Source organism: Suncus etruscus, chromosome 15 (genome assembly GCF_024139225.1).
Source record: "Suncus etruscus isolate mSunEtr1 chromosome 15, mSunEtr1.pri.cur, whole genome shotgun sequence".
NCBI classification, from domain to species: Eukaryota; Metazoa; Chordata; class Mammalia; order Eulipotyphla; family Soricidae; genus Suncus; species Suncus etruscus.
The window spans coordinates 42,961,009-43,105,187 of record NC_064862.1 but is presented as its reverse complement, the minus strand read 5'-3'; the positions used below and the strand labels follow the sequence as shown (position 1 = coordinate 43,105,187).

The following is a 144,179-nucleotide window of genomic DNA, read 5'->3' as shown; positions in this document are numbered from 1 at the left end:
TCCACATCACTAATCATCAGGGAGCTGCAAATAAAACCAATGAGGGAAAAGGGGCCAGAGAGATAACACATAGGTAGGGTGTTTCCCTTTCATGCAGAAAGACAGTGGTTCAGATCCTGGCATCCCATATGGTCCCCTGAGCCTTCCAGGAGCGATTTCTGAGTGTAGAGCCAGGAGTAACCCTTGAGCACTGCCAGGTATGACCCAAAAAACAAACACACAAACAAACAAAAAACAACAATGAGGTATAACATTTCACACCATAGAGACTGGCACACATCAAAAAGAACAGGAACAATCAGTGCTGGCAGGGATGTGGGAAGAAAAGAACTCTCATTCACTGCTGGTGGGAATGCTGTCTAGTCCAGCCCTAATGAAAAACAATATGGAGATTCCTCAGAAAACTGGAAATTGAGCTCCCATATGATCCAACTATATCACATCTAGGGTTATATCCTAGGAACACAAAAACACATAAAAATCCCTTCCTCACAGCTATATTTATTGCAGCGCCTTTTACAATAGCCAGACAACCACGATGCCCTTCAACAGATGAAAGGCTAAAGTAACATACATATACACAATAAAATATTGTGCAGTCATCAAGAGAGATGAAGTTATGAAATTTTCTTATATATGGATGTACATGGAATATATTATGCTGAATTAAATAAGTCAGAGAGAGAGAGAGAGAGAGAGAGAGAAAATAGTTTCATTCATCTATGGGTTTTAAGAAAAATAAAAGACATTATTGAAATAATTCCCAGAGAGGAGGGACAGAAGGACCAGTTCACGATACGAAGCTACCACAAAGAGTGGTGAGTGCATTAGAGAAATAACTACGCTGAGAACTATCATAACAATGTCAATGAGTGAGGGAAGTAAAAAGCCTGTCTTGAATATAGGCGGGGTGTGGGAGGGAGAAGGAGGCATTGTTGGTGGGAATGTTGCACTGGTGAAGGGGGGTATTCATTTTATAACTGACACCCAACTACAATCACGTTTGTAATCACGGTGTTTATAAATAAAGATATTATTTTAAAAAATTACATTGAACTGTGTGGATAAGATCCACGAGGGCTATTGGGAGTCAGGGGAGACTGAAATTATCTAGGACACCTTCATAAACCTGCCACATTTGGCAGCATGGGAGAGATTTGTCAGGAGAGAAAGCAGAGGAACATGATGGGCAAAGAAAAGCCTGAGGCTGCTGCTGTCCCCCCGGCCCCCAAAAAGTGATGGTGTCAGTGAAGATGGAAAGAACTAGAATAATCACTAATGCAAATTAAGAATGTATTAAGGCCTGATTCCTGTGCTAGTTTTGTACTTTATAGAGTTTTAACTTTTCCTATGTAGTAGGAATAATGATTTTCCCCAAGCTTTTTAATTATAATATTAAGACAAATTATTTTCCTCAAATTCTTCATGGTTCAAGTGGAACACTGGAATTCAAACCCAGGTTCCATTTCAGGCCATTAAATATAAATTTCTCAAGTGTAAAAAATAAATAATATACATTGTAGAATTTCCTGGATAATTTTTTTTGATTGGAGATCAGTGGCCGTGGGAAAAATTGTATTGTATTTCTTCTACCAAACTCCAATTCTCATTTCAATTGTGGGTATTTTTTTTAAATCTCTTATATGTATAATTTTCAAAAAAAATTTCTTGCAAATATGAAATGATTATACGTCAATATTTTATTTGAAGTTACCAGTTAAGATTAGTAAGTTAAAATAAGCATTTTATTTATAAGGAATATAATAAATAAATGGTAGGATTAGATTGCTAGGTTAATTACAAACTAGGTAAATGACTAGTATGGCAGTAAACTATAACCTTTGATGAGATTGCCCTATTTACCAGACAAGAATTATTGGCATCATCAAAGGACAAAATCTGCAAGTTAACCTCTGTCCTTGCCAACCTGTTAAAGCAGTCTTTTCCATTGAAGACTTAAAATTAAGCTTAGTACTGTAGCAAAAATAGTACTTATTTCTCCAGTGTTTTAAGTTTTTGTTAATGTTTCTGTTTACGGAGTTGTTTCAGACACTCTCCTCATCACTGGTAATAAAATGCTATTCTTTTTTTCCTTATATTTCCACAGTTCTATCTCAGACACTGTCCTCTATTACAATTCATTGTACCCCTCGTTTCACCCTCAGTTTCCTGTTGGGGCCTCCAATTAATAATTTTACCAGTAGCATTGGGATAACCTGGGGGCCCTTAGAGGGAGCCCATATGTCCCTTGTTTGATGTAGCTGGTGTACTTTTTCAACCATAGAGCAGGTCAAAGTTTTTCTTGATTCTCCTAGAGTCCTTACCTGGGTATAAAATTAAAGTGACAGAGTCAGATCAACAAAGGAAAAAATTTAATATAATAAAGGTTTTACATAACACAAGTGACTCCATAAGAAAATGATAACCCAAAGGAACAACCAGAGATTAAAGTGGGCAGTCATGCATATATAAATGTAATACATTGGGGGCACTGAAAGATTTATTTTCCCATGTAACAATTGCAGTGTTTTTTGTTTTTCTGGCTTGAGGTTCATATATGGTTAGTCCAGGTTCATTTAAATACAGGGACTTCTACTTGAATTTTGTTTTTTAGCAATGCTGTAAAAAGAAATCTTTAGTAGGGGCCAAGGAGATAGCATGGAGGTAAGGTGTTTGCCTTGCATGCAGAAGGACAGTGGTTCGAATCCTGGCATCCAATATGGTTCCCCAAGCCTGCCAGGAGCGATTTCTGAGCATAGAGTCAGGAGTAACCCATGAGCGCTGCCTGGTGTGACCCAAAAACCAAAAACCAAAAACCAAAAAAAAAAAAAAAAAAAAAGAAATCTTTAGTAGCAATGATTATCAGTTCTAAATAGACTCAGCAGTATGTTTCTATGGTGTATTTGTTGGAAAGATAAAAAGAAACTAAGAGAAAGAATTTGAAATAGACTTTATTCTTATAGTCTGGTATATTTTGATTCCAACAGTCTTGTCTTTTATTGCTAAATGCAAGGAAGTATTTGGGAAAATAATTTATAACCATGAAATTTCTTTTTCCTCTTTTCCACTTGCAACAGATTTTCAGCACAAAATAACTGTGCAGGCGTCTCCCAACTTGGATAAAAGGAGGAGTTTGAACAGCAGCAGCTCCAGCCCACCCAGCAGTCCTACAGTGATCCCCAGACTTCGAGCTATACAATGTAAGCTATATCCTCTGGTACAGGGACCTTTTTATGTTGATTTTGTCTCTAACTGAATGGACTTTAGTGAAGTAGGCATGTTTTAATTATGATAACTGGTTGTAAGCATGTGACATTTAAAAGGTGTTACTTTTGGGGCTAGAGTGATAGCTCAGCGGTAGGGCATTTATTTGCCATGCTTGCTTGCAGCAACGTTCTATCTCAGGCAACCCATATGGTCCCCTGAGCCTGCTAGGAGTGATTTCTGAGCACAGAGCTAGGAGTAAACCCTGAGTGCCGCTGGGTGTGGCAAAAAACAAAAAAACCAGTGTTACTTTTATTTAAAAAGTGAAATTTGGAGCTGGAATGATAGTACAGTAGAGGTAGGATCCTTTCTTTGCATATGGTTGACCCAGTTTGGTTCCTGGTACCTCTTATGTTTCTCTGAGCCCATACCTGAATTCAGAGCCAGAAGAAACACTGAGCACTGCCAGGTGTGGCACAAACCACCCAAAACGCCCCAAACATATACAAAAAAAAAAATTTATAATAAAGTTTTCTTTTTTCTTTTTTCTTTTTTTTTTTTTTTTTTTTTGGTTTTGGTTTTGGATCACACTCGGCAGCACTCAGGGGTTACTCCTGGCTTTATGCTCAGAAATCGCTCCTGCCAGGGGGACCACATGGAATGCCAGAATTCGAACCACTGACCTTCTGCATGCAAGGCAAATGCTTTATCTCCACGCTATTTCTCCGGCCCCATAAATTTTTTTAAAATTCTATACCATTGGACAATGTGACCAAGCCATTGAGTAGAAAGTGAAATGCCACATCTTGAAGCATTTTGTGAGGAATTGGCAAAGTAATATTGGCATAGCAATATCATTAATATAGTTGTGCTATGATATAAGTAGTTAAAAATTTAAATCTAAAAGTCAATTTTCCCCATTTCTTTTTTCATAGAGAAAAATATATTTTTGCTTCTTGAACATTCAACTTTAATGTACTTTATATTTAACCAGACTAGTCCCTCAAAATAAATTGTGATATTTTGGTTTTAGATATTTGGTTTTAGAATATGTTCTGGTATCCTGGGTGTTGCAGTGATAGAATAATTGTGTAGATAAGAGCTTTGAGTTGTGAGCCCAGCAGATAAAATGTCAAACTAACTTAATTGATATTGCTTGTCACAATAGAATGGAAATTGGAATTATCAAAAAAAATAGATTAATAAAAGAATTTGTGATAATAGTTATATCTCACAACTGTGCTTGCTATAAAGTCATTGTCTGAGGATTTACTGAGCTGGTTGGTGCTAGTTGAACTTCTTTGTGACTGTTTTTGCTCACTGTGCATGGTAGTTTCCTCCATTACTTTCCCATTAAATTTTTATTGCTCTTATGAAAGGTAGAAGTGTTGTGTAGTGATATATGCAGCCTCACACTCCAGGAATTTTGTAGCTGGGACAATTTGGTGGCTTGACAGGTTGATGAGTTTTAGTTGTGGAGTTAGCTGTTTCTATGCTGGCAGATGTTGAATCTGGATGGGGTTTGCTGGGCCTTCCTGTTGAGAGGAGAATCTGCCTCCCTCTATATGTAGAAGGGCTCAGAGTTTACAGCCAGGAAACTGGTCTACCTGGGACAATTCAGTGACTTGGCTTTTTTCGAGGTTGGTTGTGGAGATTGGCTGTTTCTAAGATTGAGGATAACTGTATCTTATATAATTCATCTGTCATTGGATATTTGGTTTGTTTTCAAGTATTGTCTATTTTAAGTAAGTGTAATGTTGCCTACATCTTTTCAACTTCATGGTTTTTGTGTTCTTGGGATAGATGTTGAGACTCATGGGATTGCTGGGGTAATATAAGAGTTTTATTTTAAATTTGTTGAGAACTTTATATATTGTTTTTCTGTAGAAGCTGAATCCAATGACATTTTCACCAACAGTGAATGAGGAGTCCTCTTATACCACATCCTCACCAACACTTACGGCCTATTTTTTTTTATAGGCCAACCTCACAAGTGTGTTTTATAAGATACTGCTGTACTACCTTTAAAAGTCACTATATATTTTGTATTTTCAGTAGTAATTAAAGAAGAGTTCCTCTTTCACTTTCATTAACTGTAGACAATGGCTTCATTTACATAGTAAATTAGTATCTGCATAAGCCTTGCAAGGCCCCCAAGATATGTACTAACATGAAATCTTGTGATCTTGGGATTTCAAATCAACTCTCTGTGGTTGAGCTGAAGTGAGCTCAGAGATCTTCATCTTCCCCCAAACAGGACTCATTTTCTGAAGTAATAGAGGAAAACATTCTAATTCGTATATCCAAACAGGACCAATAATTTTTCAGGAATGGTGTCATCATATTCATTTTTTTTTTTTTTTTGGTTTTTGGGTCACACCCGGTTGCACTCAGGGGTTCTTCCTGGCATTATGCTCAGAAATTGCTCCTGGTAGGCGCTCGGGGGACCATATGGGATGCTGGGATTTGAACCACTGTCCTTCTGCATGCAAGGCAAACGCCTTACCTCCATGTTATCTCTCCGGCTCTGCGTCATCATATTCTTGATGAGATTTATTATATTAAGTTAATATTGTTTTGGAAAATAATATATTTTAAGGCTACAGTTTTCTACCTCTTCAAATGTGTTTACCCATGCCATGTCCCCAATCACCATCCATTTAATCTTGTCAGCCTCTCTCCTTTAGTAACCTCAATTCTATGTTTGGAATCAAAGTGTTTTGTTTTTGCTTTGTTCATTTTCTTGCTTTGTTTTCTTAAATACACATATATAGGAAATCACCTGAATATGTGTAAATCACTCATAGAGTGAAAAATCATGCACATTTTCTAACATTTTTTGAAATGTATACAAATTTCTAAAACTTCTAAAAATTTTCCAATATTTTTCTAACATATTTTGCTTAGATCATTGCCTGCATTTCTGTCTATATTGTCGCAAAGGACAAGATTTTATCTTTTTTAATAGTCAAATAAACAGTATTCCTTAGTGTTTTTGTACCACTTTTTGACCCATTCTATATGTATTATCCAGTTGGATCTTTTGCATACTTGAGCTATTGAAAAGTACTCTGATACATATATGTATGTATATTTCTCTATGGATTATTGTTTTTGTGTTTCTTAGATATATAGCGAAATGGAATTATGGGATTATATGATCTATTTTTTATTACTTTATAGAAACATCATAGTTTACTTAGTTACAAATAATATTTTTGTTTATGAAATTTCATGTCCCAACAACAATCTTACCACCAGTGTAAATTTCCCTCCACTACTCTTTCCAAATTTTTACCCCTCATTCCTGCTCACTGAGCAGGCATAATAATATAATATAATATAATATAATATAATATAATATAATATAATATAATATAATATAATATAATATAATATAATATAATACTTCATAGTGCTTGTTTATAGGTAAGTGATGAAATTATAAAGAACAACAGCACAAGAAAATTTGTAAAAATTATTACTTGTCACACGAGGTCATTGACTAAATGTTTACTAAGCTATTTGTTGCAAGTTGATCTTTCTGGTTTTGAAGCCACATTAGGTGGCTTCAGTGCTACTTTGACATCTAATTTGGTGTTTACCTACTGGAGTGGCGATATTGAAAAATTTGGAGGTGTAGCATCATCACATACACATATGTGGCCACATTCCAAGCTTTGTAACTGATATGGGGTGGCTCTGGGGCATGTTTTTAACTGTCAGACCTTCTGGAAGTACGAAAAGACAGTGGGAGCGTGCCTGCATTAACACTAACAAAGTCCTTTTGAGCTCAGCTCAAATACCAGCATACCTGGAGATTTGGTCAGTTAAGCATCTCTGTAGAAATCAGTGATAAAACACTGAAGTTGGGCTAATGGCCAAGTAGTGATTGTGAGTTATGGGTACAGGTTCCAAGGCAGAGCAGAGACTGGGCTTATCCCTACTCCCTAAAATGCTCTTTATTGCAGCTTGGTGTGCATTTCTTTTGGGAATAAAATGAATTTATGAAGATGGCCAGTGAATAGACATGGTGGTGGCTATGGGATATGATTTGATAGATCTATTTTTAATGTTTTAAGAAATGACCATTCTTTTTTACTTTTGAATCAGTTTACATTTCCACCAACATTGCACAAAATGATTTTTTGTATACATCTTTGTAAATACCTGCTTCTAGTCTTTTGATAAGGGCCTTTTTCACATATGTAAAGTGTTACTTGCATTATATTTTGATTTACTCATTCATCATGATGAGCAATTTTACCATTTGAATGCATTTTTAGTGACGTGTCTGTTCAGTTCATTTTATAGTGAGGAAGGGGGATTTGAGCACACCCATCTCTGCTTAGGAATCACACTTGGAATACTTAGATAAAGTGCCGGGGACCAAGCTGGGACCAACCACATGCAAGGCAAATACTTTACCCCACTTTGGTATCTCTCCAGCACTCATGGTTGTGATGGGATAATTTTTATTGTTGATGTATAAGTTCATCCTTTAAAATTTTTAATTTAGTCACCATAAAATTACAATGCTATTTTTTAATAAATTTTTATTGTGATCAAAGTATATTACAAGTCTTTCACAGAATTATTTACAGTACATAGTGACAATGAATGAAGGGAATTCCTATCACCAGTATTGTCCTCCCTCCACCCCTGTTCCCAGCATGTATCCCATATCTCCCTCTTTTACCCCCCAGAATACTAGTGTAGCTGGTCTCCACTTTACAGCTTGTTGTAGATTGGGTATCTATTCTGTTGTCATTGACTTTGGGTTTGGTGTTCAAGTCTGATCATTTTTTATTTTCACTACATGTTTATATGACTGTTCCTGGTATCATCATTTTCCCCCTCAATTTATGAGGCTTAATGATTCAAGTTATGTGATTTTGTTGGAGATAAAAGGGATAAGGAAAAGAGAAGAAAAAATACCACAAAAAGAAAAAGAGAGAGAAAAGAAAGAAAAGAAAAATGCACCCAGCAAAAAAAAAAAATCACCAAATAATATCCACATGAGTGAAAAAGAAAGAAAAATGTTGAAGAAAAAAGAAGGAAAATCATATTAAAAACAGACAAAACAAAACAAGAAAAAGTGTTGGAGTGGCAGGATTTGGTGTTACCCCCACTTTTTTTTTTTTTTTTGCATAGGCACAGTAAGTATTGGGGAATAAAGGGAATTCCCATGGCCTAAGAGATTCAGGGTTTCTCCCCTCTTGAAGCATACTTTCATGGGAACAACCACTGGCTCCATATATACTCATTACCATTTCCCAAGATTTTTTTTTTTTTTTGTGGTGCCAGAAAAATTTTCTCTCAGTTGTGGATGAGAAAATCAGGCCACTGTAGCTAGCAATCTTGTTAATTGCGCAGGTCATAGGACAAGGTCTAGGATAGTGTCTTTACAGTTCTAGAAGTTCTGTTCCATCTTAGTTGTTGTGTCCAGTCTTCTATATCTTGTGTTCCCTGTTTTTGCTCAGCCCCTAGGATATTATGGTTCCAAAGGTTCTGCTCAGTCTCTGTTGTCAAAGTTGGGCCTCTGTACTAGGAAATCTTGATTTTTGTAAGAGTTCTGGGATATAGCCTAGGGTAGGGTTTTCCTTATTGCTCCCAAGGTAAGCTTTGCCCAGTCACGGTTGTCAAAGTCAGTTTTCTGTAGTTAGTGCTCTTATTTTCATAGTTCAAAGGATGATACATCTTCTGATTTCCACTTAGTGTTAGGTGATGTGATAGGACCTCCTGGTCTTTGGTCAAGTTGTCATTTCCTCGCTGTCCTCATTGTCATATTAACATTGGCACAAGTATATCTCCCAACGGAGCTTAGTTCCTGGTGTTGTTGCAGGGAGCTCTATCAGTTCTACATCTGGGATCTGGGGTTTGAGATTGAATTAATACTGCTCAGTCTCATGGAGACTGAGTTGTATCCACATGACATATGTCCAGGATGGGAGGCACCCTTGTGTTATAAAACGTGTGAGTTCTTATCCTTAGAAGATAAGATGTAGTTTCTGTGTCTATGTTTTCCCCTTTCTTTACTGTGCAAAAAAAAAAAATCTTTACTATACAAAAATATAGTATCATATTGTATTGTTGGTGCTATTCTGGATAAGGATGACAGATCACAGATACTGGGGTTTGGTTTTGATCAGAGCTTTTATCCCCGGCAAGATGTTTTCTTGGTTTTTGTACCAAACAGCACCAAAACTGGTGAAGATAGAGAAAATATGTATTTATAAAAAATAGAACAAATAAATAAAACTGAGTTAAAGAAAGGAAAAAAAAAGGTATTTGAAGAAAACAAGTGATGGAGGAGGCTACCTGTATGTTTAGGAACACACATCATAAGATGCATTATACAATGCTATTTTTGATTTGACATTAGGTATAATCTATTTCAACACCAATCCCTTGACCAGTGTCCATTTCCCTTCACAACACCCCCTATTCTCTTTTACTTCCCAACGATCAGTCTGATTCTATAAGAGAGACATTTTTTTTTTGCACTGTGATTTTTACAGTACTGTTTGCTGATTGGATTTTAGATTTAATACTTTACCTATCAGTACCGCATCCTTCTCTTGGTGGAGTTATTCCCTTCACCATAGTCATTGCTCCCTCCCTAGATATCTCAGCCCCATCAGGTGGCATGTTTTCTACTGAATACCAATTTTCATGTTCTTTCTTTTCATTGTTTTGACCATTTTTATTTTTAAATTATTTTAAAATTATTCTACCATTTATTTTAAGTGTTTATTATGAAAGGATATTGATTCTTGTTAAATGCTTTTATCTATATCTAATTAATTATGTGATCATATAATTATTTTTTGCTGATTTTTGTATATTAATTGGCTTGTATCCTTTGGATAAGCCCCTCTTGATTTTGGTACATCATATTTTATTTTATTTATTTTTTATTTATCTTTATTTTTAATTATGAGAACAATGACGCAAAGGAAGAGGACAAGGTAAAGTTACCGTGGGAGGACAATCACCAATAAACAGTCCTCAGAAGAAATCCCATTGCTGACACCTTAATTTTGAACATACAGTCAAGGAACATTAAGAAGAAATAAAACAGAACCCATGTACAATTACTTTGTCCCTCAAGTCTCCAGATGTACATTATAACATTTCTTAGTGGTACACAAAGCAATTTAAAGCCAGATACATAATATTTTAAGTGTATTATTGAATTTTGTTTGCTAAAGTTTTCTTGAGGATCATAGCCCTTAAATATTCTTAGTAAGGGGCTGAAGTGATAGTATAGTGAATAGAGCATTTGTCTTGCATGCATCTTTCCCAAGTTTGATCTTCAGCATCTCATATGGTCCTCTGAGCACTGTTAGGAATGAGTCCTGAGTGCAGAGCTAGGAATAACTCCTGGTCACCACTAGTTGTGGTCCCAAAACCAAAACCAAATAAACAAAACAAATATGTATCCTTAGTATTAAAAATACTTGCTCATTAGGGATATTGGTTTGTAATTATATATTGGTCTGTAATTTCATATTTGTTTGATGGTCATACTTAATTTTGGTGTTATCTTCATAAAAAATGCTCGAAAGTCCTTCAGCCATTTCTCCGGCCCCCAATTTCTTTATCTTGAACCAAATCAAACCTCTGATGCAGGTTATCTTCAAGATATTTTTTCTTTGTTTCTGTATTTCCTCTGATTGCTAGAATAAATGTACTATCATTTTTGTTTTGTTTTGTTTTTTGTTTTTGTTTTTGGGCCACGCCCGCTGGTGCTCAGGGGTAACTCCTGGCTGTCTGCTCAGAAACAGCTCATGGCAGGCACGGGGGACCATATGGGACACCGGGATTCGAACCAACCACCTTAGGTCCTGGATCGGCTGCTTGCAAGGCAAACGCCGCTGTGCTTTTTCTCCGGGCCCTATACTATCATTTCTACTATTCAGTATACATCACATGACAGTTAAAACATGAACTCTGAAACCACAGTGTTTAGGACTGAATTACAATTCTGGTTCTACAGTGCTTTGACTTTTGGAAAGTTCTTAAAACTCATTATGTTTCATTTCTGAAAACCAAGGACGAGAGTCTTAAAGGGGTTAACGTAAATCACATGGAATAGTATCTTTTGGCATGGCAAAAATTCAGTATGTATGGACAGGTGTTATGGTTATTGATTCTATTGCTCCTTGAAGCTCTTTTTGACTTTGAGGCCATTATTTTGTCTTTTTTTTTTTTGCAACATATTTTATTGTATGTCTCCCCCAGGTAGGTCAGAGATGTTTAAATATACCTCAAATTTGGGGCCAGAGAGATAGCATGGAGGTAAGGCGTTTGCCTTTCATGCAGGAGGTCATCGGTTCAAATCCTGGTGCCCCATATGGTCCCCCGTGCCTGCCAGGAGCAATTTCTGAGCCTGGAGCCAGGAATGGCCCCTGAGTGCTGCCGGGTTTGACCCAAAAACCACAAAATAAAAAATATATATATATATATATATATATATATACCTCAAATTTAGGGGAATGAATAATGACACATTGAGTTGTAGATGTTATTGGGCATATTTCTTCCTCAAAATATTAGGAAAGATGAGTAAATTCAAGTTAAAGTTAGTAAAGTCAATTCTGAAAGCAGTGAAATAAAACAAGAAAAAACTATTGAAACTGAAACAAAGAATGTAATGGGAGAACTTGGAATCATTTTAATGAAATTGAGGGGCCGGAGAGATAGCATGGAGTTAAGGCAATTGCCTTTCATGCAGAAGGACGGTGGTTCAAATCCCGGCATCCCATATGGTTTCCTGTGCGAAATTGAATTTTTAAAAGTGATTTCTCCAAAATTGTTTAAAGGATAGTTAAACTTAGGGACTATATATTTTAATTATCATTGACTTAAGATAAAATCAAGGTATTTTATCAGTGTGCAAAGAAATCACCTCTTTTAAAGAAGCCACGATCTGATATTAGCACAAAATATTTTCTCATTTTTTCTTTTCTTTTTTTTTTTTTCTGTAGTAGTTGGTTTTGTTGCATGATATTATATTTAGTGGGCACTTGCCTTTAAGAATAAGAAAAAGTGGAACCAAAATGATAGTACAGTGTTGGGTGTAGGGTGTTTGCCTTGTATGCAGATAACTAGAGTTCAATCTTTGACACCTCTTATGATTCCCAAGTCTGCCATTAGTGATTCTGGTCAAGTGTGGCCCAAAAACTAAGACCAAAACTAAACAAAACAAAGAATAGGACAAGAAAGGGAGTTTGAAGAGATCACAGATAAAGTGCTTGCTTTGTGTTTGATCCCTGGTACCCCATATAGTCTTCCAAGTCAGAACAGGAGTGATCCCTAAGCAAATAGCACAGAGCCATAAGTAAGTGCTGAACACCACCTGACGTAATCAGGAAGAAAGGAAGGAAGGAAGAGAGGGAGGGAGGGAGAGAGGAGTTCAATAATTAATCTTTTGAGAATGTTAGGTTCAAGGTATGTCTTATAATGGATGTATTAAAGTTATGGCTAAACACACCCTTTCCCTATTGAACAGAATCAAATGGCACAAAAGGTAAATCACAAATTCTTGTTATTTCAGCGACCTACTATCATTGTATACCCCTGGCATAAGTCCCATTAACAGATTATCATGATGAACAGTAAACTTTGAGAATTAATTTTTTCAAGGAGATGATTTATACCAGCTAAAAACATCAGTAACCCTCCCACTCCTCTCTTGTTTATCTCTGTTTAGCAAAATATTCAGAAAACTATAGATTTCTCTAAAAATTAAAGTTTGAAATATAAATACTGTATGGTTTAGCACTCTACTTCTGGGAATATATCCAAAGGAAACAAAAGCACTAAATTGAAAAGACATATGCACTTATGTCAAGGTTACTATACATTATTTACAAAAGTCAAGACATGAAAAGAACCTAATTGTCCTTTGATGTATGGCTATCCACACAGAACACAAGTGGTGTACGTGATTGTTTTTAATATTCGAATAGCAAGGAAATCCTGCTATTTTTAACAAGATGAATAGGACATGAAAGCATTGTAATAAAGGAAATAAAAATTCATAGAAAAATATACTGCATTTTCCAGCATATAAGACGACTTTTGAAACAAAAAAAGCCAATCGAATATTGGGGGTCGTCTTATATGCCGAGTATATCCCGAAAAATGTTTCAATATGCCGCTAAACGAAAATTATCTGAATATTGCCACAAAACGAATTTTCCAACTCGATCCTGCACTAATCACCGCAAGGCTACTCCAACTGCCTCTCTAACTCAGCCAATCCAAGCAGGCTTTTTATGCATGCAAATTAGACACTGTTCTGCACCAATCACTGCAAGGCTGCTCTGACCGCCTCTCTGACTTAGCCAATGCAAGCAGGCTTTTTATGCATGCAAATTAGACAATGTTCTGGACCGAATCTACACTGTCAAAAGCCTGCTCAGATTGGTCAGAGTCAGAGAGGAAGTCTATGACAGTATAACCTTTGAACCTTTGCTTGTTGTGATTGGCTCACTGTGGTACATACATTTGCAGCACAGGAACATTCTGTCTGATACAGCGAATATAGGCCTAACTTAAGTTTTAACTGCAAAATTAGGGGGTCGTCTTATATGCCGAGTATATCCCAGAAAATGTTTCAATATGCTGCTAAACGAAAATTGTCTGAATATTGCCACAAAACGAATTTTCCAACTCGATCCTGCACCAATCACTGCAAGGCTTCTCAGATCGCCTCTCTAACTCAGCCAATCCAAGAAGACTTTTTATGTAAGCAAATTAGACAATGTTCTGGACCCGAATCTGCACTGTCAAAAGCCTGCTCAGATTGGCCAGAGTCAGAGAGGAAGTCTATTACAGTAGAACCTTTGAACCTTTACTTGTTGTGATTGGCTCACTGTGGTACATACAGCTGCAGCACAGGAACGTTCTGTCTGACACAGCGAATATAGGCCTAAACCTATGTTTTAACTGCAAAATTAGGGGGTCGTCTTATACGCCGGAAAATACGGTATTTTCATAGGTAATAGAGGTATGTGGTGGATAGCGGTTGAAGGAAGATGACTAAAATCTAGAAATTTGTAGTTAAAATAAGAAATAGTGAGGGGCTGGAGTAGTAGCACAGAGTGAGGGCGTTTGTCTTGCACACGGGTGAACCTGGGCAGACGCAGGTTCGATCCACAGCATCCCATATGTTCCCCCGAGCCAGGAGCGATTTCTGAGCGCAGAGACAGGAGTAACCCCTGAGCTGCCAGATGTGGATCAAAAAACAAACAAAAAAAGAAATATTGGGGGCCGGAGTGGGGGTGCAGTGGTAAGGCGTTTGCCTTGCACAAGTCTGACCTAGCACGGACTGGAGTTCAATCCCCAGGTGTCCCTTATGGTCCCCCAAGCCAGGAGTGGTTTCTGAGTGCATAGCCAGGAGTAACCCCTGAGCGTAACTGGATGTGGCCCAAAATCCAAAATAAAAAAAAAAAAGAAATAGTGAATATAATGTACAATGAGATGATTGTGGTTAACACTGATACATGATATATATGAACCCTATTTAGATAAATCTTCAGAGTTCTTGTTGCAAGGAAAACTTTTAATATTGCATGCTTTTGTATCTATATCTGATTATGTAATCTGTAAACAAATTACTGAGCTAGTCATGTAATATATTCAGGACAAATATTATACTATAATCCTTAAACCTATAGATATTGTATGTCAACTATGTTTCAGTAAAACAGAAACTGAAATACAACTTAACAATGTAGAGAAGAAATTCTTAAAATCTACAATATTTATTAAAAAGAACAAACTGCTTTGAAAAACTTAGCATACAAAGTTTGTTTTAAGTGTTTTAAGGTTTAAGTGTTTGCTTTAAGTTCAGTTAGCTTATTTTTGTTTTACTAAAATTAAATATAACTCTCAGCTATAGTAGTTTGTAGCTGTAGTTTGTAGCTAATTTTATTCATTAACTTTGCTTTTTCTTAGTGAAGCAAAAGTGGTTTTAGTGAAAGAAATGTAAGGTGAAAGAGAGAGACATGCATTTTCTTTTCTTTTCTTCCTCCTTTTTTTAGATGCATTTTCAAGGGAGATTTTTTTTTTTAATTAAAAAATGCTAGTTAAGTAGTGGTAGAAGGAAACAGGCTCTCTGATGAGTATGGTGATGAAATGCTGTGTGCATGAAAAGTATATTAGCATTTTAGTATGTTCGTATGTGAATGCTGGTACCATAATAACAATAGTTGGTTGTTTTTTTTTTTTTTAAATATAACTAATGAGTAGTGTTCTCTGTTTAGTGACTTCAGACGAAAGCAATAAAACTTGGGGAAGGAACATGGTCTGTCGACAGGAAGAGTTTGAAGATTTAAAAAGGAATTTTAAGAAGAAAGGTTGTACATGGGGACCAAACTCAATTCAAATTAAAGAAAGAACTGATTGCAAAGAAAGGTATGTATGTGATATCTGGAGGTATTCTGGTGTAGATAGGTATGAACAGCAGTAACTGTCTTAAAATGGGTTATGTGGGAGGAGGTAAAAAGATAGTATAGTATATTATGAGGTGTTTTCTTTGTACATGGCTGACTTGGGTTCAATCCCTGCACCTCATGGGTCTCCTAGAGGCCCTCTAAAAGTAATCTCTGAGCATTGGGCTTGGGCCCCCAAAAATCAAACCCAAACCAAAACAAAACAAAATTAGCTTGCTTATGGTCAGATTTAACTTTTAAAAAGCTACTAGAGGGGCCTGGAGAGATAGCATGGCGGCGTTTGCCTTGCAAGAAGCCGATCCAGGACCAAAGGTGGTTGGTTCGAATCCCGGTGTCCCATATGGTCCCCCGTGCCTGCTAGGAGCTATTTCTGAGCAGACAGCCAGGAGTAACCCCTGAGCACCATCGGGTGTGGCCCCCCCCAAAAAAAAGCTACTAGAATATACAAATCTAAATTAATAGGATGAGTTCATAATGCTAATTATTGTTATTTAGTACTGATAAAATTATGTATTTTATCACATTTTAAGGTTTTAGTTTTACTCTGTTACTCTTTAAACAAAGTACAGATGTATTCTCTTTGCTTTCTTGAAAATATTGTTGGCATATATCTAGTAAACCCTAATTTGCATGTCACGTTGTTATGTAGTTCTATTATCTTTCTCTTATAGAATAAGACCTCTCTCAGATGGCAACAGTCCTTGGTCAACTCTTATAATAAAAAATCAGAAAACAGTGCCATTGACTTCATTATTTGTGGAGCAATCAGGTAAATATGCTTCAGGAAATAGAACTTGTTTGAATTAAACAACATCTGAACATTTACAGAAATTTTATTAATCTTTTTGCCATTCAAAAGCCTAGGGGAAATTAGCAAAATACTACTTTATAGTAATAATCTGAGCTTTGCTTATTATACCTTTATGTTTAGAAGTTATTTTTATACTTACATTTATTAGGCTACACAGATTTAATTTGAAATTCATTCTTTTTATTTTTTGACAGAAAAAATTAGTGTCAGAAGGAATTATGCAGGAACAAATTAGTTTAATAGCAGATATTATGAAAATATGGATACCGTAAAATTCTGGTTGAATTTAAGGGGTAATTTTTTTGGTCTATATTGCTACTTTGAAATATTAGTAAGACAGTTAACTAGTGAAAACTACTTTTTGAAGAGAGTACATAGTAATATCCTTAAATTTTTTTTTCTGGAATTGCTGTTCAATATTCAGTTCAAAAGTGTTAAAGAATTCTGGAAACTAATGAAAAACTATCAAGAATTGTTACTAACATTTCATGGCTTTAGATTGCTTTGTGTACTGCTAAGAAATGTTATAATGTACTACAATCTGGGGACTTGTGGACAAAGTAATTGTACATGGGTTCTGTTCTATTTTTCTTACTATTCTTTGATTGTAAATTCAAAATTTAGGCGTCAGCATGGGGATTTCTTCTGAGAACTCTGTTTATGGGTGATTATCCTTCCACTGTAACTTTACCTTGTCCTCTTTCTTTGCATCATTGTTCTTATAATTAAAAATAAAAAATAAAAAAAAAGAATTGTTACTAACAAAGAAAAATGATTGGTCCCTGTTAATAGCCCTTTGATACAATAGTCAAATTAAGATGTTTATCAAAACATGACATTAAACTTATGAATGTATTATCAAGATTAGACTTAATTTTATAAGCACTCTTGCCTCACACTACTCATGTTCAGTTTTTTTTTTTCTTCTGTATCAGGAAGATGTGTTTCAGTACAAAGACCTTGATAAATACATAAGTACATAAAATGCTCTTGTTATTTTTGGATTACTATATTCTGCTGTCAAATTCTTTGTTGTATTCTCTTACCTCTAAAGGTAAGATATTCCCCTCTCATATTACACACTAAAATTTATTGTCAACCATAGTTTGAAGCCTAATGAAAAATAATTATAATATTAAAGTTATTATTTCTAATTATAGTACATTTATGTGGCTGTCTAGATAAAGGGATTAATCTGAGAAGTCTTCTTGCTTTCTTTCTCTTAATCCTCTGTATTCTTTCTAAGAATATTTTGATCCTATTAGAACTCCTTGTAATAAAAGAATATGTGTGGCTGACTCAGCTTTCTCTCCATTATTTCTGTGGTTCATTTGAAGGGTTTTAAAGTTTCTTGAAACAAGACTTTCAGCTGTCTGGTCAGCCTGAAGGTAACTCTCTCATCCCTCATAAACCTATCCTTTGAAGAATTTTTGCCTTGTACATTTATTTTCAAAAGCCTTTTTTGGATACATTTAATTAAACTATCTTGCTCTTTCCCATATGTCCCATTTTCATTTATTCATAGCTCTTTTTAAATTTAATTTTATTTATAGCTCTTATATGAAATTCATATTTATATTTATTGGCACCTTAATTGAATGTGTTTTCTATCATTTCATAATTGGAATTTTATCTCTATGAAGAACTTGATCTTTTTTTGTTAATCTAGTCTCAGTATCCAATATGATCAATCCTACAATATTTATTGTCTAATCTTAAAATGACTTGATCTTAGTAGATAATGAGTGTGTATCCCTTGGTTAGGGCTTCAAATGCCTGATGTCTGTTAGAAAAACTGGAAAAGATTATGATCAGTTTAGTGCTGGTCCATGACCACTTTAGGGGAAAGTTATTCATACTGAGCTAGAAAGGTATATGCAAGCCCACAGGAGCATACTGAGGAAATCGGGAAGTGGACACAAATTTCACTTGTTGACAGAATTCTCAGGCTTTTAAAGTAACAGATTGTTATGTATTAGATATATTATATTTTGGTTCAACAGAAGGCATTTTCTGCCTACTTTGATTTCCATCTATTCAGAGGGATTTATTTAAGTCCTTATGAGATAAAAAGTCAAAGGTTTGGATGCTTACCATCTGCAGCCATTCCACACCTGATTTATATACAAGTAACTGGATTGAAGACGCTGAAAGATGTTCATTGCTTGAGGGGTTTCATAGAAGCTGGACTGCCTGTGGGAAAATTGGCAGCTGGGTATTCTGAGAGAGCTGAGGGAAAAGGAATATGTTGTATTGGGTGTTAGAAAGTAGATGGATGGACAGAAGAAGGTGGCTTGCGAAGAGGAAGCATCACTGGGAAGAGCATGGTTTTGTTTGGAAGAAAGGCTGTGTGCCAACTTGTGTAGCTGCAGAGTATCATAACTGTAGTAGGACCTAATTCTGGCAGAATTATTGGAGGTTTTAATTGTAGATGGTTTTAGACACCAGATTTAATAGGATTTTATAGTTTTGTTCATTCGTTGTTGGAAGCACCTAATGGTAAAAATTAGAACTTGTTACCCTTTAAGGTTTCTTTAATCTCTTAATCCCTTTGGAGAATCTTCCTTTTAGAGTGGCCTGCATGGTCTGTAGTAAATGAAAACTTCACATTTCTACAAGTTTCCAGATGATGCCAGGAACACTTTGAGAACAAGCAATCTGCTGTATGGCAGTTTTTCGTAACACATGTATTTAATTAGTTGAGGAAAGGGGCACATTTTATGCAATTGTGAAGTGTATTTGTATATGTTTGTGTATGTGTGTATTATGTTCTCAGGTCTCTTTATGACTTTATTTCTACAAGATTTGCTTTACCCCTTGTGTATGAAGAAACTGTCCTAGAAATGAAACTTTGTGTTCCTCTGCAAGAAACCTTGACCAATGTTTCTCAGGTTAAGAACACCGGGATAAATCATTTGCTAAACTAAAGAAGTACTACATGTGCTTAGATTTAGAGTATTTATTGATTACATTTTTAGATTTATTTCTTTAAGACTGTAATTTAAGTGATTTTACTATAAAAGTATACTACCATGTGCATATTTATATTTTATTCAGGTACTTGTGAGGAACCAAACTATTCCCCTGAAGGATTAGAACACAGAAAACCAAAACAAATGAAGTTTCCGAATCAAGCCTACATTGATCTATCTCTTTGGAAAGATGGCCAGAAAGAAAATCCTGTGGAGTCTGAAAAGTGGGAGGAGGGAACTTCTGTGAGCCCTGTAGCTTGCACTCCTCAGGTGACCCCTACAAATAGTCTGAGTAGATCCCCTCAGAAGAAGAAAACAGAGTCTGCTTTGTATGGCTGCACCATGCTACTGGCATCGGTGGCTTTGGGACAGGATATCAGGTATCTAAATAAAGCACAGACTGCTGAAGAACTGTTACTCAAAGAAGAAAGGAAGAAACGTGATGGAATCTTCCAGTGGGCCCCCAAATCCCGAAGCACTGCCAGTTCTTCCAGGAGGCTACAAACTACAGGAGAAGGGAACAACAACTCACCCTGGGTCCCTCCATCAAGTGCTGTGAGCCTTCTGTCAATGCCGGCTCTCTCCACAAAATGCTTGCTACAGACTGATGGAGAAGATTCATTAGAGGACAGCACACATATTACTTATGACCCCAAGATGCCAACTGCAGATTTTTGTCCTGCCATCGGAGGAAGTAGTCATGAGCCAGCCTGCATGCCAGGACTTGTAACTGATCCTAATAGGTGGAAAAGTCATTCTCCAACTTCCACAGAGCAGGCATGTGGGAATTTGCCTGATGTTTCTTCTAAGGAAAGAGCAACATGTCTCACATGGACCATGTCTGATGGAAATGCCATCCAGACTCCAAGTAAGTCCCGTTAGTTGGACAAACAATGTAAAATTGGATGGATATCTGCATATATCTTATTTGTTCTGTTTGGGTAGATCTTTGAATTTTACTCTAGTCTTTTATTTGGCTTTATGATATGGATTCTAAGCAAATGATCAGTACATTTTTAACACCTTAAATATCACATACATGTTAAAAAAAAAAAAAGGTTCTGAGGAAAAACTGTCCAAAACCTTTCTGTTATAGAAGAGGTTATTTCCCCCAAATTAAAATCAGTAATTCGTGGAAGAACTGGAACTAAAATTGCACTAGCTAACCTCCCTTTTTAATCTGGTTGCCTACTATTTCACTTTTCTGTTCTACTGGGGTGGATATTAAGCTGTATTAAAGCTGAAACTGTGGGGCCAGACAAATGGCATGGAGGTAGAGCGTTTGCCTTGCATGCAGAAGGATGGTGGTTCAAATCCCAGCATCCCATATGGTCCTCCAAGCCTGCCAGGAGCAATTTCTGAGCGTAGAGCCAGGAGTAACCTCTGAGTGCTGCCGGGTGTGTGACCCAAAAGCCAAAAAAAAAAAAAAAAAAAAAGCTGAAACTGCTTTCATGATCTTTTCCTGTAATTCTTGAAATACTGTGCATAGACTCTTTTCAGATTATTGTTCATATTTTAAAGTTAATTGGTTTAATCAATACCCTTTTGTAAATCTGTAGAATGTAAGTAATTTAGAATTGCGCAAGGAGAAATTTTAGCACTGTAATCCCCTATGAGGTCAGTCTTTTCTTAATTATAAAAACATTTATTTTCTAAAGTGGCAATAAGTAATTTCCTCAAAACAACAAAAGTATAAAGTCATGTAAAAACTTCATGTTTTAAAATTATATATATATATATATATTTTTTTTTTTTTTTTTTTTTTTTGGTTTTTGGGCCACACCTGGTGGTGCTCAGGGGTTACTCCTGGCTGTCTGCTCAGAAATAGCTCCTGGCAGGCACGGGGGACCATATGGGACACCAGGATTCGAATCAACCACCTTTGGTCCTGGATCGGCTGCTTGTAAGGCAAACACCGCTGTGCTATCTCTCCGGGCCCTTAAAAATATTTTTTATTTAAGTAACATGATTATAGTTGGGTTTCAGTTGGAAACAATACCGCCGTTCACCAGTGTAACATTTCCCCCTCCCAGTACCCCCCCATCCCCTGCCTGTATTCAAGACAGACATTCTACTACAATTATTTGTTTTTAAGTTAAAACTTCTTATTTTAATTATTATTTTAGAGTATAATTTGAAAGTAAAATTTAATCACAATAACCATACTTTTTAAGTCTTAATTTTACTGTAGTCTAGTTTTGAAGTCTACACTGTTTATAAACAAAATATAATGTCCATTATAGTGCTTATATACACTTCAGTGATGTAACTGTTTACAAATGCATTTTGTATAAATTAAACCAATTTTTCCTTTCTGGGACAGTGCTTTTATCCCTTGACTTTATTTATGTATTTGTTTGTTTTATTTGTTTTTGGTTTAAAAACTTATTAAGATATAATTAGACAATGAGACATTTCACCCACTTAAAGTGGATGGTTAAATTATTTTTCTATCCTGTTTTATTTTTATTATGTTCTGGTTTTTGGTGGTTTTGGGGAGGTTGTGTTTTTGGGTCACACTTGGCAGTGCTCAGGGGTTGCTTCTGGCTCTGCACTCAGAAAGCACTCCTGGAAGGCATGGGGCACAATATGGGATGCCAGGATTTGAACCACATTTGTCCTGGATTGATTTCATGAAAAGCAAATGCCTTACTGCTGTACTATTTGAAGCAGTTACCTAGCTGTGTTACCATCCTTGTAATTTATTTTTATACTCATTGTTTTAGAAGTTATTGCCTCTCTAATTTCACACTTTCTTTTCTTTCCTAACTAGCTGGTGCAACTATTGTTTCAACTAATCAAGTCCCAAAACTACAACCAGAACTGTGTTTGGGGTTTTCCCATTCATCAAATAGTCCTCACAGTAACCTGCCCAGTACCGTCCTTACTGAACAACGGAGAACTGTCAATAGTGTGCCTCTTTCTGGCTCCTACTCCTTGAGAAGGTCTTCAGATTCTCTACAGACTTTCCCATGGAGAACAAAGCCACTTCCTTTACAAACTCACTGGGTAGTGGATGGTACAGGGCCAACCGCTCACTGTTCCCTTGATGACAAGGACAGAACTAAATCTCACATGCCTTCCTTATTGGATGCTGATGTGGAAGGGCAGAAGATGGACAGCACAGTGCCTCTGTGTAGGATGAAGAGCAGAACTAGCCGTCCATCTATATATGACCTCGAGAAAGAATTTCTGTCTTAAGTGCCTTAAATTGGTCAATCATTTCTTTCTTTTTTTTTTCAAGGGAAAAAAATTAAGGCATTGTGTTTCATGTTGAATTATTAATGCTGCTGTGTTTTCAGAAACTATGGCCATGTTATTTCAATAATAATAGATGTTTGTTTTTTTACAAAATTGTATGATTTTTTTAGCTGTTTATATTTGTTTCTTATTTTTCCCTGCAGTAGGTACTTATCTATTAACTTGAATTAAACACAAGTATAAAACAAATATGTGCAAGCAATTTAATACTGTATTGGGTGGGATTTCTATAAGCACAATGTTAATATTCTCTACTCATATATAAGATAATCTGTACAGGCAAATTGTTATAAGAGGTACAGTACTATTTGCAGCAATGTGTTGGGTGGGATTATTTTAAGCACAATGTTAATATTTTGTACTCAGTTTAATTTTAATAGTCATACAGTGAAATTGTTATAAGAGATACTGTTTTGGGGCCGGGTGGTGGCGCTAAAGGTAAGGTGCCTGCCTTCCCTGTGCTAGCCTTGGACGGACGGCAGTTCGATCCCCCGGTGTCCCATATGGTCCCCCAAGCCAGGAGCAACTTCTGAGCGCATAGCCAGGAGTAACCCCTGAGCATTACCGGGTGTGGCCCCCCCCCAAAAAAATATAAGAGATACTGTTTTAATTTTCTTCCCTCCTTCATTCCTTCTGTTCTCTCTCCCTTTTCTATTCTCCCTCTCTCCCTCCTCCCTTCCTTCCTTCCTTCCTTCCTCCCTCCCTCCCTCCCTCCCTCCCTCCCTCCTCCTCCCTCCCATCCCTCCCTCCCTCCCTCTCCCCCTCCCTCCCATCCTTCCTTCCTTCCTTCCCTTCCTCCTTCCTTCTTCCTTCCTTCCTCCCTCCCTCCCTCCCTCCCTCCTCCCTCCCTCCCTCCATCCCTCCTCCCTCCCTCCCTTCCTTCCTCCCTTCCTTCCTTCCTTCCTTCCTTCCTTCCTTTCCTTCCTTCCTTCCTTCCTTCCTTCCTTCCTTCCTTCCTTCCTTCCGTCCTTTCTTCCTTCCTTCCTTCTGTAACAATGAAATAATAATAATAATGTGATATTAGTAAATAAAAGTTTTTATTAAATTTCTTTTGAAACTAGGATAAATGCAGTCCTGTTTAAACTAATGCAGCAGTACCTTATACTGCATAAATATATCCAATTCTCACTTAAATTATGCAATAATTTTCTCTCTGAGGAAATTTCACTGAATGTAACTTGTTGAAGTTTTATTGAATGTAACAAATATTTTATATGTTAGAACTCCAAATATTTTTTTTTCATTTTGAACCATATAAGGTGCCTGGGATTAAACCTGGTGATCTATTATAAGTTAAGAATCTTATCCACTGTACAGGATCCACTCTGATCCTTCTCAAAAAAATTTTTTTAAAGATTAGTCATTGACATTTGGCTAAAATCATATTATATAAGAAAAGCTCCCCTGTAAATTTTTTTGTTTTGTTTTGTTTTTTGGGTCACAACCTGCAGCGCTCAGGAGTTACTCCTGGCTTTATGCTTAGAAGTCGCTCCTAGCAGGCTCAGGGGACCATTTGGGATGCCGGGATTCGAACCACCGACCTTCTGCATGAAATGCAAACACTTTACCTTCAGGCTATCTCTCTGACTCCTCCCCTGTAAATTATTGTATGAAAGAATCTTCATTAGTAGTAATGTATTCAGTACCCAGAAGTACAATAAAAAAGAATTTGTGTACATGTATCATGTATTGTAAACATTCAGATCATTTAATTTCATTTTCCTTAAATCCTAGTACTCCAAATAAAGAACAACATAGCCAGAAAAAGATACAGAAGTTCCATTAGTATATTATATAGTTATCTCACTTTTCAGTTGTGATTCAATGTTAGACAACTGCTGAAATAAACTGATGCAGTTGAAAGGACAACATATTTTATAGATTATTTTCAGATATAATTTTAAAAATGTATTTTTTGGTAGCAGATCAGATTTGTACATGATTTAAAGATATTTGGTGAGCCACTTATAAATTATACATATGTGATACAAATAGACTGAATTATTAAGCTATAGAAATGGTTACCCAGAAGCTTGATAAGTTTGCCCGGCTCCTTTTCATTAAATATATAAACTTCCTCTTTTATCACTAGAATCTAGAATTCAGATGATAGACAATATTTAAATTATTTTATACAATAAAAGTCTAAATTGCAAACTTCATTTTATACTTTAAACTTTAACTTGGCCTAAGTTTCACCGAATGTCTGAAATGCCAGCAATATAAATCAGGTGTGATAAAACATTTTCTGGTAATAAAAACTATATTGTTTGTTTTAGACTATCTTAGTCTTCCTGCAGGTAATACCCCAGCAGATGATGATTAGGCCACAGATGTATATGAATATAGGCTCACATCATTCCCTATGCAAAATAATATGTGTTTAAGATTTCTTTCAGCAAAATCTCAGGTGCTCACAACATAATGTGGTATTATTCTATGGTTTGGTTTTAACTTTTTGATCTTTACAGTATTAGGTAATTAAAATGTTTTATAAAATTTTTATCACATTTGAAATGACAGTTGGCATGAAAATTCCTTCTATAGATAAAGGAAAAACATGCTTTAAAAAAGGTGTGCCTAAAATGAAAGTAGAAATATGGAAACTAATTTTCTCAGTTTTGCTTCTACCAAAATTGTGTGTATATGTGTGTTTGTGTGTGTGTGAGTGTGTGAGTGAGAGTGTGTGTGTGTGTGTGTGTGTGTTTGGTATGGATGTAAGTGTGTGGTTGGATGGTTGGAAAATTTGGTGTATATTTTTTACCTTTATTCCTGCTCCCATTTAGCTTTATTTTTATGAGTTCTTTATTGTGATAAGCTTGAAAATGAAACTGTATTAAAAAGATAATTGTAATATAATGATTGAATCTCACATTATTTCAAATGGTTAATTTTTTCTATGATCTATTGTACATTTGTAATTTTTCATGTCTATTAGTATACTTAGTAAATCTTTTTATTTATTTTAATAGACTTTATAACACACTGGAAGATACATGAAATTGATTGCTGTTAGTCAATAATAAGGGTGGTCTTTTTGCAAAGATTTAAGACCCTGACCTCTTATCTGTATTATGAAGCCTTATGACTTAAAAAGATGTTTACATGTGTTATCTATTTTTTTAATAAATTTTTTATAGTTAGACTCTGCTCAGTGGCTTTGATCTTTTGGTGATTATGACAGTTGGTTGTAGTTAATTTGTGTTCAGTAAAAATTATGTGATAAAGATTATTAATACCTGATAAACCAGATATTTAACTGCTAAATTCACTAAAAATACTAAATTAGTCATAAACTTAACTACTTTTTATTTATTTGGAGGTTTTGGGTCATACACAGCAGTCTTCTGCAGTTACTCCTAACTTGGTACAAGGGTCATTCCTGGTAGTGTCAGTTCCTGCTTTTCAGAGGAAAAATTTTGTAACAAGGATTTACAGAAAAAGGAAGTCTTGGGGCTGGAGCCCTGGTGCAAGCGATAGGGCGTTTGGCTTGCAAGTGCTAACCTAGTATGGACCGCAGTTTGATCCCCTGACATCCCATATAGGTCCCCCAAGCCAGAAGCGATTTCTGAGCTTATAGCCAGGAGTAACCCCTGAGCATCACCGGGTGTGGCCCAACCCCCTCCCCCCCAAATAAAAGGAAGTCTTAGTTGGTGTTGCAGAAATGAGAAATGCGTTTAATGGAGCATGGTAACTTTCTTTTTTTTTTTTTTCTTTCTTTTTTTAAATTTATTTGAACACCTTAATTACATACATGATTGTGTTTGGGTTTCAGTCATGTAAAGAACACCACCCATCACCAGTGCAACATTCCCATCACCAATGTCCCAAGTCTCCCTTCACCCCACCCGACCCCCGCCTGTACTCTAGACAGGCTCTCCATTTTCCTCATACATTCTCATTATTAGGACAGTTCAAAATGTAGTTATTTCCCTAACTAAACTCATCACTCTTTGTGGTGAGCTTCCTGAGGTGAGCTGGAACTTCCAGCTCTTTTCTCTTTTGTGTCTGAAAATTATTATTACAAGGGTGTCTTTCATTTTTCTTAAAACCCATAGATGAGTGAGACCATTCTGCGTTTTTCTCTCTCTCTCTGACTTATTTCACTCAGCATAATAGATTCCGTGTACATCCATGTATAGGAAAATTTCATGACTTCATCTCTCCTGACAGCTGCATAATATTCCATTGTGTATATGTACCACAGTTTCTTTAGCCATTCGTCTGTTGAAGGGCATCTTGGTTGTTTCCAGAGTCTTGCTATGGTAAATAGTGCTGCAATGAATATAGGTGTAAGGAAGGGGTTTTTGTATTGTATTTTTGTGTTCCTAGGGTATATTCCTAGGAGTGGTATAGCTGGATCGTATGGGAGCTCGATTTCCAGTTTTTGGAGGAATCTCCATATCGCTTTCAGAGCATGGTAACTTTCACATATTTAAATCAGAAGAATTTTTAAAACTGCCTTAAATCTGGAATTCTTACTAAGGCAGTAAAACTCTGGGCATGAATTATAAAAGCAGATCCAAGTGCATCTCTTTACCACACTAAAGGGATGGAATTTTATTTAGTATCTATCTATCTATCTATCTATCTATCTATCTATCTATCTATCTATCTATCTATCTATCTATCTATCTATCTATCTATCTATCTATCTATCTATCTATCTATCTATCTACCTACCTACCTACCTACCTTACCTGTCTGTCTGTCTGTCTGTCTATCTATCTATCTAATCTATCTATCTATCTATGCATCCATCTATAAATATTTACTAATTTTTAAGGACCCTCCTTCATGTTTATATACTATGCCTGTTTTTGGTAATTTTGGGGGGGGGGTTTGGGTCACACCTAGCAGCGCTCAGGGGTCACTCCTGTCTCTACACTCAGAAATCGCTCCTGGCAGGCTTGTGGGATCATATGGGGTGCTGGGATTCTAACCACCATCCTTCTGCATTTAAGGCAAATGCCTTACTACTGTGCTATCTCTCCAGCCTCTGTTTTTCATAAATTTCTAAGGTGTGAGTAGTATTCTTATTGATATGAAATAGATACAGATAATTTTGTTAAATTTCCAAAATCTATTCTGTAGTAATTTTCTCTCTATTCGCAGCTCTCATGACATGCATGTAGCATAAAAGGGAAAACTTCTGAGGAATGAATTTTGTAAAGGGAATCCAAAGCTAAGGTAGTTTTTCACACTTTAGAACATTAATTTTAAAATGTGAGTATTCACATAAAAGCAATGATTTACAGTGGGGTACTGTAAAATATGCTCCCTTGATAGTTCAGCTCAGAAATTATTCTGTTCACTGGGTCTTTAAATAAGGTGAAGTTATTTAAAAATGAACATAAATGTAAAATAATTGAGTTTGTGTATATTCTTCTAAAGTGCCATGTGAAGATGTTGATAAGAGAAACCTTTGTAATGTAGCACTACAGAGGAGAGCAAAGTTAGCTTTTATTCCTTTTTGTTTTCTTTAAAAGCCAAGCAAAGTAGGTAAAATTGAATGAAGTTGTTTTTGTTGTTTGATTTTGTTTGTGTTTTGAGTCACACAAAGCGATGTTTAGGATTCACTCCTGGTTCTGTGCTTACAATCACTTGTAGTGGTACACAGGAGATCTAATTTTTTGATCAACTCAGTAACTACTAAAAATACAGAAAATACAGAGGGATTTTATGAGAGATATTACTTGTAACCTCCCTCCCCCGTGTAGAAGTCAATTGTTACAAAGATCTTGTAAGAAAGACATTGAATGAGAAGGCACTTAATCTAGTATTCTCACTGAGCTAGAATCCCCTGTGGAGCACTGCTTTTCAGTAAATCTGACCAGGAATTTAGCATTTTAAATTGAGTGGTAGGAATGAGAAATGCTAGTAAATCCCCCTTGATTGGAAGCTGAGCAGGTAGGGAGTTCTGTCTTTTTGGCAAATCTGGAATAGAATTGGTGAAAAAGTGATTGGTTCAGAGTAGAACAGGGCAGGACAGGCATGTACACCACAGAATCATGGTGTTGTTGCCTACATATATTTTCTAGAAGGAAATATGTTTTCACTTTATATGGTTTTTAAGACAATTTCTTTAGTCTTAAGAACTTTAAAATATTTTAAACCACTTGTTTCCCTGGTTAGTGGTTCTTTGGAGCTTGACATTCAGTCATCCACAAAACATTGTAATATATATATATATATATATATATATATACACATATATATAAATAAAGCTTATCTCATTACTTTATAAAGGAGCACTTTCTCCTATTGGCTCATATGATACCACACATCAAAAAAAGAAATCTTTGTTTTTTTTCTTCATGTCTCTAAAGTCATCCAGTCAAACGACTCTTAATTTTCTTTCTTAGGCCCTCTCCTAATCTTAGAAGTCCATTTGTATATTGCCGCATATTTGTCTTCTATAGATCATTTAAGAGACACCTAAACTTGGACATTGTTTACTTGGACATTAATTCTTAAGCATTTTCTCTAAATTTGCTTTTCCTTCAGCCTTCTTAGTGAATAGCACATCATGATTTGGGAGCATTATTGTTAGAAATTTGAAAACTAGAGAATAGGTCACTATTTTGCATTTACAAGGAAGAATTATCACCTGAGATTTGGAGTTAATATTGGGGATTTGCTAAAAAGCAGAGCAAATACAAATGTAAATAAATAGCAATTTAGTGTATATACATATAAATATGTCTATAAGGAAACCTAAAAATTATTTTGTACGATTAAAGGGTCTAGCAGGTTTGGAATCTACAATTAAAGCTGGTAAAAGACTTGGGGGGAAAGCAGAAACTGCCAGTGGTGAAAATTCTGAGCCCTAGGTTGTCACAGTGCTCTTGGGCTCTGCCTTTACATCTGAAAACTTTCTGTGTCTTTCTGTGGTCTTTTCTTCTACAAAAGTATGTGCTTCATTTCCCTCTTGATGGTGGTGGAGGTGTATATGTGTCAGGTGGATATTTGGGTCCCCATAGGCTCTGCTCAGGAATTACTCCTTGGTCTGCTCAGAAGTGACACAGGTTGGAGCTCAGGGACCATATGTGGTGCTGGGGAACTGAACCAGAATTAGCCACATGTAAGGCCAGCACTATAACCTCTACTATTCATCTAGCCTCCTATTTCCATTTCTAAGAAGAATGCCAATAGTCTAAAACTCACCCTAATTATTCTTTTTAAATATTTTGCTTTTAAATACATTGACACTCTGGGTTTCTGGGGGTAGAGGGACTAAATTCATTCCATAACATGCTTAACATATTTAACAAAGTGCTAAATATGACAGTTATGTATGTAATTTGTGAAATATAAGACAGGAATTTATGAGATTTTATAGCAGAAACAAAAAACAGAAAGGGAACTCATGGGAGAAAGTTTACAATTTTCAAACTGAGGACAACTGGATACAAAGGTAAAAGAAAGGTCATTTAGGGCAGAACAGCAACCAATTGGGTGACTGGGTTGTCCAGAAGTGAAAGAGTGCTGAGGTAAATGATATGGCTTTTTTTGTTTGTTTGTTTGTTTTGTTCTTAAATTCTGAAACAACTATTTAGACTATTTTTTTTATGACTGACTCAAAGATAATTTTTTTTGTTATTACTTTGCAGGGCCACATCCAGTGACTCTCAGGGGTTACTCCTGGCTATGCACTCAGAATCACTCCTGGCTTGGGGGAACCACATGGGATGCTGGGGATCAAACCTTACCGCTTTGCATCACCACTCTGGCCCCACAAAGACAATTTTTTTAAGAATAAGATTGAGTGAAGTCTGATTAGAGAATGAAGCCAATTTTGTCTTGTCTCACCTTTACTTGAGGGAGAAGAAGCTTGTTTTCTCTGATGATCAGGGATATGCAAATTATTATTATTATTATTATTATTATTATTATTAGTAGTAGTAGTAGTAGTAGTAGTAGTAGTATTTTTATTATTAGTTTTTGGGTCACACCTGGCAGCACTTGGGCTACTCCTAGCTTTACGCTCAGAAATCACTCCTGCTGGGATTCGAACCACTGTCCTTCCTAAATCAGCTGCCTGCAAGGCAAACGCCCTACTGTTGTGCTATCTCTCCAGCCCCAGAGATATGCAAATTAAACAATGAGATAACATCTCAAACAAGGGAAAAATGGCCTACTTCATAAGAATGAGAGCAATCAGTGTTGATGGAGGTGCAGAAAAAAACCCTTATTTACTTTGTGTGAAACTGAGAAAACTAAGGATACAATTTTCATAGGGCCGCAACTCCTCTCTTGAGCATCTGTCTCAATAATTCTAAAACTTTCATTTACCATATGCATACCTATCTTAGTGTTATTTCAATAGCCAAGATTTGATGCATTTTTTAAACTAAATAATTGCAGTTATTAGTAAAGGAAAATGCTAGATTCCCAACTAGGAGCTAAAATTTGAGAAGGGATTGACATTTTTTTGTTTTTGTTTTTGGGCCACACCCAGCCAATCTGAGAATGAGCTGTGGTTGTAGGATTTAGAAATTAGAAAATCGGGGCCGGGCGGTGGCACTAAAGGTAAGGTGCCTGCCTTGCCTGCGCTAGCCTTGGACGGACCGCGGTTCGATCCCCCGGTGTCCCATATGGTCCCCCAAGCCAGGAGCAACTTCTGAGCACATAGCCAGGAGTAACCCCTGAGCGTTACCGGGTGTGGCCCAAAAACCAAAAAAAAAAAAAAAAAAAAAAAAAAAGAAATTAGAAAATCCCCTGAAGGGACCCAGAGGGATAGCACAGCAATAGGGTGTTTGCCTTACACATGGCGACCCAGGACGGATCCAGGTTTGATCCCTAGCATCCAATATGGTCACCTGAGCCTGGCAGGCACAATTTCTGAGCATAAAGCTAGGAGTAACCCTTGAGCATTGCCAAGTGTAACCCCCCAAAAAAGAAAAAAGAAAGAAAAAGAAAAGAAAATTTCAGGAATATTTTTTTAATAATGCTAGATATGTCTATGAACCTGAAGTTATTTATAGGGGTGATTCTTCAGATCAGTGATTGGGCAATAGTTCTTCCAATTTCTTTATCACCCAAATTCAACACTGTTTTGGAAACAGAGACAACTCTTTGAAATGGTTACTTTGGATATTTTGGTTGTTTTTTTTTTTTGTTTTGTTTTGTTTTTTTTTGTACAGTAGAGGGCACTATATATACATATTTTATCACAAGACACAGCAAGATAGCTAGGTTATTTGAAATATTGCAGCCAAATTTTACTTTTGAGGCAAAAAAGAAGTGATAGGTGTCATTTGGGAAATTGTTGAAAATATGAACATATGAAGAGAGCAAGAAATATTTTTAGTTATAGTAATACAAGGACAAGAAGATCTCGATTAAATAGTTTACTTCAATAAAGAAACAAGGAAGAGATTTTCTAACTTCAACCCAGGTCAAATTTTCAGATATCTATACACAGTTAAGATAGATATGGCTCTCAAGTAGTAGGTGCCCACCATCATTAAACACTAGCTGAAACAAAATTTCACTGCTGAACTCTAAAAAATTATATCCAGAAAATGGATTAACTATTTAATGCACACACACACACACACACACACACACACACACACACATATATAAACTTATTTGCACTGGATACTATGAGATCATAACTATTTCAATATATAATAAACCTATCTACATAATAAGCATGCTTATATGTAGAAGATAAACACATTATACGCACACACACACACACACACACATATATATATATACATACATATACAAATGCACATATCCTAGGATGAACATTATAAGCTTGACACCATCAGAGCTGGAGAAAGAATACAGACAGAAGTTAAGGCTCAAGTCTTTCATGCAGTTGATTCTGGTTCAATTCCTAGCATCACATATGTTCTCTGAGCACCTTCAGGAATGATCCTTGAGTACAGATCATGAAGTAAGTACCACATAGGGCCCAAGTACCAACCACTCCTGCCCACAAAAAAAAAAAAGAAAAAAAGAAAAAAGAAAGATACAGAGTGCAACACTTAAACTAATATTTAAACCTATATATACCTGTGACCAGCAGTGGTCTGCTGACCAAACTATTAAAAACATTGTGCAAAAAAACTTAAAGAATAGTTAGTGATTTAAATAGTTTTCAAATTCCAAGCTTTCTACTGTATAATAAAACTAAAAAGGAAATAATGGTAGGACACTATTTGCTTTTGTCATTGTATCATGTTTACAATACTTCTTGTTCATTTAGTGATTGCAAAGTATTCTAAACTGTTCTCAGCAGAGGTACCTCCTTTCTCTGTGGAAACTTCTTTTTACTCTGTATCTAGTGTTATAACAAGTTTATTAAACTTTTTTTCCCAAATGATATTTTTTATTGGTGGCCTCATTATATATTTTATGTAACAAAAATGGACAGTTTCAGACTGGAATAGTCTTCTTTATGTGTCCCACAGAATTTCACCACTATTAAAAAATAAAGGAGAACTATCTGCGGAAGAAGCTCAGTAGTAGAGGCCATGCTTTGCATGTATAAGACCCTATTTTAATGCCTGGCACTATTCCTCACCAATCTTTACCCTGCATCCCAAAAAGATAAAACCCATTCAAAACCCTATAAGCCTTACATAGTTCATATATATACCTTACAGTGTAAGATAAAGGAATACATTTTTTCTCTTTAAGTTAAAGAGAGGTATTGAAGGGCCAGGAGTGTAGTTTGATGACAAATCACTTAATCTGACCAGAATTGATCTGGCATCATACACAGAAAAGTGATACTAACTTTTAAACATGCCAATTATACTTTATACAAACTTATTGTGATGGATATCACATATTAAAGACCTATAAAGCTACATAAGCCTTGTTTTATGGGTGATATTTGTTTACATACCTCACTATCCTTTGTAAGGAAGAAATTTGTATAAAATAACATGATTTGTATGTTTTATGAGATGTAATGAATCTATACCTTCAGTACTTAGTATATTTTTATAAAATTGCAAAGAATGTGCTCAATAAGAAACACGGAACTCACAGTTAAAAGAAAGAAAATTGTAGCCTATCATGCCACAGGTAATTGTGGCCCTTTATCTATTTAAAGAAACATAAATAGGTATTTAAAAAGAAAGCTATACTCTACCTACTTTTTGCTTTGTGTTTTGGCTTTTGGACTACACTTGATAGTGAACAGAGCTTACTTATGACTCTGCTCAAGATCACTGCTGAGTACCCAGAGAGCCATAATGTGATCTTGAGGACTTGAGCAGGGATGGTCACATGCAAGACAAGTGTCTTAACCCCTGTATTATTTCTCTGATCTAGTATTTACTTTTTACTGTGATCTTCTATCCAGAACCTTTCTTTTTTTTTTTTTTTTTTTTTTTTTTGTGGCTTTTGGGTCACACCCGGCAGTGCTCAGGGGTTATTCCTGGCTCCAGGCTCAGAAATTGCTCCTGGCAGGCACAGGGGACCATATGGGATGCCGGGATTTGAACTGATGACCTCCTGCATGAAAGGCAAACGCCTTACCTCCATGCTATCTCTCCGGCCCCTATCCAGAACCTTTCAATAATCAATTTCCTAACGATGTATTTCAATGGTTGTGTAAAAGATGTCAGTTATAGTCGCCACAATTTACATTTTCCTAAGCTTTAATTTGATATAACAATGAAAACACCTAAATAGTTCTATGAGAATTAAATGCGCCAACACATATAAATGTTTAGCAGAATTTCTGACCAAAGTAAATCTTCACTAAATATTAAACTTTATTCTGCAAACAGCAATTATGTTTATTGATAGATACCTTATATAGAAAATATTATGTCACAAGTATTGTATCACAAGTACGCACAAGTATTGATAACTATTTCATAGTTAACTTTGTAAAGTAACGTCCAATAGTTGTCAGGGCTAACTTTAGGCTCTGTGTTCAAAGATCATTTCAAACACTGCTTAGGGAACAATATGGGGTACTGGGGATCAAACTTGAGTAGGTTCCATGTAAGGCAAGCACCCTGCCCATTTATACTATCTGTCTGACCCCTTAAACTTATTTCCCTAATCTAAGATAGAGTATCATCTAAAATAACAAGCACTGGGCTGGAGTGATAGCCCAGCTGTAGGGCATTTGCTTTGCAGTCTACCCGACTGGCCTGGGTTGGCTCCCCGGCATCCCATATGGTTCCCTCTAGCTAGCCTGTCAGGAGCAATTTCTGAGTGAAGAGCCAGGAAGAGCCACCAGGTGGAGCCCCTAAACCAAAAATAAATAAATACATAAATACCCAAATAAATACATAAAATAACGAGCACTGACTTTATTGAGTATGGAATCATGGTCTCATTCATTACAAAGACTTGTGTGTATATATAAAATTTTGATAGAATTGGGTTAATCTGTGGAAGCTCTGAAATTCATTGTTTCTTAAGTCTCAAATGAGGGGGCTGGAGAGATAACATGGAGGTGAAATAAAAACTCACATTTCTTTGAATTGGAAAATTCTGAGTTGCCAATAAAAAATGGTGACTTCTATATAAACAAGTATGAATCATTTACCTTGTGAGTTCTGTGGTATTTTGTTTTGTTCTGTTTCAGTTTGATTCGGGGGTCATACACAAATATACTAAGGGAATTTTAGTTATTTGTGCTTAGTAGTGAACCCTGTCAGTGCTTGGGAATCATATATAATTTTGGGAATTGAGTCAGAGTTAGTTGCATGCAAAGCAAGTCCTTTACTTCTGTCATATCTCACTGGTCGTATGGCATATTTTTTTTCTTCTTGTCTACCTAATGCAAAAATATTAAACTTTTATGGAAAGCATGATTATTCAAGAAAATAAGATCTCTCAGGTACCTCATGGACTCTTTGACTTTCTAGCATAAAGGGGGCTACAACTTGGAGCACAGCTTGGTGCACTGGGGAGCAGAAGTGAAGAGCTGAGTGTATGGGGGGGTGAAGGGGGCAACAATTAGACACCAGAAACTATAGATGTCACATTACAAGCAGGCATCCACGAAGCCAATATTTGAGATGACTCATACCCAAATGTTAAAGATATCTGAAACCACTGGACTGTTTTTGTGTCTTTAGCATGGCCCTTATACAGAAGTGTGTACTGAAAATAAAGCCTACTATTCTAAGTACAGTTTAAGGCTAATGTGAGGGACAATTTTTAACTTACTAGAAACTGAATAAACTTTATTTATGACTCTGGTCTGACTAGGACCATGGGTTATACAGAATACCTGTTCTTTACATGCCCCAGGCCACTGTAGGGATTGTGTTCATTTAAAGCTTATCCCTAATTTTACCTATTGGGTGTTATTACACCTAGCACACCTGTTGGGCATCATATGGCTTCCAGGATAATCCAAGGGAAATACAGGTGAAAAATTATTTCGGTAGGGTGAGAGGTATGAAACTAGAGGGTTCAAGTGGTAAGTTTGGTGTGGGAGGATGAAACAAGTTAGATGGGAAGCTATGATTAGAATAAGTTGAGAAACACTGACCTAGGAACATATCAAAAAAGAATGAAGACAATATGTAATAGTAGGGATGTGATGAAAAAGGATTGCTCATCCTTTGCTTGTGGGACTATTGGCTGTTTTAATCCATTGTAAACAGAATGGAGAGCTATCAGAAAACAAAAAATGAGGTTCCTTATGATCCAGCAATTCCACTTCGGGGCATCTACCCTTAAGACAAAAATATTCATTCAAAGGAACAGATGCACAATACTATTTATTTCAGCATTTCATACAATAGCTAAGATTTGACATCAACAGATGTTCAATGACACTATGAATGGATCATAAAGATGTGGTATGTATGTATGTATATATATATATATATATATATATATATATATACAAAATTACATGCTACTCATCTGTGAGGAATGATAAAATCATGCCATTTGCTGCAACCTGTTTTGAACTAAGTTATGTTGAGTGAAATAAGCCAGATAAAGGACAAACAGAATGATCTCACTTATGGATACATATGTGTGTGTGTGTGTGTGTGTGTGTGTGTATACACATATATATATAATAACTGGAGGAGTGAAGTATATAATTTAGTAAAGGATGGAATTCCTAGATTAACTTTTCTATCTAAGTAGAGGGCAGAGAACAGAGTAAGAAAAATTGAAGGAGGAAAATAAAAGATGTAAAAGGGAAGTAATGGGGAATAGGAGCCAGGGGTCTCAGATATATTGGTGATCTGGGAAAGAATATTTATCCAAAAGCATGGACTCAATAACACTGAGAACATAAAATCTAAACTACAATCATTGAACTTTATTTTTCAAAAAAATACAAATGTATTTATTGGGGAGAAATATTTTGCACAAGAGTAACTTTTTTTTTTTTTTTTTTTTTTTTTGGTTTTTGGGCCACACCCGGTGACGCTCAGGGGTTACTCCTGGCTATGCGCTCAGAAGTCGCTCCTGGCTTGGGGGACCATATGGGACGCCGGGGGATCGAACCGCGGTCCGTCTCCTAGGCTAGCGCAGGTAAGGCTTACCTTACCTCCAGCGCCACCGCCCGGCCCCAAGAGTAACTTTTTTTTTAAAGAATGAAAAACACAATTATCATTTTAGAATTTTTTCCTCAGTCAGAAAGATATTTCCCTCCCAATAATCAATAACATTTAGTATATGACAAGTTCTAGTGTAATTCTCTTTGTTAGAACATCTACTTTTTCATGGTCTGGAACAGCATTTTATTTTAAAGCATATTTTTCAAGTCTGGTATTTTTCTTTTATTTTTTAAACATTTTTTATTTAAAGAAAAAGCATCATATAGTTGACATATTGATTATAATAGATTTGTTTCAAGTTGAGGGAAAGCAAAGTTATTTTAGAAATAGAAAAATTTTTGAAAGGAAAACTAAAAAATAAAATGGAAGAGATGAAAAAGTTCAGTAACAAGTATATTTGTGAAAATTATTGTATCTCCAATAAAGTCATTAATTCAACAGCAGAAGGTTTAACAAGCTTTTTTAAAGATAAGAGATAAAAATACAATATAAAATGTGTATATTTGTGTGTGTGTGTGTGTGTGTGTGTTGTGTGTGTGGCGGTTGATGTTGTTTGCATAGGCACAGCAAAATATGGGGAAAATAGAAAGGAAAAAAACCTTTGGCCTAAAAACAGGGAGACCTTACACACAAAGTATCCTGACATAAGACTAACTCCAGGTTCCAAGCATATTAAGTTGTCAAACCCCAAAGTCTTTCTATGTGGTTCCAGTAAAAGTTTTTCACAATCATGGTTTTTGCTGGCAGGTTTCTGTAGTTAGAAATCTTGGTTTCTGTACAGATCATATGTCGAAGTCGGGGTGACGTGGAGCATCTTCTGGTTCCATCTCACCATTAGGTGGTAATGTAAGAACCCTACCCTGAAAGCAGGTTGTTGTTGTTACCTAGTTGTCAGGGTGTCATAAGAACCCACTCTGCAGTAAGTCAATGCCAGGGCAGCAGTAGGTCTTTCTCTGGTAGAAGTCTGATTCCTGTTGTTGGTATAGAAAACTGTGGTTGTTTCCATAGATGGTTTCCAAGGATCAGGCGTGAATTGTCAATGTCTGATCTTCTGAAGCCCAAGCCAAGTCACTATGACAAGTGTTCAAGGTGTAAAGCCCCACTACAGTATAAAATTTATGTGTTCCTATCTTTATTAGATAATAACTTGTTTGTACACCTTAGATTTCCCCATTTTAATGTGTCTATGCAAAAAAGAACAATGCCACAGGTACTATTGGTGCATATGGAGGCAAAGACAACAAGCCCAACAATCTCTAATCTATAACCTGGTTCTAACATGAACTCAAAACACTTAAAAACCTTTTCTTTGGGGGCTGGCGAGGTGGCGCTAGAGGTAAGGTGTTTGTCTTGCAAGCGCTAACCAAGGAAGGACCGCGGTTCCATCCCCTGGTGTCCCATATGGTCCCCCCAAGCCAGGGGAAATTTCTGAGTGCCTAGTCAGGAGTAAACCCTGAGCATCAAATGGGTGTGGCCCATAAAACAAAAACAAAAAAACCCAAAACAAAACAAACAAAAAAAAAAACTTTTCTATTAGAATTCCCTACTAAACAGATCGCAAAATTGGGGGAAATTGCCACTACATACAATGATAGACAATAAGGGTTATACCTATTAAGGAAATATATCTAAAGAAATATTCAAAGGAGACATACATGTCCCCTTTAAGTCTTTTGAAGTAGACTGGTTCAGGGGTTAAAATCTGGTGCACAGCTTCAGCCTGTGATTTAGTCTTGTAGAGTCTAAAAAATGGCTCTCAGCAGTCACATATCAGGATATGTTCTTGAGCCAGGCACTTCTCAGAAACTGAATCTGGTAGTGAGCAACAGTCACAGAGAAGGAAAGTGGGGGAACAGGAGCTGCTGAAAGCAAATCAGTAGCAACATCAATGTCAGCTTCTTCTCGAGCTGAGAATCTATCTTTTCCCTTTGTGAGCTGGTTGGCAGCTGGCTGGGGTGGGAAGAAATGTTCTGCTTTGTGAGGAGTTAAGCACTGAGTGTAAAAAGGGTTAAATGGAGAGATAATAGATAGGGGTTGAGAAAGTTAAAGGCTAGAAAATAAATTTTAAGGTGGTAAGCAAATGGGGGGAAGGAGAGGGGGAAGAACAATATACAACATGAACAGATATTATGCATATTACAAACAAACATTAGACAGACATTGAGATGGCCAACACATTCACTTATGCTCACACATAGACAGACACTAAGGATCAATCCATGGGTTAAAGTTGAAAAGTTTACCCAGGTGAAATGGGATAGGATGCTTACAAATTATAAAGCCGGCAAGTCAGATGTAAAGGTTTTTCATTTTCTAGGCCAATTATGATTGGTGAGGGTAAACTTTACTGAAGAAAGGCTTCAAGGGTTAGACTGTGTATAAAGCATGTTTTTTTTTTTTTTTTTTTTTTTTTTTTTTTTTTTTTTGTTTTTTGAGCCACACCTGATGATGCTCAGGGGTTACTCCTGGCTATGCACTCAGAAATCGCTCCTGGCTTGGGGGACCATATGGGACACTGGGGGATTGAACCATGGTCTGCCCTAGGCTAATGCAGGCAAGGCAGATGCCTTACTGCTTGAGCCACCATTCCAGCCCCCTCTCTCTTTATTTTTTGCCATTTGGATTACTAAATGTCTTGGTGTTGATCTGTTATGGTCTATTTTGTTTGGTACTCTTTTTGCCTCTTGGATTTGTAGAGAAACCTTTTTCCCAAGGGTGGGGAAGTTCTCTGCTATTATCTCCCTCACTACTTGTTCTTTTCTTTCCCATTTTCTTTTCCTTCTGGAATTCCTATAATTCAAAGATTGTTTCTCCTGTCTTTGTTTATTAAACACCTTACATTTTCTTCCAGGATTTTGTCTCTCTTTTCTTTTTTGACTTCTTTATCTCATCTAGCTTATAATTTGTCTTCAAGTTCTTCCATGCAATTCTCCACCTGAATAATTCTAGTATTATGACTTGTTAACATGCTTTTTAGTTTTTTCAGTTCCATTTGTATGGATTCTCTCATCTTCTAAAAGAGTTCTTTGAGTTGGTTGAATTGTTCATCTATAGATTTCTTAATTTCACAGGCTAGTTACTACTTGATTTCCATTGCTAAATCATTAAGTGTTGATTTTAGGTCTTCATCAATAAGGTGTTTAGGTGGATTTGGAGATTTGCCAGAATTTTCATATCTCCCCCACAGCATATGTTTCTTTTGCTTCCCCATTGATCTTTGCAGTTAGTGTTTTGGAGTGATGGATACTCAGGGTGTTGAAAGAATTTGTAGATTTAATCTACCAGGAAGTCTATGATATACATTGAAAAGACTTCACACAGACACACTAGTATCTGTAGGTTTGAGAAAATGAGGACTGATGGGAAGGAAGGAAAAAAAGACAGCCCTGCCTGCGTTTGGTGGAAGGGGTTAAGGCATGAGGTTCTGTATTCCCTTCCAGACACCAGCCTGGATGGTCCCAAAGGGCAGATGGACAATGATGGCACTGCAACCCAGAAGGAAGCTGAGGGAAGGTTGGGAAGGAGGCCTAATTCAAGCTTGGTGGAGGGGACTAGAATGCGAGTCTCCCTGCTCTTGCTCAGACATGGCTCGACTATCCCCAGAAAAAAAATATTCAGCAATGCCAACCATTGAACTTTTAAATGTGCCTGATAAGATGTCAGATGGGGATTGAAAAGTATGGGAAGAAGCATGGAAACACTGGCAAAGAGAAGTTGACACTGGTGGTGGAAATAATGTTAGAATACTGTGTTCTAAAACTCAATCATCAATAACTTTATATATCATGGTTCTTAAATTAAAATAAATATTCAAAAAACCACTGGCCTAGAATACTTAACTGAATGTTGACTCCTAAATTAAATGAATTACATTTACCTATTATTGTATTAATGTTGTGACCTGACAGAAGTCAAAACCTATGGCTTTTAGATTGCTCTATTCTTTTTTGACCATTCAGAGGAGTTGAGCAGCAGAACATACAAATTGAGCAGGCTGCACCTAGACACATTTATGAGACAATGCAGAACCTGAAGTGATTAGGAAAGTAACCATAATAAAATTTGTCACATTGACATTTTCAATTTGTCCAGCAGAATTAGTCTCTGAGAATGAGACAGACAGTAACTTCCAGGCAGCAATATTGCCTCAACAGAAGCTGAATAAATGGTAGCATTTAAAAAAAATTATATTGGCTATCACCTTACCTCAGGCTCTCATCACAGGGGCCGTTCTTTAATATACACTCATGTACTAAGAACAAAATCTGGGTTACTTACATAGCTGTGGCCATAGAGTGATATGCAGCCAGCAAGTAGCTTAATGTATAGCATTGAAATTTGGGTAATCTGTTCTGCCTTAAGAAGTAATTTCCTTTTTGGCTGCACATTCACAGTCCACAGAATTTAAACTAAGCTAAGTTTGTTTAATCAGTGGGCTTTCCTGACCTTGGGATTTTATTTTTATTAGGAGAAAGATTTCCTATAGGAAAGCTTAGATTTTGGTAGAACCTATAGGAAAGAAAGACTCCAGACATCACCCTTCTCTGTCAATTTGTTGATTGATATAAGTCAACAGATACAATAGTATCTTGCATTTTTATTTTAGGATTATATCTTTTGGCCTACAAAAATTATATAAATCTATAAAACCAAGCCAGGTAACACAGATATATATTAGCCTAAACTTAACATTCAGTAGTTTGTTAATATATTTAAGGAAATTACTATCAATGTATCTTTAAGGGGTGACACCCCCAAAAGACAATTGAATTGGGGCAGGCCAAGTGGACTGGGACAGACTCCCTATAACAGATAACTGCCTTAAGTATAAAAAGGTAGTCGCTGGCACTTGGGTATTGTGGGGGGCAGGTTAATACCACATGAGAGCCTAGTATCCTCTCCAACCCTTTCCTTGCTGGGTTGAGTTGGGTCTGACAGCATCAGCAAGATGCAACTTGTTCTCTCTCTCTCTCTCTCTCTCTCTCTCTCTCTCTCTCTCTCTCTCTCTCTCTCTCTCTCTTCTCTCTCTGTGTCTCTCTCTCTCTCTCTCCCTCCCCCCCTCTCTTCTCTCTCAGACTGCTTAGGCTAAAATGTTGGTCACTACAATAGTTAAGACATCAGGTTAGGGTTGAAGAGATATCATAGTGGTAGGGTGTTTGCCTTGCAAGCAGCCAACCCAGGACTAACAGTGGTTCGAATCCTGGCATCCCTTATGGTCTTCTTCTGAGCTGAGAGCCAGGAGTAACCCCTGAGTGCCACCAGATGTGATCTAAAAAACAAAAACAGACGTCAGGTTAAATAAAATGATGAAACAGGAAAATATCACAAAAGGTGGAGCAATAACCAAAAGTGGCCTGTTGGAAGAAGAACATAAAATAATACTTATAACAATATTAATAGAAAAACAGTAGAGAAACTGCAAATTGTATAACAAGAGATATCATTAAACAGCTGCAAAAAAGTGACCTTTTTGTATAGTAGGTAGTACATCAGTTTCATTAAAACCTGCAAACAACTCGGAATATGGTTCAGTGGGAGAGCATTTGCCTTGTGTATATTAGACTCTTATTCCATACTTAACACTGAAATGAAAAACAAAGAGCTACAAACAAAAATAATGAACTTACAATACAGAACCTTTTCAGGCAGTAGAGGGGTTTAAAAGTAAACATGACAGATAGTAGAACCCATAAACTGGAAAGTATGATGGTGAAATACATACAATGAGAAGAGCAAATAGATAAAAAAAATTTTAATGCAAGGCAGTTCATTTATAGTACTGCATGGCAATGAACAATAATTATTTTGGGATTATAGAATGAGAAGAAATAGAAGTAGTAAAATTGTTGCTACTTACAGGAATCCAACTTTGAGATAAATTTGGAAAACATTCCTATAAAATAAATATTAACTTAAAAGTTACATTTTAAAAGTTACATTCTGTTAATTCATAATGAATTAAAGGCCCTGATATCAAAAGAATTCTATAAAATACACCAAAATTATCTAGGCAGAACTCCAAGATACTGAGTTTCAGTCTAGTTTTTAATGATATAGTCCCACTGGCAAGAAAACAAAATCAGAAATAAATAGGTCTATATCAAATTATATTCGTAGACTTTTGCTTTGGTTTTGGAAGGCCAATACCAAAGCAAAAGTCTACTAATATAACTGGCAGTGTTCAGAGCTTACTCCTGGCTGTGAACTCAGGAAATAATTCTGAGGAGCTAAGTGGACTATTTAGGTTTCCAGGGATCAAGTCCAGGCCAGCCTTGTGCAAGACAAATGTTTTACACACTATACTATATCTTCTGCCCAGTCATGGTTGTCAAAGTCAGTCTCTTGTAGTTAGAGCTCTTGGTTTTTGCACAGATCACAGGGCAAATTGTCTTCTGATTTTATCTTACCGTTAGGTGATGTGATAGGACAACCTGCTCTTAGATCAAGTTGTTGTCGTTTCCTCGTTGTCTGAATGTCATATCAGAACTGGCGCAAGTTGGTACCAAAGCGGTGTCAGGAATTTCCCAGGGGAGTTTGGTTCCTGGTGTTGTAGCAGGGAACTATATCAGTTCTACAAGTGGGATCTGGGGATAGGGGTTGGACAAACACTGTCCAATCTCATGGAAACTGAGTTGTTTCCACATGACACATGTTCAAGGTGGGAGGCGCCCTTGTATTATAAAAAGTATGAGTCCTTATCCCTACAAGATAAGATCTGTTTTTGTGCATAAGGTTTCCCCTTTTTTTACTGTGCCTATACAATAGCGTATGGTGTCATATTATATTGCTGGTGCATTTGGGGGTAAGAATGACAGGCTACACAATTTCTGTGCTCTGGTTTCGACCTGAGCTTTTTTTATTCCAGGCAAGACTTTTATTCTCGGTTTTTCTTCCAAGCAGAATCAAAACAGGTGAGGTTAAAGAGAAAAAAAAATATGTATAATAAAAGAAAAAAGAAAATTGAATTAAAAAAATAAAAAAGAAGTAATCAAAGGGAAAAAAGTGATGGAGGAGGCTACCTTTATGTTTGGGAATAAACACCCTAAGATACATTATTATAGAGATATTAAACATGTTACAAAGGCAATATACACATCCCCAATTTAGTCTGTTGAGATACCCTTGTGTGTGTGTGTGAAATCCAAGGCACTTTTTCATCACACTCTGTGGTCTTGTTGAGTTTGAGACATGATTTGCAGCATTAAGGGATCAGGTAATAGGTGTTTATTTATCTACTTTTTTTTATGACAGTGCAGATTGGAAAAATAAATGAGATAGGTAATTTCTAGATATATATATTTAATTTTCTAATACAAATAAATTTCCTTAAGCAAATTATTTGTGTGATTTGTTATTAAGTGCATCTCAGTATGTCCTCTTTAGTTGTAGTTGTGCTAATTCAACATGTGTTATCTCTAACATTTTTTATTAATGCATTCAATATTGACCTTTATTCTTAATGTACAATGCTTACTGGTTACAGAGGTGATTTGATAATAAAAAGTGACATAGCCTTGATATGAAGTCTTACTATCTATCAATGTTTTTAGCCTCTGAGGATAGAAAGGCTCAATATAATAATGATGTACTGAGAGGAATTACAAGTGAAAGAGAAAAAAATTCTTGAATAATAAATCACTGGAATTCTTGAATGCTGGACTGTTAGCCATTGCATTTGAAGAAGCTGAAGAAGAATTTTCAACAAATAAATTGGACATCCAAATAAATAATGTACATATATACTTTAGACTCATCATATAAAAATAATCTACTCTAACCTTAATAGGCCAGACATAAAATATCAATAAATAGATAAATTCCTGCTTTTTTTTTGAGTGAAGCACAGTAGCTTTTGCTGATGAAAACTTGTTTAAAAAGATATGAAAGGAGACAAAAGTGGGAAAATGTGTTCAAGAGAGCAAACAGGCTTCTCAGAGTGGAAATAAGCAAGTAAAGAAGCATATATAAGCATATATAAGTGAGCAATATGGGTTTCAAGGAAGAACACAGAGCAAGCTACCATATGTTTTATACCATATTTTTAGGTCATGTTTTTAACTTTACATAAAGAGCATATTTTTAAAATATCATTTCTAGAGTTGAAGGAATAAATAGTAAACTTTATATTAGAGTATTAGAAGTGTATATTATTAGAATAATCTTTTTTTTATTAGAATAATCTTGAATTGGTGTTCTCATAGCAATGCAAGGTTCTAATTTTGGGGGCAGGTTTGGGACACACCCGGATGCGCTCAGGGGTTACTCCTGGCTCTATGCTCAGAAATCGTTCCTGACAGGCACAGGGGCACCATATGTCTGAGATTTGAACCACCGTCTTTCTGCATGTAAGGCAAATGCCCTACCTCCATGAAATCTCTCTGGCCCCAAAAGATTCTAATTTTTTTTGTCCCCCAATTCACATTACAGACCAGGCAAAGGGCCTGGTTTGAGGTGTATATGGGGCTCATTTATTGTACTCTTTCTATAAGTCAGTGTAAAGAACACAGCCTGTGGTAAGAATTGGGAGGCCTTATCTTTTCTTTTCTCTTTTTTGATGTTTCATATATATATATATGTATGTATACATACATATATATATATATATATATATATATATATATATATATATATATATATATATATATATAAATCCTTCACCAGTGCAACATTCCCATGACCAATATCCAAGTTTCTTTTCTCCCCACCCCACACAGGTCTGTACAGGCTTTCTTTTATCAAAGTTTATAATTTTTTGTCAAAGATTCTAATATTTTGTCAAAGATTCTAACTTTTAAAAAAAATTAGGAGAGTAAGTAGTTGTGAAGATATGGTATTTACACACAATGGAATGACAGACACCTCTAAGGGTTGACTAAATCAAGCAATTTGCTGCAACATGGAGAGAGAACTGGAATGTATCATGTTAAATGAAGCAAGTCAGAAGATGGATAAACACAACATGATATCACTTATATAGAGTGTTTAGAATAACAGGATGAGGGGATACATTGGCTTAAAGGGGGAATGTCTAGATCACTTTGCTCAGAGTATAGGGAGGAGACATAAGAGAGTGTAGGGCTAATAGGGGGCAGGAATCAAGAGGATTCATTGGTGGTGTTATGAAGAGCTAAATATCCAAACCACTAAGTCAAAAATGCTAAAATCATGAGACCCAAACTTTAACAACCAAACTTAAAAAGGCCCCTATCAAGAGGGCAGGGGGGTGGGGTGTGAGATGGAACTTGGGAACACTGGTGTAGGGAAGTCGACACTAAGAATGGGATCAGTGTTGGAACATTTTATGTCTAAACAACTATAAATAACTTTGTAAAAAGTTTTGTAAATAACTTCGTTATTTGTAAAGAGAAACGCTACTGTCTTTTGTGTATTTGTGTATTTGTAGCCAGCCACTTTGCTGTATTGGTTAATTGTTTCTAGGAGTTTTACTGTAGACTCTTTAGGGTTTTCCATGTGTATCGTCATATCATCCACAAAAAGAGATAGTTTGAGTTCCTCTTTCCCAATTTGGATTCCTTTGATTCCCTTCTCTTGTCGGATTGCTATTGCAAAGACTTCTAAGATTATATTGAATAGGAGTGGAGAGACTGGACAGCCTTGCCTAGTTCCTGACTTTAGTGGAAATGCTTCAAACAAAATCACATAACTTTAATTATATAGTCCCACCTCCCAATTAGAGGGGAATACAATGGAGGTACCATGACCAAACAGTTGTAAGATCACTAAGTAGTTAGCTAGGCACAGAGAGGACTACTCATTCTAGCAGCCCCAGGGGTGAAGGTGGAGGCTATGGGAGCCTGGGGTGGAGGGAGGACAATTCGGTGGTGGGAATTCCCCTGACTCAATGTTAATATGTACCTAAAATATTACTGAGAACGATATGTAAGCCACTATGATTAAAATAAAAAATAATAAAAAATAAAGTTTTGTAAATAACTTTTGTAAAAAGGTGCTTTGATAAAATAAAATAAAAATTATTTAAAAATTATACTTGGACCAGAGTAATTTAGTACAGGAGATAAGATACCTGTCTTGCAATGGCAATACTCCCCAAAGCATTGTATAGATTTAATGCGATCCCTCTAAAGATACCCATGACATTCTTCAAAGAAGTGAATCAAACACTTTTGAAATTTATTTGGAACAATAAACACCCTCGAATAGCTAAAGCAATCCTTGGGAAAAGGAATATGGAAGGCATTACTTTCCCCAATTTTAAACTGTATTACAAAGCAATAGTTATCAAAAGACAGACCCTCAGATCAATGAGTACTTGAGCTTGAGTACTCAGAGAATGTTCCCCAGACATACAATCACCTAATTTTTTATAAAAGAGCTAAAAATCCTAAATGGAGCAAGGAAAGCCTCTTCACAAGTGGTGTTGGTACAGCTGGTTGGCCACTTACAAAAAAATGAACTCAGACCCCCAGCAAACACCATGTATGAAGGTAAAATCCAAATGGATTAAAGATCTTGATATCAAGTTTGAAACCATAAGGTATATAGAATAACACATAGGTAAAACACTCCATGACATTGAGACTAAAGGCATCTTTAAGGAGGAAACAGCACTCTCCAAACAAGGGGAAGCAGGGACCGGGCGGTGGCGCTAGAAGTAAGGTGCCTGCCTTGCCTGCGCTAGCCTCGGACGGACCGCGGTTCGATCCCCCGGCGTCCCACCGGGTGTGGCCCAAAAACCAAAACAAAACAAAACAAAAACAAACAAACAAAAAAAACCAAAAAAAACAAGGGGAAGCAGAGATAAACAGATGGGAATATATTAAGGTCCTGTACTTTCAGTGCTATTTTTCAAGTGGAAATGGGAGACAAAATAATTTCTAAATAGATTACATGATATCTATGAAGATGTTAAATTAAAATAAAACTATAAATGTTTTTTGTGTCTCATTAAAATTTACCGACCTTACTAATTACCAAAGTCCTTGTTTGATAAAACCCCAAATTGCTGCTTCCATTATTGCAACCTTTTCTAATTCCAAAAAATTTCTTTTTCTTTTTTTTATTCTCCATGAGTGAAAACAGAAAGGAAATGAATCACTTCGTGCTGTAAAACAACATAGCCTTGAATTAATTTTTGTTGTTGGCATCTTGAAATTTATAATTTTGTTTTTGAACTTGTACTTTGTAAGTGAAGCTAATGGACAACAGAAACTAGGTAGATGCAGCTATTATTCCTTGCTGCCCAATCTGCATATAATAAGCCTTTTTTTGCTATCCTGTGAAAACAATACTCTATTGATCTCAAAATATGTTGGAGTTCAGTGAGACTAATAGCAGAACAAAGTAAATGTTCATTGCCTATAACAGTAAACAGAAGTTCTGACAGACCTCAGAAGTCATACCTTTTTGCTTGCACAATGCCTTGTTTTGAAAAGAAGAAAGCAAGCAATGGAACTCTAAAAAGCCTAGTTTCCAACAAAATGTATCATATATTTTCTTGTGAATATGAATTCTGTATATTAATTATTTGTTCTGAAAATGATGGCATGAAAGGAAAGGAGAATATAGGGTATCTATAGCTTCTTTAATTTTTGGTCTTCAGTTAATCATCAGTAAACTAAAAGCAGAGAGTTTGATAAATATTTGTATTCATATAAAAATCAAATAAAATTTGTTTAAGTTAGCTCTATGTTGTGTTATACTGTCATAATACAAAGGAAAGACATGCATCTAAGAAACATAAAGTAAAGATTTAATATTTTTTAATTCCAGGTATAAGTTACATCTAAATTTGACATTGGATAATTCAAAGCAGATAGTAATATCCATTCGTAATTAAGTCAAGCTTTTATTAGTTAAAATTGTTTTGAATTACAGCAAATAAAAAACCTGACAGGGCAAGGTGAGTGACCACAGGAGACAGGAAAATTTTTATATTTTAGTACTATCTTTGTTTTGTTTTGTTTTGCTTTATTTATTTATTTTTTTTGCCATATTCAATTATGCTCAGGCTTACTCCTTCCTGGCAGCCATGTGCAAAGCAAATGCCTTGTAAGCCCCTATGGCACTATTTCTATGCTATTTGAATAGAAGATTTGCATTTTAATTTTACACTAATTCTGAAAATTAATTATCTGATTGCAAGTGTTAAGTGCAATTTACTTTTCATTGCTAATAGAAAATTGCAACATAATCTGATTTTAAAAATGTTCTGGAAGATGTTGAAGAGATAGTACAATATATATCATTTTCTTAAACATGAAAAGTTACAGTTTTTACCCCTTGCTCACCCTGAGCATAAAGCTAAGAGTGATTTCTGAGCACAGTTTAGTATCCCCCTTCATATCTTCCCTTCCCAGCAAGGCTCTGGTTTCTTCCACAAATTTTTCATTCCAATAAGTAGCAATACATAAAATGTAAGATCTGGTTGCCTAGAATTTTCCCAAAGGCATAAATTGCCCTTATCTGATAGTACTGGGAAAATATAGTTCTCTGGAACAAACATTGATCAGAGTGATATAATAGTTAATTTTCTATCTTTTAATAGCTACAGCAAATTATTTAAATTTTTTTCTCTTTGGTCTAACCAAATATATCCAAGATTACTGTGTGTGTATTTTCGTAGCTATAGATCCTAAAATTGTGGCCATGTTGCTCATAAAGCATCTTATATTTCTTTTTCTTTTGTTAACACTTAAAACCATACTTTTATTAACAGGTTAGAATCAGTGGACAACAAAAGACAATTTCAAGATAACAATAAAGTAAAATTGGAAGACAGATTACGGTTCCCCCTTATATTTGTTTTTCATTTATACTTGTCTCATTTCTTTTCCCTCACCTTTATTGCTCAATAAAGCCCAGATACTAACTTTAAATTAAACTTGTTCTTAGTATGAAATAATAGATAAATTTTAGTTATAAAATTCAGATAATGTCTTCTGATTACATAGGATATCTGTAGTAAAATATATATAAATATGTAACTGATTGATGAAACTGGTACAATGGAAACTCATTGTGGGTAAATCTATATTTTGGTACCTAAAATTTCCATGAAGTGTCCTAGAAACTCACACATTATTTTCATTTATATTTATTAATATGTTAATGGGTTAACATATTATCTACTATATGCTTGAATACCGATGTGTATTTAATTTTTTCACAGAAATATAAAATGATATCATGTATTAATTAATTTTAAGAATATGGATAGTAAAAATGTTATAATGGTACAAAATAGCCAAGGTTATTTTAAGAAGAATAAAAGCATAGACACAGAGACCAAAGGAAGTAAATAAAATTCTAGTAACAAAATCTTTTATAAATAGTCAATTGGGCCGGAGAGATAACATGGAGTTAAGGCGTTTGCCTTTCATGCAGAAGGTCATTGGTTCGAATCCCTGCATCTTATATAGTCCCCCGAGCATGCCAAGAGTGATTTCTGAGCATGGAGCCAGGAGTAACCCCTTAGCGCTGCCGGGTGTTGACCCAAAAACTAAACCAAATAAAATAAAATTAAAAAAAAGGTCAATTATTTGAAAAAAGACCTAAGAATAATTAATATAAAAAGAAGAATGTCTTCAATGATTTTTACTGGGAAAAGATGGTATGAAGTGAAAATACTTACAAACCATATATTGTGATAAGGATTACTTTAAGGAACTTATATAACTCAGTAGGAAATATTAATAAATTAATCAGATAAAAGTGATCATCAGCAGGTACATGAAATGGTTCTCAACTTCCTCTGCAAAATATGCACTTGAATCCTTTGAAGTATCTCTCCTCCTGAAATCACTATCTTAAAGAGATGTCTGAACATTCCTATTTATTGTGCTGTTCATTATTCATAGTAATCAAGATATGGAATCAATGAGAATGTTCACTTGAAAGTAAATTGATAAAATTACACATACAAATATACATATAAATTCTTTAATCAGTACCATAAAAGAGATCCTGCCATGTCAATAGTGCTATATTATGAATGAAACTTGGAGAAAATTTGTTATGTATGATAGATAAGACAGAATAATACAATTACTTTAAGATCTCACTTATGTGTAAATTTAAGAAACAAATCTCAGAGGTATAAAAAGGTTGTAGCTGCAAAAGACAGGGGTGGGGTGGACGAATGAGGAGATATTATTTAGAGGGTAAACATTTCCACCTGTAAAAATAATAGAAATATAATTACACAGATGTCAGAGCTATAGTAAAGTACAGCATCCAGCTTGGGTTTGATCCCTGGCATCCCATATAATCCCTTGATCCCATAGGAGTAATTCCTGAGTGCCTGAGTGCAGAGCTAGGAGTTACCCCTGAGCATCACTGGTGTAGCCCAACGGCAAAAAAAGAAGAAGAAATATAATGTACAATACTGTGTGTGTACATTACTGTATTACATAGTTAACATTATATTATATATGCCAAAGTTACTGTAAGTATATCTTAACTATACTCCCAAGTAAGAAAAAAAATTGTAGTTATACTCAATAAAAGATGTTAACTAGGGCCCAAGTGATAGTACAGTAGGAGTAGGTAGAGCACTTGCACATGGCTGACCCGGTTTCAATTTTCAGCATCCTATATGATTTCTGAGCCCAGAGCCAGGAATAACCCCCTGAGTGCCGCCAGGTATTACTCCCTCGTCCAAAAAAAAAAAAATCCCCACGAAACAAAAGTCAAAATAACAAAGCAACAAATAAAATATGTTAACTAACATTATTGCAATATACATTTTAGGATATCACCTGTGTCAAATCACATGGCACAACTTAAACATACAGAATGTTACATATATATATCAACAAAATCTCAATGAAGGTAGTAAAAAATATAGTATATATAGTTTGAACACAGTTAAATTTTTCTGCCATAAACAAAAAATAACCAATAGTTTTATCCCAAAATAAAGCTTAAACAATATTAAAATATTTATAGTTTTAATATTTAAGAGCTTTTATAACTTAATAAGAATCTCTCTAATGTAAATATTTGGAAAAATTATCAACGAATATATTTTTAAACTCCAGTCTTGGTCCCAAGAAACTGAGGCAGAGTGACATTGGAGTACTGTTTGTGACTGAAGAGTGCCATTTTTGCCACCAGATCAGAACTATGATCTGGAGCCACGCATTTCTTTGTCTCTTCATACCTCACTGTGAGCATATAAAGTCACCTTAACTTAGTTATCCAGCAACACAACGGACAAGAAACTTTTCCAGGCTGTCAGACATACAATGGGGAAGCAGCATAGAAAGATGATAGCCTTGAAAAACCAACCAGTATTATCCAACTATAAAACATCTTTGACACTGACTTTAGAGAGGAAACATTTAGAGTGTTCAAGGAATTCAAAGAATCAATGAAATAAACAGCTACTAAAATACAAGAGGAAGATCAAGCTAAATAATACAGTTGGGAGAGCAATTACCTTGGAAATGTCCATTTTGGGTTCTATCCCTGGCGTACTACATGGCTGCTCAAGATTCTCCAGAATTAATTCCTTAACATCAAGCCAGAGTATTGGTGGATGTGGCCAAAAAAAAAAAAAAAAAATAAACAAAAACCACAAGAGAATATGAGAGCAGAAATGACAGAACTGATAAATGTGGTGGGGAAACAAAAAAAAAAAAAAGGCCTCACCAGCAGAATAACAACTGCTAAGAAAAGAATCATTGACTTCAAAGATGAGGTACAAGAAAGCTCCGGAGAACAGAAGATGGGCAGGAAAAAGCCTGAAAATAAAGCGGGTATCTGGCAAGAGAACTTCGGGATGAATTTAACAGTAACAACACAGGAATTATAAGGGTTTTAGAGGGTTAGGAAGACAGCCATTATGAAGAAGAAACAGACAGACATTATTGCTAAGAAGCTCCCAGAATGGGAAAGCATATTTACCCAGAGACAGGATGCCCCAAGGGTAGTATCTAGGAAAGATGCAAATAATAATTCTCACAGATACATCCTAATTTGAATGATGAAGAAAGATAGAGATAGAATACTAAAAGTAGCACAGTCAGAGAAATAAAGAGGCATCCTTAAGATTGTGATCAGATGATAAGATAACGAATAAAAGTTGTAATGTAGGGCCCGGAGAGATAGCACAGTGGCGTTTGCCTTGCAAGCAGCCGATCCAGGACCAAACGTGGTTGGTTCGAATCCCGTTGTCCCATATGGTTCCCCGTGCCTGCCAGGAGCTATTTCTGAGCAGACAGCCAGGAGTAACCCCTGAGCACCGCCGGGTGTGGCCCAAAAACAAAACAAAAAAACAAACAAACAAAAAACAACAACAACAACAACAAAAGGTGTGATGTAAAGGATTTTGGCTCATTTTACACTTGCCATCCCTCAAAAGCTCACAATCTTTCTTTGAACTTGTGGCAGATATTCATTTTTAGGAGAAAGGGTTTTAAAAGAAAGCCTAATGTTTGTGGGTTTTTCAATTGTTATTTTTCATCGACCTGTCTTTGGTTTACAAAATTATACAGTTTCAGAGGTATAAATTTCCTACCTACTTATATGTCTAGTTATTAAGTTATTAGTTATTAACAAAGTTGTGGTGCCACCTTACCACCAAAATGTACCATCTGCTAATTTCTCTCACCATAGTTACTTTTTCTGTTATCTGCTCTGTTATCTGCTATAGTTTTTTGTGTAGGAGTTAGATTTGTGTTTTTTTTCCTTGGCAATTCATTTGCATTAGAAATTCATAGTTCACATATAAATAGAAACAATCTTTTACTTCTTATTTAACTTCACATAATCACCACCAGTTCCAAATTATTTTCTCCCCAAAGCCACAATTCATGTATTTTTAAATAACTTTTTATTAAGATATTAAAGTTTACAGTAATAAAAATAATATTTATAGTTGCAATAATGTAAATAATATTTATAGTTGTAATCACCACCCAATTACCTCCACCAATCATTCAGATCCAACCATCATTGTCCTGCAGTCCCTTTCTCTTCCCTTCATTTCCTCAATTCCTTTTAAATGTCAGAATATTACTCATTATGGTATTTAATGCCAGTTGATGAACATTTAGATTGATTCCAGATTTTGACTATTATAGATATGTTTCTATGAAGATAAGGGATATAAATATATTTTTAAATTAGTATTTTCATATCCTTTGATTATGATAAATGATACCACTCAATTATACTAAGTTTTTATTTTTTTATTTTTTACTTTTTAAAGCAATCTCTATGATATTTTCCATAAAGGCTATTTACATTCTCACCAATAGTGTACCATAGTTCTTTTCTCTCCATATACTTGACAACACTTGTTTTGCTTTGTTTCTGTTTTTGAGTTATGCCTAACTGTGCTCAAATGTTTTTCTGTCTCTAAATTCAGGGATCACTCCTAATAGGCTCAGGGGTCTATATATGATGCCAAGGATTGAATCTAAGTCAAGCATATACAATTGCTTTACCCATTGTCCTATAACTTTGAACCTCAACACTTGTTTTCTTTTTACAAGCTTTTTGATATCAGTGGGAATTAATATCTTGTGCTTTGATTTACATATTGAGTATTTTTGTGGGCCTCTGTTATAGCTTTCTTGAGAAATGTCTTTTGTCCATTTATTTTTATTTTTCTGTGTTTTTTATTAATAATTTTTATTTTGACCAAAGTGAATTACAAATCATTCACAGTAGTATTTTAGGTACATAGTGACATTGAATCAGGGCATTTCCACCACCAATGTTGTCCTCCCTCCACCCCTGTTCCCAGCATGCATCCCATATTGCCCCTCCTTTGTCCCCTAAGCTGCTGGTATAAGTGTGTCTTCTTCTGTGTCTAGCTTGTTATAGATTGGGTATCGATTCTGTTGTAGTAGGTGTTGGATATGGGGTTTAAGTCTGATCATTTTTTTTCCTGCTCAATGTTCATACGACTGTTTGGTCTTGGTGCCCTCCATTATTTCCCCCTCAATTTGTGAAGCAGAACAAGAAGCATATCCTGATTTACCTGTCATTGCCAGTGCAGGGAAGCATACCCTGGTTTGCCAGTCAGGAGTCATGCCCTAGTTTGCAAGTCATTGCCAGAGTTGTCACAAAGCATTCCCTGGTTTGAAAGTCATTGCTAAGATACCAATGTCCTTGGATTCCTCTTGGCCAGGATGGCTTGAAACCTGTCCCTACTTCTGGTGATGAGACCCAAAGTTTGGGGGAGGGGGGAGATTATGGCCAATTTCAGAACAACTGAAGATTAAGTGAAGTCAATTTGATAAATGTTCAGTGTTAAAGGCCTACCTGCAACATATAAATTTTGGATTTACTATCCCTCTCAGACAAGTACTCTTTTTTTTTACATAAAATTTCCCAATGTTACTAGGTCTATGCAAAAAAAGAAAAAAGAAGATACTGTTATAAGATAAATATTGGGCACAACATAGATAGTTTCTATCCCTATTCAGGCTTGAAGGGAGCTAGTGTTTGGTGACCTTAGAGAAGTGATCTTGACCTTTGGGTCACAGCAGCCAGGTCACTCCTGGCTCCTCATTGTTTGGACCCCACCTTTTTCGACTTGAGTAAAACTTTGGTCTTTTTCACAGAGCTCTTGTCCTTGGGTCTTGCTGCCTTCTTATTACTGTTCATCTTCTTCTTAGTCACACTGATGTCATGCTGTATAATTCCTGACACATAGGTATAGTACTGTACAGTGTTCCCCCAAGAAATACATATAAATAAATACACATACCCTCTACTGAGCAAGTCCAAAGGAGCATACTCTATCCCAATAAACAAATATACATAAATAAATACACATAACTCCTTTATCCATTGAATATGTCCATGGTGGGTAGAATTTGGATTACTGCTTCATCTAACAAGGTTTTCTGTCAGTTGATGGTGGTCAGGGAGGCAGTGGAAATGTTCTGCAGTTGATGGAAAGATTTCTCTGTAGCATGTGATAGTGTTTAACAGAATTGTGTTTATTTGTTTGTTTGTTTGTTGGGCTACACCAGGCTGTGCTCAGGGGCTACTCCTGGCTCTTCACTTAGAAATCAATCCTGGAAAACTTGGGAGAAGCATATGGTATGCTGGAGACTGAACCTGGGTCAGCAGTGGGCAAAGCAAAAATCATACTTGCTATGCTATTGCCCTGGCCCCTTTTTGACAGAATTTTGTTTTGATTTATATTGAGACCACACAGTAAACTCAGTGATACCTTGCTCTGTTCAGGGATCACTCCTGAAGAGCTCAGGGATAGGTCATATACCCATATGATGGGGATTGAACCCAGGTTGGCCATCTACAAGGTAAGTGCCCTTCCTGTTGTACTATTGCTCCTGCCCCTGATAGGATTTTTATCTGCAACAGAGTTGCTTTGAAAATTATGTTCCGGGAGCCAAATAAAAAAAAATTATGTTCCCTTCTATCAAACCCTTCTGCCACTTAATAGCCTAACACCTTTGTTGTTATTGCAACATTGCACCACACTGTCACCAGGAGCAGGTTCTATCTCAAGAAACCACTTTATTTGATGATCCAGATGAAGCAACTCCTCATCTGTTCAAGCTTTTATCTTGAGATCATTGCAGTGCAGTCATACCTTCAGGCTCCCTTTATAACACCTATTCTTTTACTGTTTCCAATTTTTCTATAGTTAGTTTTCTCCACTTAAGTCTTAAAACCTCAACAAGGGTTGGAATACAATTTTCCCCAAACTCCTTTAGTGGTACTGCTTTGATTTTGCATGTATAACTATTGTCTTTAATAGCATATAGAATTATACATAACCTTTTTCCAGGATGTTTGCAAGTTCCTTCACTTGTCTATGAAAGTTACCCTATAAGTGGATTTCTCTTTAATTTTGATTTAACTTTTTATATTTAATAAATGAATCATTATTTACAAAGTTATTGATCACTGAGGTTTAAGCACATCATAGTCCCATTTATCATTGCTTCCACTTGCTTGGTTAGTGGCATTCTAGCTTTAAAGATGCCTCTAGATTCAGTGCCATAGAGAGTTCTGCCAATAATTTACTCTTTGTACCTAATGGAGTCCAATCTTAAGTGGGGTATTTAATCCATTTTTAATTTGACTTTTGTACATAAAGTTAGAAAGAGGTCTGTGTTTATGTTATTTTTGCATGTGGCCCATGAGTTTTTCCCAACACCAATTATTGAAGAAGCTTTCTTTGCTCCTTTGTAGAGTATTAATTTGTTCATACATGAGGGTCTTCTCAGGATAGTGTGATAGTGTTTAACAGAATTGTGTCTGTCTGTTTGTTTGTTGGGCTACACCAGGCTGTGCTCAGGGGCTTCTCCTTGCTCTTCACTTAGAAATCAACTCTATTCCATGGACCCAAGAGTCTGATTTTATTCCAGTACCATGGTCTTTTTATTATGACTGCTTTGTAGTACAATTTGAAGTTGGGGAAACTGATGTCCCCATTAATTTCCCCCACTAGTTTGTTTAGCTATTCAAAGGGGGGTTGTTTAATTTCTCATATAAATTTCAGATGAGATTAAATTAAATCAACAGGCCTAGGATTCTTTCTGATGTTACAGAGTGTATCATTTATTTATGCTTGCAGATACTTGGTTAATCAAAAAGAAATTCCACTATTTTCCTGGATTTATGTCTGTGACATTATGACTGAGGACATTTGGTTACAGTTTTTATATATATATATATATACATATATATGTGTGTGTGTGTGTAACCTGAGAAGTTTAAGCACTGAATCATTTTTGCAAAGACAAAGCACAAGAAACAAGATTTGTCTTCCCTTTGATCATCGTCAAATGATTATAGAGGGGTAAGTGTAATGAAACACTTCTTAAATAATATAGCAAATCTCTGTAGTATATTTTCTTCATGATCTTAGATAAGACTTAGATACAAATGTCATCACTTACAAATACATTTCTAAAACCTTATAAATTTTTTTAACACTGTCCTTGATTTTGAAGTTTTGTTTGTCTTTTATTATTATTATTATTTTTTTGGGCCATATCCGTTTGATGCTCAGGGGTTACTCCTGGCTAAGTGCTCAGAAATCGCCCTTGTCTTGGGGGGACCATATGAGACGCCGGGGAATTGAACCACGGTCCTCCCTTGGCTAGCGCTTGCAAGGCAGACACCTTACCTCTAGCGCCACCTCGCCAGCCCCCCCAAGTATATTTCTTTTTTTCTTTTTTTTTTTAATTTATTTTTTATTATTATTTTTTTTTTTTTTTGTGGTTTTTGGGTCACACCCGGCAGTGCTCAGGGGTTATTCCTGGCTCCATGCTCAGAAATTGCTCCTGGCTGGCACGGGGGACTATATGGGACGCTGGGATTCGAACCGATGACCTCCTGCATGAAAGGCAAATGCCTTACCTCCATGCTATCTCTCCAGCCCCAAGTATATTTCTTAATTCTTCAGTTGGTTTCCTCGCCAGTCCCTTGTTTGTCTTTTTGTTTGTGGTTCATAACCATTCCTGGCTGCACTTAGAACATATTTTATGCCAGAGATTTTTAATTTTTTTAATCTAAGAATGTACATTTCCAGGTGTTACATACCTTATAAAACATTATACATATAGCTACTTTGTGTCAGTGCCTGCTATTTTAACTCAGGAATTTCATCTGCAATATTAAGGCATCCTCGTGTACTATTTTTCTATTGCTGTTGCAAAAATAATCACAAATTGAGCATCTTTAACATCATCCTAATCCTAAGTATTTTTTTTTTATGTTTTTGTTTTTTTGTTTTTGGGCCACACCTTGTGACGCTCAGGGGTTACTCCTGGCTATGCACTCAGAAATAGCTCCTTGTTTGGGGGGACCATATGGGACACCAGGCACAATCCATCCTAGGCTAGTACTTGCAAGGCAGACGCCTTACCTCTAGCGCCACCGCTCTAGCCCCAATTCTAAGTATCTTAAAATTTTTTTCTCTCACAATTTTTTAGAGTCAGAAGTCAGACTACACCATATTTCGCTTCCTATCTTAGTTTTCATATTGAAGTTAAGATGATGTCACAGCACTATATAAAATACTCAGAATTTGGAAACAACTCAGGTAACTGACAATAGATGAGTATAAAGAAATTGTGGTACATCTACACAATGGAATACTATGTAGCCATAAGGAAAAATGAAGTCATGAAATTTGCCTATACATGGATGGACAATGAGATTATTATGCTGAGTGAAATGAGTCAGAGGGAGATGGATAGTCATAAAATAGTATCACTCATTTGTGGGATAACTGAAAAATAAAAGACAGTATGATAATAATACCCAGAGTCAATAGAGATGAGGGCCAGAAGGATCAGCCCATGATATGAATTTTGCCACAAATGGCAGTGGCAATATATTATATTAGAATGTATTATATTCTATATTAGAATATTCTAATATATTAGAGTATATTCGATAATAGAATATATTATATTATATATTAGAGAGCTAGCTGTACTGACAACTATCAATGAAAAAGACAGTGAGAGAGAAAAGCAGAATACCTGTCTCAGAAACAGGCAGGGAGTGGATTGGGGAATGGAATATGTTAGTGGAGGTAAAGTTGCACTGGTGAAGGGCAGTGTACATTCTGTGACTTAAACCCAACTACGAACATTTCTGTACAAATGATTCTTAAATAAATTATATATATATATATATATATATATACACATAAAATATGTCATAGAACATATAGCTAGGGAAGAAGCTCAGAGAAAGAATATCCTCTGAAATGTCAGCAGGAGTCTCTCCTTGAGGTTTCTAGGCCAAGTTCCCTATTTCACTGCATGTTCTAAACCAGTGATTGTCTTCACTTTTAGGCAAGCCTGCATTTCCTGACTCATAACCCTCTTGATGTTAGTACAGGGGTCAATTCATCTTAAGCTTTAAAACTTTCTAGCATGCCCTTTTACCTGATCATCTCTCTCTACATCTTCAACCTTCCTCTTATGTTAAAGATTCATGAGAATACATTGGGCCCTGAAGATAACCCAGGTTAATCTTCCTGTTTAACTTGAAAGTCATCAGATTAGGATCCATAAATCTATCTGTGAAATCTCTTACCTAAACTACCTAGATTTATGTGTGATTGCCTTGCACTGTGGCCGATCAAAGTGGAATTAATCCCTGGTATACCATATTATACCCTGAGCCTGCCAGGAGAAATTTTTGAGCACAGAGTATCCTCTGAGCTCTGCCAGGTGTAGCCTGTAAACCAAAAGAAGAACAATTAATAGGCTGATATTATTTTTATCAGCCACTCATGAGGTTCCTGAGTCCTTAAAACTTTGGTATGCTGTCCCTCATAAGTCAGCTTTTATGATCTTTCAAACAAACATTTAATATGCATTGATGTTCCATTCAGCAATGAATGCCCATGTTTAGTTTTTGGTGTATTTTAGTCAATAATCATACATTTATTAAACATGTTACTCTCATTAAAAAACCAAAATTGACTCATTAACTCTTACTATTGAAAAAGTCTGACTCATGAATATTAAATTAGGTAAACGACCATCTTGATTTAAAAGTTTTATCAACACTTTAAGCTCTAGACTTATTTATGTAACTGCCTAATGGAATGCCTTGTATTAATGAATTCATTAGAGATAATAATAATTTTTACAAAAGTGCTTGCTTCTGTACTTATTCTTTTTATTTTTTTAAATTTTCTTCTCTCCCTTTTAATTTTTATTCCTTCTTTTTTAATAACTTTGTTTTTATTTATCTCAAGACAAATGTATTTTGATCAACTATGTCAACTATATGATTTATTTTATTTAAAAATATAAAAATAAACAAATGAAGCTTTAAAATTATTCTGCTCACTAACACAACCTTTGAGCCTAACACAATTCTTGTTAATGGAAGGTAATCTATTTTTAATGAAGCTATAAATAAAGAAATAAATGAAATTACACACTTTTTTCTTGTCTAATTCAGTGCTATTGACAGCTGGTCATGCTTTCTTCCTCTGGAACTATTATCTATTATTGCTACATTCTTCACTTAATTAACATCTAACTTCATTTTACAGATTTATACCCATCTCTTCTGTCCTAAATATTTACTATATTCTCTCTTTCCCCCTCTGTGCATGCACAGATGTAGCCTATATACACTCACTATTTTTTTTTTTTTTGGGCCACACCCGGCAGTGCTCAGGGGTTACTCCTGGCTGTCTGTTCAGAAATAGCTCTTGGCAGGCACGGGGGACCATATGGGACACCGGGATTCGAACCAATCACCTTAGGTCCTGGATCGGCTGCTTGCAAGGCAAACGCCACTGTGCCATTTCTCCGGGCCCACTATTTTTTTCTTAATAAATCTTTATTTAAGCACCATGATTACAAGCATGTTTGTAGTTGGGTTTCAGTCATAAACAGAACACCCCCCCCTTCTCCAGTGCAACATTCCCACCACCAATGCCCCCTTCCTCCCCCACCCATGCCTGTATTCACAACAGGCATTCTACTTCTCTCATTCTTTAATATTGTCATGCTAGTTGTTAGTGTAGTTATTTGCCTAACAGCATTCACCACTCTTTGTGGTGAGCTTCAAATTGTGAGCCGATCTTTCTGGCCTTTCCAACCCTTAACTCTATTGTCTCTAGGCATTATTACATTAATGTCTTTAATTTTTCTTAAAACCCATAGATGAGTGAGACTATTCTGTGCCTATCTCTCTCCCTCTGATTTATTTCATTTAACATAATAGATTCCATGTACATAAATGTATAGGAAAATTTCATGACTTCATCTCCCCTGACGGCTACATAATATTCCATTGTGTACATGTACCACAGTTTCTTTAGCCATTCATCTGTTGAAGGGCATCTTGGTTGTTTCCAGAGTCTGGCTACTGTAAATAACACTGCAATAAATATATAAATATAGGTGTGAGAAAGGAATTTTTGAATTGTATTTTTGTGTTCTTAGGGTATATCCCTAGGAGTGGTATAGCTGGATCGTATGGAAGCTCAACTTGAAGTTTTTTGAGGTATCTCCATATTGTTTTTCATAAAGGCTGGAGTAGATGGCATTTCCACCAGCAGTGAATAAAAGTTCCTTTCTTTCCATATCCCTGCCAGCACTGATTGTTCTTGTTCTTTGTGATGAGTGCCAATCTCTGTGGTGTGAGATGGTACCTCATTGTAGTTTTGATTTGCATCTCCCTGATGATTAGTGATGTGGAGCATTTTTTCATGTGCCTTTTGGGCATTTGTATTTTTTCTTTGAGAACGTGTCTGTTAATTTCTTCTTCCCATTTTTGATGGGGCTATATGTTTATTTCTTATTAAGTTCTGTCAGTACCTTGTATATTTTCAATATTAGCACCTTGTCTGATGGGTATTGTGTGAATAGCTTCTCCCATTCTGTGGGTGGCTCTTGGATCCTAGGCATCATTTATTTTGAGGTGCAGAAGCTTCTCAGCTTAATATATTCCCATCTGTTTGTCTCTGCTTCCACTTGTTTGAAGAGTGCTGTTTCCTCCTTAAAGATGCCATTAGTCTCAATGTCATATAGTGTTTTACCTACGTGTTGTTCTATATACCATATGGTTTCAGTCCTGATATCAAGGTCTTTAATCCATTTAGATTTGATCTTTGTTCATGGTGTTAGATGAGGGTCTGAGTTTGCTTTTTTGTGCTAACCAGTTGTGCCAACACCACTTGTTGAAGAGGCTTTCCTTGCTCCACTTTGGATTTCTTGCCCCTTTAATCAAAGATTAGTTGGTTGTATGTCTGGGGAACATTCTCTGAATACTCAAGTCTATTCCACTGATCTGGGGGTCTGTCTTTATTCCAATATCATGCTGTTTCGATAACTATTGCTTTGTAATACAGCTTAAAATTGGGGAAAGTAATGCCTCCCATATACCTTTTCCCAAGGATTGCTTTAGCTATTCATGGGTGTTTATTGTTCCAAATGATTTTCAGGAGAGTTTGATCCACTTCTTTGAAAAATGTCATGGGTATCTTTAGAGGGATCACATTAAATCTGTACAATGCTTTGGGGAGTATTGCCATTTTAATGATATTAATCCTGCCAACCCATGAGCAGGGTATGTGTCTCCATTTCCTTGTGCCCTCTCTTATTTCTTGAAGGAGGCTTTTGTAGTTTTCTTTGTATAGGTCCTTCACTACTTTAGTTAAGTTTACCCCAAGATATTTGCGTTTGTGGGGCACTAATGTGAATGGGATTGTTTTTTAATGTCATTTCTTCTCTATCATTATTGGTGTACAAGAAGACCATTTCCTTTTGTGTGTTAATTTTGTAGCCTGCCACTTACTATATAAATCTATTGTTTCTAGAAGCTTTTTGGCAGAGTCTTTAGGGTTTTCTAAATATAATATGTCATCTGCAATGAGACACTATTTTTGAACTAATTTAAATTATTGATTATAATTTAATTCAAAATATTGAATATAGATATTGGCTACTATATTACCTCAAAATATTGGTTACTTTTGACTTTACTGTCTCTGTATCATATTTTGGGTTTCTCTAAAAGATATACTAAATAGTCCAAGAGCAATTTCTCTCCCTTTTTTTCACTACTTTCTTCCTTGCCTACTTCCTTTCTTTCTTATTTCCCTCCTTTCTTCTTTTCTTCTACTGAAAGAAGGGTAGGAGTTAATAAGTATTACTTTGTTTTCTTTTGCCACGCTAGTGATCAAACTAAGGGTCCTACAAACACAAAGAACTCACTAAGATGAGTTCTACTATCTCCAGTCACATTTAGTCACATTTTTGTATATCTGACTGCACCATACAACATTCAACCAATATTTTTCTTATGTCTCTGTCTTAGATCCTTATCCCCCTACCTATACAGTTAGAAATTTGGGGTAAGGATGTGGGGAGGCATTGCTGGTGGGAAATGTGAACTGATGAAGGGACAGGTGTTATAACCTTGCATAATTAAAACTCAATCATGAACACCTTTGTAGCTCTATATCTCAGAGTGATTCAACTATAATTTATTATTTTTTTTAAAAGGTAGGGGGATGATATTTCCCTGTGCTGCTCAGAGCTTCTATTGAGTTTATTTTAATATTAATCTTCATTTCTGTTTGTATCTTTCTTTCTCATTTTGCCTATCAAAATCTGTTGATTATCTGAACCTTTATTTCTCTGAGCTCATTAAACTCCATTTTCTTCACTCCTTTCTTTCTCTTATCTTTCTTACCTTCTACTTGTAAATACTCTTACTGTAAAATTGAAAAATTGAGGGAAAATCTTTAAGAACACAAGGATTAATTCTCTTCATTCTACCTTTCTATTTGGGGTGGGGGAGGAATTGGGTCACACCAGCAGCACTCAGGGGTTACTCCTGACTCTATGCTCAGAAATCGCTCCTGGCAGGCTCAGGGGACCATATGGGATGCCAGGATTCGAACCACCGTCCTTTTGCATGCAAGGCAAACGCCCTATCTCCATGCTATCTCTCTGGCCCCTCATTCTACCTTTCTAATTCATTATTATTTGCATTCTGCTCAAACACTCCTAGCAGGGAGTTCACTATTTCTAGAGGCAACTTATAACATCATTAGTTAGATTATGGGGTTAGAACATTCTAATCTCTTACAGAAATTTTTAAAAAATGTTCTACCAGGCGCCAAGAGATAGCATGGAGGTAAGGCATTTGACTTGCATGCAGAAGGTTGGTGGTTCGAATCCCGGTATCCCATGTGGTCCCCCGAGCCTGCCAGGGGCGATTTCTGAGCGTAGATCCAGGAGTAACCAACCCCTTAGCGCTGCCGCGTGTGACTCCAAAACCAAAAAATAAATAAATAAATAAAAGTTCTACCCTATACATATACCACTAAAGGGTTCTCGTTCAACCCTTGAAAGACAAAACCCTTGAGTAAATTGTTTGGAATGCTGTCAATTTTCTTTTTTGGACCATCACCAGTTTCTACTTAGATGGTTTTGTAACAGGTTTCTCAGGTGCCCTATTCTGTGCCCACCTCCACCTGTAAGTGATGTAGCCTGTAAGTCACTGAAGTGGACTACATCACTGATACTGCCTGGAAACCATTGGCTGATAAAACAACTTTGGTCACTTTTAATGCCTACATCTCCAATGTCAACCAAAATTATAATATTTTGAACTGTGAAAAGATGTATACAATACAAAACAGTATCTCATTCATTTTTAAGTTTATGGCTTAGAAGCATTAATAACATTTATATTGTTAATCCATGCCCAGAGCATTTTTATCTTTTTTTTTTTTTTTTTGGGCCACACCCGGTGATGCTCAGGGGTTACTCCTGGCTGTCTGCTCAGAAATAGCTCCTGGCAGGCACGGGGGGACCATATGGGACACCGGTATTTGAACCAACCACCTTAGGTCCTGGATTGGCTGCTTGCAAGGCAAACACCGCTGTGCTATCTCTCCGGGCCCGAGCATTGTTGGCAATCAAAATTAACTCTGAAGAATGTTTTTATGAATTTGACTGTAGGGACCAGTTACCTTCTAAAAATTCAGTGTCTGAGCCTGAGCTGTAGTAACAGCTGGTTACCCCTGGTTCTTGATTTGCATGCGGCCTACCAGGGTTCTATCTAGGCACCTCATATGCCACCCCCAACAAGCTTGCTTGAACTCGGTAGAGTCATGAGTAAATTCTGAGCACCGACAAGTGTGGCCCCCAAACACCGCCCTCCAAATTCAGTGCCTTTATTTAGCTGTCATATTGGACCGCCTTTCCTCTGCTTCATGTTTGAACAAAGTGTCAGTGGCAAAGGTGGTGGAGGCTGGGGAAGACCTTTGTGATCCCGGATGCCCTAGAACCCCAGAATTTGCAACTCTCATCATAGAAATCAGCTTACTCTGTTCTATGGCCAATAAGACAGACATAGGAAGGAAAGTACTCCTAGGATAGCTATTTTCTAATAGTAGCTTGACTTTAGTTAAAAAAAAAAAAAGATGGAAAAAGTACATTAGAGAGGCTTGAGCAGGAAGCACAAAGTCGCCCAAAAAAGCACACTCAGCCCAGACAGAAACAGAGACAGACACCCCACATCCTGCCTAGGCAGAGTTTGACAGCCAACCGACCCCGGCCCACAACACAGAAGTTCAAAGCGAAGGTTCAGGGTGTCCGGAACGGAGCAGTGGCTGGGGTCCTGGCCTTCCAGGCCAAATTCGCTTGACGGTAATCGAGGACTCTCAGGTTACCTGAGCTGGCAAACACGTCAGCGCCACATCATCTGGAGCATTTTTTTTTTTTTTTTTTAATAGCAAGCAAACAGGAAAAGAAGGAAGAAAAAAAAAAAACACAACCCTCCCTGGAGTGAGCCAATAGCTGGCAGCGGGCTGTGCCACACCAGGAGCAGGGCGGGCTTGCGGGCAAGCCTGGAGCTGCGGGCGGGGAGTGGGAGCGCGGGGCGGGCGGGGGGCGGTGCGAAGGGCCGCGCTGGGGCCAGTTTGCAGAGTGAGCCTTGCGGGTGGCGGCGGCGGCGGCGGCGGCGTTGTTGGGGGAAGAAGATGTTGCAGTCCCTGGCCGGCAGCTCCTGCGTGCGCCTGGTGGAGCGGCACCGCTCGGCCTGGTGCTTCGGCTTCCTGGTGCTGGGCTACCTGCTCTACCTGGTCTTCGGCGCGGTGGTCTTCTCGTCGGTGGAGCTGCCCTACGAGGACTTGCTGCGCCAGGAGCTGCGCAAACTGAAGCGGCGCTTCCTGGAGGAGCACGAGTGCTTGTCGGAGCCGCAGCTCGAGCAGTTCCTGGGCCGGGTGCTGGAGGCCAGCAACTACGGGGTGTCGGTGCTCAGCAACGCCTCGGGCAACTGGAACTGGGACTTCACCTCCGCGCTCTTCTTCGCCAGCACCGTGCTCTCCACGACAGGTAAGCGTGCCGCCGCCGCCTCCCCTCGCTTACTTGGGCTCCCCTGGACACCCGTCCTTGCTCCGACCGCTCTGCCCTCTGCGCCCCCCAACAACCCCATCCGATCACTTTGGCCCCGGGCACGGTGACCCGCGGAGCCCGGAGATGGCGAGTGGCCTTCTAACGTCTCTTGGGATCTCTAACTCTTGACAGCTGATGTCTAAAGCCTTTGACTTGGGTGGTCCTAGACCTAGAGGGTGTCCCGGGCTATACCCTATGATCAACCTGCCGCTTCGCACCTGCAGACACCCCAGGACATGACCCGGGGGAGGACGAAGAGTTGCCAGTGTTCTGCGTCCCCCTCCTGCTCCTCCCCGGGCCCGACACTATCCCGCAAGGCCCAGAATGCAGAATCTAAGGCTAGTTAAGGGCCACCTTCCAGACTGTGTCCCTTTAGGTGATTGCACAGACATTCCGGGCTGCTTTTCTACCTCGCGGACGTTATTAGTTAGGGTGGACGAGTGACATCACTCTGCTCCTCGCAGGTGACCTCTTAGCGGACAGGCGGATCCGGTTTCCTTTCAAGAAGGAGGAGGAGAAAGAGACCGGAGGGAAGGGAGCATCAGATTGCCCGTGATCTGCAAAATGGGGGCGCCCTGATTCAGCAATTTTCCCCAAGTTTAGGTTAGTTGGGCCACTCTGAACTTCGCCAGGCCACTTTCCCGCACAGCTCCTTCTGCCCAACGCTGGAGAAAAGGAGGAGTTTGTGGGGCGGGGGAGGAGGCCGGGCCCAGCCCTCGGGGACAGTCCTTGAGCTCGTTTAGATGTTTGCTGGCAAATTACCTTAGTCCTGGCCAAGAGGGGCACATAAACTTGAGCATAAATTGATGCTTAGACTCTGGAAAGTATCCCAAAGAGCGTGCAGTGCAGTCCTGGCTTCTCATCAATGACATCAGATCTCCGAATAAAATATTTTGGCTGTCACAAGGTCATTCACGTTACCTGTGTAGTCCTGGAATCTGGGTTCCTGCCAGGAACACTTTGTACCCCCGTGCACTTACATATCTTCAACCCTTTTTACTGGTGAATCAACTTTGTGGTCTCCCCATCTCCGCAAATTCTGCCCCCCCCTTGATTTACTTGTAATCTCTTTGAATTAAATCCAATAAACTGTTTTCGTAATTATTTGGTAATGAGGAATAATGCTCCATCTAAATAGACTTTGAAAAATAATAGTCTGGAAATCTAGAGTGTATTATTGAACTGATGGGTTTATCCTGAAATAAACAGAAGAAACAGTCTAGCTTGTATTATATGTTGTTGCTATGGTCCTAAAATAGTATCTTTTATTTTCATCCTTACCAACACTACCCTTCCTGTTAACTTGACAAACACTTTTCTCCATTGCCTTTATCTTTCTGTTTCTTAGATTGTTTATGAGTTTTCACGTTAGAGTATGTTTGTGTTAAGTTGAGAATCATTCATCCTTTGCAAATGTGTTTCTCAGGGCTACAGATCTTATGCATGACTGGATCACAGTGCTGAGAAAGCACTGTGAAGAATGATAACTTTAACACTTTTTATTTTAAAGAGCAGAAATAAGCAGCATGATCAAGTTTGTTTTTCCTGTGTGGTATTATTCATTCATCATGCAATTCATTCACAATCTCTGCATCTGATACTCATAAATAAATATGAAATGCAGTAGTTTGCATCTAATAATGATTTCCCAGATTTCAACCTCTCCCTCTTTAAATTAGGAAAATGTTCACTTTCTGTAATCATGATGAATGTCTTAGTATTGGTATTCAGATTGCATTGTAGTTCCTAAGAAAGTCTGTATTCATGTAAAACAAAAGTTCATTTAGGAAATCAGCACAAGGGGCATTTAAGGATAAACTATATAAAAAGGTACCTCTTGGTTTGTGAAATTTGCAAATCAGTGAATTCTTAACATTGATAGGCCAGAATTAAATTTATTAATTCTAATAGATCTGAAATGGATCTCAGAATTTTATCGTAAATCCAAGACACTCTTCTACTGGTTTTGTACTGACCCATTGTCTGACATATGTTATGTTCCCTATAATATTAAAACACTGACTTTATAATAGAGGTTCAAACAATTGTAAAAAGAGTGCATTTTACTTAGAACAATATTTTCTGAGAAGTACTAGGCAATACAAATTGAATTTTGGTTTATGCTTCTCTTTCAAATAGGTATTATACATGTAGGTTTAAAAAAAAAAGAAGGCAATCCAAAATTTCTCATTCATTTTTATTTGTATTTTTGGCTATACCCAGCTGTGCTCAGGGCTTGCTCCTGGCTCTGAGTTTGGGGAGAACTTTTGGTGGTGCTTGGGGGACCTTATGGAATCCCAGTATTGGACTCAGATTAGCTTCATGCAAGGCTAGTATCTTTCTCCTTGTACTATTTCTCCAACCTTCAAAACCCTTATCACTTTTGATGGCAAATCACTGACATAATTGTCAGGCAATCCTTCACTGTATTCCATGCCTGCTTTAAATGATGGATAGCTTAAGTGTGCTGTTATTAGAAGTCCTCTTTGTAATAAGGGAAAGTAGATGTACTTATATCAGAATCTTATCCCAGAAAGCACACGCTCCTCTTGGAAGAAACTGTAGGTGGTTTCTAAACTGAATTCAGCAATGTTTTCTTCATTCTCTGGTCTTACTCTGAATTCCATGGCAGTATCTACACAGGAATTAAAATAATGGAAAAAAGAAGTCAGTGCACTTTTATAAAGGAAAGGGCTATATAAAATGATATATATATATATATATATATGTGCTTTGGAGGTATTTTAAAGGGTTAGGATACATGCATCCTAAAGATTCAGGCTCCATTTCTGGTACCACCTACTTCCTAAGCACCATGCAGCAGCAATAGCTCCCTCCTCCCCTGAGAACTGGTATGACCCCCCAAACAAAAAACTATATAACCAAGAAGCTAATGGAATAGGAATTTTCCACTATTAAAATGTATACAAATTAAAAATTAGAGGCTAATTAGGTTTATTATGTAATTCATTGATTAAATGCATCCTATTTAGCAAGTAGAAAGATCCTGTAAACAGTTGTACTAATTAGAAAGTTTTTAATAATATAAAACAGGATACAACAAGTTCTAAGTAAGTTTATTTCCAAACAACTTTCCTTTCACCTAGAGAAGTCTTGGTGTTGGAGACTGAAGGTGGTATGAATATCGCCTCACTAGTGATGATAAGGGAATAATGATTGCTTTAAAATTACAGTTTTGGAAGATGTTGAAACTTAGAGTTAGATTAGGTATTAGATTTTGTAGTTGAAAAAAAAATGAAACAGTTCCACTAGAATCTTGCTGCTTGTTTCTTTTTGAATGACATGTCAAAAATATTCTTCAAGAATTAAGAAAATGTCAAGAAGACACTGAGGGAGGAGTAAGAAATGATTTTCTTAAAGATACTTTAGAGGCTGGAGTGATATAGCACAGCAGGTAGGGCAGTTACCTTGCATACAAGCCAACCTCAGCTTGATCCACAACAACCTATATGTATGATCCCCAGAGCCTTTAAGGAGAGATTTCTCATCAAAGTCAGGATTAATCCCTGAGTCGCCACCATGTGTGGCCCAAAGACCAAAAAAAAAAAAAAAAAAATACTTTTAGTTACCATATAGAACTTAGAACAGTCTTATTCACTGTTAAGATCAATTTTTCATGTTAAATACTGTAAGTTCACTTGTTTTTATTCATTGCCCTATGCAAAACTGATGATGAATATTTGGTTAAAATAAATAGCTGTTTGTTATTATTATTTTTTGGTTGTTGCTGTGGTTAGGGATTATTCTTGATTCTATGCCAAGGATTGCTTCCTGAAGACTTGATGAATAGTATGGGGCTCTGGTATTTGCCACAAGCAAGGCAAATGTCCTACCTTCTGTATTATTGTTCTGGTCCTAAAAGTTTTGTATGAATTATGAATATGAAGACATCTTCAGGTGTTTTGTAAATGTGGGTCTTATGGCTGCTTCAGGTCCTGTTTCATTTATAAGAAAGATACTTATTGGTAATGCAGCTTGGATCCATTTGTTAATGAAGAGAGCTTTTTTAAAAAACTATTTTTTGGATTTTTTTTTTAAATTTAAACACTATGGTTACTACAGTTTTTCCCCACAATGCACATTTTTCACCACCACCAAAGTCAACTTTTTGCTCTCACCATCCTTCATGCCCTGTTCTCTCTCTCTCTCTCTCTCTCTCTCTCTCTCTCTCTCTCTCTCTCTCTCTCTCTCTCTCTCTCTCTCTCTCTCTCTCTCTCTCTCTCTCTCTCTTCTATTTTGACATTGTGGTTTGCACTACTGCTAATGAAGGGGTGCCATGAATGTCCCTTTTATAAAAAATCCTTCTCTGCTCTAACTGCACTCTGCTCTTTCTGGCAAGCTTCCTACAATGGACTCATTCTCCTAATCTTCATCTTTATTGTCTTTTGATATCATTAACATACTGTCTTTTATTTTCCTTATATACCACAGATGTGTGAGATTATTACATCTTTATCCCCCTCCCTCTGACTCATTTTACTTAGCATAATTCTCTCCATGTCCATCCATGTGTAAGCAAATTTTATAACTTCATTTTCCTAACGGCTGCAAAATATTTCATTGTGTAGATACACTACAGTTTCTTTATCATCTATTGTTGGGCACATGGGCTGTTTTCAGATTCTGGCTATAGTACATAGAGCTGTGATGAACATAGGAGTGCAGAGGGCATTTCTGTATTGTATTTTTGTGTTCCTAGGGTACATCCCTAGGAGTGGTATTGCTGGGATCATAAGGAAGCACAATTTTCAGATTTTTTTTTTTTGGTTACCCCTGACTCTACACTCAGAAATCACTCCTGGAAGGCTCGGGAGACCATATGGGATGCTGGGATTTGAACCACCTTCCTTCTGCATGAAAGGCAAACACCTTACCTCCAATGCTATCTCTCCAGCCCCACAATTTTCAGTTTTTAAAGGAATATCCATATCATTTTTTAGAAAGGCTGGACTAGATGAACTAGATAGACAATGGTATTCCCACCAGCAGTGAATGAGAGTCTCTTTCTCCCCACATCAATGCCAGCACTAGTTTTTCTTGTTCTTTGTGGTGTGTGTCATTCTCAGTGGTATGTGATGATACCTTGTTTTTTGATTTGCATCTCCCTGATGATTAGTGATGTGAAACTTGTGCCTTGTGGCCATCTGTAGTTCTTCTTTAAGGAAATTTCTGTTCATTTCTTCTCCCCATTGATTGACGAGATAAGAAGTTTTTTCCTGTTAAGTTCTGCCAGTAAATTATATATCTTAGATATTAGCTTTTTATGAGATAAGTATTGGAAAAATAGTTTCTCCTATTCCATGGGTAGCTTTATATCCTAGTCACTGTTTGAAGTGCAGAAGCTTTTTGGTTTAATATATCCCATTTGTTTATCTCTATTTTAACTAACTTGGACAATGGAGTTTTTTCCTTGAAGATGGCGTTAGCCTCAGTGTTATGGAGTGTTTTAACTATGTTTTCCTTTATGTACCTTATGGTTTCATGTATGATATCAAGATCTTTAATTCATTTTTACTTGACCTTTGTGTTTGTTATAAAAGAGAGGTCTGAGTTCATTTTTTGTATGTAATTGATCAGTTTTCCTAACACCACTTGTTGAAGAGGCTTTCCATTCTCCATTTTGTATTTGTTGCCCCTTTATCAAAGATTAATTGATTGTATGTCTGGGAAACATTCTCTGAATACTCAAGTCTATTTCATTGATCGGAGGGTCTATCTTTGTTCCAATACCATGCTATTTTAATGACTATTGCTTTAGAGTACAATGTAAAGTTGGGGAAAACAATCCTCCTATTTTCTTTTTCTTAAGGATTGCTTCAACTATTCAAAGGCATTTATTGTTCCAAATGGATTTCAGGAATGTTTAATTTACTTCTTTGAAAAATACCATGGGTATTCTTGTAGAATGGCATTAAGTCTGTACAATGATTTTGGAAGTATTGCCATTTAAATAAGGCAATCTTCCTTATCTTTCTTCCAATGTTTTTTGTTTTCTTTGTATAGGTCTTTCACATCTTTAGTTAAATGAACTCCAAAGTATTGATTTTCTGAGGCACAATAGTGAATGGCACTGGTTTTGTAATGCCTCTTACTTCTCTTTTATTATTTGTATATAAAACGCTATCTATTTTGAGTGTTAATTTGTAGCTTGCCATTTTCTATGCAAATTTATTGTTTCTAGATGTTTTTGATAGTCTTTAGGATTTTCTAAATATAGTATCATTTTATCTGCAAACATTGAGACCTTGACTTCTTACATTTCTAGCTGGATGCCCTTGTTATCTTTTTCTTGTTTTATTGCTATGACAATTACTTCCATTCTATGTTGAATAGAAGTGGTGAGAGGGTGGAACCTTGTCACCTGCCAGACATTTTAGTTTTTCCCTATTGATATTTGCCATGGGCTTGTGCTAAATGACTTGACCATAATAATAAATATTTCTTTTACTTCCATCTTGTTGAGAGTTTTTGTGATGAATGGGTATTGGGCCTTGCCAAATGCTTTTTCTGCATTATTGATATAATCATATCATATTTTTCCTTTTGTTGATATGATGTATTACATTGATTGACTTGTATATGTTACAACATCCTTGTATGTCTGGGATGAATCCTACCTGGTCTTGGTGTATGACCTTCTTGATAAGGCATTGGATCTGATTTACTAGGATTTTGTTGAGGATCTTTGCATTCTTGTTCATCAGGAATATTGGTCAGTAGTTCTATTTTTTTTTTGTGATATCTCTGTTTGCTTTTGTTATCAATAATTTTAGCTTCATATAAACTATTTGGGATTGTCTCTGTTTCTTAATTTCCTGAAAAGGATTGGTCCTCTTGAAAGGCTTGAAAGAATTCATTAGTGAACCAAAACCTAGGTTTTGGGTTTTTGAGAAGACTTTTTTTTTTTAATTTTTTTTATTTTGAATTATGAGAACAAAAGATGCAAAGAAAGAGGACAAGGTAAAGTTAACAGTGGAAGGACAATCACCCATAACATAATTCTCAGAAGAAGTCCCCTTGCTGATATCTTACCTTTGAACTTTCAGCCAAAGAACGTTAAGATAAAATAAAACAGAATCCATGTGCGATTATTTTGTCCCTCGAGTCCCCAGATTGTAGCACATTATAATATTTCTTAACAGCACACAAGGCAATCTAAAGCCATCAAACTTACGTAACTCCTTAAACATTACAGGCATAGTATTTTTTACATTTCCATGTACATGCATATTAGCTTAAGTTAACCTCAAATTTTAAGTGGGTGCGTTTTAAGGATTAGAGTCAAAGGAGCACAGTAAAAACGTTGTTAGAGTGGCAATTGTTGTTTGCATAGGCCCACCAAAATATGAGAGGCATGGAAAGGAATAACCTTGGCCTAAATACAAAGAGATCCTACCCCTGAATTTTCCTGGCATAAGACCAGCTCTAGGCTTCAGGCAAGTTATCGTCCGATCCAAGACATTGTCCGTAGTGCCAACACACTTTTCACACAGTCTCTGTTGTTGGTATCATGTTTCTGTATTAAAGATTCTGGAATCTGTATGTCCTACATTGAAGTCATGGTGTGGAGTGTCTTCTCGTTTCACCTCACCATGAAAGGGCAATGCAGGAAGCCCTTTCCTGTAAGCAGGTTTTGAGAAGACTTTTAATTACCATTTTATTTTCCTCAATAGTGATAGGTCTGTTAAGATATGCTAGATCATCCTGTTTCAATCTTGGGAGGTTATAAGAATTCAAGAATTTATCCATTTCTTCTAGATCATCTTGTTTTGTGGCATAGTTTCTCAAAATAATCTGATTACCCTTTGAATTTCTGCATTCTCTATGATACTTTCCCTTTTCATTTCTAATTTGGTTTATTGAGTTTCTCTTTCTTTCTTGTAAATATTGCTAGTGGTTTATTTATCTTAATTTAAAAATATTTTTTTTTAAAAAAGCACATTGATCTTGGGGTTTTTTGGGGGGGGGTTCCGGTTCATTAATTTTTGCTCTGAGCTTTGTTATTTCCTTCCACTTGCCTATGTTTGGTTCATTTTGCTGATTATTTTCCAATTTTTAAGGTAATGTGCCATTAATTATTTTTGTAGACTACTTTATCCTCATTGCTGAAAGTTTTCAAAGCTTTAAATTTTCCTCTTAATACTGCTTTTGCTGTGCCCCATAAATTTTGATAATTCATGTCTTTATTCTCATTTGTTTCCAGAAATCATTTGAATTTCTCTTTTTTTTAAATCTCTAACCCACTGACTGTTCAGTAGTGAGCTATTTAATTTCCACGTGTTCTTTCTCTGTGTCTGTTTGTAATTCACTTTTAATTTTAGTGTGTGATGATCTGAGAAGGTACTTGATACAGTTTCTATCCTCTTGATTTTATGAAGGTACGTTTTTGTGGCACAGCATATGGTCTATCTTGGAGAATGTCCCTTGTGCATTGGAGAAGAATGTGTATTCAGCTTTTGGGGGATGGAGAACCCTCTCTCTATATTTATACATATATATGTATATATATGTATGTACATATATAGTATACATGTTACTATATATGAATATATATATATATATATATACACACACACACACACACACACACACACACACACACACACACTAAACCACTCTCATTTCTTCCTCCAGAGCTAGTATATCTTTGTTGACCTTAGCCTGGTTGACCTATCAAGGGGTTACAGGGTGGTGTTGAAGTCTCCCACTATTTTGTGTTGTTATTGATGATTTTCTTCAAATATATCAGCTAATGTTTTGCTGGCCCTTCATTGGATGCATTTATGATTAGGAGTGCAATTTTTTCCTGTTGTACATATTTTTTGATTATTAAGAAATGTGCATCTCTGTCTCTTATGTTTTTAAGCAAATTGTCTGTATTGTGTGATATTACTATGGCCACTCCAGCCTTTTTAAGGGACTTCTTTGATTCAATGATTGTCCTCTAACCTTTTATTTTGAGTCTATGTTTGCCCTGCCTATTAGATGTTTTTCTTGCAGTCAGCAAAATTTTGGATTTAACATTTTGATCCATTTCGCCACTATGTCTCCTATTTGATGCTTTTAGTCCATTGACATTGAGAGAGATGATTGTCATGGGAGTGTCATATTTTTATAGGAGTTTGGTGTGTTTGTTGGGTCTGCCTTGCCTTAAAGTAGACCCTTCAGTTCTTTTACAAGGTTATTTTTGAATCTGTAAAGTTTCTGAGCTGTTGTTTATCTGTGAAGCTGTGTATCCTTTCGTCAAACCTGAATGAAAGTCTTGCTGGCTGAAGTATCCTTGATGAAGCATACATTTTGCTGAGTTTATCACTATATCCCACTGTTGTCTTTGGGCTTGAGAGTTGCTTGTGATAAATCTGTAAATCTTAAGAATGCCTCTTTGTATTTTTTTTAATTTTTTTATTTTCTTTTACTTTTTGGTTTTTCGAGCCACACCTATTTGATGCTCAGGGATTTCTCCTGGCTAAGCACTCAGAAATTGCCCCTGGCTTGGGGGGACCATATGGGATGCCGGGGGATCGAATCACGGTCCTTCCTTGGCTAGGCAGGCACCTTACCTCTAGCGCCACCTCGCCGGCCCCAGGTTGCCTCTTTGTATATAATTTTTTCTTCTTGATTGTGCTGCTTTAAGTATTCTGTCTTTATATATGTTTTTTCTCTTTGTGACTAGTAACATCTTGGGGTGCTTTTTTAGCTGGCATTATTTGGGCATGGAGGATGTAGTTTCATGCACTCCTCATTTGGAAATTTCTCAGCAGTGATAACCGTGACTGTTGATTCTTCATTAGGATATTCTTCTTGGTTCTCTGGGAACCCAATAATTCTTATGTTACATCTATTGAGGTTATCCCAATTCTATTGTTGCCTCCTCCTCTTCCTCCTTTTCCTCCTCCTCCTCCTTCTCTTTTCTCCCTCTTCCTCCTCCTCTTCCTCCTTTTCCTCCTCCTCCTTCTTCCTCTTCCTTCTCCTCCTCTTTCTTTTCCTTTTCTTCTTCCTCCTCCTCTTTCTCCTCTTCCTCTGCCACTTTCTTTTCCTCCTTCTTCTTCCTCCTCCTCCTCCTTCTTCCTTTCTTCCTCCTTCTTCTGCCACACCCAGTGCACTCAGGGTTTACTTCTACCTCTGCATCAGAAATCACTCCTGGTAGGCTTAGGAGACCATATGGGATGCTGGTAATTGAACTGAGGTCAACCACATGCAAGGCAAATGCCCTACCCACTGTGCTATCTCTTTGGTCATCTGTTCACTTTTCTGAGGATATTTTCCTGTCTCTTCTGTTCTGTGGAAGTGTTATGCAGCTCATCTACGTCGCTGATTCTGTGATCAGTGCCTATTACTCCGTTGGTGAGTCTTTCCAGTGAGATTTTCATTTCACCCACTATGTTTTTTCGCCTTGATATTTTTGCTTAATGTTTTCTCCTTTCTAATGTCTTATCCTCTTGAGTATTCTGGGCTATTTGTTCCATTGTTTCTTTAAGTTTTTTGGACATCCATAACATTTCCTCTGTAAAGTTCTGATCAGAAATATTATATATATGGTGGGTGTTGGATGGGTCTCCAGAACTAGCATCATCAGTCACAAGTTATTGTGGGGTTCTGTGTAATTTTCCCATTGTGAACTTTATTGTATGGTACTGTTTGTTATTAAATGTTGTGGTGCAGATCCTTGACTAGAAAAATAGTGCACTGTGGAATGAAGTGGAGCTGGTTTAATTTTTTCCCTCCCAAACTCTGCTCACAACCGACATGCAAATAAGTCTGGGCTCAAGTAGTACCAGAGGTTCCATTCAAACTGGTGCTTTGTAATCCAACTCTGGCCTCTGCTTAAGGCTTCTCCTGCTGGTTTGGCCAAAGAGAAATTTTGAATGCTTTATTTAAAGTGTTCAAAAATGTAAGATAGTTCAAGTGTTCAAACACACTTGCCTAGTGTGTTTGAGAACCTGAGTTCAATCCTTGACATAGCATGGATTTTAACTGACCCCAACCTTAGTAACCCAGAGTAACCTTTGGTTAAACAGGTAGGAAATTAGAATAGCATTGGTCATTTTTAAGGCATCAGGGTAGTCATAGGTAACAGGGATTGAGAGTTGATAAGTTGTATTTAATAAGTGAAATGTATTGTTTCCAACAGTAACTATTTGTTGACCTTTTAAAGTAGAGAGTTGGGTGGATAAACTAAATTGGATCAATTCTGGCTCAACACCTGATTTTGTGAAGCTAAGAATTCCCTGTTCTTCTAACTTAGAATGTTTTTTGTATCTTCAAATTACAAAAAAAAAAAAAAAAAAAAAATAAAAAATAAAATAAAATAAAAAGAAAGAAAAGAAAAGAACATTTGCTGACACACTAAACTTTTATTATGAAAATTAAGTTTCAGTTTTCATAAAAATATCATTGGTACACAGACGAATTCCTTTGTTTCTGCCATTTGTAACTGCTTTTTAACTAAAATGGCAGACTTGAATTGTTGTGACAGAGACCATATGGCCACAAAACCTAAAATACACTATCTGGCATTTTGCAGAAAACATTTGCTGATTCCTGTTTTAGAATGAACATTGGAAGGATCTCTAAGAGAGTCCTGGGTGGTTTATCTCCTTTATCTAAAATTATGTAGCCTCTCAAGCATTTTGTGGTGCTTTTAAAATAGAATGTAAATATATACATTAAGTAATGAGTCTACATTAAATAACATGGCTTACCTAGTAATATATGCCTTGAATATTTCTGGATTTCTATTTAATTATGGCACTGAACAAGAAAATGAGAAGGGAGGGTAAGGAGGAGAGGCAAAAGCAAAAGAGAAAGAAGAGAGAAATAGAGAGAAAGAGAGAGGAGAAAGAGAAAGAAAAGGGGAAGATGGAGGTAGAGAGAGAACTACCTAAGTGATCTACCACCAGGATATGAAGATAGAATCAGAGGGGTGAGGCAGGAAAGAGCACAGGAGAAAGCATGAGAGCCTCTAATTAGACATCAACAGGAATGTCCAAGTCCTAAGAAAGAGGAGGAAGGGGAGGAAGAGGAGGCAGAGAGAAATGGGAACTTATTTGGTCAATTTCCAATATCACCAAAAAATGCACTTCCAGTTCCAAAACAAATCATATAACATGTCACTAATTTAGGGTTAAACTTATGGCACCTTTTAAAAATAAGTCATTATGATTATTTTGTGGGCCTTTTCTGACAGTGCTGCAGGAGTCATGCAGTGCTAGGGATCAAACCGAGGATCTCTGGCATGCTAAACATATGTTCTGCCATGTAAGCTACATCTCTGCCTTAAAAAAAGTTGAAAAGGTTACATTTCACACTATCTATTACATCATCTATTTTATGTAGTAAAACTTATATGAAACAGAGCTGACAATGAGTTAAGAATTTTTTTCACAGAATAACCTTTGTCAGCCAAAAGAGAGATCTGACTTGAACTCTGCTTATTATTTACCAAAAGCCTTTAATCTGATTTCAGACATTATCTTTAAGTCTTAACAAATGTAATGGCCTTGTTTAGGAGGGAAAGGGTTGTTTTTTTTTCTGTTTGTTTGTTTGTTTATTTATTTATTTATTTTTGCCCATACCTAGTAGTGCTCAGGAGTTACTCCTAGCTCTGCCCTCTGAGAATCAATCCTGGCAGGTTCAGGGGGGATTAAATGGGATGCAAGGGATTAAACTGAATTGGCCTTGTACAAGGCAAACACCTTTGTTTGCCCGTTTGGTAAATACCTTACTTGCTGTGCTATTGCCACAACCTGTTTTAACTCTTATAACAGAAGGATAAGTAAACATAGTGAAACATAAATACAGCTAGAGGTGTGTTTATAAGTGAAAGGTACATTTATAAGTGAAAAGACTTAGAGAGAGATAAAACAGTTACCTTGCATGTGTGATTTGATTCCTAGCACTGCCAAACAAGCAAACTAAACAATAATGTAGGGAGAGTAAGAAACTAAAAAAGATTCTAGAGTTTATATGGCAGTCATTGCTTGCATCCACAGTCTTCCTGTTTTAGGAATGAATGACATATAGGTGGTATTGCTCTTATTTTACAGAGGTTCAATCTAAAGTTTATATTGAGTGAACTTGTCTATGTTGTCATAAAGTTAGACATGACCTTGATTTATAGTTTGATCTTTCACCTTGTATTTAGTTATAGGAAGTTTTATGAACTGAATTGTATTTTCCCCCAAATTCATTTGTTGAAACTTAAGACTACACTTATTGATAGTTATTTAGAGATAGGATTGAGTCAACTGAGGACATGAGTAAACAGTACCTATCTATAAACTATGTAGAGTGTCTTTAGAAGAAGTTAAACCTGTTACCACTAGGATCTTGCACAATCAATTTTTCAAGTCATGAAAAAATAAATTTCTCAAAGAATCCCTCATTCATTATTAATAGGATTGTCAGTGGATGCAACCTCTATGAAAAACAGTATGGAGACTTGTAAAAAATAGAAAACAGAACAGGGGCCTGAGTGATAGCACAGCAAGGTGTTTGCCTTGCATGTGGCTGACCCGGGACGAACCTGGGTTCAATTTCTGGCACCCCATATGGTCCCCGAGCCTGCCAGCAGCAATTTCTGAGTGCAGAGCCAAACCCAAACACCAAAAACAAACAAACAAACAAACCAAAAAAAAAAAAAAACCAACCCCACCAAATAAACAGAAAACCAAAACAACCATATAATCCATTAATTCTACTTTTTGGTATCTGTCCCCTAGAACACACCAGCATTCTAATTCAAGAAATAGAAATATTCCTGTGTTCATTGCTGTCTAACAATATTCAATACATGAAAACAATCCCTGTTCCCAATGTCAGATGGTTGGATAATGTAAGTGTGGTGTACCCAATGGAATATTACTCAACTTAATAAATAATTAAGGTATCTTTAGACTTATTTTCTTAAGACTCTGCTTCATTTTGTTATTGAAATGAATGCAGCTGTGATGCCCAGGGCCACCAGCACTATTGCTAAAGGTACTGTGGGTCATGTGGATTCTGGTGTTGAAAGTAGAATCATGTTCATGCAGAGCATGTGGTCTGCACTTGAGCCACATTCATGGTCTTCTTTATGTTTAAATTTTATCTTCTAACTTCCTGTTTCTACTCCAAACTAAAAAATATCTCATCCAGCAAAGAACGCTTTCTAAGAAAAACTTTCTAAGTGACCCACAGGATTCTTCTAGCATGGAGCTTTCTGTTTTCATGTTTCCATGGAAAAGAACATGTTTCCATGTTTCCATTTTCAGAATCATCAAACTGTTTTTGGCAATCCTTTAGCATGAATGCATCGCCCAGTGATTTAGGGAGTATGTTCCTCCCAGCAGAAGATGGGGAAAGAACAGTTCCCAGGCTGATGAGCAGAGATACTATTTTATTCCAACAATGTTTATATTAAAGAGAGGAACTGGGGGGCAGGGAAGATGGCGCTAGAGATAAGGTGTCTGCCCTGTAAGCTCTACCAAGGAACGCGGTTCGATCCCCCGGCATCCCATATGGTCCCCCCAAGCCAGGGGCGATTTCTGAGCACATAGCCAGGAGTAACCCCTGAGCGTCAAATGGGTGTGGCCCAAAAACCAAAAAAAAAAAAAAAAAAAAAGAGAGGAACTGGGATACATTCAGGGTGGCAGGGCCAAGAACATAGTAGAAGCCTGACCCAGGGGGAGTAAGGTGTCAGGGAGAAGATAAACATAAACACTGGGGGCTTATAAATGTCTCCCTGGAGCAACACTGTGGGCAATAATAGTGATCTGTAATCTTTAATCAGAGCTCTCTGTGAGAGGGGATTGATGACCCAGTGTTAAACCAGAGAGTAGACACCAATCATGGGAAAATGGTGCCCCTCTTTTTGCTGTTCTTCTCCATCGCTAAAGTTATTTCTCTGAAGCTTTCACTTCAAGAAAAATCCTTAGAGGGCCCTGAGAGTTAGCACAGCGTTTGCCTTGCAAGTAGCCGATTCAGGACCAAAGGTGGTTGGTTCGAATCCCAATGTCCCATATGGTCCCTCGTGCCTGTCAGGAGCTATTTCTGAGCAGACAGCCAGGAGTAACCCCTGAGCACCGCTGAGTGTGGCCCAAAAACCAAAAAAAAAAAAAAAAAAAAAAAAGAAGAAGAATCCTTAGAACAGTTGCTCCATGGGGTTCCATCTGCCAGTCAGTTCAAGAACAGTGTCACAGGGATACTCCATATATATACAAACATACATATACATATATACACATGCATATTAATACATATACATACATTTAGAGTACACACATATATCTTTGAATTATTGTTTTTTACTATTTGGACAAAAGTTTAAGAGTAGACTTTAAAGGCTATATAATATTTATTTAAATTTTTTTTGGTTTTCGGGTCATACCTGACAGTGCTCAAGGGTTACTCCTGGCCCTACGCTCAGAAATCGCTCCTGGCAGGCTCGGGAGACCATATGGGATGTCGGGATTCGAACCACCGTCCTTCTGCTTGCAAGGCAAATGCCCTACTTCCATGCTATCTCTCTGGCCCCATATTCATTTTTTAATTAAAAAATATTCTTATATTGTTTTCCATAGACAGTGAAACAATTACATTCCTACCAGTACCAGTGCTCCTTTTACTGCTAGGAAGTCTGAAACTTTTGATTCTCCTGGTGTCATCTTATCATTTTTATTTTAATTGCCATAATAATAATGCTAATTATGTGCACATGGATCATCTGTATGTCTATCTTTTGAAGACTGCTATTATCCCTATGTTTTGATGGAGTGAATATTTTGTTGTCATTCTCTTCTTTGCATATTTTATATATCTTGGATATTAGCCCTATGTTAAGTCCATGAATATTTTCTTTAATTGAGTAAGATGTCCTTTTGTATTTTTTTGGGGGGGGGCACACCCGGCAGTGCTCAGGGGTTACTCCTGGCTGTCTGCTCAGAAATAGCTCCTGGCAGGCACAGGGGACCATATGGGACAACGGGATTCGAACCAACCACCTTTGGTCCTGGATCGGCTGCTTGCAAGGCAAATACCGCTGTGCTATCTCTCCAGGCCCGTCCTTTTGTATTATTGACATTATGCAGAAAATTTTATTTTGATGCAATCTGTTATCAGTAGAGTCAAATTCCAAAGGTACTGAAGCCAGGTATTATGGGGTATTTTGATTCTAATTTCATACTTCTTATGATCTTATATTTATTATGATGATGTTCTTATATTTATTATTTCATACTTATATATGACCTCATACTTATTATGATCTTATATTTTCATCTCATAGACTATTTTATATTTTGAGTTAATTTTTAGATACAGTGATATAATGTTCTAATTTTATTTTTTTTGCATCAGTTTCCCATCATCATTTCTTGACTACATTTCTCTAGGTATCTTTATTCTTGAAGACAACAGTTTTATATGCCTGAATAAGATCATTTTTTATGACCTCATAATAATTGAACTTTTATGAGTTATCAAGAAAAAAGCAACCTATATGCAACTATCGAATGTATGTAATTAATTATAGGAAAAATATAGCTCCAGTCTCTGTGCTCAGAGATTACAACCAATAATGGTGCTCAATTATTGGTGCCAGAAACTGAACTAGGGTCAACTGTATGCAAGGCAAGTGCCTTAACCCTGCACTATCTATCTGGCCCCTAGATAGATATAAAAATATTTTGATCCAATAATAGTGAAAGAGTAGATATTAGTATGTAATGGGAAAACCCACCTCTACTTATAAAAGGCCCGTTCTTTAGTATTTGTTTGTATACTTTTTAAAACTCTAAATTTGTTATTTTATGCCAACTGGAACATCCTTTCAGAATTATAAATGATTACAACTTGAAAGAAATTTTTGTTTGCGGGCCCAGAGAGATAGCACAGTGGCATTTGCCTTGCAAGCAGCCAATCCAGGACCAAAGGTGGTTGTTTCGAATCCCAGTGTCCCATATGGTCCCCCATGCCTGCCAGGAGCTATTTCTGAGCAGACAGCCAGGAGTAACCCCTGAGCACCGCCGGGTGTGGCCCAAAAACCAAAAAAAAAAAAAAGAAATTTGTGTTTGCTTTTATGACATAACTGTAACTCTTATCAAGAATACAAGCTTAAATTGTTTCATGTCACCAGTAACACAATGGAGAATCTGGTACTTTTTAGAACAAAGAGCTTTTACAGTCCTGTTTATTGGATTGAACTTCTAGGTTGGGAGAGGGAGATAACTATGGAATAGAAAAGTATTGGGTGGTTGGAGCATGTGAAAACCTGTACTTAATTGTTTTTGTTTGTCTGTTTTTTTGTTTTTGTTTTTAGGCTACACCCGGTGGTGCTCAGGGGTTACTCCTGGCTATCTGCTCAGAAATAGCTCCTGGCAGGCACAGGGGACCATATAGGAATTGTTTTGAAGACCCATGACCTATCAATTTCATATTATTCAGTTTATAACAAACAGGGATGGAAGTATTTCAGAGTTCTATTTTGCTAGGTTTTATTATTTAGAAGCATCATTGTTTACCAACTGAAGCCAAATTCATGGCTTCAAGCCAAATCCTGAAGATTTAATTCCTTTGACTATTTTGCATTCACTTAGCCTATCACTTAAGAGTGATACATATGGTCTCTAAAAAGCAGGCTACTTTGGACCATCTCTTTGGCTCTCTTTTTGTTTCTATCTACTAGACTCTATATTTCTATTCTTTATTATTCTGTGCTTTCTTGTTTTTTTTGTTTTTGTTTTTGTTTTTTTGTTTGTGTTTTTGTTTTGTTTTGTTTTTTTACTGTCTTAAAAGTTTCACTAAGTGACTACTTATGAAAGTCTGCTTCAAATCCAAGATCAGAGTGAAGAATAGATGAGTGAGAATTGGGGTAAAGACTGAGAAATACTGAAAGATAGATGATTCTCTTTATGAATCTGACCGGCAGGACTTGCCTGTTATTTTCCAGAGGTATTAAAGTTTCCTTTATTTGATATTTAAGATAGAAACAGTTCTTTTGCTAAATTTTTGTCTTTGTTTTTGTGCTACACCTGTTGATGCTCAGGGGTTATTCCTGGTTATGCAATCAGAAATCACTCCTGGGTTGGGGGCCATATGGGACACTGGGGATTGAACTGAGGACCATCCTGGGTTAGCCGCATGCAAGGCAAATACCCTACTGCTGCGCTATTGTTCCGGCCCCATTTTGCTAAGTTATTTAAAAATATTTGGATTCCATATGATTCTTCTTAGTAAAGGGATATATTGAGTTATATTATATAGTGCAATTTTTATTTATTTATTTATTTATTTATTTGGTTGGTTTTTGGGTCAGCACTCAGGGATTACTCCTGGCTCTCCACTCAGAAATCACTTTTGGCAGGCTCTGGGGACCATATGGGATGCCGGGATTTCAATCACTGTCCTTCTGCATGCAAGGCAAATGCCCTACCTCCATGCTATCTCTCTGGCTCCTACAGTGCAACTTTTAAAAAAATGTGTATTATCTTTTTGATCAGATTTTTAGCCCTGGCTAAGATTGAATTACCTTGTGAAATAAAAGTCTTCCTAGATGTAGACACTCATGAGCCTTAGGCAAAAAACTCCTAGCCACTAAAGGCCAGAGTGATAGCACTGCAGGTAGGGCATTTGCCTTGTATATGGCCAACTCTTGACCAACCTAGCTTGATCGCTGGCATTCCATGTGGTTCCTCAAGTCTGCCAGGAATGATTTCTGAGTACAGAGCGCAGAAGTAACCAACCCCTGAGCACCACCGGATATGGCCCTCCAAATAAATAAAGATAAACAAACAAGCAAAATATCCCCAAACCAAAACTTTTTGGCACTGCAGAATCCATATACCATAACTGGTGAAGAGAAAACAGAGCAGAGAAAAATATCAGAGCAGAGAAAACAAAAATCATACAGAGTAAAAAATGTTTTTATGTCTGTGAGGGTGATCAATGTAATATAATTTATACATTTTTTTTTTTTTTTGGTTTTTGGGTCACACTCAGCAATGCTCAGGGGTTACTCCTGGCTCCATGCTCAGAAATCACCCCTGGCAGGCACAGAGAACCGTATGGGAAGCCGGGATTTGAACCATCGTCCTTCTGCATGAAAGGCAAACGCCTTACCTCCATGCTATCTCTCTGGCCCCAATTTAAAAATCTTTAAGGCTTTAATTATAATCATTCTTTATAATCTAAAGCATTGTTAATGCTTAGGTTACTTTGTGACCTAACATAAGCTATTTACTAAATTGATGTTTCAGCTTTATGGAAACATCTTTAAATTTTTAAAAAATAATATTAAGTAAAAGTTGTTATTATCATTGTGGTTTAAGTAATATATTTAAAATAATATTAATATTTATGATTTTTATGTACAATTACCATGCCTCACAAGCACGAGTATTCCCATATTGCTTTGGTCTAAATCTTCATTACTTTCCAGCCCTGGCTTCGTATTTTAAATAGTCTCATGTATTCACTATTTATTACTTCTTATCTTCTTGCTGTATTTCTGGGATGCCTGTGATAAAACCCTGGTCTGCCACATGAAAGTGCTATCTATATACCATCACTCTGACTTCACAGAGGGACAAATTACATTTTTTTCCTATCATACCTGGCAATGCTCAGGGGTTACTCCTGCATCTGCACTCAGGAATCACTCCTGGTGGGTTTGGGGAATCATATGCATCATATGGGGATCAAAGCAGGCTGTGCAAGACAAGTGCCCCTCTCCCCAATATACTATTGCTCAATCCCTGAGAGGGTCAATTGTTTTTTGTTTGTTTGTTTGTTTGTTTTTTGGCTCACACCTGGCAGCACTCAGGGCTTACTCCTGGCTCTATGCTCAGAAATCACTTCTGGGAGGCTTGAGGGACCATATGGGATGCTGGGATTCGAACCACCATCCTTCTGCATGTAAGGCAAACACCCTACTTCCATGCTATCTTTCTGGCCCCAAAGAGAGGGTCAGTTGTTAAGTGGAGCTGTTACTGATATAAAAGCATCATATAAAATATTGGAGAATACCATGTAAAGTCAGTGTATTCTAATATGCCAAAGAGAATCTAGAGAGAAATGCAATTTTTTTTGTTTGTTTTTGAGCCGCACCTGACCATGCTCAGGAGCTACTCCTGGTTCTGTGCTCAGGAATTGCTCTTGGAGGGCTCAGGGGGACCAAATGAGATGCCACAGATCAATGGGTTGGCTGCGAGCAAGGCAAATGCCCTACCTGCTATGCTATTGCTTTGACCCAGAAATATGCATTCTTCAGCAAGTATTTATTAAATACCTATATTCTCAGATGTTGATCTAGGCCAGTAATTCTCAAAGTAGATTGCACATTGAAAACCTAAACATGGGGCCGGAGAGATAGCATAGAAGTAAGGCATTTGCCTTGCATGCAGAAGGACGGTCGAATCCAGGCATCCCATATGGTCCCCTGTGCCTGCCAGGGGCAATTTTTGAGCATAGAGCCAGGAGTAACCCCTGAGCACTGCTGAGTGTGACCCAAAAACCAAAAACCAAAAAACAAAAACAAAAAAAACCTAAACAGGCTGAAAAGTACAGAAGCCTGGGACCAATTATCAGAGTGTGATCTAATACAGTTGTCATGGTTGTAGTTGGCTCTTAACCCAAATATTAAGAATTTTAGAAGTTCTCCAGGTTCTACAAAAATAAAAATGTTTGAGAACCTTTATAGATCTTGCTTTCTCATATGAGTCCTAGAGTGAGAGGAAGATAAGGTGAACAGGATAAGTAAAATGCAAAGGATTTTACAAAGGGACAGATAGCAAAGGAGAAACATCCTGCAGGTAAGAGAGCCGAGAGAAAAAGAGTAGGATGTGCTGAGGCGTGGCCTGGGGTGTAGGCTTTTCGTCTTTAATAAAGTAGACAAAATAGGCCTTTATGAAATGATGATATTTGGTGCATATAACTTAGCTCTCTGAGGAACTATACTCTAGAACAAAATTCCCTATTGGATGTGCAACTGGAGAACCATTGAGACTGAAGTTCAAAGAAGGAAGGAGGAAAGCTTGGAGAAGGGCAGGGGCTGCTGACCTCATACATTGTAGACCATAGAATACTTTTTAGTTTCTCCTTGAATAGGCTGGAAAGCACTGGGAGTGTGAAATGAAGGGGTGATATGACCTGGTCTATTTTCCTAACAAATTTTCTGGTTCGTGTGGGATGATGAAGGTGAAATCAAAGTGTCCAGTGTGTATATTATAATAACACCTATGACTATTAGGAAAGTGGTAGAAAAAGATGGTCAAATTTTCAGATAAGCAACCATGATAGAAGGATTTGCTGATGGACAGAGAGATGAGGTGTGAGAAAATGAGTAATCTAGAGAGGGACTGGAGAGTACAGAAAATAGAACGCTTGCTTGTCTTGTCCACTGCCAACCTTGGTTTAATCCTTGATATTCCATATGGTTCCCCAAACACTTTCCATTGTGATCTCTGGAGCACAGCAGGAGTAAGCCCTGAGAACTGCTGGGTGTGGGCCCCACAACAAAACAAAACAACTAAAGTAAGAATTCTTGAGAGAATGGCTTGGGGTCTTTGGTCTCAGTTTCTGGCTGAGAAGAATCAGGGAATGAACAGGTTTGGGTGGACAGTTTTGGACTCAATCTAGGTCTTCCTGGTATTGAGAGCTTTTGACACATTACATGAGACCTACGCTTAGCCTAGTGAGGAGTCCTGAGGTCTGTTCTAACAATGCAGTGATGTTACCATGTGGATCATGAGTCCATGTTTCTTCACCTGCATTAATTATCCCACTCACTAGCTGAAGAAGGCGTTTGAAATGTGACATCTTAATTTGGCCTTGAAGAAGAAATAGAATGTCCAAAAATACAGAAGAGAAAAATTATCCCAATATGTGAATATAAATTCTTGGCTGAGTTGCCATTTACTTTAACAGTGGTTGAAGTTAATTAGCTTCCAGGCCAATAAATCATCCAAACTATAATGCTATATGCAGATTTAATTTTCTGTGAGGCTACGTAGAAACTATTATTTGGGATAGGGCTGAGGACTTTGCTTTATTTTTAGAAGTAACAGTAGTATATTGATTATTTAATAAAATAGTCCAACATAAAATTTACATTATATGTAGTTCAAAGACTAAGTCTTATATATAGACCAAAGAACAAGTCTTAAGTTTTTAGGAGCAGCTATGAGTAAGTGCATAAAATTACCAAGGAATCAATCTAGATTGTTTCTGTTTTATTGTTTACAATAATGTTTTATAGGAATTAAATACATAAATTACTCCCCCTTACTTCCACATCACACATATCTCTCAAGATATCTATTATAAAGGTCTATCATATTCAAATAAACACATTAGAAGTTTGTAAGTGATGGGAAAATGATTGTGTGACTCCTCTGAAAACACCTGAGTGATTAGCATTTCTTCCATGTGTTTTTAAATGTGCAGCTATACCATTGGAAATTATTCCATTTGAGGAAGATGCCTTCCTTCTTGTCAGCAGTGATCTTTCATTTAAGCTCTCTTTCTTTTTCTGAAATGCTCAATTTTTGGGGTTCCTCACAGTTTGTGAAAAATATTTACACCAGACTTGAAAGGTTAAAGCCTTCTGGTAACTAGAGTTCTTCAAATGCTTGGCACTCAATTATTTAAAGATGTGGCTAGTGGTTGGGTGGATTAAGTTAATTAAAATAGAAAGAATGTCTTGAGTCTGGCATCTCCCTGAGCAGGTAGAGAAGCCCCCAAACCACGACCAGTCCTATGACAGGAGCCATCACCAAAAAAACACTTTTTTACTTATGGTTGCCTGCACAGATGCACTTCCAGGCAGGGTGCAGAGTGGGGGTGTGGATGAGCCCTACATGTTCACACCCTCAAACAGCAGGGAAGAGTCCTGGTGTTCAGACAAGCAATCTACCATCTGTTACACCCATCTTTTGCTCGCCTGCCTCCGCATTTTATGTTTAGAAATTGAATCAACAGAGATGATAAGAGCAACACCAAAATTGAAACAACAAAATAAGCAAACCTGCTAGTAATTTCAGAAACATCACTGAAGCCTATTCTTGCTGTCCTCCAACGCTGACATAAATCTATTATTTGTAAAGATAATCTAATAGAAATTAAAATCTTCATGTTTGTTACCCAAACATGCACAAGAAGATTTCCTTGATTAGTTCACTCTTCACCAATTTTTAATGTATTCATTTATTCTAATTATCTGTGTCATGGAATTAGTGCCTCAGAGCCAGGTTCCTTAATAACCCTGGTCAGGTTATCGGGGAACTAACACACAAAATAGTTATGCACACTTGTCACAAATGAGATAAGACTGAGTTAATATTTTAAAAGTATGAGTTGATTGAGTGAAACATGAGGATGGCTATTTTAGGAAGAATTAAAATTGTTTTTCTTGTTTTGGGGCCACACCTAGTGATGCTCAGGGGTTCCTTCCAGTTCTGTACTTGGGAGATCATGTGGTGCCAGGGATCTAAGCCAGGTGTTTTTCTGAAAAACATGTTCTCAGGTCTTTTATTTCTCTATATAGACCTTAAGAATATATATATATATATTTTTTTGGTTTTTGGGCCACACCCATTTGACGCTCAGGGTTACTCCTGGCTATGAGCTCAGAAATCGCCCCTGGCTTGGGGAGACCATATGGGACGCCGGGGGATCGAACCGCGGTCTGTCCTACGCTAGCGCTTGTAAGGCAGACACCTTACCTCTAGCGCCACCTTCCCGGCCCCAAGAATATTTTTATTTTTAGTAATAAATGAATAAATGTGGCATAAGAATCTTCCTCCAGGACTTAGAATAAAAGGTGTCAGCTAAGGAAACAGAGCTCCTAAAATCACAAAGAAAGACTTCATCATAAGTTCCACTTCTTTTTTTTTTTTTTTTTTTTTTTTGGTTTTTGGGCCACACCCGGCAGTACTCAGGGGTTACTCCTGGCTGTCTGCTCAGAGATAGCTCCTGGCAGGCACGGGGGACCATATGGGACACCGGGATTCGAACCAACCACCTTTGGTCCTGGATCGGCTGCTTGCAAGGCAAATGCCGCTGTGCTATCTTTCCGGGCCCAAGTTCCACTTCTTGACCTGAGCAGAGACTGAGATCTCTAGATATAGAGGTCTGATTTTATCATCCAGATCGGAGCAAAAGTCTTCCATACACCACAAAAGCACCAAGGGGAGAGTAAATGAACTTGAAAGGAGTCTATCAGGGGTCCTCAAACTTTTTAAACAGGGGGCCAGTGCACTGTCCCTCAGACCATTGGAGGGTCTGACTATAGTAAAAACAAAACTTATGAACGAATTCTTATGCACACTGCATTTATCTTATTTTGCAATGAAGAAACAAAACAGATACAAATACAATATGTGGCCCGTGGGCCATAGTTTGAGGATCACTGCTAGATAATCCCATGACAATATACTCCAAGGGTAGAGAAATCCTGTATCTTTTAGGCCAAGGAGATTCCCTTTTCAAATGACCCCAATATTTACTGTGCCTATGCAGGAGGGAAAAAAAAGAAAGAAAGAAAGAAAGAGACAAAAAAAAGCAAAAAATAATCTTTTTTTTCTTTCTTTTATCGAGTTTTTGTCGACTTCTTTGTCTTGGGGTGGATATTGAAGTAGTTGTCCACTGTTTATTTATACATTTACTTTTTCTTCTTTTCTCTTCTTCCTTTTTGCGCTCTGTCATGTTTTTTATCTCAAGACCATGGCAATTATGTGGTGCACAGCTTTATTGCTGCAGTGCTCACTGGATATCTTATTTGATACTTCTTTTTGAATGGTTGTGGTGTTTCACCTTCTTTTTTCCCCTTAGTCTCTCAAACCGAGGATGAGAGCCTCTAGAAGGACTCTGCCCATTGTTGGTGTAGTTGATTTTTACCCCATTTTATTACTTATCTCTTCCTCAAATAAAACCACACAACTTAAACTATCTAGTCCCGCCTCCCAATTAGAGGGGGAAGTAATGGAGGTACCAAGACCAAACAGTTATAAGATCACTAAGTAATAAACTAGACACAGAGGGGACCACTCATTCTAGCACCCCCTGGGGTAAGGGTGTAGGATATGGGAGGCAAGATGGGAACGCAGGTGGAGGGAGGACAATTCAGTGATGGGAATTCCCCTGATTCAATGTTAATATGTACCTGGAATATTACTGTGAACGATATGTAAGCCACTATGATTAAAATAAAAATTATATTAAAAAAAGAATAAAAGGTGCCAGGACTAGAAGATATGAACATTGATGAGAATGGGAAGACAGATTGCTGAAGGCATGATCGTCTGCAAAAATTCACTGATATGTTCTTAGAGCTCAGTGTTTTTTATAGTTGCATAGTCCTAGATCTTTTTGAATGTCTATCTTTTCTGTGCCCAGGGCATATGCAAATTACTGCATAAGGATAATTCTGGCCTGAAAACAAAAAAGCATAGTCTAGCTGAGAAACAAATTCAAAACTAAAATGTTTAGAGCTGTAGAGTATATTTTCATAAAGAGTCACAAATCCAGCAGTTATGGAGCCATAATTTTTGAGGGGTAGACCCATATGAGCTGACATAGTTAAAGAAGCTTTAAGAAGGATGTGGCTTGAGATGAACAAACAACTCGAGGAAGGATTTTTTTGGTGGCCCAAAGGAGAGATTTTAAAGTACATAACGTACTCATCACCCAGAAAAGGAATTGATTCCAACCTTAGAGAGTAATAATGTCAGCTTCACCAGGCTAACCTATTGTTAATAAGAGGCTTAAAGGTAGAGATGGAGGGTCTGGAATGAGAGGGAATATATGAAAATAGAATTTTTAAAAAAAATTTTATTGGCAACAGAAAGCCATAGACCTTGATCCTATGTTGCGACAGATTAGCTTGTAGACTGACTTAAAATACTCAGTGTTGGCTAGGGAGGAGAGAGGGGAGAGAGAGAGGAGTGAGAGGAAAGAGAGGAGAGAGGAGAGAGAGAAAAAAGAGTTTATGAAGATAGAGCCAGAGAGACAGATGGAAATACCTAAATCCTGGGGCTATTGTTGGTGTTGGTAGGATTGTGGACCAATCCACTGAGAATTTTCCAGTTTGAATAGCCTTGTTAGGCCTCATGAGTAGGCATGGTATTACAGTGTATAGGTGGCTTAATGTTTTCTGGGAGTGTATGCATAGAAAACATAGAAGAGAGTGCAACAGTTCTCTACTCCTTCCCATGCTCATGTGGGACAGCCAGATCCCAGACTTAGAGTGTGCTTCTGGGAGAACAAAGGAAGCGCTGTTGGGATCCTCAAACAAAAATCTTATGGATTTAGCCAAAAAAGGGTGATTAAATTCTTCAGTGTCTAGATATACATACAATCTGTAATTAGTATGCCTGTTATTTAAGAATTAGTATTTCTAAATCATTTTGAAGAGTTCTAAGCAAGTTCTAGGCATTACCCAGATGATGTTTATGCTACCATCTTTAAATAATTTTGGGGGGCTGGAGGGACAGCACATTAGTACGTGGCCAACCCAGGATGGACCAAGGTTTGAATCCTGGCGTACCATATGGTCCCCAAACTTGCCAGGAGCAATTTCTGAGTGCAGAGCCAAGAGCAACCCCTGAATGCCACTAGGTATGTCCCAAATCCCTCAAAATAAATAATTTTTTGACATTAAAATTATCTTAAGAGGCCGGAGCAGAGGCATGAGCTGTAAGGCATCTGCCTTGAACCCGCCAACCTAGGATGGACCACGGTTCGATCCCCCAGCATCCTATATGGTCCCCAAGCCAGGAGCGATTTCTAAGTGCATAGCCAAAAGTAACCCCTGAGTGTCACTGGATATGGCTGAAAAATAAAAATAAAATAAAATAAAAATTATTTTAAATTTGGAATCAACCTAGATGTCCAACAACAGATGAGTCTATCATGAAGATGGGGCACATAAACATAATCAAATACTACATAGCTGTAAGGAATGATGCAATAATGCAATTTGCTACTACATAGATGGAACAGGAATATATGTTAAATGGAGTAATCCAAAAGAAGGATAAACAAAATATGGTATCACTTATATATGATATTTAAAATAACTGGATGAAGGAATGCAATGGTAAAAGGTGGCATTACCTAGATCTTTGGCTCCACAGTATATGGAGAAGAAGAAGGTGAGGAGGAAAAACTCAAATGAGAACTAGAAGGTGTATGATATCAAAGGGACACAATGCATTCTTACACATAGTGTTAAGGAATATTAACCTACATATCTAAACCACAGAGTGAAAACACTGAAATCATGAGATCCAATCCTTAACAACATCCAATCCTTAAGCATTTAAAAAACCTGTTAAGAATACCAGTTAAGATGGCAGTGTAGGAGTTATTTTGGGAGGAGACTTGAGAACATTGGCAGACAAAAATTAACATTGTTGGTGGGATTGGTACTAGAACCATCTTGAATTTTCACCTCATTCTGACATCACAGCCACACATTATGATGTCACAATGGTGCGTGTCATAATGTCCATTGTGACTTCACAATCATGAATTATGGTGTCACAAAGGTGAGCACCATGATCTTTTTGACTTCACAATCATGAATTGTGATGTAACAGTGGTGTGCAAAATAATGTCCATTCTGATGTCACAACCACAAATCATGACGTCACAGTGGTGCATGTCATTATGTCCAAACTTGAATTATGACTACATAGTTATGTACATTATAATATGACATCGTTGTTTAGGCACATCATATGTCTAAAACTCAACTATGAATAACTGTAAATCATCATCTTTTAATAAAATTAAATAAAAACTTTACAAAGATTTTATTTGGGAGGAAAGAATCTCAACTTCTTCCTAGCTTCTAAATGACTGAACTGTACTGAATGAATCTTTTGACTTATTACCAAAGGAGGAAATGCAAAAATAAACAAAACAATGTCAGAGATAGAATTCATTGTACTTTTGAAATCATTGAGATCATGCCATATTACATTGGACTCAGTATACAAATAAATGGCTTCTCTTTAATCTCTTAGCATTTTCACCTCTGCTTAAGGGCATCCCATTTTAGTGGTCCGTTTTTACTTTATAGGAAACCTGCAAGGGCACAACTGCTATATGAAAGCTCATAAGAAATAGGAATGGCACCAGATCAGCATTGTATATAGGTTTATAACCTTATTCTATATTATTTGTTATTGTATATTTTATTTAACCATGCACATGAAAACACTTTGAAAGTTGCCTTTTCTTTTTTACTACCGTATTTGAGAACAGTGAACTTAAAAAGTAAGTTCCATATTAAACCCACACATGAATAGATTGTTCATTTAGTCAAAGTATTTTGACAGTTCATTGGCAAGTCTGGATACACTAGTATGTGAAAGGGAAAGGGAAACTAGAATTTTTAAGTCTCTTTAAGACTGACCATTTCTAACTTCTGAAGATTTATTCTTATAAATTTCAGACTTAAAAGAGTCAGATGTAGTCCCTTAGCTCTAGGAATCCTCTGTCTCATTTGCTCTTACCTGTACAAGAAGTACAGAAAATGATAACGTCAGAGGTTGATATTTGGCATTTTCAAATGATAAAATGATTAGAGGGGCAGTGATAGATTGCATGTCTTGCATGCCTGAGGCCCTGGGTTCAATTCCTGGCATCACAAAATAAACATATTAACAAGCAACACCTCCATCTCCTAGCCCTTGATAACCAAATTGACAACAGAAAAAACAACAAAATGCACCAAAAACAATTAGAGGAGATTCATTATTATTCACACATATTATTTTGAATATGCTTTCTTAAAAAGGAAAAATCCATATATGACTTCAGGTCCTAAGAATTATGCATTATTTATAACCACCTTTATGTCTATTTTAATAAATATGATGGTAATTTATATGATAATCCTTTCCTTATGCCACTGCTCTGGGATTATAAGAACCTCGAGGTATGCCCAAGTGTTTGCCCCTCAAAGTATGTTTAATGTCCTTTTATCTGCTTTGGAAAAAGACAAGAATTGCTGCATTTAAGTAGTTCACATCATTATATTATTTTTTCCAAGAAAGGCTTTTAAGTCCAATAACTATCAATTAAATAAAAGACAAAATTACCTTATGTCCTAAGTCCTTAAAGACATATAATGGGTGAGTTCACCATGAATTGAAGTGAATTTTCTTGCTGGTATAAATGATAGGTATGAAAGTCTCTGTGTTACTTATTAAAGAATGCAATAAAGTTTTCCACTCTCGTTCTTCTACTTTGCATGCTTTTTAAAATTATTTTTGTTTTTTTCTTTTTGTTTGTTTTAGGGCCACACCTGGCAGCTCTCAGGGGCTACTCCTGGCTTTGTGCTCAGAAATCATTCCTCGTAGGCTCAGGGAACCATATGGGATGCTGGGGATTAAATCCGGTTGGCTGCATGCAAGGCAAATGCCCTACCAGCTATGCCATCACTCCAGCCCTCAACTTTACATGTTTTAAAAGTTCACATACATTGGAGTTCATAATAATACAAGTTATATATTAGCAAGGTTTTTCAGCCTCTTATTTCCTCTCTGATGAGGCTGAACTAAATCCTTACTTTCTTTTCCTAAAGAAATATTCTCGGGGCCGGGTAGGTGGCGCTGGAGGTAAGGTGTCTGCCTTGCAAGCGCTAGCCAAGGAAGGACCGCGGTTCGATCCCCCGGCGTCCCATATGGTCCCCCCAAGCCAGGGGCGATTTCTGAGCACATAGCCAGGAGTAACCCCTGAGCATCAAACGGGTGTGGCCCAAAAAACAAAACAAAAAAAAAAAAAAAAAAAGAAATATTCTCACCATGCTTTCACTTCAGACTTATTTCAGTTTGGTTTCATCAAGTGCTCCTAGATTCCTCTTTCTGGGGAGGAAAATGAAGGTCATTCTCCATTTCCCATTAAATTCAGAAATAAAATTTTCTCATTCGATATTTTAGTGATTGAAACTATTTAATCGAATAGCTTTATCTGGTCCTATATCTGAAAGTAACCTTAACTTTAGCAGCCAAACTAAACAGTGGCCACGCTGCTCTGACAAAGGTTTGCCTTTACACTTTGCTTCCACGTGTGTACGGTTGAGTCTATCAGAGGATAGAAGTGCTCTGTACTGTTAAGTGGGAAAGGGGGTGTTTTGCTGAGGGGATTCTTAACCCATGCTAATGTGTGTTCTGTCCATTTAGTAAAGGGAATATACTCTTTAAATACTCCCAAAGCACCTGCCTAAATAAAAAATCCTTTTGCAAGAACTGCATGCATGTGTTTTTACATGAAAGTAGTTGCCCTGTTATCCCCTCGCCAAAAAAAAAAAACAGTGCTAATTTGAAGCTAATTCATTTTAATATTAAAATAATCAAATTACTAGATTATATCAAGCAAAATGTTCTATTAGTAATTTGACCCAGAGAAAAGTTAATTAATATGCTAGAGGCCTCTAGGGTCCATTTTTCTCCCTTAATCTTGCCAATACTAGATTTTTTTGTTTTCCTTTTTTTTTAACTTTGAACTGAGTTCTTGTTGAGATCTAGTTTAAACCCCGATGCTAGTTCATCAGACAAAAGCTCATCCTTCATTGCTGCATACACATGTAAGTTCTGTAAAGCCCAATAATTTCTACTACCTGCTGACCACTCTGTAGCATACTCACTAGATCTGGCTTTATGTACTTCATTTATTTGGGAGCTTTTGACTAATCTTGGCTGTCTCAGAATACTCTCTGATCATTCCTGGGGTCTGTACTCATTTAGTAGGAGCCTCATGTAGGCTCCCTCTTGACCATGGTTTTAATTTGTCCTTTAGTTGTTCTTTCTTATCAGGTTTTTCTAGCAGTTCTCAGTTTTGGGGAAACATCTATTTTAAACTTGTGTTTTTCTTAAGAATATATATTATCAGAAATGTTTATAACTTGACTTCCAAATGTCTTGTAACCCTATCAGAGCTTCCTCCTTGACTCTTAAAAGGCTCAAATAATTGTTAACTTCGTATTGTAATTTTAGTAAGAAATAGTGATTGCTAATGAGTATTAACTATGAGAATGACAGTGAAATTCGTGAGAAGTGTGATGGTTAAAAGTATTGATCTGTTTTCTTTTGTAATTAAAAAAATTTTTTTTTTGAGTTTTGGGCCACAGCTGGTGGTTCTCAGGGATTGTTCATGGATCTACACTCAGAAATAGCTCCTGGCAGGCTTGGGAAGACTATATGGGATGCCAGAGATTAAATCCGGGTCAGTCCAAGGTCAGCCATGTTCAAGGCAAGCACCCTACCACTGTGCTAGGGCTCTGGCTCCAACTATTTTATGACCCTTAGAAATGTTTCTCAAATTTGATGGTTATTCCTTTGCATGTTTTGGGTCTGTGTGAAATAGTCAAAGTACTAAAAAATGTTAAGAAAATCTACTAGTTGGTACTATAGGGAATTTTTTTTTGGGGGGTAAGTATATTAAAGCAGAGAAACATAATATACTTGGAAATGTTGCTAGCTCAAGAAACTAATCTTTGTTTTTGGGTGAAATTCAAGAAATATTCTTGAATGTAAGACTAATTGATTTTACTACATCCACTGCCAATTTTGTAATTTGGAGCCCTTTTCTGTGAAAGAGTGGCCCTTTTCTGTGAAAGAATCAAATTGTGATATTAATTTCTCTAAAGTCTTGCATAAAGTCTTGTAGAATATTTAATTTAGAGTTTAGGATAATAAGGAACAGTTTGGTAGTTTTTTTCCAATGTTTAAAACTGTGTTTTGGGGTGATGTTTGTTTGGAGTTAGGGGAGAAAGAGGAGCTACAATAAATAGTATGTAGGTTATAAAGCAAACACTAAGCCTTATTTATGATTAAAGACAACACATTTTAATCTTTTTGTATAATGAGAGGGCTGTTGGAAAATTTCTAGGTCCATGGCAAAACAACAGTTCCTTTTATTCATGCACTAGATTTTGCTGACTACAAGAAAATGTGAAGACAGGTATTTAATAATGACAATGATAAGTTAAAGAAGAGACAATGAGAAAACTATTCCCTCAGTTTGAGTATTTACATTTTAATATTGTTTTTCAAGTTTTCAAACTGTTCCTATTGACATTTCTTTGACCATTAAGACATCCAAGGATGAATAAAGGGCCATTAAGTGTGGGAATTTGATTTCCCAGGGACTGCTGCCTGCAGTTCTCAATATTTGTGTTTGTTTTCATGCTGACCCTGGAATGAAAGGGTCAACCTCAGGGATGTTGCACAAGAAACAATGGTAGTTATGGGAGAAGGTGCATAAGGGCCAGGGGTTGAGCCAGCTAAGCTAAATTGAGCTGCTTTTTCTTCTAGTTTGATTAGCCAGAGTTAACAGAACAAAGGTAAATTACCTGAGGGGCAGGGTTGAGATAGTTACGGGTACTTAAGTTAATTAAACATAGCCGAGTCTCTAATCAAGTCTGGGGATGAGAGGAGGAAAAAAAAAAAAGGCAGGGAGTGATCTAAGAATCACATACAGGTGTCTACAATTCCTCCTGTCTAGTTATTTAAAAAGACCCATGCAAAGGGGGAAATATCAAATAGAAGTTAGCTGATAAAGTAACCTGTCGGTGAAGATCAGTCAGTGATGTGATGGTCTTTTGCAGCTGCTATTCAGTCACAGACCAAAGGTCATTCCTTGAGTCAGGTCTTAATTGAAAATGCTGGTTCATGTGGACAGTCCAATTGCAAGCAAGTTTTCTTGTTATGAACAGTTTCTTATTACGAATCTGAAAGGATAAGGGTGGTAGGTATTAAAGGGGTATAGAAAAGATTTTTGCTTACAACATAGACAGACATCCATACATCCACAGTTCATCAGTGCCCTTGATAGGCTTGAGCTGATTGAAGGGCCAAAGGCCTCACACAAAGCATCTTTGGCAGAAGGGTTGGGACATCAGCTTCTAGGATGCTGCTCAGAGATCACTCTCTTTCCTTGCCTGGTTATGTCTCACCATAGAAAGCCTCACTGGGTTAGAAGCCTCCTAGCCTTTTCGAATTAAAATTTCATTTAGCAATGAGCAGAAATATATTTTTCTTATACAGAATAACCAATCTTTCAGTGGGTCTTTTTGACTGTGGTTTTTTTTTTAATCAATAGAAATTTTGCCCCCTCCTTTTTTGTGCCATGATATGACTAGTATGTAATGTAGTTTTGAAAATCTCTGGTTTAAAAGAACATTAAACTCAGTCATTTGAGAAATGTAAAATTCATTTTACATTTTAAATGGTTATACTTACTGGGCTGATTGGACTCAACACTTAAAACATTTTATTAAACAGCTGAGTTCCTCCAGGACTGTGGGGACAAAGAAGATTTTATAGATTGAAACTAGATGTATTTATATTATTATGCAGATTGCAGACATTAGTACTTGACAGAATGTTCTGGGTAAACAGGAAAACAAAGACTATTGTATCCCTTGCCTAGAAAACAAGGGGCCTTCTCTTGTGACAAATTTCTTTCTGTAATTTGTTTAACTGAAGAAAGCATTGAGGGCTGGATGTCTTTATACATCATATAAAATGCTTGATTTGCATGTAGCATATCCAAATTTGATCTTTGGTACTCCATATGATTCTCCAAGCCCCAGTAGGAGTGACCTTGAGTGCAGCATTAGGAGTTAGCTATGAGAGGGAGGGAGGGAGGGAGGGAGGGAGGGAGGGAAGGAAGGAAGGAAGGAAGGAAGGAAGGAAGGAAGGAAGGACGGAAGGAAGGAAGGAAGGAAGGAAGGACGGAAGGAAGGAAGGAAAGGAGGGAGGGAGGGAGGGAGGGAGGGAGGGCGGGAGGGAGGTAAGAAGGAAGTTGAGTTCTAAAGGCTATTGTTTGTGATCAATAGTTTAACTCTCTGACACTGATGGGGGTTCCTGGGTGACTTATATGAAGTAGAAAGGAGAGAGGAGGCAGCCCTGAGAAGGGGATTTGCTGCTTCACCTGTTTACTTCTGCCACCCTGGTAGCAACTGGTCAAATTTAGGACTTATATAATTTGCTGTGAGCCCCTACCATTCACAGACATCATCTTGCTGCCAGCCCCTTGAATCTGGCATCTATGTGTTCTCATGGGAATTGATCCCTACCACCCAATTTATTGGAGAGCTATGAAACTTTTCTACTCTTTGTAGAAAAGGAAAGTCAATCTAGGCGTTAGGATATTGACTAGGCCTTTCCAGTCCATTACCTATCTCTGTTAGAAAAGAATTTCAGGAGAAAACTAAACGTGAAGTAAAAACAGGTTTTTATTTAGAAATTTTGAGGAAGAGGAGGGAAAGTGAGAGGGAAACTTGCTCAAGAGATTGCAGTCTTCCCCAGATGGAAAGAGCTGCAGTATACATCCCAGGGTTTAAGTATGAAAGTACTTTAAGTGGAAGTGTGGGCAACATGTGTTTATATACCTTGTGCATGTGCTAACAATGTTCACATGTTCATGGGCAACACATGTTCAGGCTACATGAGCACATACTTTCTTTGTTCCAAGTTGGCTTTTATAGGTTTTCTTACAAGCTGCCCCATGTAGGTTAAGAGTTTATTGCTAGAGTAGTTATGTTCGATCTGAATTTGAGATCCATCCTACAAAGAACAGAGGAGATGAACAGCACTACAATAATTAGGCATGTGAGTTTATTTATGGGATTGCCCCTTGTTAGGCAAGACCCCTTAGGCAAATTTCAAAATATTTTATAGGGTCACTAAGGTTTAAAACCATCACAATTAGCCTTTAAGTTGATGGGCTGTTGTTTAGGGTGTTTCCTTTTATGGTTAGATATCTAGAGCTTTGTGGTCCGTGTCAACTGAAGTAGTAGAGGAGGGGTTTGGTTGCTAACTGGGTGCCCATGACCTTGTCTGCCCACACGCCCCCAGGTATTGCTAGTTTATCTAATTGTTTTGGTACAGTGCTCTTGAAGTTCCTGGAATTGGCTGTTCTGGCCTAGTTTATTCTGCCATATATCCGAGGCCTGTCTTTAAAGCAGGGGTCTTCAAACTATGGCCCGCGGGCCACATGTGACCCACAGAGGAGTCTGATCCTGCCCGCCAGCAGTGAGCGCTGTTTGGTTGCCAAGATACTTGCCAGCATATACACTCAGTGTATACCCAAATATCAGGAACCATGCACTCAAAATGGTAACCATCTTTGGTAGCACTTATGCCTGTGAACAAACTTTTTCAAGAATGAAACATCTGAAATTTCCAACCAGATCAAGATTAACTGATGCCCACTTGCATCACTTGTTACGGCTGGCAGTGACAAATATGGAACCGGACATTGACCATCTCTTTAGGCAAAAGCAGGCCCACAGTTCCCATTGAAATACTGGCGCGTGATGTTTATTTATAAATGGTTTTAATTTTATTTATATATGTGCAGTGTGAGTAGGAATTAGTAGCTCATATAGTCCGGCCCTCCAGCTCTCTAAGAGACCGTAATCCAGCCCCCACTTTAAAAAGTTTGAAGACCCCTGCTTTAAAGTCTAAAGCAAAGCCAGGGATTACAGAAGCTAAACAACAGTTAATTAGTAGTTAATTCTAAACCTAACATGGTTCTAAACTTAGATTCTAACATTCTCTTCTAGCTCTTAACAGTTGCCAAGGAAAAGATTTTGGGACAGTTGATAAACTTTTTTTTTGATATTCCTCTCCTTGCTTTTCTTCCTGCTAGAGAGAACTAGGGTAAGTCCATTCTTCTCTGGGTCGGTCTGTGCTGGTAATAAAGGTCTTATCAGGTCTCAATTCCTGTGCCCACAAGTGGGTTCTGACAACTTAGGGCGATTTGACTTTATTTTTCTCAAGACCTCATTGCCATGCAGGAGATGGGGTGGGGTGGGGAGATGGAAGGTGTCCTTTTCCATATCTGCCTTTCTGCCTGCTTTACCCACCCACCCCCAAATAAACAAAAATAGGTTAGATTTTTGGAATTAAGAAGGAAAAAGCATTGCTTGAGACTTTGGAAGCTATGACCAGGCCTCTCTAGTTGTGGTCTCATTGTTACACTCTTTTGACTGAAGTGGACCAAGATTTCAAAGGCCTTTTGTTTTATTAAGAAGCCCAATACCTCTTCTGGACAGAAATAGTAATTGGAGACCACACTATGGAGCCTTAGTGTAAAAACAGATTTTCATTTCCTCATTTTGAGACTTGCTGTACAAACTGTGTTAGCTTAGATTAGTTTATCAATTTAAATTTTTACATACCAATAAAGTCCTTTTCTATTCAACTTTCCTGTTCTTTGGGAGAGCAAGTCACTTCTATAGGCTTACATGTATTAAATGGTAAAGCAGTCAAATGTCTGATTGGAGGTGTTTAAAAATGGGATAGATTATGTGCCTCTTTACTCACTTCTTAAAAGAAGTGCTTATTATAAACAGGGAATACACACAGGGAATGTTTGAGTATTTGTAAAAGAAGAAAAGGTGCCTTCTCTTTGTTTTGATGATCAGTTTCTAAGTTATAATAATAAAATACAACCGATCAGATCAGTAAATTATAAATTAACAAAGGGAGAATATTTTCTTTTCCTCAGAGATCAGAATAAAGTATTTCAGCAGTAGATTTACAAAGTAGACAGATCCTAGAAGCTGCAGTGGGGCCATGAGCTTACCTATCTCCTTGTAGATTCTCTGTGGGACTCAGCAGGATAACATGGTTACTGTTCTTTATTCAGGGAGTCACTGATGAAGTTAACTCAGGAGACTGATTTATGCCAGAAAACAATATTTTTAGAAAAAGAGAAATTTACATGATTTTACCATATAATCTGTTTCTTCTTTCATTTGACTTTATGGGGTAGAGTATGATTTTACAGAAGTGAAAGATACATTTTTCCTACCATTTCGTGGTAATTTCCCATAAAATAGATGATGCTACTGGTTGTTTTGAAAAATAAATGCTGAAGGATAATTAGTTTCCTCTGACATATTCTTTTTTTATTTTTTAATGCAAGATAGATTTTATTGAACTTGCTTAGAAATATAAAAGAAGGGGCCGGGCGGTGGCGCTGGAGGTAAGGTGCCTGCGCTAGCCTAGGACGGACCACGGTTCGATCCCCCGGCGTCCCATATGGTCCCCCAAGAAGCCAGGAGCAACTTCTGAGCGCATAGCCAGGAGTAACCCCTGAGCATCACAGGGTGTGGCCCAAAAACCAAAAAAAAAAAAAAAAAAAAAAAAAAAGAAATATAAAAGAAGAACAGAGAAGAAATGTTTTTCAAAAGGAAATGTGCTCAAGAGAACATGGGCTTCTATATAATGTGTGAGAAGCTGTATGGATATAGAGCAAAATTGAGGTTTCTGAGATTTTTTTTCTCTCTTGTCTGTGTGCAGTCTGGCATAAGCCCAGAGCTCAAAGGAAATAGCTTGGGCTTCTATATAATGGAAATAAGCAAGCAAAGAAACATAGAGACAAGAACATGCGGTACATGTTCAAGGGACTACATAGGTCTGAGAATAAACCTTGCCATAGTCTTTACAAATTTTCTCCTTATATATCTGTTCCCACATGTATATCCAATCTTGTATGCAATGCACCACTGAAAAGGTTGAATGTGGTTTTTATATATTTGACCCTAGATCAGACCACCAAAGAAAAGTAACACTGACTTTACATAATGTTTGTCCACCTATTTCTTTTTAATATAGCACAATTTTAATCACTTACATGGGTCCTAATCATAGTCTTTTGCATTTTTAAACCTTTTCTTTCTTTTTGGATTTAAATATGCATCCTGTTCACTGAGGATATTGAGTAAAATATTTAACTATTTTGTGTCATTTTTTGATTAATGAATAAATAAAAGCTTCTACCTCAAAGGTTACTATTATCAATGAATTAATTAATATATTAGAATGCTGTGTATCTCAAATATTAATTCTTCACATTTTTGATACATTTTATTTTTTATTTTTGCTATCATAAATATTTTTATGAGACAACATGGATTGGCTGTTTTTAGCATTTAATTACTATCTTATTAGTATTTTATTTACATCTTAACAAAAGTTGATACATTTAAAAGCATTTGGTATGTCATGGGTATCACAGAGATCTGAACATAACCATTATATCGATTTTTCAAATTTCATATTGTCTACTTGACTCATTTCTCTGATAAAGGACATCTTCCTTTTTACTGTCAAGTTCTTTTTCTTTCACATTTATTTTTTAAGATTATTTAAATAAAAATAATCCAGTTCCTGATACATAGTTGGACATTCTTTTTTATTTGGTTTTTGGGCCACACCCGTCAGTGCTCAGGGGTTACTCCTGGCTATCTGCTCAGGAATAGCTCCTGGCAGGCACAGGGGACCATATGGGATGCCGGGGATTTGAACCAACCATCTTTGGTCCTGGGACAGCTGCCTGCAAGGCAAACGCCACTGTGCTATCTCTCCGGCCCCAGTTAGATATTCTTTAGGCATTTAAACCCTTTTTCATTAATATCTTATAGAAGATAATTATGCTTTTTATTTCCATTGAAAATTAGTGTAAGAATTAAACTTCAAAGCTGTCAGTCATCTTATGAGCTTTGGGTTTGCTGCTTATATTTAGGTTTTAATTTTTCCGAGAAGGTTTACTAAATCCTGTTTTCTTCTTTTTTTAAATTTAATTTTATTGAAACCATTGTGATTTACAAAGGCCTTCATAGTTGTGTTTCAGACATACAGTGAATCAGGGCCAATCCCACTACCAATTTTGAACTCTCTCTACCATTGTTCCCCGAGTACATCCCATACCACTCCACCTGCTCCCCCCAGCAGTATAATAGGCCCATTTTAAGTTTGGATTGTTAAAGTTTGGATCTCATGACCTCATTGTTATTGACTTTGGCTTGAATATTTAGTTCTGTCCTTTTTTTAACACCACCAATAAACCTGAGACCACTTGGTCCCTGACCCCATCCTTTCATATTTGTTTTTCTCTTCCTCCATTCAATTTCTTTCCTTCTCTCTGCTATACTCCTTCTTATACTGTGGTTGGTTGAACATGCTTAGTAGAGATCTGATCACTTCCTATCATTTATCATTCTTTCTTTGTGTAATTGCTAATCTGAGGCCTTTGAGTGGAGAAGAGACTGATTAAAATATTGGCTCTGCAGCAGGTCACTGCTATTTAATATCCTCATTTATCAATTTAGAATATGCAAAGATCATGGCAAGCTTAGTATTTAAAGTAAGGAATAAAATAAGAATTCTTTTTTTAAAAAAAGTGACCAAATATCTCTACTTTAACAATTATTTTTGATAGTTAAACATTATGGGTAACATTTAAATAAATGGAAAACACTTGACTGTAAACTATTGTTTCTCTATTCATAAGTAGTTTTAAGAAGTCAGGGCACACTTAGTAATAGCTACTGTGCAAATCAGTATAAGTGTAGTCTTTATTCTGAGATTTTTTTTCTTAGGTAGGGAGATCAGTAATTTCTAAAATAGAAATCGTATTACTGAACTCTCAGGGACCAGCTTTAAGTATAGTCTTGATTTAACCTAATAATTAGCTTGAGTTTGGCAGACTTATTATATATCTAATTTCATCTCTACTGGAAGATTGAGTTGGCATTGGAAGCTATTTTCCCTAGGGTGGAAATTTAATATTTTAATAATTTCAATCTCTTAGGTAGATTAAGTAAACTGCTTCAAAATAAGTATGTTTCTAAAAAGTCATTGAGAAAGAATGGTCAAATTTGCCTATGTTGATTTTTAACATCTTTAATTGTTTTCTTCTTCACAATGGTGAAGTTCTCTCAGGGTTCATAGCCTTCATGGATATTCCCTACAAATAGTCTAAAATTACTATTGGGTATTGTAGTATGGATCTATCCCCAAAGTAAGTGCTTTTAGGGGGAATAAATTACTTACTTTGCTTATGACTGGTCTGGTTTGATACCTGTCATCTATATGGTGTCCCAAGTTTGCCTGGAACGATCCCTGCATGCAGACTTAGGAGTAAGCACTGAACACCTCTGAATGTGCCCTCACCTCCTTTAAAACTCCCCAAATAAATGTGTTTCTAATGTATTGCCTATTAAATCATATCCTGTTGAACTGTTGTCCTATCAGAACTTGTATTAGCTTACCACATATAAAGTGTAGAGTTAGGATTTATCTTTACTTTCTTTTTTTTATCTACCGCACACAGTACAATTGTGAAGTGGATCCATATTATCACTCTTTGCATCACTGGCAGATCTAAATGCTCAGTATGGAATATTTGAAATTCTTAGGGAAGTATGTAGAAGTACAAAATCAGTTGTGGTGCTGCTACTCGACAGAGCAACTCCCATTTACTTTTCTTTGCAATAAAACTGTCATCCATGCCAGGAGATTTCATGCTATTTCTTAAGCAGATACCTATAGCTCTTGTCAGCAAATATTAGAATGCACACCTGATTGGCTAAGTAATTTTTCTAGGCTCTGAGGCAATAGTAAGCAGAAAAGCAAAACCCCGTGATAATTTTATTTAGAGAGGTAGTCAGCATGTTGCCAAGTGCAATGGTATTTAGCGCTATGGGAATCAGAAGGAACATGATGGGCTTGAGGCCTGAGTGGTGGCACAGGGCGTAAGGCATCTGACTAGCCTAGGATGGACTGTAGTTTGATCTCCTAGCATCCCATATGGTCCCCCAAGCCAGGAGAGATTTTTGAGGGCATAGCCAGGAATAACCAGAATAACCCCTGTGTCACCAGGTGTGACCCAAAAAACAAAAAATAAATAAATAAAAGAAAAAAGGAAAAAAAGAAAATGATGGGCTTCAGACTAGAGAGAGGAAGGCACTACTTCAGAGAAGGGGACCTGAATTTTTTCATTGAGGCATTGATACTAATTTTCAGACTTTAAATGAAAAGCATGTGCTGATTCTGTGACCTCTGAGTGGAGGAGGCTTCAAAGTTTAGAAAATGGAAGGCAAAGATTCTGAGATGCAAGTTGGGATTTGAAGAAAAGACAAAAGACTATTTCCAAGACATAGTATAATATCTTAAGAGGTATAACATAAATTCTCCTCTAATTACTATTGGGTTTTCTCCCCATAATCTCATTATAAGTTGAAAATACTTTTCTAGATAATATTTCAATCACTTTTTAGTATTTATTATAATCATCCTTCTCTATAGCTAATGATTTTCCTGTTTTGCAACATATGCCTGCCCTTATTTGCCTGTATAAACAATGAATAGCATTCCTACAAGGGAAGATTCCTACGGAAAACAGCATAGTGCATGACCTCAGTAAGGCATTCAATAAAGTGATGAACCATTGTTGCAATACTGCCTTTGATGGGGTTGACTGATGGAGGATGGAGGATGAGGTCTTTCCCCTTCAGCTCGGAGCACGCGTCTGCCACCCTGTTCAGCCGGCGGTTCTGAGGTGAATGCGGTAGGTAAAAGGCTAGCAGACAGTCAGGCTTGTGAAAATATCAGCTTTATTCAGAGGACAAGACTGAAGCCAAAAGCCTCAGCATCAGTTCCAGCCAAAAGCCCCCCGCCTTCCACAAACCCTTGCTTTTATACCCCAGAATCAGGTACCACCCAATGGTGGGAGCAGAATCAGTTACCACCCTAGGGTGGGAGCCGAATGCCAGGTCACACCCTAGGGTAGTACACAATCACCAATCAGGGTAGGATCAGTAACATAATAATCCCATTGAAATGTTTACATACATAACAAACCATCTTCTCTTTGACTGAGTTCTCTCAAGATGTTTTTATGTTGGCCTCACATTCTCTAAAAGTAGAATCTTTAATCTTGTCCATTTTGTCACTCTTAAAAATATATCAAAAGCCAGTCGCAGATTTTTTCATCACTTGGGGGAACATGCCTTGTTGTAACTACAGTTTGCCAACTTTCATTACCTGCATTCCTCTGACAGGATGGCTGCCTGGGGAAAAGATCCTGTATGACTTCCTGTCCAAACATCATAAAACAGGACCTCCAGCAGCCCAAAGTTACTACAGGCATCCATTGCAGTCGAGCACCTTCAGTTGGTAGATGTTGATATCAGGAAGCCTTTCAGTGTTGCTGTTTCTGATCACTTGGCACATAGCTAGAACCTGTTCCCACTTCCAATGTACCCTTCTCATCACCAATTAGCATATCAGCATCTTTGTCCTGGGTTTGGCAATGGGAAGTGACTCAAAGCAGGTATTGGTTCCTCAGCTGTTTCTGGAGCTCCTCACTGGTCATCAGCATGTCCAGGTAGCAGATGATGAGCTTTTCTCCAGCCTGAATATCTTGAATTGCATTCAGTAAGTTGGCCAATTGAACACAATTAAACAGTTGGGGTCACATCTGTGATTGAGTAAGGACATACTCAGATAGAGGCCTGTAATGCTGACTTCCTGCATTTCTAAATTACAGATAAGTTGAAAATATTTTAAGTTAAAAATGAAATGTGGGGCTGGACCAATAACACAGAAGATAGGGTGTTAGCCTTGCACTTGAATGGCTTGGCTTCAATCCCTGGAACCCTATATGATCCCCCAAGCCTGCCAGTAGTGATTCCTGAGTGCAGAACGAGAAAGTAATCCCTGCTGGAGCACTGTTGGATGTGCCCCTCCCCCCCCCAAAAAAAAAGAAATAAGAAATGTGCCTAACCTTCCAAATCATAGCTTAGTTTCACCTATCTTATATATGCTCTGAATTCTCAGTCTGATAAATATCATTTAACATATAGCTATTGTATAATAAAGTATCAAGGATGTTATATAATTTCTTGAGTGCTTTTCTGAAAGTGAAAAAGAAGGGTAGCTTATCTTTGTGCTCCATAGCTGCAGCTCACTTTGTTGCCCATTATCACAAGGGAAATCACAAGGGAAAATCCTACTCATGGCTACTCTGTGAAAAGGTTAAAATGTCACGTTCAAAATGTGTTTTCTTCTGAGTGAATATTAATTGAGCACCATCAACATTTTAAATATAAAACTACTGTGAAGTCAGGGACTATCTTTAGTAGGAAATTTAGTTGAGGAAGTAGTCAAGAGCCAGATGATATAGAGCTCTATCAGCCATATCAAAAGAATTTAAGATTACATTTGATTACTTGAAGTAAAAGTTGTGGGACAGTTTTAATATAGAGAGTGCTATAGGTTGTAACATTAAAACTAGGTCTAAGTAGTAGACTGACTGGTGACTCCAAAAGTGGATATATAATTTTTTACCTGAAGCCTGTAAATGTAATCTTTTTTGGAAAAAAGAAGAGCCTTGAGGATGCAATTAAGGATCTGAAGTAGCTCATTTGGATTTCCTAAATGGGCCTACACTTGATTTAAATTAGGGGCTAGCACAATTGAATTAGAGAGCTGAAGCAAGAGGATGCTAAAGTAGTCCAGGATAAAAATATTGTGACTTGGATCAATTATAGTGAAATGATGAAAACTTTTATGATTTAGTTTAAAACATATTTTGGAAGTAGGAATTTTTTTATATTGAGGGATTGCATGTAGGGGACAAGGGAAAGATATTTGACCTGAAGAACTAAGAAGATGATAGTATACAGTTTTTAGGATGAAATGATGTGGACACATATGTGGTTCTGAGTATTACATACCCAAGAAGTCTTGTGTGAACATCAGAATTTTGAGATGTGTCAAATGCAGCCTGAATATTTGAATAGAATATTAGGACTGTGTTTGTAGCTTACATAGAAATAAAGGTAAGTAACATTGGGCATTATCAGTATCTAAACCTATAGAATTCTCATTACTACACATTGGACTTTCTTGGGAATTTCCAATATACCAAATACTATAATTTATTCCAGATAAATTTAAATGAAACTTCTAGGGCATTGAAGAGTAAAAGTTAAAGATGACAAGTATAAAGATGTTCCTTAAAGCTAGGGTCTGGATGAAATAATCCAAACAGAATTGTACAAGACAGAGCTATGTAAAAATAAAATGATACCAATAGCTCATGTGTAGAAGAGATTTTTATTCCTGGGGCCAGAGTGGTGGCACAAGCTGTACGGCGTTTGCCTTGCACATGCTAACCTAGGATAGACCGTCGTTTGATCCCCTGGCATCCCATATGGTCCCCCAAGCCAGAAGTGATTGCTGAGTACATAGCCAGGAGCATCACTGGGTGTGCCCCCCCCAAAAAAAGAGAGATTCTTATTCCTGATTCTTTGGGTGTCCATAGTTTGGAGATTGTTATTGTTTTTCTATATGGTCCATGAGGTAAAAGAGAGAAAATGAAGTTAGTATAGAAGGAGTCAATTATTAAGACCAAGTCCTACAGAACTGATATTTTTGTATACATTTAAAAATATTGTGGGGACACAAAGTATCTTGTACACCGAGAGCAATAATGTGTAAGTAAGTCGTGTCTGAGGTCAAGTGAAGAAAGTATTACAAAGAAGAGGATGAAACCATCTGGTCAAATGATCCTTAGAAGTTGAGCAACATGAGACTACAATGTAAGAAGTTCACAAAATAAGAGCCAATTGACCTTAAGAAGATAGAGCATGGGCCCGGAGAGATAGCACAGCAGTGTTTGCCTTGCAAGCAGCCAATCCGGACCAAAGGTGGTTGGTTCGAATCCCGGTGTCCCATATGGTCCCCCGTGCCTGCCAGGAGCTATTTCTGAGCAGACAGCCAGGAGTAATCCCTGAGCACTGCCGGGTGTGGCCCAAAAAAACAAAAACAAACAAACAAAAAAAAAGAAGATAGAGCTATGTTAACAGTGGCTTGAATGGGAGTTCATATTGAATGAGTTGAAGGGAAGAGCATTTTGAGCAATTGTTATTACCACAGAAACTGGAGCTATGATTAGCACATTGCTTTTACTTTCCTCCTTATTTCAATCTATTTCTAAATCAGAGAATGTTATTCAAAATCAATTTGTTGAACCAAATATTTAGTCTTGTGGAATGTGGTCACTAAATCTTATTAATATGATAAGTTATAAATAGCAATTTTTAAAAAAAATATATGATGCTGCTATAGATGAAACCCTTGATATTTCCTTGCATATGTGGTATGTGTGATTGCTCACCTTTTGCTAATGAATCACAATTGTTTATTCCATGAAGGTACATGATATTATCAAACCTCATTTTCTGGTACACATTTGGAGCATAGCAAACATTACTTATACACTCGAGTATAAGTCAACCTGAGTATAAGCCGACCCCCCCTAATTTTACCCTAAAAACTGGGAAAACTTAGTAACTCAAGTATATACCAAGATGGAAAATGCAGCAGCCACTGGTGAACTTCAAAAATAAAAATATATACCCAAAACAATTACAATAATTGAGGAATCAGTAGTTTAAATGTTTTTCAATATTTATTGTTAAAGAAAAATGGTAAACTAGCAAAATAACTTTAAAACTTTAAATAAAGTGCAGAAAACCGTAGCTTAACAGGTAATCAAGCTAAATCACAAAAGTTAAAATCCTTCAAAACTGGATTCCCCCTCCTCCTCCTCATCTGTATATCCAAATAAAGCTTCATCTGTATTTGATGTGAAGGTATCAGCATAGACATTGTCATCATCACTGAGTTCACATATATCCTCATCACTGTTGTTGGTCTCATACAAAGAGCAGAATATTATGGGTTAAATAGTTCAGTGGCATACAGTTCAGTTCAGCCGCCTACCTCTTCAGCTCAGCTGTGACTTCTGGATTGAGCTGAAGCACTGCCCCCTCCAGCAGATAGCAGAAGATGACTGGAGACTATGTGCATTTGATTTGGTGTGCGGGCTCGAAATCGCATAACCTCTATGACTCGAGTATAAGCCGAGTTCGTGTTTTTCGGCACAAATTTTATACTCGAGCATATACGGTAGTTGTAATTTAAGCACAGACACTGCAGCTGCTCGAGGAGAGCAAGGTAAATGTTTTTAGGATTCTTAGGAGAGTATTACCCAAGTGGCCATGGTAAACAAGAGAATTTCTGGTCTTTATTGTCCTCCTTCCTCATTGTACTTCTATTCAGTCATAGGTGTTCACACTGAGTACATGCTCTGCTATACTAAATAGATAATACTGTCTTACCTTTTGGGTATCTTTGCTATGCATTATTCAGTCCACTCTGGCTTTTTTATTTTAAATAAGGAACTCTTTAAGAATAATTTGGGTGAGAGGGAATTGTATTGTAGATGATTGCAAGTTGTATAGCCTTGGAGAAATTGCATTTTCCAGAACAGTTCACATTAGTGATAAGATTGATAAAATTAAGATTGGTAAGATTTTCTCTGGGCTACACACCTCTATCCTGAGGTGTTGAGAGACCCGGGACACTCTGACATACAGCATGCAAGGACAGACATATCAGAGCAGACAGCTGATCCTTAATTGGAAACCATTGAGGAAACCATTACAGTCATTCCTTTTTATCTGGTAGACCCTTCATTTTTGGGTCACCTATAGCCTGAGAGTTTATTCCCTTGGAAAACAATCTCCATCGTTAATTTTTTTGTCTGAGAAGACCATTGTGTAATTGCAGATGTGAAGGGATTTAAACTTATGAAATCCCTTTGATTATTTCATAATAATTTGTAAGTATGATACTTCTGTGCTTGAATGTCTGTTTGATTATGTGGCAAGGTATACTTCTGGGCCTGTTAATACAAGAGCCGGATTTTAGGAAATAAAAACAAAACAAAACTTGAACTGTCTTTTATAGGTTGTCTAGATCTAGAAAAACACTTATACCTATATTTCAAAGCCTTGACTTTTTATTGTTATTTTCTTTTCTTTTCTTTTTTTTTTTCCGGCAGCACTCAGGGGTTACTCCTGGTTCTATGCTCAGAAATCGCTCCTGGCAGGCTCAGGGGACCATATGGGATGCCGGGATTTGAACCACCAATCTTCTGCATGCAAGAAGCTTTACCTCCACGCTATCTCTCTGGCCCTTATTGTTATTTTCAAACATATATTAAAAAAAACGAGAATGAATGTTTCATGGCCCACACCATCTGCAAACATTTTGAATATTGCCATTCATGTTTTAGTCATCTCATATATCTCCGCATTAGAAAAATAATTCTTTCCTGGCACAGTAGAAAAATTTTGTGAGGTAATACCTGGAGACATCATTCAAATTTTAGTGCCTTACAATAAAACTTTTATATCTTCCTTCCTGGTTCAAGTGACCGTTACTCACCTTCTGTAATCTGTGTCCAGGGAAGAAAAGTGAAATAGCATGTGTGGAAGACCCAGTTTATAGTGCTGAATTCTGCACTGGTTGAGCCTTAAGCCAGTGTTAAGTGAAGCAGTATTTTCTAAAAGGAAAAGTCTATTAGCATTTTCATAGCTTAGAAGTATAATGGTAAAAAAAAAAAAAGAAGTATAATGGTATGTTTTCTCACATTTACATTTTCTCTGGTATTGAAATGTGTAATGTTCCAATTTCGTATGATTTTGTAGATTATTTATTATAGTCTGAGGCTGATAAAAATAAGTAAGCAATGGCAGTGCCAGATTCTGATAATAACATACACAATCCAACAGAAATAGGAATTTTCTGCTTTTTGATAGTGGGAGAAACCTATAGATAGCATGATAGCATTTTTTTTTTATTATTATGTATTTTGGAGTAGCATTTGAAGTATTCTAGTTAGGAATACATATTCTCCAGGGGAAGTTAGTTTTCATTTAAAAGACTAACTAGGAATTTAACCTCCTAAAACACTAAATATCTAGAACACAGTTAATTGGCTCAAGAAGCGTTAGAAGTAAGTATGTCAGTGAGATAGGTGATTTTTAAGTTACATAGTTTAGAGGTATCTCTAACTACTCTCTCTGCGAATGTTATAAATTTTTTATAAACCTTGCAAATGGGTACCCTTAAACTTGCATTGTTAGGCCTAGAAGTCCTCTCTGTTCAAAAGAGATGAGGGCTGGAAAGTCCAGCTTATGATATGAAGCTCACCACAAAGAGTGGTGTGCGTGTAGTTAGAGAAATAACTACACTGATAACTATCATAATGAAGTGAATGAATGAGAGGAGTAGAAAGCCTGTCTTGAGTACAGGTGGGGCTGGGGTGGGGGAGGAGAGATATTTGACATTGGTGATGGGAATGTTGCACTGGTTTAAACCCAACTACAATCATATTTGTAATCAAGGTGTTTAAATATAGATAGTTAAAAAAAGAAGTCCTCACTTTTTATTTCTGCCACATTCCAAAGAAAACTAGGATTATTTCATCTGAGTTGATCATCAAATAGTTGTATCTGGGATCTCGAATAGTGTTGTATCTGCCTTTCCAGCATTTTAAGTACTCTCTTCAAATATTTAGTGGAGAAAGAGGGGTCAGAGTGATAGCGCAGTGGTAGGGCATTTGCCTTGCATGCAGCTGACCCAGGATGGACCTAATTTCAATCCCCGGCGTCCCATATGGTCCCCTGTGCCAAAACTGATTTCTGAGCACATAGCAAGGAGTAACTTTTGAGCACCACCGGGTGTGCCCCCCCAAAAAATTTTAGTGGAGAAAGAACTGTAACTTCCTGAATTTGCTTAAGATTTGGTACTATTTTGTGCCACTTTCTTTTTTTGGGGGGACACATCCAGTGTTTCTTGGGGGACCATAAGGGAATCTGGGGATTGAACCTGGATTGGCTGCATGCAAGGCAATCACCCAACTAAATGTGCTGTCACTCTGGTCCCCTTTTGTGTCACTTTCAATTGCATTATATCAACTAAGAGAAATAATACAGGATGGTAACTACAGTGTTCACTTATCTTTATTTATTTTGGTTTGGGGGTCTCTCCCAGTGGTACTCAGGGGTTACTCCTGGCTCTGCACTCAGAAATTGCTTCTGGCAGGCACAAGGGACATATGGGATGCCCGGAATCGAACCAAAGTTAATTAATTAGAAGGTAAGGGCAGTGATGTGTTGATTTTAGGGACCGGAGAGATAGCATGGAGGTAAAGCGTTTGCCTTTCATGCAGAAGGTTGGTGGTTAGAATCCCCAGCATCCCATATGGTCCCCTGAGCCTGCCAGGAGCCATTTCTGAGCATAGAGCCTGGAGTAACCCCTGAGCACTGTTGGGTGTGACCCAAACCCCCCCCCAAAAGTAGATTTTAAACCTAAAAGATTAAGGAATACAATCATAAAGAATATTATTATAAAATAATTAATCAATATATCAAGAGGAATGAAAGTTCATCAACATGTGTGCAAAAGGAATGGGCATTGAAAAATATAAATAACTTTCTATAGGCTTAAAGGGAGACATAGTAATATAGTAATAGATTTTGACACCTCACTCTCATCATCAGATCAATCAGGCAAATAACCAAAATGAAAATAACAAATTTAAATATGGATTTGGAAGAGCCAGATTTAATAGATATTTTACAGACTCTGTAAACATACTCATCAGCTCCTATCATATTCTCCCATCCCCAAAATAGTGAATATGCATTATTCTTCTGGTTAAATTACATGTTAGGATACAAAAAGTATCAGTAAAGTCTGAAAATTAATATTATACCAATGTTTTCAGTTAACAATACTATAAAGGTAACAATAAAAGAAAGCAAGTAAGAATGTTGGAAAAAGGTAAACTATTTGGGAAACTAAAAATATATGCTATTGAAAATGTTGGAAAATCAAATATTCTGTTAATTGTTTGCTGATCCCAAACATACTGTTAGAAAATCAAAGAGGGAAAGGAGTATTTTTTTTAGAAAGAAATACAATAAAGATCCGATATTAGAACATCTAGAACACACAAAAAATATAGTAAGAAGAAGAAAGTGCAAATCATTACAGGCTTATTTAGAGAACAAAAACCCAACTAATAATCTTAAGAAACTAGAAAAAAGAACAACAAATAAAACTCAAAGTAGAAGGAAGATAATAAATATTAGAATGGATGTAAAGAGAAACTGAGAGGATAATAAGAGAGATCAATGTAATTCATATTTGACCATTTGAAAGTAAAGATTGGTAAATGCTTAATTAGAGTTATCATGGAAAAAAGAGAGAAACACGTCTTTTAATATTTTTTATTTAAATACCATGGTTACAAGGTTGTTCCCATTATAGTATTTTCCCACAGATAATTTTGTTCATGATTGAGGTATAGTCATACAATGTATAGCAACCTTCACCAGTAGGTATTTCCCACCACCAATATAATAGGATCAGAAATGAATGGGAAGAAGGTGCAATGGTTATTGCAAAAACACAATCAACTATAAGAGAATACTAAGAGATTTTCTTGCTATATTAGAGAGCTTAGAATAAATAGAGTTTTAGAATCTTACAACCACCAGTGATTGAATTAGGAGTAAACAGAAATTCTGATTAAAACTAATTACAAGCAAAGACACTGAAGCAATAATCAAAAGTTTAAACAATGACTAAAACCAGGTCCAAGTAAATTTAACTAGTGAGTTTTATGAAACCTTAAAAAATGGGTGACCTATTACCTATATTTTTCAAACTTCTCCAAAATGGAAGAAATGGGAGTTACATATAAGCAGTTTCTATGAAGACATTATGCTGATAACAAAAGCAGACAGATCCAGCACAAGAAAAATAAAATAATATCCTGATGAACATAGATGCAAAAGTCCTCAACAAATTTTAGCAAACATAATTAAGTAAAATATTAAAGGGATTTTGTACTCTGAATATGTGCTGTTTATCTCAGAGATAGAGAATATTTTGATAAACACAAATCAGTGTAATATTAGTAAAACAAAAAATGATCATATTAGGAGATGCAGAAAAAGCTTTTCATAATATTCAGTAATCAGTTTGGTAAAATTTCTCATCAAAATAGAGTTCAAGTAATAGTACTAAGAATAGTAAAGTGTTACAATAACACACAGATAATATCATGCTCAATGATAAAATAATGAAAGTTTTTCTTTTAAGTTAATATAAAGAAAAGAATAATCACTCCCACCACTATTATTTAGCATAGTTTTCTAGCCACAGTGATAGAAAAAAGTACTGACAGAGTATAATGAAATAAAGCAATGAAATAGAAAATGCCTGGTGAAAATGAATGCTTTGATTTGGAGCTGAGTTTACCAAGGTGAGAAGGATCATATGTACTGTGGTGGAGAAAGGGGAGATGCACTTTGGTGGGTAGATGTTGTATAGTAACATTTCAACCCTAACACATACTAATATTTGCACTGTGTAAACCATTTTTATGTGACTAATTTAAAATCAAGTATCATGTCAGTTTGAAATCAAATTTGAGCGATCAGTTTTCTCAACCTATTTATTTTGTGTTATATTGTATATAGAGGACACTGTTTTGCCTTCCCCTCTTCCTGGTTTTATAAGGGCTCAAGATTCTCAAAACCTATGAAGTGTAATGGAAATAAGAAAAGTTTAAACAAGACTTTTTTTTTATCCTTTCCCACAAAGGGTTACCAAAACCTTTAATGTTCTATTTCCAATTCCTGTCAAAGCAACATGGAGAAAATGGAGAAAAACTAAAAACCTTCCCTCTAAATTCTGGCACAAGACAAGGCTGTCCTCTCTCACCAATCCTATTCAACATAGCACTGGAAATCTTTGCTATAGCGATTAGGCAAGAAAAAGATATCAAAGGAATCCAGATAGGAAAGGAAGAAGTCAAGCTCTTGCTGTTTATAGATGACATGATACTCTACTTAGAAAACCCTAAAGACTACCAAAAAGCTTCTAGAAATAATAAACTCATATATCAATGTGGCAGGTTACAAAATTAACACACAAAAATTAATGGCCTTTCTATACACCAATAATAATAGGGAAGAAATGGACATTAAGAAAACAATCCTATTCACATTTGCCACACAAACTCAAATATCTTAGAATCAACTTGACTAAAAATGTGAAGGACCTATACAAAGAAAACTATAAAACTCTGCTAAAAGAAATAAGAGAGGACACATGGAAATGGAAACACATACCCTGCTCATGGATTGGCAGGATTAACATCATTAAAATGGCAATACTCCCCAAAGCATTGTACAGATTTAATGCGATCCCTCTAAAGATACCCATGACATTCTTCAAAGAAGTGGATCAAGCACTTTTGAAATTCATTTGGAACAATAAACACCCTAGAATTGCTAAAGCAATCATTGGGAAAAAGAATATGGGTGGAATTACTTTTTCCCAACTTTAAGCTTTACTACAAAGCGATAGTTATCAAAACAGCATGGTATTGGAATAAAAACAGGACCTCAGATCAGTGGAATAGGCTTGAATACTCAGAGAATGTTCTCCAGACATACAATCACCTTAATTTTTTTTTTTTTATAAAGGAGCAAGAAATCCTAAATGGAGCAAAGAAAGCCTCTTTAACAAGTGGTGTTGGCACAACTGGCTAGCCACTTGCAAAAAATTGAACTTAGACCCCCAGTTAACATCATGTACAAAGGTAAAATCGAAATGGATTAAAGACCTCGATATCAGACCCAAAACCATAAGATATATAGAACAACACGTAGGCAAAACACTCCAAGACATTGAGACTACAGGCATCTTCAAGGAGGAAACTGCACTCTCCAAGCAGGTGAAAGCAGAGATTAACAGATGGGAATATATTAAGCTGAGAAGCTTATGCACCTCAAAGAAAATAGCACCCACGATACAAGAGCACCCCACTGAGTGGGAGAAACTATTCACCCAATACCCGTCAGATAAGGGGCTAATCTCCAAAATATACAAGGCACTGACAGAACTTTACAAGAAAAAACATCTAATACCATCAAAAAATGGGGAGAAGAAATGATCAGACACTTTGACAAAGAAATACAAATGGCCAAAAGACACATGAAAAAATGCTCCACATCACTAATCATCAGGGAGATGCAAATCAAAACAACTATGAGGTATCACCTCACACCCCAGAGATTGGCACACATCACAAAGAATGAGAACAAGCAGTGTTGGCAGGGATGTGGAGAGAAAGGAACTCTTATCCACTGCTGGTGGGAATGCTGTCTAGTTCAACCTTTATGAAAGGCAATATGGAGATTCCTCCAAAAACTGGAAATCGAGCTCCCATGCGCTCCAGCTATACCACTCCTAGGAATATACTCTAGGAACACAAAAATACAATACAAAAATCCCTTCCTTACACCTATATTCATTGCAGCACTATTTACCATAGCAAGACTGGAAACAGCCAAGATACCCTTCAGCAGATAAATGGCTAAAGAAACTGTGGTACATATACACAATGGAATATTATGCAGCTGTCAGGAGAGATGAAGTCATGAAATTTTCCTATACATGGATGTACATGGAATCTATTATGCTGAGTGAAGTCAGAGAGAGAGAGAGAGAGAGAGAGAGAGAGAGAGAGAGAGAAAGACACAGAATGGTCTCACTCATTTATGGTTTTTAAGAAAAATAAAAGACATTCTTGCAATAATAATTTTCAGACACAAAAGAGAGGAGGGCTGGAAGTTACAGCCCACCTCATGAAGCTCACCACAAACAGGGATGTGCTTAGTTAGAGAAATAAGTACATTGTGAACTATCCTAACAATGAGAATGTATGAGGGAAACAGAAAGCCTGTCTAGAGTACAGGTCGGGGTAGGATGGGGAGGAGGAAGATTTGGGACATTGGAGATGGGAATGTTGCACTGGTGATGGGTGGTGTTCTTTACATTGCTGAAACCTAAACACAATCATGTATGTAATCAAGTTGTTTAAATAAAATATATATTAAAGAAAAGAAATTTGGTTTTATTCAGGAGCAATTAGAACTCTCCTCTCTTACACAATATTGGAACTTAAGACAGTCATGATTTCTAGTCTGGAGTCAAGCATTGGACTAAGGATCTCTTTATCTGTGGGAGTGAAAATTCAGCATCAAATCAGTGGTGTGTCACCATGTCATCCAGTTTATTCTCCATTACTTTTGAACTTGCCTTCTACAGAGTGAGTTATACAAATATTTCCTTGGGGAAATAAAGTTAAATCCAGAATTGTCTGTCAAAGCTTCCATGTCCAGATGAAAATGCCTACAGCATATATTTTTAAATCTTGTTATCAATGTGGGGGATCTTTATGTTATACTTAAAGGCAAACTATAGGAGAATATCAGCTAGAGGAATTAGCATTCTGATGAATAAATCAGGATGCCTGGTTTAAAATGTTGGGGTTTTAGGAAAAACTGAAAATGTTGCTCTGTTACTTACTTCACATTTCTTTGCTCTGTTGTAAATTTGTAAATCTGTCCTGCTGTAAATTTTTCTGAGAAATCATACCTAGGGGCCAAAATACCTGACCATTTCTTAAATGCTCTAAAAAATGTTACTCTATTCCTGTAATCCTATAGACTGGATTCTTACTGGTTAGGTTATTAAAACAAGTTTGATGCTATTTAAAAGGCCACTATAGTGATCTATTCAAAACCTGGCTGTTATTTCTCACACCTTTTATACCAAGTGTGTCATTTTTTAAAGTAAATTTATTTTAAGCACGTCATTTTTTATGATACACAAGTGTTCCAACTTCACACCCTCCATCCCAAGACCTCCTCTTTCCCCACTATGGTAAGTTCATTTCTGTAGAGCAGTTCTCTGGTTCCTTTGCATTTGGGCATTTGTTATACCCTTACTGTTTCTTTTTATTTCACATAAGAGAGAGATCATTCTTTATCTCTCCCTCTCCTTCAGCATGACAGTCTCTAGATGCATTCATATAGTATTACATAATATATATTATAGAGGTTTTTTTTATCCACTCAAATGTCCTTGAACTTCTAGGTTTTTATCATATTTTGGCTATTCTGAGTCTGTTACAATGAATATAGGAGTGCAAATGTTTTTTATAAGTAGAATTCTGGGACCGTTGGGATATATACCCAGAAGTAGAATTTCTGGGTCATATGGAAGCTTAATTCTTAGTTTTTGAGTGCAAGCATTTATTAGGAAGCACCAAATTAATGATGTAACAGCATAGCATATGCAGTTAGCAAAAGACTAAGAAAGGGAACAAAAAACAAGCAAAAGGAAGGAAAATAATAAAACTTAGAGCAGAAGTCAATGAAATAATAATAAAATAAAATTTTCACTTGATCTTAGCCAAAAAGCTGAGATGCGATAACAAAATAATTTTTTAAGAAGTTAACCAATAACTGATTCTTTAAAAAAATAAACAAGATCTCCCTGCATTGCCCTTTGATTGTGAGGTGAAAGGAGAGGATGCTCCACATCCTGACTTCAATGTAAGATATGCAGATTCCAGGATCTTTAATACAGAAACATGATACCAACAACAGAGACTGTGTGAAAAATAAAAGTGTGTTGGCACTACAGACAATGTCTTGGATTGGACGATCTAGCTTGCCTGGAGCCTAGACTTGGTCTTGTGCCAGGAAACTTCAGGGGTCTGGTCTCTTTGTACTTAGGCCAACGTTATTTCTTTCCATGTCCCTCATATTTTGGTGGGCCTATGCAAACAACAATTGCCACTCTAACACCATTTTTACTGTGCTCCTTTGACTCTAATCCTTAAAAAGAACTCACTTAAAATTTGAGGTTAACTTAAGCTAATATGCATGTATATGGAAATGTAAGAAAATACTATGCCTGTAATGTTTAAGGAGTTACGTAAGTTTTATGGCTTTAGATTGCCATGTGTACTGTTAAGAAATATTATAATGTGTTACAATCTGGGGACTTGAGGGACAAAGTAATTGTACATGGATTCTGTCTTATTTATCTTAATGTTCTTTGGCTGAAATTTCAAAGTTAAGATATCAGCAAGGGGACTTCTGAGAATTATGTTATGGGTGATTGTCCTTCCACTGTAACTTTACCTTGTCCTCTTTCTTTGCACCCTTGTTCTCATAATTAAAAATAAAAATAAAAAAAAATAAACAAGATTGACAAACTATTAGGAAGATAGACAAATGAGAGTCTAACTGGGTGAAGTATTCTTGGGAAACCATTACCTTTGTTGAGATTTTTCTCCTTATATTCTACCACTGCCTTCAGGTCTAATTGTTTGCTTATAATAAATTTCTATAAATCTTAATTTCTATAAATCTCTTTTATATGTACTTTGATTTATTGATTTTTCAGCTTTCAGTATTTGATCTCTAATATGATTTTCATCAATATGTCTAGGATGTGCCCTGGTGTGTTTTTATTTAGATCTCTTAGCAGGTACTCTTGAGGTGTTCAAGATATGGGTATCTATTACTTAGGACTAGGAACCTCTGAGCAATCATGTTTTTGACTGTGCTTCTTCACAGGGGTTTTCTTTATGGCTCTCTGGGACCCCAATGATTCATATATTGTTTCGATTGAATTTTTCCCTAAGTTCTAGCATAATCTGTTTATTTATTTTGAGGATTTTGACCATCTCCTTTTTTTATATTTTATGACTCTTTTTCACCTTCTGTTATCTGGAGATGTTATACAGCTCATTTTTTAGTTCACTGATTCTGCTTTCAGTAGCTGTTCTGCTGATGAGGCTTTCCAGTAACTTTTTATTCACCTACACATTTTTCAGTTTGGTTATTTTTGTTTAAATTTTTTTCATTTGGGGAGCTGGAAAGATAGCATGGAGGTAAGGCATTTGCCTTACATGCAGAAAGATGGCAGTTTGAATCCCAACATCCCATATAGTCCCCAAGCTTGCCAGGAGCCATTTCTGAGCAAAGAGCCAGGAGTAACCCTGAGCGCTGCCAGGTGTGACCCAAAATAACCAAAAAAAATTTTTTTTTTCTCATTTTGATCTTCTATTCTCTTGCATATTATTGGTTGTCTGTTCCATGGTTTCTTTGAGTTCCTTGAACATCCTCAACCTATCCTTACTGAGAGGCTTCATAGATGACTGATGTTATTTGGGTCTTCAGAACTACCATCTTCATTCATTAAGCATGGTGAGATTCTGCTTTGGTTTCCCATTGTAACCATTGCAATGTGGTGTTATTTTTTATGTGTTGTGATATAGTTAATTGACTGGAAGAAATGCATGACCATGGAACTTATGTGTGAGTGAAAATGTCTTAATCACAAAGAGGATCCTGCTGCCCACCTGTCTTGTGCCTTACTTTCTTGGGAACATGTGGTGGGTATGAGCCTAGCTGGGGTGGGTTAAGACCCATCTCCTTGTTCTTTCGTGTTTCATTCCCTTGGGGGGTACTGCCCTAGTTATTAAAATGTTTCTTCTTGGTCACAAAAGGACTCAGTTTCCAGTGTGTCTGTGTGCCTCAGTTTCTTTAAACTGTGTGTGCCATGACAATTTTTAAAGCCAATTTTTAAACCCTTCCCCAAATCACCTTAGCAATTCTAATGAAAAGAAAGTAGGAGGCTTATTTCTTCTCAATTTTAAATTATACTACCAAGCTATAATTCTTTTTTGTTTTTTGGGCCACACCCATTTGATGCTCAGGGGTTACTCCTGGCTAAGTGCTCAGAAATTGCCCCTGACTTGGGGGGGGACCATATGGGACGCGGGGGATCAAATTGCGGTCCTTCCTTGGCTAGCGCTTGCAAGGCAGACACCTTACCTCTAGCGCCACCTCTCCAGCCCCCCCAAGCTATAATTCTTAATTTTATTTATTCCTATAAGAAGTGTTCTTAGACTAATGGAACATAATTAAGAGCCCCAAGAGAGGTACTCAGAAAAAAAAGAGAGAGGTCCTCAGGTATATAGACATAATCTTCAGCAATGTTGCTAAGAGCATGAAGTAATCCAAGAAAAGCATAATTTATAAACGGTCTTGGAAAAACTCGTTGGTCACATTTTAAAAAATGAACTCAAAACCTTTTTATACCATGGATATAAGTTAATTAAAATTTGTTAAATACCTCATTACCAAACTTGAGTTTATAGATTTTACTGAGGAAAACATAGATAGTACCCATTGTCACATTGATTCTATAGGTATTGTCTATATGTCTATACCTTTAACCAAAAGAAAGCAAAATTAAACAAATCCCACAACAAATTATTCTTTGCTTTGTTTTGTTGGTTTTTTGATGCTTTTGATATTTCAGAGCCTTGGTGATCTTGGAGGAATAGTCTTTCTCAGAATTTCCCAGGATAAAATAGATTCCCCTGAGTTTGCCTTTTCTTTACAAATTAACCAACCCAGAGACCATAGCTCCAAACATCCCTGTATTGAGTTTTCAATATCCAAACCACAGTCTAGTAGTCTAGTCTCCATACCTGCCTAGTCACCAGGATCAGTTGCAGTAATCTAGGGGCAACCCTTGTGCTTCATTGGCCACTATAATTATTCAGACAAGCAAATCTTAAGCCTGAATTCCTTACCTGACTAATCCTTTCTGTAACAACCACAATAAGTATGACTGATGGAATTCTGCATAAGCTTTATTTTGAATGTGGAAAATTTAGTATTAATTCATATTAGAAAGTAAATCATGTGCTAGCTTTTTCTGTCTCTAATAGCCTAACAAGGACATTGAATAAGTGTTTTGTAAATGCTACCATTAAACAAACTGGCATTTTCTCAGTTTGATCATTATTATCTTTCCCATAATGTTTAGCCAAAAATATACCACTGACTATTTACTGTGCATAGTATATATTGTTTACTAGCATTATGTAACTTTAATTTTAATTAAACATTATTAAGTATACATTATTTTCTTAAGTTAGTTAACTAAATACAACTGAACAACTGTGTGTGCCATGCTAACACTGGCAAAAGTAAGATAGGTAGGCCAGAAAAATTGAGCTGTCAACCACATAAACACCAGTTAACAGGGAATATTGGAAAATATAATAATTTGAAAATATTAATTTAATATAATTATTTATTTTATAATTTTAGCTTTATCAAGTAGAGTTTGATTTGGTGACCACAGCTTGTAAAATATACAGAAGCTTGTGAAAAGACAGACATCTATGAGGGACTAGAGAGATTGTGCAATGGTTAACACACATGCATTTTATGTGCCCAGTTTGTTTCCTGTGATCATATGGGATGCTGAGATTTGAACCACCATCTGTCCTGGAATAGCTGTGTGCAAGGCAAATGCCTTACCGCTATGCTATCTCTTTGGCCCTGATGTTGATAATTCTTATGAAAATGCACTGTGAATTGTTGGGGTGTGAATATGTAAATAATGACAATTCTTGCAGGGAGTGGGGTGTACCTTAGCCTGTTAAAATATGTCTCTTATGATACGTTTTCTTGGATGAATAGGGGTTGTGTCATTAGCTCCTCAAGATATGATTCAGATATATTGGAAACAGCTAGAGGATATCCTGAATGTATGACATCCACTGTAGAATTTTAGGACAATTGAAACCAAAGAGATAATAGGGGATAAGACCACTCACCTTGCTTGTGGCTTACTGATCCCATCCTCAGCATCATAAGGTCATGGGCATTGTTAGGAGTGGCTGCTAGGCATCACTGGTTTGACCTCAAAACATAAAAAATGTATCATACCTAAAGCCTGGGTTTTATGGGAAGAGAGGTGGAAGACAAACATAGGTTATTTTTAAAGGTGCCCTGTACCTCTTTTCCTTATCACTTTATTTTTCCCTTTCTTCTTGCAGGTTATGGTCACACTGTGCCCTTATCAGATGGAGGCAAGGCCTTCTGCATCATCTACTCAGTAATTGGCATTCCATTCACCCTCCTGTTCTTGACAGCGGTGGTCCAGCGTGTTACCATCCACATCACTCGAAGACCTGTCCTCTACTTTCACCTCCGATGGGGCTTCTCCAAGCAGATGGTGGCCATCGTACATGCTGTTCTGCTTGGGTTTATAACAGTGTCCTGCTTCTTTTTCATCCCAGCGGCCATATTCTCCGTCCTGGAGGATGATTGGAACTTCCTTGAATCATTTTATTTTTGTTTCATTTCTCTGAGTACCATTGGACTAGGGGATTATGTTCCTGGAGAAGGCTACAATCAGAAATTCAGAGAGCTCTATAAAATTGGGATCACATGTAAGTATTGAGTTTCACAATTTTCTTAGTTTCTGTTTTTCCATTCCAAATCCTATCTCTGCTAATGAATATTTATTTATAAAAGTCCTGGTTGCTTTTTTGATTGATATGCTTTTAGTTTGCTGTCTGTTAACTATTTCATTAGACTTCTCTTTAAAATTCCTTATGCAAAAATATTATTGTCAAGAATTCTTTTTCCCAGTCACCTTACCATTACTAATAAATTTAATAATAATGTAGGGGCATTATAAAGTATAAAAACACAGGGAGCCCGAATGGTAGCACTGTAGTAGGGCATTTGCCTTGCATGCAACTAACCCAGGACGGATGCGGGTTCGATCCCCAGCATACCATATGGTTACCCGAGTGTGACAGGAGCATTTTCTGAGTGTAGAGTCAGGAGTAACCCCTGAGCAATGCAGGATGTGCCCCCCCAAAAAAAACCCAATACAATAAAAAATAAAGTATAAAAACACATCACAAAATATGTACTTGATTAGAAAATTTATTTAAAAATTAGTTACTTTACTAGTACTTTTGATTAATATTTTGTTATTTAACATAGTAAAAATAATGTTTTTTTTTGTACAAACGCTCTTTATTTTTTATGTGAAAAATATTTATTCTTTGGCTTCTTTAAGGTTGCATATCAATACATTTAAAATATAGTTCATATTTTCATAAGGAACTAGGGTCAAATCCTTCTAAAATAGTTATCTTGATTTCTTTTTTTTAATTTAAACAACTTTATTACATACATGATTGTGTTTGGGTTTCAGTCATGTAAAGAACACCACCCATCACCAGTGCAACATTCCCATCACCAATGTCCCAAATCTCCCTCCTCCCCACCCAACCCCCGCCTGTCCTCTAGACAGGCTTTCTATTTCCCTCGTACATTCTCATTATTAGGATAGTTCAAAATGTAGTTATTTCTCTAACTAAACTCATCCCTGTTTGTGGTGAGCTTCATGAGGTGAGCTATAACTTCCAGCTCTTTTCTTTTGTGTCTGAAAGTTATTATTGCAAGAATGTCTTGCATTTTTCTTAAAACCCATAGACGAGTGAGACCAAAATGCTTTTGTGTATACGCTATTAGCACCAGTGAGCCAAAGATCACTATTTCAGTATTTTGTCTCCCTGTCCAAGTTCTTCTCAACCCTGAGTTAGTAAACTTAGTTTTATTTTCAAAATTCAAGGATTTTCACTGGATAATATTTATTTCTAGCTTTATTTATATACCACATATGAGTAAGTTATATACCTTAATTTATATTATTTATCTATGCAGTGCTTAGGGAGTCACTCTAGATTCATGTGGTATCTCCTGTGAGCAGTCTCCCCAATTGATAAAAATAGATTATATTTTAAACTAAAGAAAATATAGAGCTAATTTTAACCCATTAGCATCTATTATGTTCTTCAGTTACCAAAAAAAAAAATCTTGAAATTGTTGTTTATTTGATTTGTCTATCTTATTCATTTTTGAAGAAGTTAACATTTTTAGAACTTTGTGAGAATAATGGCAATAAAATTAGATGACTAATTGTTAATTTTTCTATAGTCTCTAAAAATATAATTTAGTATGAAAAACTAATTAGACCATTTATCAGGAAGCTTTATTTTTGTGTCTTTCCTATCTTTTTAAGACATATGACTTTTATTGTAACGTGTATATCTTTTATGCCTGCCTTCAGAAATTTTTTCAAGGATTTATTATGTCTAGTCTGCTAGGAAAATAATCATAGATATTTAAGCATCAAATTCACTTTCCAACATCTGTTTTATGGTCTTAGTCTGGTAAAATGCATGGTTGAACTATGGACATTCAAACATTCCTATGAAATCATAGACTCCACCCAAGACAAAGTTCATACAGTTCACACAGCTTCACTGTTTACATAGCTATGACTAACAAGCAAAGTCAATAATTGTTTGCCAAATAGTTACCAGAATATTTTTATATTTATTATGATTACCATAAAAATATTTAATGTTTATAAACCAGGTAGATATACTACAATCAAATTATGCTTATACTGTTAAACATTTATATTCCTTCCAATTTAAGGGCATTATTATTAAAAAAAGCTTCAGTAAAATGATTTTTGTTCACTTACACTTTCTTTTCCTATATTTTCAAGAAGTTAAAGGGAATATACTCTTTTATAAGTCATAGAGCTACTGACCCAATGCTTTGCAAATGACATTACATATTTATACTATCTTCAGACTTCTCTAAGTTTTGATTTTAGCACTTTCTTTTTTTTTTTTTTCTTTTTTTTTGGTGTTTGAGCCACACCCGGCAGTGCTCAGGGGTTACTCCTGGTTGTCTGCTCAGAAATAGCTCCTGGCAGCAGGCACGGGGGACCATACGGGATACCAGGATTTGAACCAACCACTTTTGGTTCTGGATTGGCTGCTTGCAAGGCAAACGCCGCTGTGCTATCTCTCCGGGCCCCGATTTTAGCACTTTTATGGGATATATAGTAGCAATATATAAATATGTTTTATATATTTGATAGGACAATGAAACATGATCTTTGCTTTTATTTCATGTATTAAATAAATGTTAGTTCTTTATTGTAATTTTTATGATTTAAAGAAACTGAGTATATCTTTTTAATTATATTTATTAATTCTGCCTTTTTGTTATTTTGTAAATTTTGCTTAACAGCTTAATTTCCTGAGATTTTTGTGTACTACTAGAACCAATCAGAACATTTTAACTTCTGTTACATTATAATTAATGGTTTTTAAGGTCATCTATATAATTCATGTACTGAGTGAATCAAATGAATACCTTTAATTTATCATATCAAACAACATTTACGTAAAAATTCATAAATTTTTGTCAGCACTGAGTTTAAATAATGGAAAATAATGCAAAAGGAGTTTGTTTCAATTAGTATAATAATATCATAGCAAGTTCTAAAATATACCATATTAATATCAAAACTAAATAGTCAAACTCCAGTCATTCTAGAACTTGGTCCCTTTTCACTCTAGTTAATCAGTCTCATTTCCTGTATGCTTAATCCTAGTTTTGCTAGTTTATTGTTTTATAAAACTCTTCATCAAAAGTTTTGCTATTTAGCAAAGACATTGAGTTTTTTTTTAGTGCTTTTATGTTCATTTTCCCAATGTTTTCTATGATAAACTTTATTTTCTGAAAACATTTTAAATAATTATCATTTTTCTATCACAGATTTTAAAGAATAGCATATTACCTGAATCAATATATTGTCTTCGTTTTGGTGGAAAAATGGATAGAGTTAATCAGAATCTTGTGCAAAAATCACTAAAATCAACAAAAAATAATACCTTGAAACATGACAAGTATCTATAAGACTTGAATACTTTCCATTAAAAAACATTTTAGAAAGAATAAACCAGCACAGTAAAGTAGTAAGCTACAAAATCAATACACAAAAATCTACAATATGAAAAGAACATACAGTAGATGTATTTTATTGTGTGCAAATAATATGTATAAGTAACATGCAAATAACAAGCTGCAGGAGAAAGAAAATTTAAAAAAATATAACCTAGAGGGTCCCTAACTTAAATTTTTTTTGATAAAAAAATTACGCTGTTATTTTTGAATAACCTATGTTCTTTTTTTTTTTTTTTTTTTTTTTTTTTTTTTGGTTTTTGGGCTACACCCGGCTGTGCTCAGGGGTTACTCCTGGCTGTCTGCTCAGAAATAGCTCCTGGCAGGCATGGGGGACCATATGGGACACCGGGACTCGAACCAACCACCTTTGGTCCTGGCTCGGCTGCTTGCAAGGCAAACACCGCTGTGCTATCTCTCCAGGCCCAACCTATGTTCTTTGAGCCATGGTAGACCAAACCATTAGAGCAATCAGAAAATTGGTCATGAATGTATTGATCAGACTTTTGATTCATCTGTAACCAGACTCCAATGCACAATGTCATTTATCTCACACAGGTTATTTGCTGCTTGGTCTTATTGCCATGTTGGTTGTTCTGGAAACTTTCTGTGAACTCCATGAGCTGAAAAAATTCAGAAAAATGTTCTATGTGAAGAAAGACAAGGATGAGGACCAAGTGCATATTATGGAGAATGACCAACTTTCCTTCTCCTCCATCACAGACCAAGCAGCTGGCATGAAGGAGGATCAGAAACAGGATGAGCCTTTTGTGGCCCCTTCATCATCAGAGGGCTCTGATGGATCCGTAAATCATTGAGCTTTGCTGCATTGTTTTAGTGTGCCCAGGGTCAGAATAATGAGAAAGAAACTTCATTTTGATGGAATTTAAAAACCCAAGATGATATTTTAACAACTATGTACTGCTTGCAAGATTTGAAACAAAAGAACAAAGGAACTATTTAATATCTGGCAAATGGGCTATATCTGTGACAATATTATTTAGACATCACTAATAGATGAAATATACTTGAAGTAAAGTGCTCCTATGGGTAGAATTTTATACTTTTAACCAGGTATTTTGGGGATTTGCACTTACATATCTAGTTGATGGCTAAATAGCACCATTTATATTTAAAAGACAAAAAATTAAAGGCATAGAAATAGTTTTATAAATAAGTTTATGTGGATGGTTTGCATGTGCCCAGAAACAATTATTATTTTTGTAGAATCTAAGTTAAAAGTGCTATTTATAATAAATTGAAAACCATTAACTATGTACATATAAAATTTAAATACGTTTGTATTCTGTACATAAGTTTTAGGTCAGTGGTTTTCAACTACCAGTCCATGGACCAGTGCTTGTCTATAGATTTAGAAGTTGAAAGCCACTGGTTTAGTTCACCAAATTCCAGCATACTCTTAATCCAAGATTGTAAATAGCTTTTCCTTTTTATTTCTATTTATATTAAATAATCAACAATTGCTTCAATAAAATAAGGGGAATAGTAAGTACTATAGTATTCTACAATAATTTTTCTACCCAATTACAATTGTATGATATAGGAAGTCTAAACTGTGTAGGTATTCCTCTGGAGGAGAACAAATAATGCAAAATGACTTGTAAACAAGATTATGACATTTTGTTTTGAAAATGGAATTTAATGTGCAGCTACTCAATACTAAAGCACAGAATATAAACCTAGAATCCCCAAATGAACCTATTCTGTCAAATTAATCTAAGTTTACATTTATAAGCTGAAATAAAAAATATCAAAACTGGTTGTAATTGCATGCTTTAATCCAGGGGTCTCAAACTCGCGGCCCGCGGGCAGCAAACGGCCCTCCGTACAACATTTTGTGGCCCTGCCCTAGAGGAATCTTTTTTTTGTTTTGTTTTAGTTGTTTGGGTCACACACACCCCCCCCCAATGTTCAAGGCTTACTTCTGACTTAGCACTCAAAGGTCACCCCGACTTTGCCTCCTGCGGCCCCCAGGTAAATTGAGTTTGAAACCCCTGCTAATCTATCAAGAAAATATTTTATTATTTTATTTTATTTTTGGTTTTTGGGTCACACCCAGCAGTGCTCAGGGGCTACTCCTGGCTCTCAGCTCAGAAATCACTCCTGGTAGGCTTGGGGGACCATATAGGATGCCAGGATTTGAACCACCATCCTTCTGCATGCAAGGCAAATGCCCTACCTCCATGCTATCTCTCTGACTCCAGGAAAATATTTTATTATAATTTATATATATATAAATTTCTTTATCAAAACCCCGAAGGCAATAATTATATGGCATATAGAGGACATTAATAGTAACTTCAAATATTTAGAAAGACTACATGAGAATTTATGCTCAGTGACCCTTTAACTCCAGGTGATGATTAAGGTGTTGCTATAAAGCATGTCTTTGATGAGCTGGTTAATCGGAACTAATCAGAACTTGGGTAATTCACTTTGTAATCCCTGAACCTGCTATATTACATGCTCCCCTAAATATATACAAGTTTTATCACTATCCTACTCACTAATCACCTTGAAACCATGTTTCCCAATTTATAACAGAATTTTATAAAATCTGCATCATGTCTCAAGGGTCATACAACTACTAGAAGGAATTTACTCAACTCAATAATCTCTGTCATTCTTTATCATAAGCAGTCAGCAGAAGATCCTTTCCAGTGTTTAGTTTCTATGACATTCAGATTTTCCAAATCTGAGTTGTTTTGTCCTGGTCAATCATGTCTCCAAAGTGGAAGATTGCTCTCATGCAGTGTAGCGTTTGATTAAGTAAAGAGTGAAATACCGACTCCTTGTATCATGGACTAGATCATGCCTGAAAAGTATGCAGTGATCATAATGCTTTTTTATGGCACAGAGATGCTGATAAAATAAAAACTAAAAAAAAAAAAACCCTCTATCAGACTTTTGTTATAATTCACTGAATGAAGGAAATAATGGCTGCTGTGCTGGTCATGGTTGACCATAAGAGAGGTGTCAACCATATATAGAACACAAGGAAGAACATAAATGGAAGATTCTGAGTCAGAAGTTATTAATAAATAATAATATTGGAACGTAGTTTTCAAAGTGTGTTCGAATCTGAAGAGAATACACTAGACTCCAATGTACTATAAATTGTATTTGTTGTCTTTGATGTAAAGGGCAAGGTAAATATTAGAAAAGGTTTGTCTCCTATAACTTATCTATTAAGACATGTAAGAAAGAATGTCATCCCAGGATTTACTTTTTGTCATTGACCAATGGACAGAGGTTGTCTTGCAGTCCTGAGAGAAGAATAAACTGAACTAGCCATGGAAGTTTGAGGTAGGGCAGCACAGTCTCAGAGTCAGAGTGGTGGCATAGTGATAGGGCTTTGCCTTGCAAACAGCTGACCTAGGATAGACTGTGGTTCAATCCCCCGATGTCCCATATGGTCCCCTGAGCAAGGAGTAACCCGAGTGTCACTGGGTGTGGCCCAACCCCCCCCCCCAAAAAGTAATAATCTCTGAATTATAGACATAACAGAGGGTAGAAAAAAAGAAAAGAGGAAGAAGAATAGTGGGAGAGATAATAGCAGATAACTTTCCACTCTTTGGAAAGTGGTGGCTGTACAAATCTAAGAGGCAAAAAGAGCCAAACAAAATAACCATAACAGATCAACACCTAGATATATAGTAATCCAAATGGCAAAAAAAAAAAAAAAAAAAAAGAGAGATGGACTCTTTGAAGCAGTAAGGGAGAAAAAAAACCCTTAAGTATGAAGGAAAGAACATAAGAATTAAACCAAATATCCCATATGAAATGCTCCAGGTAAGAAAAGAGTATAATGACATGTTCAAAGTACTTTTTTTTGTTTGTTTGTTTTTTGGGTCATACCCGGCGGTGCTCAGGGGTTACTCCTGGCTGTCTGCTCAGAAATAGCTCCTGGCAGGCACGGGGGACCATATGGGACACCGGGATTCGAACCAACCACCTTTGGTCCTGGATCGGCTGCTTGCAAGGCAAACACGGCTGAGCTATCTCTCCGGGCCCATGTTCAAAGTACTTAATGAAAGAAAATTTCAATCTAGAATCCAATACCTTGCAAACTTCTCATCAATATGGGAGGGAGTGCTAAAAACATTCAGACACAAAAGAACTTGCAACATTTGTGATAACAAAACCAACTCCAAATATCACACTCAGAGGTCACATATAAATCAAATACCCATTGTCATAGGAAAACTACACAATATAATGTATATACTCAAGTATAAGCTGAGTATATAAAATTTGTGTCAAAAAACCCGAACTCAGCTTATAAACTCGGGTCATACAGGCTATTTGATTTGGTGTGCGTGCACGGAATCAAATGCACGTAGTATCCAGTCATCTTCTGCCGTCTCTGGAGGGGGCGGTGCTTCAGCTCAATTCACAAGTCGCAGCTGAGCTAAAGAGGTAGGTGGCTGAACTGAACTGTATGCCACTGAACTATTTAACCCACAGTATTCAATGGCACATTTTCCCATGAATTATTCAATTTTCTCTTTGATATCATTTCTGATCCACTAGTTATTCAGAAATGAATTATTTTATTTCCAGGTGTTACAATTGCTTCTCCATTCCTTTTTGTAATTGACTTATATATTTCAGTGCATCATTTGTTTGAGAAGATAGTTGATATTATTTATTTATTTATTTATTTTTTGGGTTTTGTTTGGGGGGGCCACACCCGGCGATGCTCAGGGGTTACTCCTGGCTGTCTAATCAGAAATAGCTCCTGGCAGGCACGGGGGACCATATGGGACACCGGGATTCGAACCAACCACTTTGGTCCTGGATCGGCTGCTTGCAAGGCAAACGCCGCTGTGCTATCTCTCCGGGCCCAGTTGATATTATTTATTTATTTTTTTTATTTTTATTTATTTATTTTTTTTGGTTTTTGGGCCACACCCGTTTGACGCTCAGGGGTTACTCCTGGCTATGTGCTCAGAAATCGCCCCTGGCTTGGGGGGACCATATGGGACACCGGGGGATCGAACCGTGGTCCTTCCTTGGCTAGCGCTTGCAAGGCAGACACCTTACCTCCAGCGCCACCTACCCTGCCCCTGATATTATTTCTATACTCTTGAATTTGTGAAAGTATGTTTGGCATTACTGCATATGATGTAGTCTATCTTGGAGAATGTCCACATTTAAGTAAGTGAAAACCCATTTAAGGCAGTAAAGTCATGTAAATAAATGTTTATAAATCCTGAATTCTTATAATCAGGGGTTTTGAAGTATAAGGATTCAGGATTTTTAACCATTTATTTAAAATGTGTTACTATCTTAAATGGTTTATTCACTTTATTAAAGTTGCCATTGAATACTATGAGTTAATGTGGTATGTTAATGGTATACAGTATTTCAAACAATCATGTATTGTAAATGTAATCATGTATTTATTTAATATATAAAGTATTAAAGAAAAAAACATGAACAAATAAAAACAACAAAACCAGCTAGGATCTTAGAAGCTCTTTTCTTTTCAGAGAGTATTTATTTACATGCAGACCAAATGTTTTCTCTCTCCCCCACACACTTTTCTCCTCTGCTTCTCTTCCCAACTTTCTTTTTTTCTTTCTCCTCCTAGCATTTCTCCTATTATTTTTTGGGGGTCACACCCGGCAGGGCTCAGGGGTTACTCCTGGCTCTGCACTTAGAAAGTGCTCCTTTCAGGCACAGGAACCATTTGGGATGCCAGGATTTGAACCACCATCCATCCTGAATCAGCTGCTTGCAAGGCAAGTGCCCTATCGCTGTGCTATATCTTTGGCCCCATTTCTCCTCTCATTGTCCACTCCATCCCCCTTAAAAAAAAAAAAAGAGATAAAGATGTACTAGCTTGCCAATGAAAGCAAAAGAACATCAAGTTGAGATTCTTCTAGTATTGCAAAATCCTGCACAGGATATCTGTGATATCCTGCATAGCAGATATACCTGAGCCTTCTCCTGCCTCATCATATGAATATGATTAGAGGAGATTGGTGCTGCTGAGGTTCATACAAACACTTCTGTGATTCAGAGTCTTAATATTTCCTGCCAAGTAAACAGAGTTTTAAAAAACTTGATAGACAGGTTTTCTGGCAAAGCAAGTTTTACATTATAATACCAGTATTTTTTTTAAAAACTATTTACTTTTTTGGTCAAAGATAGAGTACAGGGTTAAATGCTTGTCTTGCATGCAGCTAGTCCTGCTTTGAGCCGTGGAACCATATATATTCCCTCAAGTCCTGCCGGAAATGATCACTGAGATGGAGCCTGAAATAAGCCCTGAACAGCACATTGGTATGGCCCAAAATCAGCAAAACATTTTTTTTTAATTTCAGAGTTCAAAGTTAGGAATTGTTTTTCTGGCTGCATAGTTATACTGGTTACACTGATGGTATACTAAATTAATTATAACAATTTAGAGCAGACCTATTTGTTTCTTTGGTTTGCTGGCCCACTCCTCTATAATTCATCCTACACCAAAGTTATATCTGTAACCCATTTTGATGTGACCTTTGTGCATAGTATTAGATAGAGATCTGAGTTTGCTGTTTATTTTTTGTTTGTTTTTTTTTTTTTGCATGTGGCTGACCTGTTATCACACCACCACTGATTGAAGAGACTTTCCTTGCTCCGTTTTGCATTTCCTGCTCCTTTATAAAGATTACTGATTGTATGTCTGGGGTCATTTTCTGAATACTCAAGTCTATTCCATTGATCTAACTGTATGCCTTTATTCTCATACCACGCTGTTTTAATAACTATTGTTTTGTAATACAATATAAAGTTGGGGAAAGTGATGCTTCCCATCTTCCTTTTAGGGTTACTTTAGTTATTTTGTTTGTTTTGAGTCACACCCAGTGGTGCTCAGGGGTTACTCCTGGCTCTACACTCAGAAATCGCTCCTTGCAGGCTCAGGGGACCATATGAGATGCCAGGATTCGAACCACTGTCCTTCTGCATGTAAGGCAAATGCCTTACCTCCATGCTATCTCTCTGGCCCCTGCTTTAGCTATTTATGGGCAATTATTGTTCCAAAGGAATTTCAGGAGTGTTTGATCCACTTCTTTGAAAAATGCCACATATATATATATCCTTGATATCATATCTGAAATGATAAGGCATATAGAAGAAAATGTAGGCAAAGCAATCCATGATGTTGAGACAAAGGGCATCTTCAAGGAGGAAACACTACTGTCCAAACAAGTGGAAGCAGAGATAAACAAAAGGAATTACATTAAATTGAGAAGTTTCTGCACCTCAAAGGAAACTGTGAGTAGAATATAAAGGTTATCCGCAGAATAGGAGAAACTATTCACCCAAAACCCATCAGATAAATGGTTAATTCTAAGATAAACAGGTACTACAAAGCTTAATAAGAAAAAAAATTAAAAACATCAAAATTGGGGCCAGAGAGATAGCATGGAGGTAAGGCATTTGCCTTTCATGCAGAAGGCCATTGGTTCAAATCCTGGTGTCCCATATGGTCCCCTGAGCATGCGAGGATTGATTTCTGAGCCTGGAGCCAGGAGTAACCTCTGAGCACTGCCGGGTGTGACCCAAAACCAAAAACAAACAAAAAAATCAAAATTTAGAAAAGAAATAAACAGAAATTTATTCAAAGAAGAAATGCAGATGGCCAAAGGGCCAATGAAATAATCCTCTCAGTCACTAATTATCAGGGAACTGCAAATCAAATAACAATGAGGTATCACCTCAAGCTCCAGAGACTGGCACACATCACAAACTTCAATAACAATTAGTGCTGGCATGAATACAAGGAGAAAGGAACTTTTATTCAATAATTGTGGGAATGTCATCTAATCCAACCTTTATGGAAAACAATATGGAGATTTCTAAACATAACTGGAAATTTGAGCACACAATACCACTTCTAGAATAGATCCAGCAATACCACTCCTAGAATAGACACTAGAAACAAAAAAATGCCCTCTACACTCCTATGTTCACTGAAGCTCTGTTTACAATATCTAGAATATGCAAATAACCCAGGTACCTAACAACTGATGACTGGCCAAAGAAGCTATGGTACATCTACAAAATGGAATACTACACCTCTGTCAGTAAAAATAAAGTCATGAAATTTTCCTATACATGGATGGACAAGAAGACTATTATGCTGAGTTGAGTCATTGGAGAAGAGGTATACACAGAATAGTCTGACTTATAGTGGTATTTAAAAAAATAAAAGAAAGTATGGTATTAATACCCAGAGACAATAGAAATTAGGGCTGAAAAGACCAGCCCAGGATATGAAGCTTACCACAAAGATTGGTGAGTGCTGTTTAGAAAAATAACTACACTAACAACTACCATGACTGATAGTGAGAGAAAGAAATAGAATACCTGTTGTCCCAAAGAAAGTCAGGGAGTGGGGAAGGAGGGAAATGGGGGGCATTGGTGGTGGGAAAGTTGCACTGGTGAAGGAGGTTGTACATTTTCTTACTAAAATCCAACTACGAACATGTTTGAAATCTTCGTGCTTAATTAAGTAAATTATTTTTTTAAAGTTATATCTGTAAAGAGTTCTTATAAACTTAGAATAATCTGAGGGAATCTTGGTATTATTCTCTAAGCTCCTTAATGTTTGGTGTTCCAAAGAAAATATTATTCATATTTTTTCTTTTGTTTATTCTTCCATATTATTGTGGAGTAGAGAGAGAGCATACTGGATGATAAGAGATTTCTGTGGGACAAGATGACATTTACATTCTTCAATTATATTTCTATTTATCAAGTTTTGCATCTCATGCTTAACACAGTACCTACTAAATTGTGAAAATTTAAAAATTACTAGTGAGAAATTTGGCTGGAGCTATATTATAGTGGGTAGTATATTTGTTTTGCACATAGTTGAGCTGGGTTCCACTTTCCACACTATATATCCCCTTCTGAGCTTTGCTGGAGTGTTTCCTAAACATAGAGTTGGGAGAAACTCCTGATCACTGCTGGATGTGGTTCTCAAATAAGAAAAAAATAACTATTAAATGAGAGATTTTATGAGTGAATGGGTCTTGCACAATATTTTTCTAACTTTCATTTTACTGTTACTTCAAGATCCACTTGCTTCCTTTTTTTATTTGCTGCAATTATTGTCACATTTCAGGGCTCACTTGTCCTGAGTACAATCAACTGGAATTCTATTAGTCTAATCCTTTTCCAATACTAGCTTTTATTTCAGTGGAGGGGTGAGTGAGTTCCCAGTGGTGAAGAATTCTCGATCTTAAGAACTTTCAGAGCTGATAATTTATTGTTTATTACTGGCACTAATCCAAAGAGTCCCCCATTTCCCAAGGATGATGAGCCAGCTACCATGCCAGAAGACCGGTTAATCCAACACATGCTTCTATTGTGGAAGGCTTGGTTTGCATATTCCATCCAGACTCTCCTCTGAGCAACAAGTTCCTGAAATTTTCTCCATTATTCATGGGGGAAAATCTTTTCTGGAATTTTTATATTAAAACACAGCTTGAGATAGCTCGTTTTTTTTTTTAATCCTAAAAGAGTTACCTTGTCAGCTGCGTACAAACAAGTTATTGGAAACATCCCAAAAATGATGTATTTTAATGAAACAACAGTATTTTGGAAAAAGTAGTATTTTTAATAGTAACATTCTTCCTAGTTTTGATATAAATGATTATGTGAAGAAAATAATGTTGATAAGTAACATAAATAATTTAAATAAATAAAAATTAGTCAAACTAAGTTGCGATATAGGTTACATTTCCTAGCATGTTTCCTTATTCTAATTCTTCAACGTTTTTTAAATTTTAAATCTCAATGTGATTTTAATTAAATGGTTCTTCACTTGAAGGCGTTCTTTGATATCCTTCAAAAACTGTTTTAAAAAGTAATGTTCTAGGGGTGGAGCAATAGCACAGCATGTTTGCCTTGCATGAGGCTGATGAGGGGTCATTTTGCAGCATTTAATATGGTTCTCCCATTTGCCACTTGATTTTTGAAAACAGCCAGGAGTAACCCTGAGATCCACTGGTCATGGCCCCAAACAAGTAAACAAACAAACAAACAAACAAAAAAGTAATATTTTAAGGTTGATAACCCTATTATGGATGTTTCTGGATGTTATATAACACTGACCTTTTTTATATTTTATTTAAACACCTTGATTACATACATGATTGTGTTTGGGTTTCAGTTATATGAAGACCACCACCCATCACCAGTTCAACGTTCCCATCACCAATTTTTTTTCTTTTGGCTTTTGGGCCACCTATTGCTGTGTTCAGGGTTTACTTCTGGCTCTGCACTCAGAAATCACTCTTGGAAGGCTCAGTTGACCATATAAGATGCCACAGATCAAAAATAGGCTGCTCCCACTTTGCTATAGCTCCAGCCCAACATTAGACTTTTAAATTCATAAAGTAACTAGAAATGTCTTAGAAAATTTTTGCAAAAGCAAAAATATTTTAATAAAGATTCAGGGAAATTGATTTCTTACAAGCATTTATAACTTCCTCTAAGTATATTTGGCAAAGTTCAACAGAAATTGCATAGTAGTGCTAGAGGCATACATTTGACCATTGTATCCCTGGAAGCCCCAAGTAACTTGGAGACAGCAGCTTTGGTCTGAGGTTTTGGATCCCAGACAAGTTACAGCCAAGGTAAGTTTGCTTGTTTGTTTTTTATCCTAACACTACTTAAGACTTTAACTTAACTAATTCTAATTTTTCTTTTTACTTTTGTTTTACGGCCACATCTGGTGGTACTCAGGGATTACTCCTGGCTCTGCACTCAGAAATTACTCTAGGTGATGCTCAGGGGATCGATCATATGTGATCTCGAGGAACACGCTTGGTTTGGCTGCATGCAAGGCAAGCACACTACACTGTCAAAGTACACTTTAAGTGTACTATAGCTCCAGCCCCAACTTAGTAACTTTTTGAAGTATTACTTTGAGAGTTCTCTTAGCAATTCTGTAACTACCTTATTAAATGTATGAAATGACTTTTGATTAAAATATCTGGAGGTATTTTTGGTATCTCTTTTTTTCTAATAGAAAATTATTCCTTCCTATGATTATTTCTACCCTCCTAATTATATCTGCCTTTTTCTCTTCTCTAGCCTCTTTCTTAACTAAAATAATTTTAGTTAGATATGATAAATTGTTGCTGATAGATGTAAGAAGCATTAAACAGTACTTAATTATGACTATGAAAATAGTGAGACACTAAATGAGCTAAAGAAGACAAGTTCAGCACTTTTTAAAGGCTAGCTTTGGTTACTGATATAATTGTAGGATTAGAATATGGATTCTAACATTTCTATGTTTTCCATTTTATAATGTATTTATTTGTGATCTGGCTATGACTCAAGAGGTAGAACACATGGCTTAAACTCGAGGTCCCGAATTCAATTCCCAATACCGCATGGCTCTTGTAGCACTGCCAGGTACCTAGCTGGTTTGACCCCAGGCAAAACAGGTCACAAGCAACACTACATTGCAAACTCTGAGTGCAGAACTGTCAGGCACACATACTGAACTGATAATTGCCAGAAGTAATTCCTGGTTCCCTGAGCTCTCCTGAAGAAGAGGGGACTCTATATTAAAACTAGGCCTGGAGAGAGCACAGTAGTAGGTTGAGACATTTGCCTTGAACACACCTAACCTGGGTTCAATTCTTGGCACACATATGGTCCCTAGAGCCCTGCTGGAAGTGATTCCTGAGTACAGAGCCCAGGGGAAACCCTGCATGCCACTGAATATGGCTCCCCCAAACCAAGAAAATTAAAAATAAAACAAATAAAAATAGGGCAAGAGATATAGTGCAGTGGGTGACATACATATTGCAGCTGACCTAGGTTTAATTCCCATTATCTAACCCATATAATCTCCTGAGCACTGCTAGTAATGATATCTGAGAACAGAATCAAGAGCCAGCCCTAAGTACTGCTGAGTATGATCCAAACAACAACAACAAATAAAAAAAACAAATATATATTTGTAAGAATCATATTAGCCAATGCCAAGAGACAGGGATTGTTGGTATTTTACAATGTTGAATCATAGAGTTTATGTAAACTGTAGGCATAGAAAAAAATTCCATTATTGCTCTGAATTCTGAGAATAGTTGAGTGATCAAATTATTATAAAACAGATTAGTGAGAGAAGAAACTAATTCTGAAACTATATTCAGAAGAAACTATATTCTGAACTAAGTAATGAGCAAGTAATATCCTATGGTTTTAAGAAAAGATGAGATGAAAGATAGATGAAAGGACAATAACATAAGAAAAAGACCAGGTGCTCTGCCATTTTGTTTTCCCTCCCATAAACTTTTTAATTCTAAATATTCTAAATAGAAGAATTTTCATTCTTCTAGTAATTAAGAGAGTGATAGTTGTTTTTGTTTGTTTGTTTGTTTGTTTTTGTGAGCCATCAGAGCCTGTAGTAGCCTCAATTTAAAAGTGCACAATTTGGGACTGGAGAGATAGCATGGAAGTAAGGTGTTTGCCTTGCACGCAGAAGAACGGTGGTTCGAATCCCGGCATCCCATATGGTCCCCCAAGCCTGCTAGGAGCAATTTCTGAGCATAGAGCAGGAGTAACCCTGAGTGCTGCCGGGTGTGACCCAAAAACCAAACCCAAACAAAAAAAGTGCACAATTTTTGTTTTGGTTTTAGGCCACAACCAGCAGCGTTCAGGGGTCCTACCTGACTCTCAAGCAGAAAAGACTCCTGGAGGTCTTGAGGGACCATACGGTAAGCTAAGGATTAAACCCAGGTAAACCGAGTGTGAGGCAAATGCCCTACCGATTGTGCTATTGCTCAGGTCGCAAAAGTGCACAATTCAAAAAGGCTTATTTAGAATAATTTTGGGACATGAGGATGTATTAGAGAGTTTTCTAAACATAGGAAATTGAACTAATCAAAAGCTCTGGTTTCTAAGCTTTGAAATATATATATATATATATATATATATATATATATATATATATATATATATATATATATATATATATATATCCAGGAACCACCTTCTTAGCCCTTGACTAAGCGAGCAGGGAAAATAAAGAAGGCCTGTTTTTTAGAAGCACTGGATATCCATCAGAATAAATTTTGATTTAGTTTTAGGACTATCTTGTGACTCAGATGAACATTCTTTTTAAATTTTTTGATAATTTTGTAATTGTACCAAATGTTAAACTTTCCTCCCAAAACATCTTTACCTCAGATTTAAAATATGATGAAAATTTAACAAGATGTAAATTTTAACAGATACAATCTAATATCTTCTGTGAATTGTTGTCAACTAGCAAATGGAATAATCCAAAAATTTCTTGAAGAAAGAGTTTTTTTAGAAGACCTCTGAAATTTTTATTTTAGTTAGAGATAAATCCAAAGGCGAGATTTTGTAATGATAACTTAATATAATATTTATGGCTTTAATCTTAAAGGATGTTTATTTGCTCTAAAGTTCTGTAACTAACTATAACTTTAAACTAAACCTATTGCCAGATTTTATTCAGGAGAAATTCTAAGCCCAGAAGAAATTGTTGAACTATGTTTCATTCTGCAATCTAAAATCTACATACTGTATAAAATTAGATTCATATTGCTATGCTAATAGATTTAAAATTTTTGAATGGGGTTAGAAAAACAGTATTGTATAATTTTTAATAGCTTTTTGGTCTTTGAGATTACCCATTTTATGATGCTAATTACCTTACTGAAGAATAGTTATTTCAAAACTAATATTATTTAGACCAGCACAATGTAAAGGGAAGATGGTTGAGTTTACTTTTTTCTCTAGAGGAACTACTATTAGTTAT

The 144,179-nt window shown here is 36.7% G+C and overlaps 2 protein-coding genes and 1 non-coding gene across 3 annotated transcripts in view; 2 read left to right on the top strand and 1 right to left on the bottom strand.

The window, feature by feature from the left end:
- MAP3K21 (mitogen-activated protein kinase kinase kinase 21) overlaps positions 1-22,655 on the top strand; it is a 77,229-nt gene extending 54,574 nt beyond the window's left edge. The window contains 5 exon segments of the mRNA XM_049788092.1: positions 3,078-3,200; positions 15,483-15,633; positions 16,343-16,440; positions 19,540-20,322; positions 22,228-22,655. Of these exon segments, the coding sequence (XP_049644049.1) occupies positions 3,078-3,200; positions 15,483-15,633; positions 16,343-16,440; positions 19,540-20,322; positions 22,228-22,655 (1,583 nt within the window).
- Positions 22,656-45,636: 22,981 nt separating this feature from the next.
- Positions 45,637-45,764, bottom strand: LOC126031992 (small nucleolar RNA SNORA51). The gene has a single exon (XR_007503794.1). It is a non-coding gene; the product is annotated as a small nucleolar RNA SNORA51 (small nucleolar RNA).
- Positions 45,765-66,621: 20,857 nt separating this feature from the next.
- KCNK1 (potassium two pore domain channel subfamily K member 1) lies at positions 66,622-131,728 on the top strand. Its single transcript, XM_049789011.1, has 3 exons — positions 66,622-67,044; positions 126,565-126,960; positions 130,913-131,728. Exons 1-3 carry the CDS (start codon positions 66,690-66,692, stop codon positions 131,170-131,172), a joined length of 1,011 nt encoding a protein of 336 aa, XP_049644968.1. The 5' UTR covers positions 66,622-66,689; the 3' UTR covers positions 131,173-131,728.
- Positions 131,729-144,179: the final 12,451 nt, after the last annotated feature.

Bases quoted from the DNA above. Each gene is read 5' to 3' on its own strand.
- KCNK1 (XM_049789011.1), top strand. From the start codon at position 66,690: ATGTTGCAGTCCCTGGCCGGCAGCTCCTGCGTGCGCCTGGTGGAGCGG. The intron at 67,045-126,564 runs GTAAGCGTGCCG...TTCTTCTTGCAG, and splicing joins CACCGTGCTCTCCACGACAG to GTTATGGTCACACTGTGCCC. The intron at 126,961-130,912 runs GTAAGTATTGAG...TATCTCACACAG, and splicing joins CTATAAAATTGGGATCACAT to GTTATTTGCTGCTTGGTCTT.